This window comes from Stegodyphus dumicola, chromosome X1 (assembly GCF_044657685.1).
Source record: "Stegodyphus dumicola isolate Sdum_Otavi_A_Nest chromosome X1, ASM4465768v1".
Taxonomy (NCBI): Eukaryota; Metazoa; Arthropoda; class Arachnida; order Araneae; family Eresidae; genus Stegodyphus; species Stegodyphus dumicola.
In genome coordinates, this window is record NC_140780.1 from 33,705,547 (window position 1) to 33,849,725 (window position 144,179).

At 32.9% G+C, this 144,179-nt stretch overlaps 1 protein-coding gene across 1 annotated transcript; it reads right to left on the reverse strand.

Moving 5' to 3' along the window:
• Positions 1 to 11,039: 11,039 nt before the first annotated feature.
• Positions 11,040 to 120,743, reverse strand: LOC118184520 (monoglyceride lipase-like). Its single transcript, XM_035354208.2, has 7 exons — positions 120,508 to 120,743; positions 64,579 to 64,685; positions 56,995 to 57,131; positions 38,986 to 39,096; positions 22,069 to 22,242; positions 18,264 to 18,395; positions 11,040 to 15,548 (listed from the first exon to the last, which is right to left on the reverse strand). The coding sequence occupies exons 1-7, from the start codon at positions 120,618 to 120,620 to the stop codon at positions 15,450 to 15,452; spliced, it is 873 nt and encodes a 290-aa protein (XP_035210099.1). The 5' UTR covers positions 120,621 to 120,743; the 3' UTR covers positions 11,040 to 15,449.
• Positions 120,744 to 144,179: the final 23,436 nt, after the last annotated feature.

The window sequence follows — 144,179 nt, forward strand, 5'->3', positions numbered from 1 at the left end:
CTTCTGGATTGATATTTGTTCGGCGTGTTATTGTATCTTAATTATAACTTAAGATTTTCCTTGATTTTAATGCAAACTTTATCTAGAGTTTTCTTCCATAGTTAAAGCCAAACATTACTGTAAGTCATAATGCTTAGTCCATCATTAAATAAGTTCTGCTAGCAATATGCAAGGCTATCTTCAAGCAATAAGTGCAAAAACGTTATCAGGATTTAGTAAGAATATAATTAAGTAAGAAAGATATTTAATTTTAAAGCTTATCATTTGCGCTAATATACAGTAGTCTGTTGATTAGGAAAAGAACAGCCAGCCAATTCCTTGAAGTTCAAGCGGCATTTCACGCCACCAAACGAAAGTTTTGAGCTTCATTCTCAAAAAAAGTAATTCAAATAAACAAAACAAATAATAAACATGGTGCTTGTAAGAGTAATTATGTGGCGTTTATTTTCACAACCGTTGGTTGTAGACATGTATTACCTACAACAGTATTTTGAATGACACCAACAAGGTGATGGTTTGGTTTATATGATGATGGCAAAGCCTCGAAGGCTATCTGCGTAAGGGGAGGGTTGCCTTCGTGGAAGACTTTCTAAGGGAACTTGCTCGTATACACGTTACACATTTGGAAAACCACTAAAACGCCCATGCAGCCACCTCGTTTGCGGGATTCGAACTTCGGACCGAACTATCAGTGTTCAGCGACTTAACCGCTTGCGGGTACCAAAACTGTGAAGATAGGAAATACATGGACCATGCCGAAGAGCCGCTATTTAAATTCTAGTTTACTTTTGGAGAAACAGTATACAATCTTCTGCCTGTGGTGCTCATCTCTCCCCCGGGGGTTGACTCAGGAGAATTCCTGGGAAGTACTGGTTAGGATCTGTACCTAGGCATACATAATTTGACTTCACAGGGTTAGAACCCGAGTATCGTATCCAGGTTGGTTCAGGCTTGGCAGGGACCGTACTGGTACTGTCATGTCTGTTCCTTCGGCTGTGGTGGAGCTATATAGTTGGATAGTTTTGGGCCTCCTCGGTGGGGGTTCTGCCCTCGGAGTCCCAGTGACGGGGACTGGCATGGTCAGGTAGGGCACCCCTTTTCTGAATTCTGTTGCCGAGGGAGTGGTGCCCCGAGGCACAGGTGTCTGAGCGTTCTTTTTCTTCTGCACAAGCGTCGATTTTCTTCGTCCTGCTGAGGCTATGCATAAAGCCGGGCAGGGAATGTGGGGCCTGCGCCGCCACTGAGGGGTCCTACGTGACCCGGATATCTAACCTCGCTAAGGAATCTCCAGGTCGAGGGTCCTATTTATGGTGCACTTGTGGTGCTCGACTTCCAGTAGTTTTGCCATTGTTTCATTAAATCACACTTTAAAGTGTTTTTCAGATATGAGTATGGAAGGGGCACATTAATAATACTCACCTAGGGCTCGTTAGCTGAGCTTTTTGAAATCACATCTGCTGCGTCGTTTCCTTTAATCCCCGTATGGGCTGGAACCCATTAATGATTGGGTCTCAGACTTACAGGAATCGAAATTAATAGTTTTTGAATGACTTTGACTGTGTAATGTCTACTGCGGCCGCCCTGGATGGCCTGCAAGCTTGACATTGAGTCTGTGCTTATAACTTTGTACCTTCAATTGCTAACAGTAAAGTCCAGAGCTGCTTTTAAGTTCTGGCTGTAGCATTGAGTTATTGGAATGAAGCTTCTTAGTCCAAGAATGGATTATGAGGTCACCGTCCACTGCACACCAGGCACTGACGGTTCCGGGCTCTTCTTTGGAGCCATCAGTATAGACGGCTGTGGAGTGTAATGCAAGAAGGATTACAGCTTGTTTCTATATTGAAGTCTGCAAGGTGGCAAGGAGAGTGGGCAAGATGATTCTCATAGTCCGAGGATATATATATCTCATTCCAAATAGTAGCGTCTTGTTTCAGTCTGATCGCTCTCACTACAGCACTCTCGCTCTGTACTACGAATTGCAGAGGTAAAATACCTGCCCATACATTTAATGCAGTTGTTGGAGAGATACGGAATCCTTTGCACATGGTCAGAAGAAATGGTCTTTGTTCCGAGTTCAATGCTTGTAGCATGTTAGTCGTGACATTGAAGCCCCATATGGAGACGCCATGAAGCGCTATGCTCTCAGAAACTGAACTGATGAATATTCACTTTTTTTTTTAAATTTCAGTACGTATGGAGGTAATAAAAAAAGTATCCAAATAAATGCTTTTACTAAATGACTAATATATATCAATAAGAATAGAATAACATGGAATAAAAATAGCATAAACCATCAACACTCACTTACGTTTGAAAATATATCATCTTGGAAGCTTTCACACAAAACCAAAAAATACAATTAATGCGTAACAAGGAACTCTAATGGCAATTGTACTTAAAATGGCATTATGATTATTAATGTTTATATGTAATTCCCTTGCACCTCACAAACGTACATGCATAGGAAGATGAATCAATTTTCTACTAAAACACTTTATTTTACATTATTTTCGTATTTCATTACTGAAGATGGAGTGAGAATTTTTTGTCTTGCTACTGTTACATGGCTACATGCTAAAACTGTATCTGCATCTTTACTTTCAGTATAAGAACAGTTTTTAAACATTTAAGCAAGATTAAATAATTTCTATATAGTAAATAGATAGGTAGATATGTGTGTGTAATAACTGTGTAAATCAAAATTCTGATTATAATTTGCAATAGTTGTTAATCCTCATTTCAATTTGGATATTTCTCCTATCGATCTCTTGCATAACCCTGTGTGAGGATGATAATTAAAAACTGAGAGTTGAAACTGCATGCTAAAACTTTCCTTTTCAACTAAACTTCCATTCTGAAATAAGTAGCGATTGCTTTCTGCGTCTTTTACTAACTAAACCAGAAAACGCCTGTTTCCTTCAAAAATGTAAAAGATTTTAGAACAAGTATGGTTACTGCACCAAATTATTTTGTGTTGGCTCACAGAAGTATTTGTCAACAAGACACAAAATGCAGTATTAATATTCAGGCACGACTGCAAACTTCTTCTTCTACATGGCTAAAACATATATCTACAGTGTATCTAAATTATTACATCAAGTCGAATAGGATTCCACCTGTCTCAACAAACTTTAACTAAAAGTTCATTTGTGGAGAATAAGTCTGCCTTAATGTATAGTTTATATACAGAATTAAACCAAGTGCATTTATTTTCATTTGAAATTCTAAATCCTTCAATGCGATGCGTGTATAATTTTTTCGTTCAGCTCTTCAATTACGTGACAAAGTAAACAGCTATACCAACAAGAAAAAAAAAAGCAAGTCCTAATCATCGTTCTGCTACAGCGTTTTCTAGAGCATCATTTGATCTACCACGGTTTCAAAAATAATCATCCATAGCAGGGTTTCCAAAACCCTTTTTTTTTTTTTTTTTTTTTTTTTTTTTTTGTGTGTGTGTGTGTGTGTGTGTGTGACCCGGTTATTTTAATATTTTTCATTCGTGACCCAGTAAAATTGTTAATGTCTTTTTTTGCAAATGAAACAAATTTTAATGTTCAAATATTTTCCTTTATTGTGACAGTAACAAAAATGTAAAACAAAAGAAAAAGTTTTAATCTGAAGTGTGATACTTTTTCTCATTAACTAGAACTTTCAGGTTTGTAGGAAGAGATGACAACTTTATTCTTAAATCTTATTCGATATCTAATCTGTTTCTGTATTAATTTTTTAGAAAAACAACTGTCGAGAAGGCTGTTTCACATTTGTAAACTGTAACAAAACTCATTGGAAATTTAATTGCCTTTTGCGCAAAAATGGACACTCTTGATGACAGGATAGGCAAAAGTCTATCAATTGTATTTTGTCGAATTCGCCTTTAAGCGCTATATCGCAAGACAGTCCAATTATGTATTCAATACCTGAGTGCAGTAATTCAGTTTGTCATTCTATATTAATTGTGAAAGGCCATCTCATCCATGATTTGTTGCTATGAACTGGAGGAAAATATTCTTTCAGATTTGCTTTTTGAAAATAACTGAAATTTCATCAGGCGTGTAACTAATGCTGGATACTTTTAGCACTTCAGTTAGCTTCACATAAGCATTATAATCTCCTGCTTCTACACGAAGGATCTGGATCTGGAGATTTTTCATTGAAGCTTTCATCTTTTCTTGCACTTCAGTACAATTACGTTGTTGCCTTGAAATAAGAAAGTTAATTTATTTAAAAAATGTAACAAAGGTAAGATAACTTCCTCAACCAATTAACATCACTAAAACTATCTTTAAATCTTGCATCTGTAGCAGTAGGGGGATATTGGTTTAAAAGATGCTCCTGTTTACTGCCCATATATTTACATAATACACTGAATAACCAAGATTTCAAGGGAAAATGTAAGATTTCAGCTGCTCGGTCCCATGCATTTTTCCCCTGTCAGTGTCATTTCGGCTGATGCAAGAATCAATCAAGTTAAAAATTTCTTCTGCTACTGTTCTTGCACTCAATGGTTTGTAAAACTGAAATTCTTTATTACATGTACTTTCAAAATCAAATCTCATAAAACACATTAAATTATAAAGTTCAATATAACTGTACTTTCATCGACATCAGGAGTAAAAATTCTGAACGATTTTAAACGAACTGCAACGGTTTCTTCAATGTTATCTCCTATTTCTTCGATCCTATGCTTCATTGTGTCATTGGAGAGAGACAATATATTTTTGTTTCCTTAGTTTTTTTATCGCATACACTACATGCCAACATTTTTCATTGTAGAAACGAAAAACGTTTCCTCAACTACATGAGGATACCCAGTTACCTCATGTGTTACTTCTTACGAAATATTCCAGTTAATTGGGATATTTCGTAAGAAGACGTGACTAGATTTTCAGGCAAAGCCCCAAGCGAATTCTGATGTATTTTGCACTCATGTGGTCAGTTAGGCTTAGACTTTCTACCTGGTCTCAAAAACTACGTGCGAAAGTTCAAGGATGTTCCCATAGCCAAGCCGTCTCCACTAGGAATGAGGCGAATTAAGGCGTCTAGTGAAATTTTACAAGCTCAGCATGTGTGCATCTCCTTGTGCTGCGAGCATAAATAGAGCGAGCGCATAGATCAATAGAGATTTCTCGCTTCTTGAGAAAACTGAGGTTCTGGTGAAAACTAGTTCCTGGGAGCTGAGTGTGCGACTAGAATAGCAGTGTGATAAGGATATCTCTTTGATGATTTATTGTAAATATATTTTTGAATGTATTTTAGCCCAAAAATAAAGGTTTAACTTCCCAGTACTAATTCGATAATTGTCTATGATGTTACAGCTTTATATAAGTGGTGAAAACGATGTGGATTATGGGTCTTCCTTACTATCTAAAGATTGCGTAAAGATTTTTAGGTATGGGCAGCGCTTCACAAAGCCGCTTGATGAAAATCCTGTGATGTGACGATAATAATGCTTCGAAATAGCATCGAGAATTAGGATTATTTGGACTTTAAAAGAACAAAGACTGTTTGCGTTCCTCTGTTAGAATGGCGCCGAAATGATTGAAGTAGTTTCGATTTTAGATATCCTTAATAAATCCAACCACTCTCGGTCTATTCAAACCAAACTGCATACATTTAATAATAAAACATTCACACGTAAATATTTAGTAATAATTCAGCAATACAGATAAGCTTTAAAATAAGAATTACAACAATTACAGGTCAGCTACGTTTTTAGCGACCGAATTCTTCCGATGATGAAAATCAAAGACGTGTTGCCAACGCAGGGCAACGAAAAGGTGGAAATTAATTCGATAGGCGTGGAAGTAGACAAAGACGTTTTGCAAATAAGGTGAAGTTTCACCGGAGCTGTAAAAATAGTGATTATTGCCAAAGATGCAATGCTCAAAATTTATGTTCAAGTTACTATTTAGTTCAAATTAAGATTTATAGTTTCCATCTAATATTTCCTACATTTTCTAATGCTTTAAAGCTTTTTTCTCTTAAAAGGTAGCTCTGTCGTTAAGGGTTTTCTCTTCGAAAGGACGGATCTGATGTGTAAACTAAAAAGTATGTAAATCAAAATTATATATTTAATCTGCAATAGGCCCTTAGGTCAATTTGGGTATTCTCCATTTCTGTTCTAAAAGCAGTAATTAGTTATAATAAACCTCTCTAAAACTACGTCATTTTAAGATTAATAGCCGTCATATTGTAAGGATCTTAAGTTATACTAACGTTTATTTTGTTTTAAAGCTATACTATCCCCTCTTATTTTCCACTTCCGGATAGAATTAAACGCGTTAACTTGTTTATGCAAATTGTACTTGCTAACGCCCAAGTACTTAAGTTATGTTGTGTTATGTTATGTAGAAGTGAGGGGGCCACCTAATATTTACCCTAAGTAAGCAGGTATTAGCCCCACACACTAACTAGAAAACTAACAACATTATAGCATCATTTCCTCGAGTCGTGATGAAAATTGTGACTGCAGTGAGCACTACAAGTACTGCCACCGGCGGCGGCATCAACGGTACTCCTAACCTTTCAGCGTTAAATTAGCTCAAGTAAGGGATTAAATTACATGAAATACATTGCGATATACATAGTTGTGCAGGTGCATATTTCAAGATGTTATCTATTGTAGTGGGTACAGGCAACACATTTCAGGACATTATATTTTGCATTAGAAACAGGCATGTTGTTCCCACGTCACAAATCATTTTTGTAAACATGATCTGTTTACTATCAGAATTAATTAAGAACTATAAAATTGTTTAAAAAGCTTACATATAAGTACCGTTGTAAAGTTGTGCTGAAACTGAGCTCAATTTTGACGATTCATTATTTGTTTTAACGTACGTTTTTATGTTAATTGATTTTCAGAAATTATATTATTGTCTAATAGTACATTGTTATTTGCATGTAAAAATTGATCATGACATTATAAATTGTGGTGGCTAGAAGCAACTTATTTCTAGTGTATAGATCATGCCTACAATCATGACTTTTTTACATAATTTTTTTATACAAACAGCTGTCAAAATTTGAGAAGAATATAAAGTAATAAAAAAGGCTGAATATATCTGAAAACGAAAGAAAAAAAATAGCTTCATCTGCATACTTATGCGTACTGCATACTTTTAGATATATCTGCATACATATGCTGATGCATTGCCAACTTATATTTGTCAGTTCATTGTATGCAAGTACATGTGTTTTTACAATAATTAATTTACATGAATTACATTCTATGATACATTACATTGTTGATACTTTGCCAACTCAATGCTGGCTATTTATTATATGTGTTCACTTATCAGGTAATTGGTGATCTTATGTTACATTCATCTATTACCATTTACCTGAAGTAAACAGATAGTAGCCCCTTACCCTAGTTGTGAGTGACCTATTTTGTGCTTCATATGGTTTGCGATGCTTATTTCTTCCTATAAAGGTACGCCCGCGTACATTATATATGCATTTAATTGCTTTATTTGGCTATGGTTGGAGTATTTCTTTGAAGGTTAAATTACACTACATAACTCTTGACTTCTAGCTACCAAAAAGTCAATAACCTTCGTAATTTTATTCCTCAAATGTTTATTCTTGACTGCATATCTTAGAAATGAGAATAAATCCTCTTCTGAATTTGGCTTCTTTAGATGAAGGGAATCTGTCAACGGGCAGGAAAATAAATAATGCTCGGGGTGACCCTTTTCACCACATGCACAGGAGTCTGATGAAGAGAGAGATTTCTTGCATAGAGGTACGCGGTTTATCACGGGAAAGGGACCATGCCCCGTGATAAACCACGTGATGTGTCTGGAGAGATGGATTGGAGGAGAGTCAACTTTGGGGAAGAGGTTGTAAACTCTTCTGCCTGTATTTGCACCGTCCCACCATTGTTGCCATAAGTCTTTAGTTGTGATCTGAAGTTTTAGTTTGAGGTGAGAAGCTGGCCAGAGGATGCTTATTTTCTTGGCACTGATTCCTTGGCTAATATGTCAGCCTCTTCGTTTCCCTTATGATCAACATGGGCCTTGATCCAGATTATAAAGAAGTGTTGGCCTTGGGCATTGGAGGACTTTCTAAGAATTTCCTGAGCTAATGGTGATCTATTATTTGGGTTCGCGAGTGCATGCATTGCCGAGAGACAATCTGTATAGGTGTGAATCCTTGGGAAATGATGATGTGTGCTTACATTGATTGCCTGCAAAATCGCGAACATTTCCGACTGAAAAACGCTATTCTCTTTGTCAAGTTGGAACTTGAAGTCTTTTGTTTCATGGTCACTGAGATATATTTTTATAGCGCATCCTTTTCCATTGTTTATGCCAGAACCATCAGTGTAGATCTTGGTATCTATTCTGCCTTATGTATAGTGTCATATTATTTCGGCTAGCTGGGTGTCTTTCATATGGATGAGTCGGTGAGGTGTAGGAGCTGGCAGCTACTATCTCATTTTTAATTTTGAAGTCTTTTCTTAGCTGAAGAACTGAAGCCTTTGCATGTTCCTGCTCTGCAACTAAGAATAGGGGGATGCTGTTGGTGAGCTGAAACAGTGCAGCATGTGAGGTTGTTTTGTAAGCACGAAAATAATTTAAAAGAAAGGGCCTTTGGATGGATTGAAGTTGCATTTGTTTTCTCACCGTCATTGGTGACGCCCATATCGCTGCACCATACAGTGCTATCTTTTCTATAACAGTGTTACACAACAGCTTTTGTATCTGAAGGTTTAAGCCCCATCCGACACCTTGCATTCTTTTCAGGTTGTTAGCTATACTGGAGGTTTTCTTCTTAATTTGCTGTAGGTGCTCAATGAAGTTAAGTTTATTATCTATTGTAATTCCAAGATATCTTAAGGATTTGACTATTTTGATTTTGTTGTTGTCAATGTGGAATTTCGGTAATCTGGTTATTTTTTGAGAAGGCTTATGAAATATCATGGCTTGAGATTTTTCCTGTGATATTGTTAGTTTTTGGTGCTTGCAAAGTTCGTTGAATTTTTCCAGAGTGGTATTAACATTGGCTTCCAGTATTTGTCTAGAACTTCCACTGATTACAAAGACTGCATCATCAGCAAATGCAATGCACTTTGTGTGGTCTGGCCATTGATGTTGTACTATTTTGTTAAAAGCTAAATTCCAGAAATCAGCGCTAAGACAAGAGCCTTATGGAAAGCCTCTTTTTTGGTTTCTCTCGATGGTTCCGCTGTAGTTTTCGGCAGTTTGGGTACTACATACGTAATATTTTAAAAGGCCAGTCTTAGATAGTTCTGTAAACTATTCAAAATCAGCTCTTATTTAAAATTTTAGTTTGCTGTTTTATATTTTTACGTTCAGACCACAAGTGGTTGGTCTCTGTATCCCGAAGTGCGGGAGCACCTGTAATATTGTAGAAAATAAAGGCTAAAGTTAACTCTTCCTGCTTGTGTTGTCCATTCCAAACCTATTTGAACATAGCTTGAGTAAGCTCCCTGTTCCCATTCAGGACACGTCATGTTCCCAAAACAGATTAAAAGGAATACAAGTTAAGATAATATGACTTTTATATAACCCTGGTGGCATAGATGGTTTTGCGAATTGCAACTCAAGTAGCTAATAATAATTTTAAAGCACTATTAATGAACCAATCAAACTTTATCGAAATCGAAACTCAATCTGAACTAAGATTTCGTCTCGAACACATCGTACTTAACATCCCGCTTCCCTTGCTAACGCATGCTGTCTTCACAAATGGAAAAAAGTTATAGAACAGGTGTTTCTAGATTGCCTTTGAGATCCTTTGTTGATTACTCCTTGCTCTAGCTGGTACAGATTAAGGAGGAAATCTCAAAATCCACGTGTCTTGATCACTTACAAAGCCTTACAAGGATGAGGAATTAAGCAAAAGTAGACAAATTAACGAAAGAAAGTATGTAATTGGTGAAGGAATGTACCTTTATGCATTTGGGCAGAAGAGCCTTTTGTTTATTTGAGAATTATTCTTAAAACGAGCACGGAAAAATCTTTAAAAGCAAACTTCTTTTTCTTTTTCTCACAGAACCCCCTACAAACCTCGAAGTTCTTCGTAAGTGCAAATCATGATCAGGGGAGAATTTCCTGTAGTAAATTAATTAAATGATAAATCTTTTGGCTGATACTCTTATAGTCACCTAAATTTTATATATTTCATACCACAGGTCTCTAACATATGTTAAGAGCCCAGAAACTTCACAAAAATTAAGACCTACTGAAATTCCTGTGCCCTCTGTTTTCGTAAAGAAAAGTTGGTTTGAGTGTTGAATTAAGATAAAGTAACATTGAAGAAGCATTCAGATACGTAACTGAAAATAGTGTTTCTTATCCTGACCTCTTTTCGCGAACAGGCAAGGAATTTGAGAACGATAAGATGGGTGTAGTGGGTTTCATTATTTACTGAAAGTAAAGATCAATGTGTTTGAAACTGAAATACTTTTCGCTAAATCATGCAACAAAACCTGAAATTATTTTAAGTCCAATGTTTAAAAAGAAAGCGCGGAGTCAAAAAATTTATTTGCTGAAAAGATTTTATTAGTTAAGGATGTATATATATTTATAAGGCATTTCAATAAGACAATTTCGGGACTCAAAATTATTATGTGAAAAGCGATGGGACTTTACTGAAAATTTGGTTTGCCAATGTAAAAGTTTTCCTCTTCTCCAGCACTTAGTTTTGGACAAGAAATTTTAAAATAATGCGAGAAATTAATGTCTTAAAATTGCAGTAAGTAATTTTCCTTAAATAATAATCTTAATCAGTTGTAAAAATTTCTTTTTATTGACGTTACGTTATTAAAGCTTTAAAAGGTTTCCTTAGCTTGCGTAACACTATTAGTAAAAATTCAGAGTTGCTTACTAAATTTATAGCTGAACATATATGAAATCGCCCCAGTTTCCCTATTTGTGATTCAAAACTAATGCCTCCAGGGATGCCTAAAGAAATTTGACTTCCATTTCCGTGTGTGTTAGTTATAAATTAATTTTAATTTGTAACTTTTTGAATCATAACAATATTATAAAATGCAAGCAATTAAGACATGAACAAAGAAACTAAACATTTATTGAAGTGATACAAACTTTATAAGTACTGAAAGAACAAGATATTTAGCTCTATATTTAGGCAATATAATATATATATGTATATGAACACATAAAATAATTCAGTAAAATTCCTTTCATGTGCAATAAAAAACAACACATAGTAATCTAAATAACAGTAAATCATATTTAGCAACTTTCTTTTACACACACGTGATATAAAAGTCTGTATGGAAGACGAACTTCAAATGAACGTTTTCAACGCTCACTTGGTTAGTATTAAAATACGTTTATTCTTACAAGTCTACAAACAACTAATAAAGAAAACGTTTGCACAGCAATAAACTTGGTGATAAAATAAAATAGTTATTTTTCTGACAAACGAAGAGCTTTTATTAGACTTTAGAATGTAATTGCTTACTATTAAAGTCTGTTTTACATTTATCATAACATAAATTAAAATTATCCTAAATAGTTAAATCTTAATTGTCATTGATTAAATATGTGATTTTCAAGAATTTTACAGAGAAATTAGTTCTTGAAAGCAAAATATCTGCATTCAGTTTACATAAAATTATTTACAGCTGCAAATAGTAAAGCATTTTAACATATTGTTGCATACGTAAATGAAATTTCAATACTTTTAAAACAAATACGGTTAAATGGTCTATTAAATTCTTTATATAGTTATGTATTGAAATATTATCATGGAATACAAATTTGAAGGAGAAATGCATTTTTTTTTTCCAGGGAACGAAATAAAAAAAACTACGCTCACTTCGTGGATAAAAACATTTCTCGACATCTCTTATCGAGTATATTTTTTCTAAATTAAGATCATTATATTAAGATATACGTAAACAATAATATTGTTTTGGGGCACTGATGCAATACTTCAAACTTAAAAATTAATACATTCTTCCCTCTCAGTTTAAAAGTTATGGCAAGGCAAAAAATATGTTGAAAAATATTTCATTTGGCAAGCATTATGAAAAACAACTGAACCTCAGAATATTTAATGCCTTGAACTTTGAACCTTGTCTAAAACGTCATTAATATGACAAGTAAGTACTATGTTAAATCTGCAGTCTGGTAAAGCTCTATAGATTTATTAAAATTTTAAAACTACTTTTCTTTGTTTTTATTAAAATCGCTAGTTTACACAATTGCAACGATGAAGGTATTTGCTATTAGAAAAACCTGTAATAAATACCGCATAGTTCAGCTTAAACTCCGTGGTCTTAAATTACCTTGAGTTTCTTCAACTATCTGCTTGATTTCGAACCTCAAGCGTACGTATGAAGACAATAGTTCGCAGATTGAACCAGCCTTCGAATTCCTTGAGGGTGAGTTTGTACGTTCAAGTTCATTGACTTCTACTAAGGGGTCACTGCAGCTTTATGACAGATACTTAACACTGCTGGCAAACACGAATTTTTCAAAAAGAAAAAAACATTTAGCAATATCTCATGGTGTGTCAGTCTATAAACTGAAAATTAAATGTTTTTGCTCTGTTAAATATACTATACTGAATTACATTAACGAACAATAAGCTAATTTATGTGCAAAATTATAGAAACTCTTTGTTTTGAACTTAACTTTTGGAATTATCACATTTTTCATTACGCAGGTCAGACACATGATTATTATCCTGTTATCTCGTGGCATCAACCCCTTGAAGAAGAGTTGAGATATGTGACTCTATTTTCCTTTTAATTATTCTCTCCTCTAATAGTTTTGAATATCCAGTTTTGTCTGACCCAAAAAAATTATACAAAATAAATATTTTGCATGCATATATGTGTCTGAATTGCTCTGCCTCCATAAAATATTATGAATAGCAATATTTTGATATTATGAACATTAATGACTACAAATTTAGAGAAGAAAACGAATTCTTGCTCAAAATGAACTTTGCTAAAAACTCGCTTAGCAGCTTTCGTTTAGGTTGAACACACAAAACACAAAAGCGTGCTTGTGCTAGATAATTTTGAAACCGTGAATAGATAAAAGCTCACCAGACAAAAGAGCACGTTACAAAAGCTCGCAAAAATTAATCCCACTGTGATAATTGCCCACGCGAAAATACCCAGGCAGATGAAAGCGCACATAGATAAAAGCCCACAGAGATCAAAGCTCACATTGATAAAAGCCCACATGAATAAAAGGACACACTTTTTTTGTCAATATAGAATGTATTTATGTTAATTATTACAATAAACTGAATATTAGAATCTGATTTTTGATGCCTCAAAATTATGTGTGTTAATATATTTTATCACTACTTTATTTGCTTGCTATGGAAAGCAAGCTTTACTGCTTTCTGATCAAATAGTTAGCTAAAATTTTTCGATGATAAAACTGAAAACTTATTTTATTTATTTATTTATTTTGTGTGTGTATGTGTGTGTGAAATTGAAAAATATCGTTGTGAAGTTCTTCAAACCAGTCAAAGAAAGAAAACAATAAAATAAGTAAATTAGACTTGTCATGGTGTTAAAAGTTTCAGGTTAATTTAAGCTAGCAGTCTTATGACTAACAAATTTTTTAATAAGATATAAGAGAGTTACGTTTACTGATATAAGAGAGTTACGTTTTAAAACGTAACTATCTTATATCAATTTTTTAATATAAAAAATTGATGTAAGAGAGTTACATTAATGTTTTCAATATTTAATGAATTTTGTATTTATTATAAAATCTCAGTGAACGTAGGATTCAGTATAACGTAGGATTGTTAGCCTTCTTGCGCTAATTATTTGAGACAGTGGAATTTCAGTAAGTCAAAACTATTTTCTTGTATATGCCTAAAAGTTGGATTACATATATGTATATAAACATTTATATAAATAAAACTCTAAGCGACTTATGTCACTTAATTTAAATATAAGTAAAAAATTTTATCCTTGAATTTAAAAATATTTCGAACCGCAAAATTTGCACTGGGAGACCATACCTTAGTTTAAAATAAAATAGGTATTTAGTCACGGAGGTAATTATATGGCTGGAGGAAATAACTCTAACAATAAAACATAAGTGTGAGATTAAATCTCAAGCTCATAAAGAAATAACTAAAATGCAATATAAATTTAAGCTCATAAAAATATCTAAAATTATTTATAAAAGAAAACATACTATGGCTGTTAAATGTGTGATAAAGTCAAAAAATAAAAATCTATGTTCAGAATCAGTTAGGTTCACTAAATTTTAGAATCTTTAAAGTTTTATAAAAGAGAAGCTGAAAAGAGTATTTGAAAAATTCCAGATATTTTTATTATAGTGTTATAACTAAGCCATAAAGGAACGTTTAACGTATTATTTCAAGATGCTAGTTAAACACTCCAAATGATTGTAGAGGTTTTCTTTTGATGTAAAAGAGAAAAATGATATTGCTGGAAAACGTCTGCAGAACGACGAATAAAAATTATTAGACACATATCATCTTTTTTACTAAAATGTTATTCTCTGTCTACCCGTTGTCATCATTTGCACATTCCCAATTATCCAACAGAAGCGGGAGGGAAATTACCAAACATAACTGTGTTGTTAAAGATTGCTAAGTTATTGAGCTAATGAAAATAAAAATCATTAGATTTTAAATATTTTATGCTTCATATGAAATATTTCTCTTATGAAAATGGATGGAAATTTCCAAAATTTGAAGCACTTTATTTAATGTTCTTGCTGTTAATACTTTCATGTAGTTACAATATGTGATATCTGTTTCATCATAATAAGTATGATAAACAATTTTTTAGTTAAGAACGTAAAAGGTGAAAAAAGAAAAGGCATTAGTGTTATGTTAACATATTATTTTGAAAACTAATGTAGAAAAAGAATTAAAACCCTTGTGAAAGAAAGTATTCTTTCATTAATAACTTTATCAGCCTTCTTACAAACAAATAACTCTGGTTTTAAAAAAATATAGAAGCTTAGCTGCAAGATTGGTAATCATATCAAATAACCATGCTATACTTTTACGTTACTTTTGCGTTACGTCCTAGATCGGAATATTACATGCATAATTTTTATCTCTCAAGACTATTTTATAAGATTTGGGATTACAGGTAACTTAATCACTGAAAATACAGCAATATTGTAAAACTCTTTGTTTCTTAACATTTATTGTATAAAAAGTATATTAGAATTATTTACAATAAAATGCACTATTTTAATAAAGGCAAGCTCTTCAGAATCAGAATTTAGAAAGGAAAGAGTATTAATAGCAGCTTGTGTTACACAACCTCAAGAAATGTTTACATTCGAACTTATAATATAGCTAGAGCATAATTATGCCGTCGTGATAATACATTAGCTACATTAACATTCTATTTCGAATTCGAATTACGCTCTCTTCACACTTCTTGCTGATAAAATTGAAAAATAAGAGAGGTACTGCTTTCTATAAATTTATGCTCGAGATGTTAACCATTCTATTATATCTTCAACGACTTGCTCAGCAACCCCATTAGGTTCGTAAAGAAGACTGTGATAGGCTTTTGGGTACATCTGAAATGAAATAAAATGTATTTTATTTCAGAAAAAAATTCTTCATGATTCAACATTCATTAAAACATGCATATATATATATGTAATAATATTAGAAGAAAATTATAAAAATTTATTCTTAAAATTCATACTGTACCTAAGAGTTAAAAAAAATTCTTCCTTCTGAATGAAATTTACAAGTCTTTTTAAGCTCAACAATCTCATTGCCTCTGGGGGAAATTTACAACAGTCTTACTAAACTTTAATTTATTTCCAGGAAATAAATAAATTATTAAATTTGAAACTTGGATAACGTACCTCAATTTCACGCTATTTCACAATTTCTCTAAATTTCAAGATGATATTTACAAGCAGATTAATGGTATTCTAATGGGTACTAACTACTCTATGCCTACTTGCAAGCTTTTACTCTTTTCAAACAATTAAATTTATCGGAAATTGCTTCTAACCTGCTTAAATTTACGGTCAAGTCTACAGATGATATTAGAACAATAAGTACAGTGAAGTATAAAAACAAATTTATCCAAAATACCTTAAATTAAATGAATCTAACATTGAAGAAACAGAAGCAGTATATTTAGACATCAAAATTTTCAACCTCTATCAATCCTTTATCTTATTTTTTAATAAAAGGAGACTGATTTCAACGCCATTAAACTAATTCATTAGCGCACAAATATTTCAGAAACATTGCAGTCAACATATTCCTTAATCAAACAGTAAGAAACAAAAATTTGTATCAATGCTGAAGAATTTCACAAAATACTTAAACTTTTTATTAAATATACTTATAAATAATTAAAAATAATAAAATTTCTCACAAGTCCACTAAGAAACAACTCGCAAAACTACACTGATAGTTTAACTAACACTTAATTTAAACTGTTGGTTTGCGTAATAGATTACATTTAAACCCTAATCGAAGGTATAAACTGGACTTTTAATCATATTTGAGTTAAACATATTATTTCAAAAGCTTACACAATTAAGCGATAATATTGAAAAAAATTAATAAATTCCTCTGCTTTTACTAACTAATAGGTTGGTTTAATATTATATCCGGAATAAGACATAAAAGTTTTCCTGTACAAAACTTGACTTAGCTATTTGATTTCAAAATTTGCAATCTTTGACGTCAAAGTTTCCATTGACGGATCGGTTAATAAATAAATCGGAATATTTTAATAGTTTTAATATTTTAATGAAGTTTTATTAAATTAAAATCAAAATCTGGCTATAGTACAAAGGATTCATTAAACTACAGATACTTTTCATTTTCTATTAATACAAATAATATTACAAGTTGGCTGAGTGCCAATATTGAGCCTGTCAGTGTTTCCTAGAACACACATTCTACGATTTTGTAAATAAGATCTCCATTTTGAATAAACAATGACTGATCAATACTTTTTCCCAATAATTTGCATAAATGCTCGTCGCTTGGTATCTTAACATCAAAAGCCTTTTCCAAGCTGATATTTCATGTTTAGTTATGTATAACTTGCAAATAGTTTGCTCTTCAATTTACATATAGTCCCTTAATGAAACCCCGAATTTTATTTCATATATCATGGTCAATTTTTTTCATACCAGACCCAAACTTTTCGTGTTTTATTTTTTATAACGAGTACAAAATGCGCTTAAATGTAATTTACTATACAAACCGCGGTAACATAAAAATTAAATCTAGTATTTTATACAAAATTAATTATTTTTGATTTAAAAATAAGAAAACATGAATTTTGCAGCATTTAAAATTTTTTGTAATTGGAAGTGTATGCCTATGACCAACGGTTGCGAAAATAAAGGCGTATGCACGTGCATGCATGCATGCATGTATGTATGAATGTGTAATTCTGTAATATAAATTCCAAATTTCGGGTAGTTACAGACCAACCTAAAAACACCATACGATAAATTAGTAATTAGTTTAACAATCATAAACAAAACATTACCAAATGATAAAACTACACAATAATAAAAAACTGAATAATCTAACGAAAATACATTTAGTATAAATTATAAACAAAGTAACCTTAATAAGATAAAAGAATGTTTTCAATTATGCTTGGGAGTTTTGTAATCCCAATCTTTATAGCCATAGTCGTCTCCCGTTAAATAAAACTATGTAAATATACATCTTGTTTCGTAGATACAAGAATTAATGTTAAGTAATTAAGATATATTAAATTTGCATTAAGATAATATATACACTATATGAATACATACATATTAACACTAAGTAACAAATTCAAAATAAAATTGCGATAAACGTTAAATTATCAGCAATTTTTTTGGAAAAAGCATAACTTCAGTGCCTTTACAATAAAAGAGTTAAAATCAGAAATGAGACTTTACGGCTATCACGATTGCCATATGAGAGCAATTTTCTGAATAAGTATTTACTTTGGGTCTTGAAGATATGCTTATAACACCGTAAAATTTTTTAATAAAAAAATGTTTAAAAGTCACTGCTATCTAAATGTAAGATGTGTCACGAGTTATAACTTCACAATGCATTATTAAATATATATATTTAAAATGAAAAAAGTGCTTTTCTTAGTTTTCACAGCAACAGTACTGTGTAAGCAGTCTATGGTATCAGCAGCTTTCCCATTCTGCGTAATTTTTCATTATTAAAGAATTAGATTAAGATAACAAAAATATTGGGAAAAAAAGGTTAATAAAATTTATTCGAAAATCCTTCTGACTCACTTTAATGGACTTATCAGTGGACGCAGCTTTTTCATACATCAGAATGGCACCTTCTGGTGCACAAAGTTTGTCATCCTCTCCTTGATATATCACAAATGGAAAGGTGATAGAAGGAATTTTACTCTGAATTTCCTACAAAATACACATGCGGGTTACTTCATGAAATACATCTCAAGCATCAGAACTGAATTACAAAAGAAATGCGCCATAAAAATCATTTAACAGGAATGTTCTCATGAAGTATATCAAATTGGAATGCTTTTAATATTTTACAGATAAACCAATAGGCTTTTTAATAATGTAGTATTTTAACATATCATAATGATTTACAGTGAATTGATTAAAAATGGGACAGTGTATAGTTATTCGTTGATTCTGATAAGACTGAATAACATCATGAACTAAAGATAAAAGTTTAAGTAGAGATGCTGAGTGAGTAATTTATTCAAAATATAAGCAGTCTTCGAGTGCATTTTGCATTTGTGCAGACATTAGGTTGTTTTGAAGCGGGAGACGTGAAAACTGAGCAATGCCCTCCCCAGGACTCGAACCTCGGACCTCTCGAATACGCGTCGAGTGTGCTGACCATTACACCCCGAAGGCGTGCTAAGAAGGCGGGAGAAATACCTTATATATTTAGACCAAAGAAGAATATCCACACATTATACGTTATGCTGTTTATTCTATGTAAATAAATGATACAACTTTTCTTCCAGACTGTTTAAGTCTGGCTTAGCACCAGACTGTGTCTTACTCAGAGCTGACTACGAGAAAGTCAAAATATGTTTTGGAGTCACCGGCAACAAGGATGGCCAAATAAATTAAGAAGTTTCATTTTTATATTTTGCATGAAAATGGAGGAATTAATGGAGGAGACAGAAAAACTTTAAGAACTTTGAGTATTAAGCTGTTTAGTGAGATCGAAGATTTAACTGAAGATATTTAATTAGATATTAATTACAAACTCAAAGAATTGAGAAGTCTGAATGATTAGTAATTTTAAAAAATCTTAATAATTAATAATTATTAAATTTAATAAATTTACTAATTTTTAATCTGTTAAAAATAGTAAATCTTAAGCCTGAAAAAATAACGAACAGTAATGATATTTAGTGAGAAGTAAATTCAGGCAAAGAGTACTTAGATAAATTTTATTGTGTAAATAAAAATTACTTTATTTATGAAAAGTACCAAATTCGACTAGAATTAATAAATCAGCCATTAATTTGAGAAACGATAAAACGCTTTTGCCGAAATCTAAAGTTGTATAATTACCTAAATTAACAACTTCGAAAGTTATATGAAGAACTTAGCGCTAGATTCAAATTTTGGTATCAGTATAAAATGCTAGAAATGAAAATCAAGATTTAACTGCTATCGAGATGTTCAATTATTCTAAATAACTTTTAGGTAGAGTTACATTAAATGTAAGTAAAAGGTTTTCTTTAACGGATGAGAAGATAAGTTGGGAATAGAAATACTTATAGAAAGATTCTGTTGAAATAACATAATAATTTACAGTTACCTAAGTAGGCTAGTATAGTCTGAGCAAGCTCAAAGTTTATCAGACATTAAGATACTTAGAAATTTATTTGATGATTAGGAGTACATGTAAGGTATTCAAATAGTTTAAAGACAGCGGAAGGTAACCTAGTTCCATACCAGAGGACATTTGCTTGGAAATAATCATCAAAGTTGAAAATAGATTTTAAAATTTACGAACTTGTTGAGTTCCTAAAACGGGAAGAAGAATCCTGAGAAGTTTATTATCACAAAGAATACAAACTACTACTTTCGCGAATTCTTCTAAAAGAGATATTGTTGCGTTTTTCTCTTCTGACACCAGTTGTTTCCTTCCTTCACGTTCGTACGGGGTTTGTAGATTTGGAGTGAATAACGACGACACTTGATGAAGTATCGAAACACGCTTTATTGGCCAGTATTGTCAGGATAGCTCCAAAGTCACGTTACACTCATCGAAGAACTACTATAAATACGCTGAGAGAATCAGAGATACAGCCTTCGAGTTATCAGGCTATAACGGTGAAGACAGCTTCACTGCAAAGCACCTGAGTACAGCTCCCAACTTTGCTTGGTCGTTCTCGGAACTCCACGTACTCTCGAGACTCTCCAAGCGATGCACTCAACGATACACAAGAGTACAGCTCCCGACTTTTCGGTTTAATCGTTCCCGGAACTCAACACGCACTCTCGACGATGCACTAACCGCGATACACTACGAGTCTCTTTCGGTGCACTCGACGACCCACTCAGCATTCGCTGCCCGGCTGTCAACGCGATCGACTCCGCAGGGATTGACTCGCTAGACGAGACACCAACTCGATACTAACTATCTCGCACTCGACGAGGCACACATTCAGTCTCTGACTGCGGACCAGCAGGGTTTCGGCTTGTGTTCGAGAACATTCTGGGCTAAACCGGTAAGAATTCGTTCCAGAAGGTTCTCTATCAGTCCATGGCATATCGCCAATTTTGTCGCCAAATTTCGTTTATTAAAATTATATTTCGTAACAATATTAATAAAGCTTATAATAATTCTAATAAGAGGCCTTATGCAAAAATTTTCTAACGGCAGCGTTTTCTGTAAGTTTAAGCGTAACGGTATGTATAAAACGTTTGATTGTAGTGTTATCGCTGCTGATAACAAGGGACACAAAATGAAACATGAAGGGAACGTCGCGGCCGAGGTTTTGTGGGAAAGAGAACACAATGCAGTACTTCCGAGCGTGACTCAGTCTGACTCAGAGGTGACTACTGGGCTGACTATTCCCAGTCAAAGGGCGAACTCATTCTCATCAACTGAATAATCAGTGTTCAAGATCCGTTTCAGTTAGAACTACGTAGTACAATTCTATTTGACAGAGAAATTTTCAAAACCGTTTATCACCAATAAACCTAAGAATTAAAGCTCGCCATTAAACAAATGGAACATTTATTAGTGTACAGCTTTAAAAAGGGAGATTCTATAAATAAACTACTGAGCTTGGCGAACACTAAAAGTGTGCTGTGCAAAAGTTCCAGAAAGAAAGGTTCTTTTGAAGTACCAATTATAGACAGCATCTCGAAGGTTTCAGTTTTTCCATCAGTTAATGTTCTTAAGTGATTAAGAACATAGAATGCCGTTTAATGAGCTGCACTTTTATAGGAAAATAATGAACATAGTTTCATTATTTTTTTACTTTACATACAGGATGCATAAAGTAGCCAAAAATCTTTATGAACTCGGAACGATTTTAGGATGTACGATTTCTAGGGACATGAATTTCAATAATGAATAATGTAAAAAATAACTCTATAGTAAATTTATGCTTTGAGATAAGTGATATTTCAAGCGAAAATAAAACATTCAGTGATACATATTCTTCTGAAGATAATATGAACTCCCAGTTGAGAACTTTTGGAACTGGAAGCCTTGTGTATTCAAGACACTGCTTTTAGCGAGCAAAGTCGGCAAATTGAGCCATTTTAAAACAGTATGAACAAGAAACAAAATTAAATCTAAGGTAGATTCGAAGTTTTAACTAACTTTTAAGGAAAATTTCAATATTTTTTCACATATTTTTTTTTTTCAGTTTTAAAAGACTTGTATTAAATGAGGTGTTTTAATAATGACGTATTACAGTTTAAAAAGTGCTGATTAGTTTAATTCTGATAAAATCGAATTATTTTAAGAAGAAAAAGAGATATTATAAAATCACTTTTATTACACGCAAATTATGTTTATTACATGAAAGATTTACTTTCACAGCTTCAATAAACAGAGAAGAAGCCGAATCACACTAACCTTGCATGCATCAACTAAAGAGGCACCAAATCCAGCTTTGCAGAAACCGTGAAACCTCAGTGGATCTTCCTCCATGGTTTTCACTTCTTTAGGACAGCTGCATACTAGGGAGAGATCCAAAGATGCCACTGGGAATTGAGGCGCGATCCATCGCAGAAATTTTGCTATTGCTGTCTGATAATGAAATATCATCAACTGCATTATTTCCTTGAAGTTCACATTGAGGTACAAAATATTAAAAAAACACATGCTCATGAATTTAACAATGAAATAATCTTAAAATTTTATGTAATTGCTGTTATCTCAAAATTTTCTAAAATCAAAAATTCTGATGTATCAGTTATATAACATCTGTCATTAAATTGCTCGAAATGATCAAGACAATTTCTTGCTTACTAATTCAGAAGTCAAACAACAAAAATCAGCGTTATATTTACAAAATTTTCACAGGACTAGTTTCGATGGTTTTACCGAACCACCATCTTCAGCTGCAAAACCGCAAATGAACAAGATAGGAAATAATGATTAGATAAGATAAGAAAGCCTGGACAAGAATAAGCAAGTGGCGCCATCTGTTGGTGAAACCAGAACTAAAACATAATTTCTTTAAAGGCCGAAGGCAAATTTGGATTGGAATTATCATCGTTAACTAGAGCAGAAAGATTTTTATGAATGTGAAATGCCTCTAGAAAATCCAGTTCTCCAATGGAAGATGTTTTTTGAATAATTTTGGCAGCAGAAAAACTGAAAGTGTGGTTTTCGGACCAAGAATGTTGAGCAACAGAAGACTTCTGTGTTTCCTTTTTTCTAACATATGCCTCATGTTCCTTGACGCGAAATTTTAAGGCTCTCTTAGTTTGGCCAATGTAAATTAAACCACACTGGCAAGGAATCCTATAAATACCCCAGGAATTCATATCCGGAATGGGGTCCTTGAGTATGGAACTCGGAATTTTATTGATGGGAGAATAAACAACCCGAAAGTTAAATTCCTGCAAAATATGTGCAACTTTATAGCTAATTGATGGAAAAAAGGGAATGACAACAGAATTTTTATAAGCTCCTAAAACAAGAGTGTGCCTTTTAGTGTGTTGAGATGAGAATTTTTTAACTGCTTGATTAATAATGTTGGGTCGAAAGCCCCTGTCAATTGAGAATTTTTTAACTGCTTGATTAATAATGTTGGGTGGAAAGCCCCTGTCATTGTTTTAGGAACTTATAAAAATTCTGTTGTCATTCCCTTTTTTCCATAATTAGCTATAAAGTTGCACATATTTTGCAGGAATTTAACTTTCGGGTTGTTTATTCTCCCATCAATAAAATTCCGAGTTCCATACTCAAGGACCCCATTCCGGATATGAATTCCTGGGGTATTTATAGGATTCCTTGCCAGTGTGGTTTAATTTACATTGGCCAAACTAAGAGAGCCTTAAAATTTCGCGTCAAGGAACATGAGGCATATGTTAGACAATGAGTTAGAAAAAAGGAAACACAGAAGTCTTCTGTTGCTCAACATTCTTGGTCCGAAAACCACACTTTCAGTTTTTCTGCTGCCAAAATTATTCAAAAAACATCTTCCATTGGAGAACTGGATTTTCTAGAGGCATTTCACATTCATAAAAATCTTTCTGCTCTAGTTAACGATGATAATTCCAATCCAAATTTGCCTTCGGCCTTTAAAGAAATTATGTTTTAGTTCTGGTTTCACCAACAGATGGCGCCACTTGCTTATTCTTGTCCAGGCTTTCTTATCTTATCTAATCATTATTTCCTATCTTGTTCATTTGCGGTTTTGCAGCTGAAGATGGTGGTTCGGTAAAACCATCGAAACTAGTCCTGTGAAAATTTTGTAAATATAACGCTGATTTTTGTTGTTTGACTTCTGAATTAGTATTTATTCGGTGTGTTATTGTGTCTTAATTTCTTGCTTGCTTTCAAAAATTATACGTACGCAAACTAACATTTAACATGCATTTAAAAATAATTTTGAATCTAGAACTGAACTATTTTCTTTCGAAAGACAATTTATAAATCAGTCTTCCAGAAAAATGTAGATATTGATGTATGGTAGATTTGATAGGAAACAGTCGTGGCAGATTTAATATTCATTTTCAATTGAATTAAACTTGTACCCATTAATGGCGTCTATTTCAGAACATTTGCATTTTTGAGATTTTTGCGGTAAGACGAGAAGCAATAAACAGCAGACTAGTTAGGCCAATCAAGCAGAAGTGAAATGTGTGCTTAGAATGAAATCTTAATTCAGAGTGACTTCCTTTTAAAGTTGGACAAGATAGTACCAATATAGAGAAGGACCCTTGCCTAGTTGAAAATTGGTCTACGGAATTAATTTGTTAGTTCAAACGTTCTAAATCGTTTTTAGCTGAAATTCTAAGTTCTTCAACAGCAGTATCAGTCAAGAAGAGAAAAAAAAAAAAAAAAAAAGAATATCATTGCTTTTCTACTGTGTTCTAGTGCTTAAATTTAAAAAACCTACTGCTAGTTCAAAATTGGGATCATTTAAGTTGCAAGTAGAAAGATGTCATGTAGGTAATATATTTAAAAGAGATTTAAGTACTTAAGCAGATGTTTTCCCTCTACTTCCGCTTTCAGTATAAATGAAATAAGGTCATCTATCTTCGAGTTTATCACACTTCGGCTATTTCCTTCGGGTAAATTAAATCACGTTCCTTTTCAGCGGCGCAAGAATTAAAAGTATGCTAGGTACTTTAAATTTTACGTTTAAATTTAGTAAAAAATTTCCGAAATTTGATAGCTGTGTTTTGAAAAAAATAAAAATATTACTCAAAGAATGGCAGAGTAATAATTCAATATTTAATTTGAATGGTTTTGAATTTACAAATTTTGCGAGTTTATTTAACGCTGTTTTGCTAATAATGCGTTTTTCATTATCATTAATTTATTAATGATTTATTTCAGTTTTGAAATTTAAATATGTAATGCTGTTTTTCTTACTGTACTAGATTAAAATGCAGTAGTGTTTTATGGAAATGATAGCAAATGAAAATTTCATGGTATTAGAAATTTAATTAACTATTTTGAATTAATTAAGTAAAGAATTTAAAAATTTTATTCAGGAAAAATATTAAATTGGAATACGATTAATCATTATATTTTTTAATTATTATAGAATTATTTGAATTAATGTTAAGAATATTGGAATCATTCGTGTACAAGATTATTATTTAAAAATTTTGAATTTGAAGAATTTTGAATTATTTTAAAAATGAAGTAAATGTAAAAAATGAATGAAATAAATTTTGAAACTGGTACAAAAAATAACATAAAATTGGATTTTGAATTATAATATTGAAAATATTAAATCGTAGAATATTGAATATTATTATAATGAATGTAAGAAATATTAATAACTTAAGAAAGCGTAATGTAATTAAAAGTTAAAAATATTGAAAAGAAGTAATTTGAAATTATAGTGAATGAATGTTTTAATTTAATGAACAACTATGTATAAGTATAGAGTATGTTGAGGGAGTACTGGTTCAGAAACAGAGGCTTATTTTTACCTCTCTGTAATAGTAACTTTGACCTTCCTCATGCCAGGAAAAGTGTAAATTTTTCATATAGAATTATTATTTTCTTTATAGAAGGAGTGTTTCAGTGCAGTTTACAAAGGCCAATCACCTTGTGTAAAGAAAAGAAGCCTTAACAAGTAATTTTCAAGCATCCCCTTAATTACGGAGGAATTTACATCAATCAGTTAATGTGATTATGCCCAATTAGGTGGATATGTTTGCATTTGAAGAAATAAGGAGTGTTCCACTTTTGTGTAAAATAAGGAAAATAGTAATTTAATAAAACAGTGAAACCATAATTTTAATAAGAATATTATTATATTTATGATGTTAAAATCCAAGTTATAACTATGAAAATTAGTTATGTTCTAAAATGTTCGAATTTGTTATGATTATTCAAAATAAGTAATGGGAATATAAAATTTTTATATTTGTGGTATTCTGCGAAACTTTTTTGAAAAAAAAAAAAAAAAAAAAAAAAAAAAAAAAACCTTCCTTGAAGAATCATTATCATCAAATGGACGTTTCAAAGACGCATCAAAGACGTTTTGAAATTAGATTTCATATTGAAAACTAAGACTCTAAAAGTTGCATGTATTCTCAAAACTGCAGCACTCAATGCTTATATTCTACATTACTTAAAAATTTAGTACAAAATTTCATAATCATATTTTCTGTATTATATTCCTCTTATTTTACTACTTCAATGATTTTTCTCTGATTAAGTCGTTTTAATAACCAAGCCTTGTTCTTCGAAGAGGGAGTATATTTAAAGGAAACTTCTAGTTTTAACTGGCAACATCTAATCTCATTCTCAATTTTAATTTGGGTATTTCCCCTTCCTGTCCTAAAGTTAATAACTATTTATATCTAAACTGCATCATTTCAAAATTAATCTGCATCATACGATTTTATGTAATGATGCAACGCAGGTACGTTATAGCCAATCACTTTTTTGAGAACCAAAATCTTTTGACTCTTCTATTCCATGAGTTCCTCTGAATGCATCACATTTCGCTTTCCGTTTCGCTCTTACAACTTGCAGATGCATACTATCTTCAAAAATATATTTCACAAGTTTATCGATACCTATGTAACACGTCCTTTGAGAACAAGGAGCGACTGCACTCATTTTATTTGTCTTGGTTTTGAAAAATATGTGTCAACCTACGCTTCTACCACAACACCAACTATTTCCAAATTATTATAATATATATGTTACGGTGAAACACCGAAATCTGGAGAATGTCGACTTTCACCGGTGAATGTCAACAATCACCTAGTCGCTTGGTGTATGTCCGAAATATTTTCCAAATACTCTTATTTCTGACTTACACCGGTCAATGTCGACATTCACCATGTACTAATGATGAATGTTGAACATATAACAATATTATATTTTCTTCTTCGTAATTTAGTCGCGAAAAAACGCACATGAGACTTAAAATAAGAACTTAAGAACATAACAACTTAAAACACACAGTACATTAAAAATGAAAAAGGAAAATAATAGAAGTTAAAAACTTACTTAATTATACAGTACGTTCTAAATGAGAAAATAAAATAATAGTGATAAAAAACTTACTAAATTATATGATTCAAATCTTATTTATTGCAACAACTTAAACTATTATGACCTCTCCTTTCGACCTACCCCAGAGCTTATGTGTGATTGTCAACATATACCGGTGAGGGTCCGAATGTACGAGAATGTAATGCAATATTCGATCTTCCACCGACGTATTTGGTGAATGTTGACATTCTCCGGTGAAAGTTGCCCTTCTCAAATCTCGGTCTTTCACGGTAACATATACATATATGCGGCATGTTTCAGTTTGAAACTGCGTTTATTTAATCGTTCGCAGCTTATAAAAAAACTCAAAAAGGTGTTTTTTTTTTTTTTTTTTTTTTTTTTTTTTTTTTTTTTTTTTTCAAATTGATGACACTTGGCAAAATAAGTGAACTGTGCCGAATTTTCAAAGCAACTAGAAATTACAAAATGAGGTTGATGTCCAGCTATTTCTGTATTTCTCCTTTTTCAATGTCTAATATAAAGAAGCTCATGACGTTGGTCGGCGTTCTCATTTGAATTAATCCGTAGTTTAGGAATTTAGGAAAAAGAAAGCGTTTAGATTGTGATATTTTAATGCGATTGGAGAAATTTGATTTTTTTCAAATATATTATTTGGAGTGCTTTTGCTCTCTGATTTCTGAGTCACAGAATGCATTTTATAACAAAATGTCTGAAATTTTCTGTATTTTTCGGCTGATAGGGCGCCATTTGAAATTAAGCGCCATTGTGCAAATCAGGCAACTTGTTTGTTTCACCTAATCAGTAGCTGTTCAGTGACGTTTTTGCGAATAAACGGAAGGAATGTACACTAATCGGATAACTTTCCTCGCAATCCAAAAATTTTTTGTAAACTAATATTTAAAATACTTCTTAGAGACAAAAGAAAAAGTAATTTGTCTCCACAAAAACTTTAAAATACGTGATTTAATGTTAATGTGATATCGCAAAAAATATTTTTAAATCTCGCGTTATTCAATTAAAGTCGTTGCGCCAGTTTAGTTATTTAACTAACATTCCAATTTACATCTTTACTATCTTTTCTTACTTTAGTCACGCAAGTCTTTTTTTCCAGAAAGTGACATAGACTTTTATGATGCTAGCGTGGATGCATAAAAAGAATTTAGTCGAAGCGGCCAAAAAAAAAAAAAAAACCGAGTGAGTGAATGAGAAATAAACAAAAGCTGCACTCGATGGATAGAATTAGCTGTTGGCAAACGTCCGGTGGTAAAGCAGGCCTGTGTGTATAGCTGTCCAAATAGTAATCTGCGATTGAACATTTTAGATGTGTTATTATTCGCTAGAAAAGAAAATTGCGTGTGAATACTTCGAACTTAAAATTTTATTCTACATCTAATGTCCAGTCAATTAAACTGTTATCTTGTTATTATATTTTAATTTAAGAGCTCAAGTAAGGAAATGTTAAAGCTAATATGTTTTCATTCAGTGTTTCTGTCTAACTGAACTTTGCACTTCCCTCCTTTCATGAAAATTCGCAATACGTAAGTTTATTAGCGTCTGTTAGAACTCATGCATAGCTGTAAAGTGATTTGGTGACACCAAGTACTTCAAGTTTAATACAGGTGTCATAATGTAAAGAGTAAAATAATGTGGAAAATCTCAAAATATAACTAAGCTGTTAAAAAGAGGATATAAAGATTATTTAAAATGCTATGCAGTTCCCAGGTTGTCCAACTTCTGAATTACTTCCCTAAATTCACAGAAATGTTGGGCATAGTTTAAGAGCTAATTTTCTTTTACTTGAAACTTTAGCTTAAAGCTGAGTAGCTCAGAATTCCTCTGTATTGTTGAGAAACGCCAAGGAGCGGTAAGATAGCTTCCCCGCGAAATGGTTTTAGGGTTTCCAGAAATTGGAAAGGTTGCCAGATTTGGCTTGAAATCGACCATTTGGCGATATGCCATAGACGGAGCGAAAACATTATAGAACGCATTCTTAGCGGTTTTCCCGTGAATATTCTCGAAGGTAGGTTAAAGCTATATATATGCCTGTCCTGGGAGTAGAGTATCTTGGGTTCAGCGATTAGCTTGAGAGCTGTCGACCGAGTCGGAAGCTGTACTTTAGTTCTTTCCCGTGAAGCTATCTCTACCGTTATAGCCTGAAGGTTATGTTGCTGATTGTTTCAACGGAACTAAACGTGTCTTCGTAACTGTCCTGTGTAATACTGGTAAATAAATTGGGTTTTGATTCTTCATCAAGTGTTGTCATCAATTACTTCAAATCCAGGAACCGTAGAACGCAAAAATATTATGCATAAAAATATTATACATAATACTGCCATATCAGGCAGTATTATGCATAATATAGAGGAATTCTTTAAAGAAAAAGCTGTAGAGAAATAGATATGATATAGATAAATAATAGATATAAAAAAGATATAGAAGAATCTTAAAAAAAATGGTGTTATACAGAGATAGAGATGAAAAAAGAAAAGGGAGAAGAGAGGGAGAAATACCGTAAATTGGTAACTTTCCTTTAAATGGCTACAAGTTCAGCGGAAACTAACTAAACAGAAATTACTCACTAAAAATAAGTCAGCCCGAAATTCAGTTACTAGATTACAATTTCACAATTACTCAATATATGCAATCTACCAATTTACTACTTCGAGCGCAAGATACATACTGTGTATATGATTGGCATGACACAATTTCAAAAGAATTTCAATGTGAGGGAATGCGGGTATGTCTGGAATTTATTTTATTTTTCCATGTACTATAAATAAATAATTATTGAGCACTATACACGATGGCATCATTCGCAACTTTGTAAACGTTTAGGCTAAAAATCGTGTAATCGTGTAACAAGAGTGTGCCTTTTAGTGTGTTGAGATGAGAATTTTTTAACTGCTTGATTAATAATGTTGGGTCGAAAGCCCCTGTCAATTGAGAATTTTTTAACTGCTTGATTAATAATGTTGGGTGGAAAGCCCCTGTCATTGTTTTAGGAACTTATAAACATTCTGTTGTCATTCCCTTTTTTCCATAATTAGCTATAAAGTTGCACATATTTTGCAGGAATTTAACTTTCGGGTTGTTTATTCTCCCATCAATAAAATTCCGAGTTCCATACTCAAGGACCCCATTCCGGATATGAATTCCTGGGGTATTTATAGGATTCCTTGCCAGTGTGGTTTAATTTACATTGGCCAAACTAAGAGAGCCTTAAAATTTCGCGTCAAGGAACATGAGGCATATGTTAGACAATGAGTTAGAAAAAAGGAAACACAGAAGTCTTCTGTTGCTCAACATTCTTGGTCCGAAAACCACACTTTCAGTTTTTCTGCTGCCAAAATTATTCAAAAAACATCTTCCATTGGAGAACTGGATTTTCTAGAGGCATTTCACATTCATAAAAATCTTTCTGCTCTAGTTAACGATGATAATTCCAATCCAAATTTGCCTTCGGCCTTTAAAGAAATTATGTTTTAGTTCTGGTTTCACCAACAGATGGCGCCACTTGCTTATTCTTGTCCAGGCTTCCTTATCTTATCTAATCATTATTTCCTATCTTGTTCATTTGCGGTTTTGCAGCTGAAGATGGTGGTTCGGTAAAACCATCGAAACTAGTCCTGTGAAAATTTTGTAAATATAACGCTGATTTTTGTTGTTTGACTTCTGAATTAGTATTTATTTGGTGTGTTATTGTGTCTTAATTTCTTGCTTGCTTTCAAAAATTATACGTACGCAAACTAACATTTAACATGCATTTAAAAATAATTTTGAATCTAGAACTGAACTATTTTCTTTCGAAAGACAATTTATAAATCAGTCTTTCAGAAAAATGTAGATATTGATGTATGGTAGATTTGATAGGAAACAGTCGTGGCAGATTTAATATTCATTTTCAATTGAATTAAACTTGTACCCATTAATGGCGTCTATTTCAGAACATTTGCATTTTTGAGATTTTTGCGGTAAGACGAGAAGCAATAAACAGCAGACTAGTTAGGCCAATCAAGCAGAAGTGAAATGTGTGCTTAGAATGAAATCTTAATTCAGAGTGACTTCCTTTTAAAGTTGGACAAGATAGTACCAATATAGAGAAGGACCCTTGCCTAGTTGAAAATTGGTCTACGGAATTAATTTGTTAGTTCAAACGTTCTAAATCGTTTTTAGCTGAAATTCTAAGTTCTTCAACAGCAGTATCAGTCAAGAAGAGAAAAAAAAAAAAAAAAAAAAAAGAATATCATTGCTTTTCTACTGTGTTCTAGTGCTTAAATTTAAAAAACCTACTGCTAGTTCAAAATTGGGATCATTTAAGTTGCAAGTAGAAAGATGTCATGTAGGTAATATATTTAAAAGAGATTTAAGTACTTAAGCAGATGTTTTCCCTCTACTTCCGCTTTCAGTATAAATGAAATAAGGTCATCTATCTTCGAGTTTATCACACTTCGGCTATTTCCTTCGGGTAAATTAAATCACGTTCCTTTTCAGCGGCGCAAGAATTAAAAGTATGCTAGGTACTTTAAATTTTACGTTTAAATTTAGTAAAAAATTTCCGAAATTTGATAGCTGTGTTTTGAAAAAAATAAAAATATTACTCAAAGAATGGCAGAGTAATAATTCAATATTTAATTTGAATGGTTTTGAATTTACAAATTTTGCGAGTTTATTTAACGCTGTTTTGCTAATAATGCGTTTTTCATTATCATTAATTTATTAATGATTTATTTCAGTTTTGAAATTTAAATATGTAATGCTGTTTTTCTTACTGTACTAGATTAAAATGCAGTAGTGTTTTATGGAAATGATAGCAAATGAAAATTTCATGGTATTAGAAATTTAATTAACTATTTTGAATTAATTAAGTAAAGAATTTAAAAATTTTATTCAGGAAAAATATTAAATTGGAATACGATTAATCATTATATTTTTTAATTATTATAGAATTATTTGAATTAATGTTAAGAATATTGGAATCATTCGTGAACAAGATTATTATTTAAAAATTTTGAATTTGAAGAATTTTGAATTATTTTAAAAATGAAGTAAATGTAAAAAATGAATGAAATAAATTTTGAAACTGGTACAAAAAATAACATAAAATTGGATTTTGAATTATAATATTGAAAATATTAAATCGTAGAATATTGAATATTATTATAATGAATGTAAGAAATATTAATAACTTAAGAAAGCGTAATGTAATTAAAAGTTAAAAATATTGAAAAGAAGTAATTTGAAATTATAGTGAATGAATGTTTTAATTTAATGAACAACTATGTATAAGTATAGAGTATGTTGAGGGAGTACTGGTTCAGAAACAGAGGCTTATTTTTACCTCTCTGTAATAGTAACTTTGACCTTCCTCATGCCAGGAAAAGTGTAAATTTTTCATATAGAATTATTATTTTCTTTATAGAAGGAGTGTTTCAGTGCAGTTTACAAAGGCCAATCACCTTGTGTAAAGAAAAGAAGCCTTAACAAGTAATTTTCAAGCATCCCCTTAATTACGGAGGAATTTACATCAATCAGTTAATGTGATTATGCCCAATTAGGTGGATATGTTTGCATTTGAAGAAATAAGGAGTGTTCCACTTTTGTGTAAAATAAGGAAAATAGTAATTTAATAAAACAGTGAAACCATAATTTTAATAAGAATATTATTATATTTATGATGTTAAAATCCAAGTTATAACTATGAAAATTAGTTATGTTCTAAAATGTTCGAATTTGTTATGATTATTCAAAATAAGTAATGGGAATATAAAATTTTTATATTTGTGGTATTCTGCGAAACTTTTTTGAGAAAAAAAAAAAAAAAAAAAAAAAAAAAAACCTTCCTTGAAAAATCTTTATCATCAAATGGACGTTTCAAAGACGCATCAAAGACGTTTTGAAATTAGATTTCATATTGAAAACTAAGACTCTAAAAGTTGCATGTATTCTCAAAACTGCAGCACTCAATGCTTATATTCTACATTACTTAAAAATTTAGTACAAAATTTCATAATCATATTTTCTGTATTATATTCCTCTTATTTTACTACTTCAATGATTTTTCTCTGATTAAGTCTTTTTAATAACCAAGCCTTGTTCTTCGAAGAGGGAGTATATTTAAAGGAAACTTCTAGTTTTAACTGGCAACATCTAATCTCATTCTCAATTTTAATTTGGGTATTTCCCCTTCCTGTCCTAAAGTTAATAACTATTTATATCTAAACTGCATCATTTCAAAATTAATCTGCATCATACGATTTTATGTAATGATGCAACGCAGGTACGTTATAGCCAATCACTTTTTTGAGAACCAAAATCTTTTGACTCTTCTATTCCATGAGTTCCTCTGAATGCATCACATTTCGCTTTCCGTTTCGCTCTTACAACTTGCAGATGCATACTATCTTCAAAAATATATTTCACAAGTTTATCGATACCTATGTAACACGTCCTTTGAGAACAAGGAGCGATTGCACTCATTTTATTTGTCTTGGTTTTGAAAAATATGTGTCAACCTACGCTTCTACCACAACACCAACTATTTCCAAATTATTATAATATATATGTTACGGTGAAACACCGAAATCTGGAGAATGTCGACTTTCACCGGTGAATGTCAACAATCACCTAGTCGCTTGGTGTATGTCCGAAATATTTTCCAAATACTCTTATTTCTGACTTACACCGGTCAATGTCGACATTCACCATGTACTAATGATGAATGTTGAACATATAACAATATTATATTTTCTTCTTCGTAATTCAGTCGCGAAAAAACGCACATGAGACTTAAAATAAGAACTTAAGAACATAACAACTTAAAACACACAGTACATTAAAAATGAAAAAGGAAAATAATAGAAGTTAAAAACTTACTTAATTATACAGTACGTTCTAAATGAGAAAATAAAATAATAGTGATAAAAAACTTACTAAATTATATGATTCAAATCTTATTTATTGCAACAACTTAAACTATTATGACCTCTCCTTTCGACCTACCCCAGAGCTTATGTGTGATTGTCAACATATACCGGTGAGGGTCCGAATGTACGAGAATGTAATGCAATATTCGATCTTCCACCGACGTATTTGGTGAATGTTGACATTCTCCGGTGAAAGTTGCCCTTCTCAAATTTCGGTCTTTCACGGTAACATATACATATATGCGGCATGTTTCAGTTTGAAACTGCGTTTATTTAATCGTTCGCAGCTTATAAAAAAACTCAAAAAGGTGTTTTTTTTTTTTTTTTTTTTTTTTTTTTTCAAATTGATGACACTTGGCAAAATAAGTGAACTGTGCCGAATTTTCAAAGCAACTAGAAATTACAAAATGAGGTTGATGTCCAGCTATTTCTGTATTTCTCCTTTTTCAATGTCTAATATAAAGAAGCTCATGACGTTGGTCGGCGTTCTCATTTGAATTAATCCGTAGTTTAGGAATTTAGGAAAAAGAAAGCGTTTAGATTGTGATATTTTAATGCGATTGGAGAAATTTGATTTTTTTCAAATATATTATTTGGAGTGCTTTTGCTCTCTGATTTCTGAGTCACAGAATGCATTTTATAACAAAATGTCTGAAATTTTCTGTATTTTTCGGCTGATAGGGCGCCATTTGAAATTAAGCGCCATTGTGCAAATCAGGCAACTTGTTTGTTTCACCTAATCAGTAGCTGTTCAGTGACGTTTTTGCGAATAAACGGAAGGAATGTACACTAATCGGATAACTTTCCTCGCAATCCAAAAATTTTTTGTAAACTAATATTTAAAATACTTCTTAGAGACAAAAGAAAAAGTAATTTGTCTCCACAAAAACTTTAAAATACGTGATTTAATGTTAATGTGATATCGCAAAAAATATTTTTAAATCTCGCGTTATTCAATTAAAGTCGTTGCGCCAGTTTAGTTATTTAACTAACATTCCAATTTACATCTTTACTATCTTTTCTTACTTTAGTCACGCAAGTCTTTTTTTCCAGAAAGTGACATAGACTTTTATGATGCTAGCGTGGATGCATAAAAAGAATTTAGTCGAAGCGGCCAAAAAAAAAAAAAAAACCGAGTGAGTGAATGAGAAATAAACAAAAGCTGCACTCGATGGATAGAATTAGCTGTTGGCAAACGTCCGGTGGTAAAGCAGGCCTGTGTGTATAGCTGTCCAAATAGTAATCTGCGATTGAACATTTTAGATGTGTTATTATTCGCTAGAAAAGAAAATTGCGTGTGAATACTTCGAACTTAAAATTTTATTCTACATCTAATGTCCAGTCAATTAAACTGTTATCTTGTTATTATATTTTAATTTAAGAGCTCAAGTAAGGAAATGTTAAAGCTAATATGTTTTCATTCAGTGTTTCTGTCTAACTGAACTTTGCACTTCCCTCCTTTCATGAAAATTCGCAATACGTAAGTTTATTAGCGTCTGTTAGAACTCATGCATAGCTGTAAAGTGATTTGGTGACACCAAGTACTTCAAGTTTAATACAGGTGTCATAATGTAAAGAGTAAAATAATGTGGAAAATCTCAAAATATAACTAAGCTGTTAAAAAGAGGATATAAAGATTATTTAAAATGCTATGCAGTTCCCAGGTTGTCCAACTTCTGAATTACTTCCCTAAATTCACAGAAATGTTGGACATAGTTTAAGAGCTAATTTTCTTTTACTTGAAACTTTAGCTTAAAGCTGAGTAGCTCAGAATTCCTCTGTATTGTTGAGAAACGCCAAGGAGCGGTAAGATAGCTTCCCCGCGAAATGGTTTTAGGGTTTCCAGAAATTGGAAAGGTTGCCAGATTTGGCTTGAAATCGACCATTTGGCGATATGCCATAGACGGAGCGAAAACATTATAGAACGCATTCTTAGCGGTTTTCCCGTGAATATTCTCGAAGGTAGGTTAAAGCTATATATATGCCTGTCCTGGGAGTAGAGTATCTTGGGTTCAGCGATTAGCTTGAGAGCTGTCGACCGAGTCGGAAGCTGTACTTTAGTTCTTTCCCGTGAAGCTATCTCTACCGTTATAGCCTGAAGGTTATGTTGCTGATTGTTTCAACGGAACTAAACGTGTCTTCGTAACTGTCCTGTGTAATACTGGTAAATAAATTGGGTTTTGATTCTTCATCAAGTGTTGTCATCAATTACTTCAAATCCAGGAACCGTAGAACGCAAAAATATTATGCATAAAAATATTATACATAATACTGCCATATCAGGCAGTATTATGCATAATATAGAGGAATTCTTTAAAGAAAAAGCTGTAGAGAAATAGATATGATATAGATAAATAATAGATATAAAAAAGATATAGAAGAATCTTAAAAAAAATGGTGTTATACAGAGATAGAGATGAAAAAAGAAAAGGGAGAAGAGAGGGAGAAATACCGTAAATTGGTAACTTTCCTTTAAATGGCTACAAGTTCAGCGGAAACTAACTAAACAGAAATTACTCACTAAAAATAAGTCAGCCCGAAATTCAGTTACTAGATTACAATTTCACAATTACTCAATATATGCAATCTACCAATTTACTACTTCGAGCGCAAGATACATACTGTGTATATGATTGGCATGACACAATTTCAAAAGAATTTCAATGTGAGGGAATGCGGGTATGTCTGGAATTTATTTTATTTTTCCATGTACTATAAATAAATAATTATTGAGCACTATACACGATGGCATCATTCGCAACTTTGTAAACGTTTAGGCTAAAAATCGTGTTATCGAAATATGTACATACATGAAGTGTTATAAGAGAGTTTAAGCACATTTTTTCATTAACTCGATAAAATGAAACCCCGTGTTGACGTGCTATACTAGGGTTTCCACAGTTTTCTTATAGAGAAAAAGCGGAAGTGTTACATAAGGGATACCTGATCTACTACTGTTGTATTCGCTCTATTTCAGTAAGAGTCAGGACTTTTAAGTTAGTAAGGGTAATTAATATCAATAATATTCTTTTTATACATGTAGGTTGCAGCCACAAATCTGACGTTTTCTAACACCTGTAGTGAAAAGGTTAAGAGAAAAATAAGTGAAAGAAAATGCAAATAAATACAGTAATAAATGCAACACTCAAAATATGTGGTAATCTGATATAAGGCTTTCGCCTAAGAAGAAACTAATAAAAATTTAATTTTTCAAGAGGAAAATAGTTATATGTGTGTATTTAGTTGCGCGGTATGTTGCCAACCTGTGACACTTGTTTTAAAATGAGTTCACAGAAAACCGTGTGTTTGCCCTGTGACACTTGTTTTAAAATGAGTTCAGAGAAAACAGTTTAAAAATGGTTTTTAAGATAAGAAATTGTAAAACATGATAAATAACAACTCACAAAGGAAAATAAAAGGATAATATAAAATATAAAATAATAAGGAAATAAATGGATAGTATGATTTTACAACATTTAAATTTTGAGTGAGGGATTGATAATAGTAAAAAATAAGTTCAGAATCATTTATTTAAAACAGTCTGGTGTGGATGACTTCCTTATACGTCCTATTAAATTATACACATTATTGTTGCACATCATTTAAACTTATTTCCTCAAATTATTCTAATCTGAATAACCGATCTTTCAAGACAAGTTGAAAGTCATATCAAAAATTTCAAATTTTGAAATTATTAAATATCGCCCTCAATTTTTTTCGTTTCGGAACCAATTTTATTTTTTCATAACAAGATAAAACTTTCCCAAATGTAAGTATAGCAACCGGGAGACCACATTAAATGTTAGAATTCATTATTTGTCGAAAGTTAATCTTTTTTTTTTTTTTTTTTTTTTTTTATTTAACATTGCCAAAACATGCATATTTTCCTCACTTAAAACACTTCTGTAATGACTGAGTACATGACTAATACCCACAATTGCGAAATTAAAGGCCGGGTAAGAGGGTGGATATATACATATATATATGTGTAAGATACAACAAAATACGATGGCTGCTCTAAGAAACGATTGGCGACCTCAAAATTAAATATTTTAAATTTTGTGTTCTCCCCCTAAGTTTATCTGTTCTCCCAAATTCAAGATCTCTTCCCGTTACATAACAACCTAAAATTAGCCAATAGCAATTAGTTATACTTATGCACCTACCTAATATAAATATCTACTAACTGTGTGGTTTCTCTCTCTCTTTCGCCTCTTCGCCTGCCAGCTGCCAGAGTGTCTCTGAGCCTGTGCTAGCTATTCGCCATTATTTAAAATGTAATTGCTTATCTAAAATTATGGGACGCGTTTAGCACACCTAATCTTCTACCGGTTATGAAAATATGTACTAAGAAATTCGTCATCCAAAAATAAATGATATTTAACTATCAAGCTGGTCTTACTTCTTCCAAAATTCCATCGGGTCATTCCACTACGTCGCAATTTCCATTCATCTACGCAGAAGTATTTCCGGCCATGACTAGCACGTGATTGTTTTTATCTCTCACCAAAAGTAAAACATTACATATATATGTTTGGTACTGCCGATTGCAATAAAAAAGAGAGGTGCATAACTAGATGTTATAGCAGTCTCCTACACAAAATTTCAATGTTCTACGTCTGATCGTTTTTGAGTTATGTGAAATACATTCATACGTTAGTACGTACGAAGTAATCCCTTTCAATCCATTTCACATACATTTTACAATACATTTTGAGAAAACCAATGTCCTTTATTCTGACCGTACGTACGGATGTCACTCAAAAAAATCGTCCAAATGGATTCGGGGAATGTTGAAATATTATACCGGAAATATTTTGCAATTACATTACTACCTTCACTGCGTACAAAGACATAAAAAGCGCTAACAAGGGAACATTTGAAAAACAGAATTTCTTTTTTTTACCTTAAAAGGTGTAGTTAATTCTGGATTTGTTGCTACGGCAGGACTTATCAAGAGAACGCCTTTAAAATATTCTGGCCTTCGCAAAGCTGAAAGAATGGATATTGCTCCACCCTGAAATTAGAAAAAAACACTTATTTCAGTTTAATGAAAACTTAAAATTCAGGACTACAGGAAACATTTTAAACATTCCACAAAGACAGATACTGCGACATATTGGATTAAATTATGCTGAGAGAAAACACTTTTACATTGTTAAACGCAACGTGTAATGAAACTGATCACCATCATCTATCAGAATTATTTTCAGCTGCACTTTCTAAAGCAAAATGTATGTTTGAAAAATAAGTATTTTTTGTCTTAGTTCATATATATGTTACCGAGAAAGACAGAAATTGGAGAACGTCGACTTTCACCGGAAAATATCAACATAACCAAATACGTCGGTCAGGGACCGAATATTTCACTACATTCTTGTATATTCGGACCCTCACCGGTGTATGTCGACAATCACAGATATGCTCTGGTGAAAGTCGAAAAGAGAGGTCATAAAGTGCCATAATAGTTTAAGTTGTTGCAATAAATTGAATTTTTAAAAAGATTTGAATCACATAATTTAGTAAGTTTTTTATTACTATTATTTTATTTTCTCATTCAGAACGTACTGTATAACTACGTTTTCAACTTCTATTATTTTCCTTTCTCATTTTGAATGTATTGTGTGTTTTAGGTTCTCGTGTTCTTAAGTTCTTATTTCAAGTCTCAAGTGCGTTTATTCGCGACTGAATTACGGAGAAGAAAATATAATATTGTTATATGTTCAACATTCACCATTAGTACATGGTGAATGTCGACATTGACCGGTGTAAGTCAGAAATAAGAGTATTTGGAAAATATTTCGGACATACACCAAGAGACTATGGGAATGTTGACATTCACCGGTGAAAGTCGACATTCTCCAGATTTCGGTGTTTCACCGTAACATATGCATTATTACTTTCCAGACGCATTTTTGTCATATTAGAATGCTACATGCAAGCCTCCTATGCTTTTAAACTTCAAATTGAATGAGGAATCATTTTTAAAAAATCTCACTTAACAGCAATTGAAAGAATATAATGTGAATATCTGAATTTTAAATTAAGATGATGTTTCTCATCAGCCTTGAACTTAACTTCCAGCTGTTCAATTTGTTAACAACGCGTCTGGAAGTAAAATGTAAAGAAACTGATACTGAGGAGAGGAAAATCTCTTGAAAAATTAATTACTGATCAGAAGCTGGTGTTCCGAACGCTCCTTTGCGGCCATGTAGTTTTTTTTTAAATATCGCTTATGTTCAACGTACCAGTTTCTAAATCAATTATTTTTAAAGGTTTGATAAACAGTAAAAGTGAATAAAGATGTAAAACTAAATAAAGGAAGGGAACAGGCAATTAATTGAACAAGTCAGATGAAATAAAGCAAAATAACTTATAACATGTGGATAAAAGATTTCTAATAATTGTGTTTTAATTTATTCTTAGAATGAATTCTTATAATTTCAATTATTCACCCACATATTCATTGCACATGCATGAACACATTTTTAGTACTTTTAAATACGTATTAAGATATATACGATTACGTGTATAAGGTTCATATTAACCTTATTAGTTTTTTCATATTTTGAGCATCGTTCTGATTAAAGTATGTTTTCGCTCTCTTTCCTTGAGATTTAATTATTTAGTTCCATATTTAAACACATGGTTCAAAGATATTATATTTGCTGCTGACACAGAGCCTAAATTTTAAGAGTAAAAATAATTTTTACCGTTTATCAACCCAGTTATTAGTTTAGTTAGCTACGTACTAAATTCTTACACATTTTATATTCCCTTGCCATCTAGTTACAGCAATGGTTCTCAAAGAACGTGCCACGGCGAAGGATTAAAAGGATGCCAAAGGATTCTTTACGCTAATAGCAAAATTTATAATACTGCTAAAAATAATACATATAATTTCATTCAATAGGAATTTTGTAAAAGAAACCAAAAATATTCGACTTTGGGCATGCTTATACTAACAGGATTTCTTGCTCTTTAAAAGATTTGATTACTGCTAAAACATTTTAGTTATTCATTTTTTGCATAAAAATGCAGTTTACAGTGGGTCGACTTGAAGAAATATTTTTCATTTCCTGCTCAGCTGAAAGAATTATCTTGCGTTTCTTGTTTTTCATATTCATTAGGAACGAAACGAACAGTTTCATAAGTAGGTGATTGAAAAATAATTTAGGATTGACTTCTTCCACTGCTTTTTCCAGGTATGCCGCCTAGGAAGTAGCGAAGGTTGACAGATAGTCCGAAACCAAGGTTGTGAGTTCGATTCCTGGATAAAACTTAGCTGTATATATATTGTCCTCCCCCTCCTTATGAATGTAATATCGGTATCCCCTTTTATGCCCCCCTGCAACATGTTCTCGGAGATGAGAAGGTTAAAGGACCAATGGGCTCTTCACAATTACCACTGAAAGCTTAACAGCATGTGTCTTGCCGTTAGATTTAGAAAAAGGAAAAAGAAAATTCTAGGTTTTCTTTCTTCTTAAACATTCAGAATATAAGAAATGGTAATTCACCATATTTCGACTGAAGTGTGCTTGCTGATTGAAACTGTTCTGCGAGATTGTCTTCCTCTTGATAATAATTCGTTACAACAGCATAATACTGCATAGAAAGTATTTATGCTTCCTTTGGAAATCACATGTGGCTCTCAAATACGACTATGTAATTAGTCCGATGTTCAATTTGAAAATAGTTTCATTAGAAACTTAAATGTATGTACTTCAACTGTACACTACTCGTTAGAGTCAATGTAACCAAACGGATATTTTCTACTTGAAAGGTCAAGCTATTGCATTTGAGGCTCGTGTAATAGAAAGAAAATTTCGGTCTCGGTGAAAAATGAAGGATCAAGAAGGTTGATTCGATCACGTTGTACGCAGTCTTTAAAGTGTGGTATAAATTCAATACACTTTGAATGAGCGTGAAGTTTAATATATTTTGAATGAGCTTGAAAGCTCTAAATGCTATGCAGAAATTTATTGACAAGAGGAACAAAAAAATTTTGGGTCAATGAATGTAATCATGCAACACTATAAAGTGTATAATAACAAATGTTTGAAATAATTGAAACATTTGTTTGCATTAAAGGTATTTTTGGTTCACTCTGCTTTCCCTTAAGTTTATTTTTGCCCACTTCGAACTTGCGAAACAAGCATGTTTGAAGTACGATTATAATCGCATTACAAGCTCTAGCACTACATATTTGGTATTACATTACATACCTGCATGTCGATTTTCCTGCCGTTTGTAGAGCTTTTCCTATAGCGACTGCTGGGTGGAAATCGGGGCTAGATTTTACAATTCATTTGCATATTGCCATAGATAAGCCTGAATACCAAAGTGATTTCGAAAAGTAAAGTGTCAGTGGCACAGACCTTCTCATTGTGTTACTTCAAATGAGGCGGCGTTCTCGATTAACCCTTCTCGTTAGTTTTTAATTGTTTACTCTACAACATGTTTTGTGTCTTCCAGTTTCATTATTTCCGAAAAGCTATTTACAATTCTGAAATATGAAAACAGATGTAAAGTAATAAAACAAGGAAAAAAATTGTCATATCATTACTTAGCAATATGCTTTTAAATTACAAAACTGAAGTGGAAAAAGCTGCATTAGGAATGATGTATGAAATTTGCTTAAAGATATTTTAGGGCATATTTTTTAAATTTAATATTACCGTCCATGATCGCATTAAAAATTATCCGGCATGTACATAATGTAGTGAGTGTATACGTACAGTAAAATAGCTTCTATATATTAGGCATGAAATAAATCTGAGGGAAATGTGCAGATTGAAAGAATGATTATGTTTCATGCTTTCAGAAATAAAGATTCATCTCCGAGTTTTATATTTAACAAGTCGAAAAATACTGAATTTCAATTTGAATTCATAAATAAATATCTTTCTCTGCAAATAATTATTTGTGTCACAGAGAATAAAATGGTGAAAAAGGAAATAAAGTTCCTACTCAGCATTATTTCGACATTTTCCGTTCTATTTCACTTCTATTACTTCACAGCTCACTGAATTAAAAGAAATATAGGAATATATAGATGACTTTGAGGTACTGGTAAAGGAAATGAAGGCCACAGCAACAAATCAAAAGCATTCAAGGGCTATTTTCGTGATTTTGTTTTTCAAGGTGAAGGATTTTACTTTTTCATTGATAAAAGAGTAATATTTTTCATGCATTCCTCTTCTTTGCAAGCATTACTTAAAATTCAATGACATAAAAAATGACACTTAAATAGCTAACATACTAGTTATTTAAATATACTAAGTATTACAAATAATCACCCTTCCAGAAACTGGGAAGAACAAAGAGAGAAAACGTGTCCAAAAGCGTCTAAAAATATAAATATAGGGGAAGCTAAGTAATTTAAAGATGTCTAAGTCATATCTGAGTGTCTAAATAAGAACGAACGTTTACCTAGCAGAATGAAAGAAAAATAAAGTGTCTTGAAACACAGTGAAAAAGAAGGGTGGTGTTATATTTCGCCCACACTTCATGTCGCCCGAAACTTGTCACACAAAGAACTTGAGATTTATGTTTCACCACCTCCGCTTTCATTTCCGAAAGCTGGTAATTATAGAAAATTTATTCCTTTTGCATCCGAAATAACAATAAGAAAAATGAAGACCTGTAGTTTTCTCACATCTGGCCATTCATTGTTTAAAATTTCGACATAGGTGTGATTTAAATGCTCAAGGCTTACATGAAAAGAACGATTCCGAGGTATTCAATAACTCCATAGCCTTTTCTGGGACCAATTTTGATTATTCGGATTAAATATTCTACTTGAATTGTTAAAATAGAAGGTCAGCTAAAATAAAATTCAAACCAATCCCCACTTAATATCTTTGACTGAATCAGCATCCAAACCTATTCTCTGATGTATTGTATCTCCGTTTCTCGAAAATCAAAAGCTACATAATGTAACGGAGCTCTAGCTCTTGATTAGCACCTAGAGTATTTCGTGTTATTTATTTTAATTTGGACTTTAAAGAATCTCAGAATATGCTTAACAGATTAGATTCTAGACAGTAAAACTAATGTAATGTTCTTTTTTTTTTTTTTTTTTTTTTTTTTTTTCCATATTCTGTTAAGAAACGAATGATTTTTTAGCTGCATTTTATCTGTGTCAATGATGCTTATTTCTTCATAGCCAATCTTACATACATGGCCATTCTTCATAGCCAACGTATGTTAGCGTATATGCTAGACCAGTGATTCCCAACCGGTAGTTCGCGAACCCCTGGGGGTTCGCAGTGTTTGCAGAGGGAGGTTGGCGAAAATAATATTGTAATGGCGGATTTTTTAAAACGCCACTAAAATCAAAAGAAAACACACACAAAAAAAAAAAAAAAAAAAAAAAAAAAAAATTTAAAGAACACACCCACTGTAAAACAGATTGTTCGCTGCCTGTTTGTTAAGAAATCTATAATAAATTTCAATATTTTCATTTCTTTTTTCCTTATTTGTTTTTCAAAATTACTTCATCAATATCAAATTACATCAACAATTTTATACATTATAATTTATTCCTCTTATTTAAGTAATCAAATACTATTCTCTTTTTATTACAAACAGTTATTTATATTTAAAACATTTTATCAATGTGATTAGTATCATGTTCTGCTTTATATTTAAAATCATTGCAGCAGTTTTCCCTTCTATGTAATATATTTTTTTAAAATACAATTGGAAATAAATATCAAATTAAGGTAGTTTACTACAGCTTAGCACTTGTAAAGTTTGAGTGATAGTGATACTGTGACAGTCAAGTTCTCGTGTAAATGATTTAATAATTATTAATTTTATTATTATTATTATTATAGCTTACTTTTATTATGTATCGATGGTTAAAAACGGGTCGTTTAGAAACGAGACATGATAATCGAGATGATAGTACTGAAAGCTGTAGTGAGGGACTGTTTCACCAGACGAAAAACAAAGGAAATGATGATAGAAAAGGGGAAAAGCGAAAATACGACAGCGACTATCTACAATTGGGTTTTCATTTTACTGGGGATGAGTCGGAACCTATACCGTTTTGTGTTATATGTAACGAAGTTCTTGCCAACAGCAGTTTAAAACCATCACTTCTTCGTAGACATATTGAAACAAAACATCCGACACACAAAGATAAACCTCTTGAATATTTCAAAAGAAAATTAGCAGATATCAAAAAGTATAGCCTTTCTTCTTTCTTGACTTCAAACGAAGATAGTAAAATGGCCCTTGAAGCATCATTTCGAGTAAGTTATAGAATTGCAAGATCTGAACAAGCGCATACAAAAGCAGAAAACTTAATTGGACCATGTGCGAAAGATATCGCCAAATGTATGCTTGGGGAAAAGGCAGCAAAGACAATTGAGCTAGTTCCCTTATCAAACAACACGGTGTCGTGTAGAATTACTAACTTGGCTAATTATGTGGAGAACGAACTTCTAGAAAGAATAAAATTGAATTATTTTGCAATTCAACTTGACTAATCAACGGATGTAACAAATGCCGCTGTCTTGCTTGCCTACGTTAGATATCTTTTTACGAATATTGTTCAAGAAGATGTACTATTTGTAAACCTTTGAAAACCTACACAACTGGAGAAGCGATTTTCGATATGATCAGTGGGTATTTTGAAAAGAACGGAATAATCTGGTCTTATCGTGTGGGTGTGTGTACAGATGGTGCAAAATCAATGACAGGAAAATTTTCTTGTTTTGTGGCACGGGTGAAGAAGATCAACGAGAAAATTCAATGGACTCATTGTTGTATTCATAGACAAGCTTTAAGTATGTAAGCGTATTCCTGCAGAGTTATCTACTACTTTAAGAGATGCTGTGAAAATTGTGAACTTTATAGAATCGCGTGCTACAAATTGCCGTCTATTCCGTACGCTTTGTGAGGATTTTGGAAGTTTCCACGTTTCTTTACAACTTCACACAGAAGTTAGATGGTGGTAAATTTCCCGTGGTAAAGCTTTGACGCGTTTGCTTGAATTGAAGTCTGAAGTTCAAGCATTTTTTATTGATCATCCATTTCATTTGTCTTCTTGTATATCCGATGTTCTTTGGCTGCAAAAGCTTGCGTATTTAGCTGATATTTTTTGTAAACTGAATGAATTAAATATGTCTTTACAAGGCGAGGGTGTCACCATTTTCAGTGTACATGATAGAATTGAGGCTATGTTGAAAAAGATCAGTTTTTGGATTCAATGCCTGCAGATGAATGAGTATGGATGTTTCGATTCTGTCAGCACTTTTTTTATCAAAATATTCAATTAAACTTGACGAAAACATTAAAAGGAGTATATGTGAACATCTGAACTATCTTCGATTAACTTTCGATGACTATTTTCTCAACAGATGCAACATATCCATCTCAAACAACTGGATACGTAGTCCATTTCAAGGAAATGTAAGTTCAGAAACCTCTCTAAATATACTGGAAAAAGAAAACCTCATAGAGTTATCTTGCGACAGTTCTCTAGAAGCAATTTTTAAAGATCAATCTTTAATTGACTTCTGGCTCTATACAAAATGACTATCCTGTCCTGTCAAAAAAAAAAAAGCCATTGAAGTTCTATTACAATTTTGCCCAACATATCTATGCGAGAAAGGATTTTCAGCATATACTTATAAATACAGAAACAGGTTAAATGCAGAACCTGATCTAAGACTGAAATTGTCAGATATTGCGCCTAATTTTGAATTGCTTTGTACTATCAAACAGCCACAAATATCCTATTAAGAGTTTTTCCAAAGGTAAAACATAAGAACCAGTTTGCTAAATTTATCTTGTTTTCAACTTTTATAGCCATCATTTTAGTCTTATTAATGTTTTATTTAAATGTTTCACGATTAATATAATCAATTATTCTGCAATATGAAAAATATATATTCTATCAAATTTTATAGCTTTTTTTTTTTTTTTTACCTGTCATTAACGACTACATAGGGGGTTCATCAAATTTTTTCGGACCTTTCTTTTGGTTCGCGAGGAAAAAAAGGTTGGCAAACACTGTGCTAGATACTTTTCTAGCGGGTAGTTAGAAAAATCGTAAATTTTGCGATCATTCTTGAAATTTGAAAAATTATGAATTTGAAGTTGGTACCTAATTACTTACTTCAAAAATACACGTGAAATTATGCAGAAATAATGCTTTTTGAACCTTTTCTGTGTTACACATAAAGAAAATACATTTCCTTTACCCCCATTCTAATTCGCTGCCAGGTGTCATAACTAAAATTGAATTACACAACCATTACGAAACCAGAGGTTTTAATAACTGAAATAGCTCGACTCGAGTACCATCTTAAAAGCCTAGCTTTTTCAGTTTCTGAATTCGACTTTTTTTACTTTATATTTAAATCTACTTAATGTATTCATGAGTAAAATTATTTATTTCGCTTTTGCCTGAATAAAAACATACACCATTACATTCAGCTTTTATTTAATTAATATCTTGACAGTTTCAGCTTCAACCCGTTTCACATATGTGTACATTCTTCGTCTTTTCATGGGACACAGTTCTACACCTAGTTACGGTTAAATCATGTGTTAAAAATGTCCCAGTATTCCTCTTCGAAACAAATTATATCGCGAAAAGAAACTTCAGACTTTAGGACAGCAAAAGCTGAATAGTTTCTACGTTAGCTGTTTAGTTTCTACGTTTGCTTTAATGTAAAAGTTTTAAGAAAATTGATTTTGCTCTCTTTTAAGGCACAGATGTTCATGTTGCTACGAAATTCTTTTTTGGCCACTATCAGCCAGTTACTAATGTGTCTGTTACTGACATTGCGTTTTATGCAAAAGCAAGAATTTGTTTTCGTGCGTAATGTGAATCGACCTGTAGAGAATCAGAAATAAATATTTTCTTTTAACTAAAGTAAGAAAACTAATTTATCGTAAAAATTCTTCTGGCTCGAAAATATACAGTAGAAACAAAATTTTAAATCATGCAATAATCAGTTATTGGCTATAGATGCCAGTTTAAGGCGATAGATGGAGACACTTCACATTGAGTAGTGAGGATTGATTTTTCTACTGAAAATATTCAAATGGAGACTGAAAGATTATGAATTTGATCCAAGCTGCGTAAACTCAGTATCCCGATAAAACTTAAATTTATATTTATTATACTAAGGCATCTGTACAAATAATATAATTACAAAGCAAAGTGCTATGGTAATAAATGTTTTTAATGTTATCTATGACATGCCGTGGTTTTTTACCGAAAGGAACTAGGTATAAACAATGGCGTAAATAAGGGTATGCAAGGAAAATGCCATCGCATAGGGACCCAAAGGCTTAGGAGGCCTTTGAAAGTCCTGATGAACTACATTTATACGTTTAAACTTAAAAGGAGACGGTGGTAAATTTGGTGCCGAGCAACATTTAACTGTGAAACCAACTCAAAATTAACACGATGCTTTAAATGCGAGTTTCTTAGACCGAGTTTTATTTGGTTTCGAAATTTTGATATCTTCACACGAATGACACAAAGGAAATTTGTTTCGAGGACAACTTGATTATACCTCTCATGCATAATCTCATCTGTAACTCGCTGTGCTCTTCTTTGAGCCCTGAATGTGATTGCCATTGAGGACTGAATAATATGTAGGATTTACCTGAAATAGTAACCTAGAATACTATATCGTCTCCTAATATTCTACAGAAAGTCTCAAAAAAGATGTGTATTTATCCAGATTGGAATTATAATGTAGTCTGTTCAGACTTTCGTATGTTTAAGAAAATATTATAGTAAGCCAGAGTGATTTCAGACTCAAATTGGAAGTATTTGTTTATTCGAGTCTCATAATCATAGTTTCTTCCACTTCAGTCGATGATAATACCTCTTCTAACACAAAATTGATTATCAAATATCAAATTTACCAATATCAAATTCAAAAGCAAATATCAAAACCAATATCAAATTTAATAATCATCCATATGGCTAGTTTAGCCCTATATAAATTCAGCAGAATATATCTAAAGGATTTTTGAAAGATTATATTCTTATCACACTGTCACTAATAACTTTATCTTATCACCAATAACTTTGATAACTGAACAATATTATCATAAAATACACTGAACCTGAAATATTACTGCAATACAAAACATAAATTTGGTTTAAAAACAAAACCAATCCAAGTAATATAAAAACTCTACATCAGGTTTGCGGGCAACGCGATAGAAATACATTACAAGAATAATGCCAACATAAAGATATGAAAAATTTCAAATTCAAAAACCAAATGCATTCAAAAATAATTCAAAGAAAATTATTATAAAATACTGCCTTAAATGCAAATTTTACAACAACTGAAGTAAAACCAAATTCACAAAACAGGTCAACTATTCAATTCAGAAAAGTGCAAAAAGGTAAACAAAATAATTATTCTAGATTAGGTTTGCTGGCATCGCTAAGACAAATGCAAACAAAATAATCATGATATATACATGATTAAGAACGATTTCAGTACCATATAACAAATACTATGTGCGTCACAAATAAAACCGACTATTTGTAGAATATAAGAAAGTAATAGGCTACAAGTAACCGTTACAATTTATAAGAGCATAGATGCATTCAATGTCAGATACGTCTGTTCTACGTAAAACCATTTCTAATTTTAAATAAGTAAAATAAGTAGTGGAAACAACAAAACTGAACAATAATAAGCATCAAACACAATAAGTTAAACAATTACCATTATGCAGTAAAAATCTAATGCAGTAAAAAAAATCTAACAGTCGCTGAAAGTCAATTATTCACTTCCAATAGAGATGATCTGAGAGAATTATTTACAGAAAAATTTAACTCCTGACAGAAAAGCATAATTTCCTTAAATTTCTTACTCTCACTAGAGTTTTTTAATATCAGATCAGCCCATTTTGGCCTGTGTTGATCTAAAGATTTATTCAAGCGAAGTTTTTTAGTAAATGAACAGTGAAAGATAAAGTGTTCAGGATCTCCCAACTCCCCGCAAGAACAAAGCTCAGTCGTACGTAGCCCAAATCGAAAGAGATATGTATTAAAAGGTCCATGACCAGTGAAAAATTGAGTATAAAAATTATTCGATGTGCTTCTTTGACTGAGTGAAACTTTTGGGAAGAAAGAGAAGACTCGTCTTCCTGTGGAGTCTAGTCCATCTTTTCTGCCATTTCACAAGCAGTGCATTTAAAGTCTTGCTCTTCAAGTGTGAAAAAGGCAATTTCGTTGGATTTTCAATTCTATTGATATCATTAACAGCCCATTTGGCTAAAGTATCTGCTTCTTTATTGCCCAGTATGCCACCATGAGCTGGCAACCAGGTAAGAAGTGGTCTTTCAGATGAATTAAATCTTAGTAATTTCTCTTGAATAACTTGTACAATCGGATTTCTATTCGTAATGTCTAAGATAGCCTGCAGACTAGATAATGAATCGCAGAAGATCTTAGTCTTTCCCGATAGATTTCTTTTAACATAAGTGAGAGCAGCGTTTATCTCTAAAAGTTCTGCCTGAAAAACAGTATTTCTGTCATCAAGCCTTCGAGTCCATGTATATACCTTTTGAGTATTGTTAAATACACAAAATGCACAACCTGTTCCCCGTTCGGTTTTAGAACCATCTGTAAATAGAGCAATGTCGTTGGTTACTGGAGCCGTATAGTATAAATTGACTGCAGATTTGAGTTTTAAAGAGGCAGGATGGCCAAGATTAGATGGAACCCGTAGTTCATAATCATTTACTAGGTGATGTTGGTTCCATAAATCCCCATTCAATCGTAATCGTGGGATCCGTCCTAAGAAAGTCTCTTTGAGCCGGCAGATCTAATGGAGGTATACCCGCCAAAATCTGCAGTGAGGCTGTCGAGGTTATTCTATAACCTTTGGAAATAAGCAATAGCTGATGCCTCTGTATTGAATTCTGTGAGCTACTCATAGTTTTGTTCATATCAGAACCCCAAATGGAGACTCCGTACAAAAGAACTCTTTCAGTGATTGTTTTATAAAACAGTCGCAAGATTTTGGAGGAAGTATCCCAATTAAGGCCTATAGTCTTTGTCATGCCATTCGTAAGAACGGCGCATCTCTGTTTAAGATGTTTCACATGTGGAAACCAAGACAGCGTATTGCTGATAACAAAGCCTAATTATTTCAAGGTGTTTGCACATTTTATGGGCCTTCCATGGATTTTTACTGACGGATTTCGAAGCATTTTTCTTTTCCTACCGATAAACAACATAGTAGTTTTTTCTTCGGAAATTCTTAATTTATTCATGTCTGCCCACTCTACAAACTTATCAATCGCTTGTTGAGTTCTTACTTCAATATTCTTTACGCCTGAGATAATTAACAGAAAATCATCGGCATAAGCTTGCAGAGTTACTTGTTCAGAATTTTCAAATATACCAAAGGCCGTATTAGCGACTAAGTTCCACAGGTCCTAAACAGAAATCCTGTGGACAGCCTCTTTGCAATTCTTTTTTTCTCTCAACGAATACTGTTTCGAGTTCATTGAAGTAGAGCGATTAAAGGTTAACGAATTTTCTAAGGCCTGTTTCGATCATTCTCTCCTAAAATCCTCCTCGCCATGCTTCCCTTTCATTTATATACTTCCAATAACTGTTGTAAGAAGAAAATAAATTGTTAGCAGAGATATCAGAAATACAGTTCAGTGTTTGCGCTCTTGAATGATTTTGCTTTATCGCTATAATTGTAGAACGCAGTCCTCATCAAGGTATAAGTCGCTTGAAGGCTAACAAGGACGCTTCCGTATTCATGGAAGGTACCAGTACCAGTAGGTAATATTTATTGTTGCTCTCTTTAGAGAAAAATGGTTCCGGCATAGTCCAAGCCAGTTACCGCGAACGGTGGTGACTGAAGAATTCAATCCGGAAGGAATTGGAACTACGTCTTGAACTCCGGCGCGAACACTATATCTTTCGCAAATCACGTATCTGCTCAACAAGTATTTACTTCGTTGTTTCCCTTTGACAACCTAAAATTATTCACGCAGATACGTCAGAGTGGAATCCATTTCGAAATTCAAAACCTTTTCCTGTGAGCTGAAAATTAACAGATTGACGTATCGGCACTTTCACGGCAGTGTCCATGATTCCTTGGCAGATTCCAAACACTCTTCAAGTTGTATTCTGTTTTTAACCGTAGTAGTCCGTATTCGTCGAGCTAAGGATTCAGTGAGTAAATTTTGGACCCTTTGTCTATTGACTTTCCTTCAGATGAATCGAGGATTTCTTTTTTGAAATACTAAACTTGAGTGTTTTCAAGCCAATATAATTCTGTAATCATTATTTCAGGAGCGGTTATGATCCACGAAGTCTTTCGGATCTAGGGTTAGAATTACTAATGAATTTATATAGCCAAAGCGTTATTCGGTATAACTTACTTAATTTGATAATTTAAATGGATAATTTAAATCCAGCAATGAATTAAAATTTTGCGCTATGTTCTTGTTAAAGTTGGCAGCTTCTAGGATGTTGAGAGTGTTCCTCTTTTCTCCGGATATCTCGTCCTTATTTGCCTCGATGTTTGGTATCTTAGGCCACAAATTTTCAGACTCGAGAAGGAAACTTGGTCCGTTTTCCCATAACGGACTTGAGATGATCATTTCACTCGTTCCCCCTCGAGATAGCAAGTCTGCGGGGTTACCTTTTCCAGTGCAATGGTACCACTGGTTAGCGTTGCAAACTGCTTGGATTTCTGCTCCGCGGTTCCCAACAAATGGCTTTCAGACATTTTGGTGATTTCCTTATTCAATGTAACATTATTTGGGAATCACTCCAAAAAATAATATTGTTGCTTAAAATAGGTAGGATGTGTTTTAAATATTTAGCTTAGCGAGCAGCTAGCTACAACCGCTCCCATTAGCTAGGGAGGGTTAAGGATCTGAGGGAAGTTATATTACTTTTTGCCACTATGAAACTGGCTTTAATTTCCTTATTTTCATCAGCATGTCAAAATATGCTTTTGCTCCAAAAGCTCTGGGTGTGGCATCACAAAAAAAAAAAATGTGAACACTCAGCTGCGTATAATTAATGTCGTGGAAGAATTTTCTAGGGAAATCAGGGATTTTTAAAAATTTCAAGCACACCAGTCCGTCCACCTTTCTTTCATATCGGTGGGAAGTACAACATCCCCCTCTAAACCTAGAAGACAAATGTTTTGCAACATGATTTTAGCCCGAAAAACAAATGGCTGCAAATAGCAGATAGGGTCAAATATCCTGGAGACAGTTTTCAGCATGTCGTTTTGTCGCCTTCACCATTTCCAATTTATTCCTGAACTAGTTTTATGTTTAGCTTGATTGCATCATTACTAGGATCTTAAACATACCCAAAAATTGTGTTTCTTTGTTGATATTATCTTTCGCTTTAATGCTTGAGCTTATCCATAAAGCAGTTAATTCTTCTGAATTCGATTTTAAATCTCTCAAATTCATATCTGCATCTCAGAAAATATTTACAGCATCTACGATCAATCGGTATGCATATTCTACAATTTTGCCTCCATAAAATAAGTCGTCAACGTAAATAGAAAAATTAAGCATTTAAAAACTCTCGGTATGGTCCTCTTTATACCTTTTAATGTGACATTTTATTGCAGCAGCTTATAGGAAAGGACTAATCGCTGCCCCGAACAGGACTCGACACATCCGCAGAATAATACATGGCTGGTCATCAATCCCAATCTAAAGGAATCTTAAGTAATTTTTATCTTCTTCTGCAATGCCAGTCATTAAAAATGCCTTTTCCAAATTTCCAGAAAACGTTATTTCACGTTCACGAAACCTCAGGATCACGTCAAGAACTTTCGGATTCAGATTTGGGCCGATTTCTAGACATTCATTTAAAGATTCAAATTTTTTTGCCTTCGAAGAAGCATCAAAAACAACACGGACGCTAATCTCAGAATCGCGAATTACGACACGATGCAGCATATAATACTGAGAAAGTCTGATTTCATTACAGCATTCTTCGGCTAGTTTTCCCTTAACTACTTGTAGAGACGTTAGGTATTTTTTTTTTTTTTTTTTTTTTTTGGGGAAGCAGAAGAGATGAAAAATTAGCAAATGCCTTCGCCGGGAATCGAACCACAGACCTCTGGAATACCGGCCCAGCTGCAGAACCACTACACCCCGAAGGCACGCTAGGAAGGCGGGGAGAAATACCTTACATACTCCTCCTTTTAAAGGGCGACTGGGGTTTTTAGCGGACCCAATCACCAAATCCTGGGTGTGGAAAATCATCATCCATATCCTTAATAGTTCGGGCGCCACTGTAGAGACATTAGGTACTTTTTTGGAAGCAGAAGAGATGAAAAATTAGCAAAAACCTTCCCCGGGAATCGAACCACAGACCTCCGGAATACCGGCCCAGCGTGCAGAACCACTACACCACGAAGGCGGAAGAAATACTTTATATACTCTTAAATAATTTCCTTATAATTATGCAATATTTTATATATAGTTTTCTGTAATTTTTGTTTTAAAAATCCAAACTGATTTTTTGTGATATCAAAATTATTTCCAGTTCTTCAGTAGTAGATTTCCACAATAAATTACATTCGTATCGCCCGTTTATAAATCGCATATCTCTTTCAAAACCAGTAGGTCACTATAAGTTTAATTCATTCATTTTGGCCTTCACTTTTTATTCCCATAGAATCGAGCTGCCAAAACACGCTCAAATCATCTGACACCGTGGATTAAACCAACATTGATTTAATTAGCATTAAATAAATGTTAACCGTGGATTAAACCAACATTAATTTATGCGTTTTCGACTTGTCAGCACCACACACCAGAATCGGTCGAATCTGGTTATTCTCATGTCTTGTGGAAACTGTTGTTTACACTCAGAAGATCCGCTGAATGCAAGCACTTCATTTTTTCAAGCGTATTATGTCTGGAACTCTTTATGGGATAAAGTGATATCGTGTTAATCATTAAGCATTCCGATTTTATTTTACTCTTTTGATTTCCATTTCTTAATTCAATAATGACCACAGGATAATTCTCAGTTATAGGTTTCTTAGTTCCAAACGGAAAAACTGACAAGTTTTCATTTCGGATAGATTCTAATTTTAAAGATCTCGTTTAGGTATCTTTCATAAAACGATTTTTCGCTTTCATTTTCGTTGCAAGCCAAAGTACATGTTTGTAATAAAATTTTTTCGAAAAAGGAATTTTACCCTGAAAAAAAACTAAAATGTTAGTACTAACATTTGAAACTGAAAATTCCTTCTTTGAACTCGAGCAATTGATTCATTTTCAGATAAATTATTGATTTTTCCTCATTATTTTATCAAGCAGATAGATTCATGATGATTTTTGCCGCTACATTTGTAGAGTCATTAGATTAATTGGAAGCAGAAAGATGAAAAATTAACAACCACCTTTGCCGGGAATCGAACCACGGACCTCTGAAATACCGTCACAGTGTGCAGAACCACTACACCACGAAGGTACGCTAAGGAAGCGGGAGAAATAACTTATACATTTATTACATACTTTTTTATATCTGCAAAAACAACTCGCGAAATTTCTTAAAACATTTAAAACAAGAATTATGTGCTTTAATAATATTCATTTTCTCAGTTATCTCATTACAACATTTAGAAGAACAGTATTGTTTTTCACGGAAGATGCATACTTGCTGTTCTGTAGTGTTAAATGTGTTGTACTGTAATGCTAAATGTCAGCCGTGGCTGTATTTATGTTGCGTCTTTTATTTACAGTTTTCTAATTATAATAATTAGTAAATGTTTTATTTTCACCACAAGCCAATAAAGTACTTTCGCGACATTCGACCCCTTCTTTAATCCCCCCTTCTTTAATAAATGAATTTTAGAACGTCAACGTCGCCTTCATTCCTTTGCTTGTTAAATTCTTGAAATTAGATCTTGAGGCATGAGTTTTTGAAAAATTGGCATTAAGGAATGTCCGAAAGAGCTTGATGGAATATTTATTGCCTCTAAATTTCGAATAGAGATCTTAAAGTCATCATAAATTCTGCGTAATGCTGAAACATTGGAAGAATTTTTTACTTCTTCTAAGTTTAGTACTTCATTCATGAAGGGATTTATAATGATATCTCTTTTTCCGAACCTATCTTTCAGAATTATTATGGAGTTGTTATAATTATCGTTACATAATTCGAATCCTGAAACAAAATTGGCTGCGTGATCAGTAAAAAATGTTTTAAGATTGTAAGGATCCTAAGTTTTACTAACGTTTATTTTATTTTAAAACTGTACTATTACTTCTTATTTTCTACTTCCGGTCAGAATTAAATGCTTTAACTTGTTTATGCAATTTGTCTTGCTAACGCCCAAGTATATAAGTTGTGCCAAGAGTTAGGGAGAGAGAAGGAGATTTAGGAAGCAAGCCGCTTGCCACTGCAGTTCTACGAGTCTTCACTCAGTTGCTGGTTGCCTTTAAGGCCAGAGATTTAGCCCTCTTGATATTTGAAAACGTATTGTAGTTTCAGCAGCTCGGCGTACTACATACGTACCCTTTTAAATAAAGGCCAGTCTTAGTGCTAGGCATTTGTATACTAATTCAAGTTAGCTTTTAGTTAGAGTTTTAGTTAGTAGTTTTATATTCTTACGTTCAGACCACAAGTGGTTGGTCTCTGTACCCCGAAATTCGGGAGTACCTGTAAAGTATTGAAAATAAAGTGTTTCGTATACGCTTCCTGCTTGTGTTGTCTACTCCCCACATTGTTGAACATAGCTTGAATAAGCTCCCTGTTCCTATTCAGGACACATCATGTTTCCAAAGCAAATCAAGAGAAACACAAGTCCTGACAAGATATGCGAATTTGTCAACTTCCGAAATTATATTTACCATTGAATATCATACTATTGAATATTACCATGAAAAAAATTATATTTACCATTGAATGGCCACAAAGGAAGCATGACAGGTCTTGGAATTTTTTCTTTGTCATGTCAATATGCTTGAAGACGTCGTCCACAAACTGATCAAATGAATCGATGTGGGCTCTCTGTCCTTCGCTTTGACCATGTCCCACTGCGTAAAAAATAGCAGTGTTAGATTTAAAATCATCAATCATTCAAAATTTAAAATTTGAATTTTTGATAATAAATTCAAATTCGCAGCCAAGTTGGTTTAAACTATATTAAAATTATCACTCTATTTTTTCCCCTCGAACCGGGCTGTATATCGTAAAGAAAAAGAATTATGAACTTTTTTGATTAACCTGGTATTCGGTTCACCAATATTGCAACAGAGTAAAAGGATATTCATAATACGTTCAAGTACATATATAGCAATGCATATACATTATTAAATACCATTACCAGTTTTGTGTGTCTAAAATCTGTTTGCTACTTTTATTGATGTCTAATTTATGTTGAAAAGTATGTAGCCAAACCTGAAGGAGTAATCACTACAAATGATTATTCCAAATGTTTTATTCTATACTGTTATTATATAAACCGTTATGGCATTAATATTTAGGTCTTAAAAGATACAAAGCTCCTCGAAATGCTGTTACGAGAAACAACGAGGTATAATACGTCATTACCTCAAGTTATTCTTAAAGTTCATAAGTATATTTCTTTTCATAATATAACTTTCTATTTTGGAGGCAGGATTAAAAAGTTTAGATGAATATGAATCTTATGAAACACAGTCGTCATTTTCGTTTTCTCCTACTTTCTTATATAGCATAAAGCAAAATCAGTGATTTAAAAATTAGATTACTACTTATATTACTCTTGATTTATTATGATCTCATATTCCATGTTTCTTAAAATGATTGGAAACGGTTCTTAAATTTAATAATCTAAGTAACATTTAAAATTGTTTGAAATATTCAACACTGAGCTATGACACAAGTTTGCAAACATACGAGAAGTTCGTCCTACCAAGCTCTTAATTCATTCATAACTTTCAGTTTAATATGACATAAAGTTGAAACATAATTTATTTTACCTTCTGTTTAATTTATTATACCGAATGATGATTTTAAAAGCTGAACAAAGTTCCAAAGCAGGAAATTATATTTGACGAGGCAAGCCTAAAATTATGAGCCAATATTTATGAACAAGCCTATACTTATAAACAAACCTATGTTTATGAACAAGCCTGCACTTATGAACTTAATGCCTATACTTATGGACGTAATTAAACATACATAATTCTAACTATGTGATCTATGTGATCTATGTGATCAAATTCTATGTGATCAAATTTATTTTACTTTGGATTTCAGTTCCTTGAAATAATAACTTTAAAAGTGGGATAAACTTTTAACCATTATGTCTTCTGTCGATATTTTTATGTCATTCATCATAAAATTGTTTTCATTTTGTCATGACAACATAAGAAATCAGAATTTTTTTAGAAATATGCAAAACAGTTAGCAAATTAAAATTACAGTAATTGAAAAACTACAGTAAACATGCAACGTAATGAAATTTAACAGTTAAATATTCAATTGCATATTCGAAGATATTAACGTTCTAGTCCTGAATATTTTTTAACATTCAGTATTTGGTTTTGTGAACAATTTATTTCCCACCCATTTTTAGAATACGTAATCCAAAACTGGATATGAGTTGCAAACTGTCAGCGTTTATGGGGAATCATATGTACAGCGTGAAACATCTGAACTTAACTAAAAACAAATGGAAACTAAATGAAGACCGCACACAAATTCTCTACCAATTTCGACATGGATCTGGAAAGTAAGCTTGTAGAGTAACTCGGTTATTTTGAAGCAGGAGATATGAAAAATTAGCAATGCCCTCTCCAGGCCCTCTCGAATACACGTCGAGTTGGACAACGTCGATTATGCTTCCAATTACAATAGAAAGCCATCCGGAAAGGCGGGAGAAAATACATTATTTAATCCTCTTTTATAAGGTGACTGGGGATTACAGAACCTAATTGCCAAATTCTGGTGGTGATGATGAATTATCGACTACCACATTTTAGTTCGGCGCCATTCGTAGAATCATTAGGTTATTTTGAAGCAGGAGACATGAAAAAAGCTCAATTCGAACTCTGAACCTCTCGAGTATGCTCCCAATTACATCACAACCAAGGACCAAGGCGTTTTGGTTACGAAGTACCTTTGCAAATTAATTGCAATTACTTCCACATCATAATCACGAAAAATGAATTGAATAAGAGCATTAGCCAAAGATACAAGAAAGGGAACCGTTACGGTGGTGATGATGGTTTATAGACCACCACATTTTAGTTCGGCGCCATTTGTAGAATCATTAGGTTATTTTGAAGCAGGAGACATGAAAAAAGCGCAATTCGAACTCTGGACCTCTCGAGTATGCTCCCAATTACATCACAACCAAGGACCAAGGCGTTTTGGTTACGAAGTACTTTTGCAAATTAATTGCAATTACTTCCACATCATAATTACGAAAAATGAATTGAATAAGAGCATTAGCCAAAGATACAAGAAAGGGAACCGTTACGGTGGTGATGATGGTTTATAGACCACCACATTTTAGTTCGGCGCCATTTGTAGAATCATTAGGTTATTTTGAAGCAGGAGACACGAAAAAAGCGCAATTCGAACTCTGGACCTCTCGAGTATGCTCCCAATTACATCACAACCAAGGACCAAGGCGTTTTGGTTACGAAGTACCTTTGCAAATTAATTGCAATTACTTCCACATCATAATTAAGAAAAACGAATTGAATAAGAGCATTAGCCAAAGATATAAGAAAGGTAACCGTTATGGGTTTAACACAGGAGCTGAATAAGAGGTGAATTACATCATGAAGGCATATAGAAAGGTGAGAGAAAACAACTGTAGAAGATTCTGGTAGAGCATTATTACAGGGAAACTACAAAAAATCATTAGATTTCAAATTGCTTTAATTTTAAATGTTAAAAATATAGAATGGCAAGCAATACATGAATGTAAAAGAAAAATGTGTAAATATTTTTACAAATATTCGATATGACTTCTTTTAGTTATTTATCTATCTATTGCCATTATCGAAATTCTTGCTAGATGTGCGCTAATGATAACTGTTTCTTCAGAATTTTTTTTTTATTTTATTTATTTATTTATTTTTTTTTTTTATCTTTGATTAACCTTGGAGGGGGGCGCTTAAGTTGAGTGAATACCTGACCTTTCTCACACCTGAAAGGAAGAAGTCGTGGAGGGATAATATCTGGAGATATGGCTAAGATGCCAGCTGTTTTAAACCAACCAAATAACTACAAAACTGCATCTGCCTGACATCATACAAATTATCATACGAAAAATGCCTTTTGCTGTTTAGGCACCATTTTTACCTTTTTTTTTTTTTTTTCCCAGAAATGCCGTTTTAAACGAGAAACCGCTGCTCTTTATTGCTTATAATGCCGGCTCTGATCATGGGCAACGTTATAGTCGCCAACAGCGCCTATTTTTGAATTTTATGGTTTAAGTGCAAAGAGTCGTGGAGGGATAATATCTGGAGATATGGCTAAGATGCCAGCTGTTTTAAGCCAACCAAATAACTACAAAACTGCATCTGCTTGACATCATACAAATTATAATACGAAAAATGCCTTTTGCTGTTTAGGCACCATTTTTACCTTTTTTTTTTTTTTCCAGAAATGCCGTTTTAAACGAGAAACCGCTGCTCTTTATTGCTTATAATGCCGGCTCTGATCATGGGCAACGTTATAGTCGCCAACAGCGCCTATTTTTGAATTTTATGGTTTAAGTGCAAAGAGTCGTGGAGGGATAATATCTGGAGATATGGCTAAGATGCCGGCTGTTTTAAGCCAACCAAATAACTACAAAACTGCATCTGCTTGACATCATACAAATTATAATACGAAAAATGCCTTTTGCTGTTTAGGCACCATTTTTACCTTTTTTTTTTTTTTTTTTTTCAGAAATGCCGTTTTAAACGAGAAACCGCTGCTCTTTATTGCTTATAATGCCGGCTCTGATCATTGGCAACGTTATAGTCGCCAACAGCGCCTATTTTTGAATTTTATGGTTTAAGTGCAAAGAACAGGATATTTAATAATTAAAGATAACACACAAAATGTTTAAAAAAAGCCTCTTTGGAGGTAATTTAAAATCTGAAACCTTTCAGATTTTCTTTTTTGTCCTTTTGGCTAAAGTGCAGAATCGCTCACTTATTTATTTGGCGCTTTTTACAAGAGCAAGAAGAATTGGATTTTTGTCAATTTTCTTTGACTTTTTAAGTGAAAATAGGTCGATGTGTACATGGAAAAAGTCAAGGGAGTACACAATGCCATTTTTGTGCAATTCTGGGATTTTTATTAAATGAAAATAGGTCCACGTGTACATGGATACCGAGTATGCGCAATTCTTAAAAACGTGCCAAGTAGTGGGCGATTTTGCACTTTCACCGTCTTTTTTTTTAAATTTATCTCTGATTTTAATAAATCTAATAAGTAATTTTAATATAATTTTATTGTTAAAAATAAAATTTTCGAAATCAAATATCTACTAAAATTGTTGTTCAATGCCATAAAAGAAGTACCAGAGCCTTCTTATTTAGGGCTCCGGCTAGAATTATAATTTGTCCTAAAATCTAGGAAGTACCGCAATTTGGGCTCCGGCGCAATTTAAACTCTGCTGAAAATATGAATGACATTTCAGAAAATAATTTTTTTAATAATTTTAAAAATTTAAATTTTTTAATTTAATGCATGCATGAAAAAAAAGTTTTTTCAAATAACTTTATGATTATTGAAATAAATACTCATAAGCCATTTTCCCTCAACAGCTCAATCAAAGAATAATTAAGGAGGATAATTAAGGAATATAGTCTAATTAAGGAGGCAGAATTAACTTAAAAGGTATGCTTAAATTGGAGCGCTTTATCACATCTGCTTAGTTGATGGCGCCATCTATATTCTAGAAAGAGAATGAGACTTTTTAGAAACTAAACTGTTTAAAAAAAGAAGGAACTATTTTCTCCATGGGTTCCGTATTTGGATGCAGCAGAAAAATTAAAAAAATCAAAGGAAATGCTTATTGTAGTTAAATAAAATCCTCATGTTAGTTAAAGTAACGTTAAAATTAAGGTGGTAAAAATCTGAGGTACGTTAAAGAATGGTTATTTAATCTAAATTTGTTATGGCTTTTCTCATTATTTGCAACAGTAGGCAACCTTCATGTTAATCGTATCACTAACAAGTACAGTTGTTTAAAAATAATAATAATAAATAGCGAAGTCTAGTATCCTTCGATTTCATCTTTCCAAAAAGGAAATTTGATTACTAAAGCTAACGTTTGTTATGAAATACAAATGTATGATCTCTATGAATTGGTGGTTTAGGGTATCTTAGTCTTGGATGTGATAAATGTAAGTAATCGAGAGTGAATTATTTTAAAACCTTAAAGAGAAACAAAAATAAAAATATTTAAGGTATATTCAGAGATATAAGGAACAAAAGGGTCGGAGGTGAATAAGATATTTATATCTAAAATTGAAACAAACGTAGCGACAAAGTGGTATTCTAAAAATTTTCTTATTGGACAATAAAATTATGCTCAAATTTCTAATGAGACTTTTAATATGAATAAAAGACATTTCAGAATTACACATTCTTTTAAGAATGTTATAAAACTTTTAGGATATGTTTAATAATATAGTAAAATACTTCTATTGCACAAACGATGCAAGACTTCAACAGTTTTTGACATTTTATTGTTTGGCGGGAGGCAGTGCTGCTATTTTTATTACAATTTTAAAAAGAGTTCCTGCTTACATTTTTGTCATTAGTACATTCGATGACTTTTGAATAGTCTAAAATTGTCTATACAAACACGAAGTCGGCTGCCTTTTAGGACGCTTTTCTTTCACCTTTCTTAAACAAAGAAAATTTTATTAACATTTTGTATTCACAGAGTTCTTTGCAAAGAGAATGCATTTTTAGAAGCAAGCATTTCGCAGTTTATATTAAAAACTGACGGTAATAATTTTATTTTCATTCGAATACTTAAATAATTTCACTTTCTTATTTTGATTCTAAAACTGAACCATTACGTGCCACCAAAACTTAAAAGATGCATGCGAAGTGACTATTATGTAAAAATGGTACTTATAGCCATTTCAAAAAATGTAATTACTAACGCATTGGAGGGACCCATTACTAAAATACAATAGGGATCTCTAACTGAGGAATGCCACTATACAACTAAACTATATCACGTTTAGTAATAAGCATGATCTTGCAATTAAAGCCCCAAGAAAAAATTTTAAATGTGCATTTAACAGACTATGAGCATTTAACAGACTATCTTTCTAAGCCTGGAAAAAAAAAAAGGAATAGATAGCAAACAATGTAAACTTTCGCAATGTTAAAAACTCTCATCATAAAACTTTTAATAAATCATACCCGTATACTTTGAAATATCTTCCCATCAATTGACCTTTAGGGTATGATGCAAGGATTTTTTAATATTACTAAGTGCTTTGAAATTGGAACTCTTTAAAGCCATATCTTAATGTAGGAACGAAAAACAACTTTCCTATATTTATAGCTTAAAATTCTACCATTTCGACAGTGCCGATATATTATATATTTCTGAGAAAAATGTCAAACACATTATTACTGTACTGGATTATTACTATTCATGTTTTTGGCTTCTGATTTATTTCTAATTCTTCCGATCTCTGCACATTGATTAAATAGCCATTGTATCATAAGAACGTTATTCAACTTACAAAATGAAGTAAATGCATCCATATATCTGTTCAATAGAATTTAATATTTGTATTCATCTCCGGCATTGAATATTTCTTTGTGTTCTTTACAAAGATACTTCAGAATTCCGGTTATTTCATTCTTATCTAGCAAGTTCTGACTAAAATCTCTCAGTTACACTTTTCGGGCTTCCGATTCAAATTTGAATAATAAACTATTCCTCAAAGACAATTTCTCTGGCTTCCATTCAGATCAAAACATTAAATTCTTCCTTACAAATATTGCAAAAAGAAGTATCAGTTTTTCTGAGTAAAGAACTGGAAAAATGTTGAACAATCGATTCTTATATGCTTGAAAACATATGTTGTAATTCCATTCTGTTTACAAAATACTGTGTTTGAAAGGAGTTCAAGACTGTTACTTAAGGAAATCTAAATTCTATTGCTGTGCTTCGGGTTTGCATGCACTTAAAAAATATACGCTAATATTTCAACAGTCTAGAAAATTTCTCTTTGTTAATAATTTTAATCTTTTTACTTTCAAGGATTTATACATGACCTGTTTTAGTAATCGTCATTGAACTAACTTGACATGACTTAAATTGACACGAGAGCTATTTTCATAGAAGAAATTAGTTCACCAACTTAAAACATCGGCACTTCAGGATAAGAAATAGATTTTGCAATAGAGCTAAAAAAAATTTAAATATATAGCATAATGAATTTCAATTTATATTTAAACAACATGAAGAAGCTTCATTCAAAAACAAATATGTTTCAAGAATCGCTTCATTCTTACCATGGTCGTGAGTAAAGACGAAAAAGTTATTCAAGGCAAGAGTACGAGCTAGTGTTTCATACAACAGACAGTGTTCCGCGTAACCATGGGCGATGAAGACCATTGCTCTGCAAAGAATAAGTAATAATTATTACATAAACTTCAATGTCAATATTAAAAGTGCTAAATAATTTTAGAAGTTTGTTTTGTAATAATATAAGAGACTTGATCGACAGGGGTAAACGTTGCAACACCTAATGACAAAGTACAAATCTAATATAGATACATATATTTAAGCATGTACTTGATACGAAGGTGTATAACTAGCAGTATACACTTTTACGAGCTAATAGCAAACTTCAAAAATTTTCGTCGCAGGAATTGCCTAAAGATTCATTTCTCACGGATTCAATAAATATCGGTTGACAGGCAGCTTATTATCTCAAAATAAAATGTAAAGCGTTTCATTCAGAATAATGTAAAAAATTTTAACGTGTAAAACTCAGTTTGTGAACAGCGGTTTGGGACTGAAATCATAACAGTTCCTTCCTTATTTTAATGAATGAGTACCTCTCTGAAAACGGTCGATGTTTCATAAAATATTTTTACACATTGTTTTAATAATTATTCAAATTTATTGAAATTTCATTTACTCTCCTATAAGATTTTGTCTGCTGTCTTTCCGACTGCCTTTTACACATTGTTTTAATAATTATTCAAATTTATTGAAATTTCATTTACTCTCCTATAAGATTTTGTCTGTTGTCTTTCCGCCTGCCTTTTACACATTGTTTTAATAATTATTCAAATTTATTGAAATTTTATTTACTCTCCTATAAGATTTTGTCTGCTGTCATTCCGCCTGCCTTCTGGATAGCACGTACTGCTGGCAATCGGAAGGTGCGGTGTTCGAATCCCGCCGAGAGCGCTGCACGTTTCTCAGGTTTCCTGCATCAATATGACCCAAAAACTAACTTTCTAATGCGCCAAAATATTCCACAACACACTAAATAGGTTTTAAGATCTGGATAAGTTTAACATCCATCCATAACTATACTCAGTGTATTATAATGCAGTTATGTCAAGAAAGGACTAAATCAATTAATAAGTTGTAATTTTAAAAAATAATTTAAAGGAAATAAAGCTGAAAAGAAAACCTAAAATTTTCATTTGTTACTTTACATTTGGTAAAAGGACCTAACGGTAGTGTAGAGATAACATTATTCACGCATACATACCCACCTACACAAAGGTCACAGAATCCAGTCTTGGCATAACAGAGATACAAGCGCAGTGTTTAATGGTCCATGAACATAGACATATTCGATATCAATTTAATTTTATGAGATTTAAAGCCTGAACTATAAATATGGATCTAAATTTTAACGGTAAAAAAGAAATAATTTATCATAAATTTTCATTGAAAAAGTATTTTATCTGTCAAAAGAAACTGCTTAATTTTTTTTAAATAAATTATTATTTAAACGTATGCAGAAGAGCATTTGATGAAGTGGTTAAAATATTAATATTGAATTTATTCTAGCTTGAAAAGCGAATAAATTGTGTTAGGAATAAAAAAAAAAATGTGAGCAAATGCAAATTAGATAGCAAAAAGGTAAAAACATTTCTGAAGAGATGATTATTTTAATAGCCCACAGGTCATTCTAACCAAATTGTTTAACCGTGCAACACCACAAAATATGAATGCAGAGCCAATACTTTTTAATTGAAATTTTACTTCAAAAAGAAACACGGAAGTTTAATTTATTTCTTAATATGTCATCTGACTTTCGTATTTGCTTGTGTATCGAAAGGAACATCAAATCCAGGGATCTTCCCGGGCGGCAAATTCAGGGATCACTCAGGGCGGTAGATCCTCTGGGTATGCCACTGATAAGCATCGTAATTTATAAGTTATCGGACACACTTCTATTTATCCGTAATTTCTTGTTCCAATAGGAGACGAAATCTTTGAAAAAATGAAAATGTATCAAGTCGTACTGCAATCGAACAAGACAAAAAGTTAGGGTTCTGTTTGAAAAAAAGTTTCTTCATCTGATATATGATCTCCCAACGGAGCATTAGGGAAGCGAGCGAGTACTATATCCGTTCTTCAAGTGTCAGTTTCGGAAAAGAAACTTGAAATATGTTTCACCACATTTCTTCTGCTTCCCCTCCCACAAACGCAATCGATGTCGAAAAAATCGAAAATACTTCATTGTTTTCTTTTTTGCTCCTGATATTATCGAACAAAGTCAGTGTTATATATTGCAATGAAAAAGTAAAAGGATTATCGGTTTTTGAAGGTGTTCTTCCTGCACATACATATATGATATACAGACGTATGTCTTTATGTATAAACGCGTAGTACTTCAAGCTACTTGTCCCAAACACTTACTAAAACGCAGCTATAAACATTTACTCAAAGAGATAAAAATTACATTTGTCATTTCACTTGTAAAGTACACTTAGAAACACGTAAAAAGTTAATTTTAAAAAAAAAGTAGAACATAGTTGCTACGAGTTTCATGCTAGTTCATCAGTTTAATATGATTTTTATCTTCGAGAAAATGCTTCTGCGTGGTTCTTTTACTAACATTTCTTTCTTCTGTAGCACAAGGAATCTTATAGATATTTCTGATTAAGTGATACTTCAAAATTCTTTCTAAAATTACTTTATTATTAATGCACATGACGATGCTAATGATGGAAAGTAGCTTTTAATAGTTATATCATAAAACAGGAAACATATTTTATTTCTTATAAGCAAGGAATTTACAAAATAAATGTAAGGATTATCAATTATTGATCTGCTTCTTGTGATTTTTATATCTCTGATAAACTGCTTTTATAATCATGATTAATTCTTTTTTTTTTTTTTTTTTTTTTGCCTTTTATTTTTGCAATCAACGGAAGTATTCATACAAATTTTTGATTTCGTACAAATTATGAAGTGTAGCTTGTAACATTTATAAAATTGTAACATTAAATAAAGAATGTACCTTTCATCCACACAGAAGATAATTCTGAGAAAACTCATTAATAGTGAGATAAAGATAATTCTGAGAGAAATTACTAATAGTGAGATAAAGGTAATTCTTTCTTCAGCCAGACCTAGAAATGGCCAGTCAAAACCTGAATCGTAAACTTTTATATATGTCGGACTTCGGCCACATTTGGTGGCCAGTGCTGGCAAAAGCCGACCATTTCGCAAATTGACCAGCTTCGGGTTTGGGTCATAATTTACATATCATAAAAATTAAAAATAAATAAAATCAAACCTCAAAGTTGTCGCCACAGACAGCAGGGCACAAAAAAGAGTCGGCTATAATTATTTTTGAACAGATTACTTTCGTTACCTAAGTTTTAGTAAAAAATAAAGAATCAGATGTACCGAAAATGTACAGAATATAAGCAAAATGTACAAATAACCATAAATATCAGATAGGATTGCTAGCGATATCTTTCTTAATTATATCTATGTTTATTTTTTATCACTTTTCATTTACTAAAATGATTGGCTTTTAAATAGTGTAAATCCCGCACACTTCATTATTAGATACAAGTAAGTCTAGCGTAGTCCGAGGCTTGCTATAGTGAAGACAATTTTTGGCACACATTTTATTTTTATTTTACATACATTGAGCGTATTTAATTATTTTATTTTCAAGTGAGTTTAGAAACCCCGTATCCCCGTACCAAAAAATAATTAGTATATATACATTATATACGTGTATATGTATGAGTGAATATATATGTATTTATGTGTATGAGTGAATGTATATATAATAAAATTATTAAAAGAAAGGAAAATTTGGAGCTTAAATGATTGTATATGATTTAATCCCTATGAAGGCGCTAACAATTCTTTCTCATTTAAAGCCGAAACCCAAAAGGAGAGCAAGTAAAAATTAAACTTTAAATACGTAAACAATACAGAAGATAATACAAAATATAATAATAATCAAAATTTGTCTTTTTTTAATCACCTTCAAGCAGAACTTATCAGGGGAAAAGTGTTTTCAAGCCTTAAACCAAATTGATTAACGAGTTCCGAATGCATGTTTCGTTCCTCTGAATCATTTGAGACTCTAAACCTCTATTCTCGAATCAAATTTTCAATTTAAAACAACATTTTCGTGGCAAATTTTTCAGAACTTTTTCCTACATGCATTCGCAAACCCCAGGACTACAAAAATGAAATACATAAAAGGAGCACAAAATAAAATCACAAATTAAAAATCGCAGAAAAATTCTTAGGCAAAAACCTGAAAAATAAAATGCTAATAAAGCCTAAAAAGGATAAACGAACTAATTACAATCAGAGACATCAAGGGCATTACATGCAACATTATTAAAATGAAATTATAGGGATTAAATTATATACAAATCATAGGGATTAAATAATATACAATCATTTAAGCTCCAACTTTTCCTTTCTTTTAAAAATTTTATTATTTTCGATCTTGCTACATTTGCGCAGATTCGTCTCTTAGCTATTTCATAAACTTTATTTCAAGAATTACTTTTGAACTCTCTTTTGAATGTGTATATATATATATATGCACAAAACTTTACGAGAATGCATATAACTTTTAGAATAGGTAAGACATTCTTGTAAAATACGTTATTTCCAAAATTGTTAAGAATACTATTAATATAGTTTATATTTAAATCGCATAGGAGTGGAAGGAATAACGATACACCTTGGAGGTCTTCCTTTGTAATTCTGAAAAGAACCTATTTCTTGGAAAATTTCTTATCGAACTGCGCGTCCATAAATCTGAATAAGAGTTTAACACTACTTAATATTGTATTAACATCCCAGAAATAGCTCATTTAAACTGTTCACCCTTCCCTTTTTTGACATATTTGGCATATTATTAAGCCTAAAGTGCCAAGTGGCCACCTGTAAAGCCCGTTTCTTAATTCACCAGTGTAGTATAGTAAAGTTTTATGCAACACCATGAAATAAAACTTTATTACACAGGTTTCACGACTTATAAGGTATGATGTTTAAAAAGTAAAAAATAAGCTCGTCATGTGTTGAATTTGACAGATCAATAGCTTACTTCTAATATACCGTTTTATGAGGAATACAGCACAGCTATTTAATACTCAGTGTATCTTCATCAGCATATCCATATTTGATTCGCGAACTTCACGTTCTCCGGAACGACTATTATTTCGATTACCGTCAGACCATTAATAATGTACGCTATGCCATCCAAATGCATGCTACATCAAACACGAAAAAAGGTCTTGTAATAAAAACGATTTAAATTGTAGCGAACTTAAAATGCTGTTAAGGGATAAAAGTACAATGGATTCAAGAGAGCAAAGACTGAGCAAAAATAATGGAAGACATTTATTAGTTAAATCAGTGATGGAATTTATATGGTTCACAATGGCTCCTAAAAACCGCTTCCTGAAATATTTTTAGCTTAGGAAACCGATTGTTAAAATGTAAAACCTGTTTTGTAATTTATCCCCCATTAAATTATTAGCAGTTACATATATTATCGCTAATTTAGGTAGAGAACCTGTTAAGCTATTCGAATGCCACTTCTGAATTAAACTATAGACTATTTGCTAAATGACAGTGTATATTTATTAGAAATTCTGTAAAATCTGTGTGGTAATGATAGCAGGAATGTTTTTAAGTAGTAGTTGAGAATACGGTGCTTGAAGTTTAAAAGGTTAAGTTAGGTTAACCGATTAAGGCAAAGCAGCTCAAGGACCATCTGCCTATATGGAAGGATGTCTTCTTGGAAGATTTTTAAGGGAATCTTGAATTTGTCAGCCAACTGCTTGAGCTTCAGTATACTGAAATTTCCAGCTAACGTTGAAAGTAAATTATTTAGTGGTTAATTCAACATACTGGAATAAGCTGAAATATACGTAAATCATTTTAAAATTTTGATATTTAGTTGTCAATACGTTTGAATTACATAATATAACCAATTAGAAATTTCTTGCAGATACAGGCTTTAGATTTCAGACAGAAAATATAAATCTGAATTTCTTCCTTGTGTTTTGTTATTTAAAAGATAAATATTTGTTATTTAAAAGATAATATGTTAAGATTCAGTAAGTAAAATTTTTCATTTATTTTTATATTTTTGTTTTATTAAAAGTGGCTTTAAATTTTGTTTAAAAATGCTCTGATCGTCAATAGCTTTTAAATCGAGCATTAGCCTTCAGCTCCCATGCAGTTTAATTTCACGACTTCTGTAATATGTGGCATGGATATCAAAGTTAACAATGTTTTATTGCGTTGTGACATTTTTCGAAACTCAATTTTTTTTAGGTACTCCATTTTTATGTACACATGCTTACTACTTGTATTTAAATAATTTCTTAAAATTAGGTCCAGTTAGATTTCCGAACTGTTTTATTAGGGCACTGAAATACATAGAAATTTTATGTACGAAATTACGGGGCGAAGATAATACTATGAAATTTTTATCATTTAATACTATGTAGTCCTCTTGTTATAGTTTGATTTTCCCTTTACCATGTAAGTGATGGCTCCGAGGAATAGTTAGTAATGAAATGGCGTTGATAGAAAAGGCTAAGTGTGGTATCGTGGAATTTTAATCGCCTGTTACCGATAATTCACAAATTCGTATGGATGCAGTCTTTCGGTTATTAAGAGATCAGGAATTTGTATGGAAAGTTTCAAAGACACTGGTAGCATTAGTGACCTGCTAGGAAGTGGCAGGCCTACGGTGAGTAAGGGAAATGAATCGGGCAGATATATAGTAAGGCCTTTGCTCCTTTTTCACATCAGTTAGTAATACTAATACTTTAAAACAAAAACATGGTATGTCAAGTACTACAAAGCAAATGTTGAAGAATATGTAATGAGAACTGGAATTTTGGTTTGACATCTCTCGCATCAGTTAGTAATACTAATACTTTGAAACAAAAACATAGTATGTCAAGCACTACGAAGCAAATGTTGAAGAATATGTAATGAGAACTGGAATCCTGGTTTGACATCTCTCGCATCAGTTAATAATACTAATACTTTGAAACAAAAACATAGTATGTCAAGTACTACAAAGCAAATGTTGAAGAATATGTAATGAGAACTGGAATCCTGGTTTGACATCTCTCGCATCAGTTAGTAATACTAATACTTTGAAACAAAAACATAGTATGTCAAGCACTACGAAGCAAATGTTGAAGAATATGTAATGAGAACTGGAATCCTGGTTTGACATCTCTCGCATCAGTTAATAATACTAATACTTTGAAACAAAAACATAGTATGTCAAGCACTACAAAGCAAATGTTGAAGAATATGTAATGAGAACTGGAATCCTGGTTTGACATCTCTCGCATCAGTTAGTAATACTAATACTTTGAAACAAAAACACGGTATGTCAAGTACTACAAAGCAAATGTTCAAGAATATGTAATGAGACCTGGAATCCTGGTTTGACATCTCTAACTTAAAAAGAGGAGCATACGTTGAAATTTACTTACAAAATGTGCTCATAAAATGAAGTTTAATTATTGCCGTTACCATTTCCAAAAACTTAACTTAGATTAATATATATTTAATTATAATAGTTTTCGTGCAATAAATCTGTATAATCAGAGAAAGACGTTTCTCATACTGTGTAACATTATGCAAAGGCGTCTTATAAGAAGCAGCACTGCTTATGAACAATATTTTTGGAAACTACTGAAGAGAAGTTATACTCCATAACATTACTGCTTCTTAAAATACAACTTCTTAGAAATGTTCTTACTAACATAATTAATAATATTATATCATAATTAATAATCGTTTCAACAAAATTAATAATCATGTTCTTAATAGCATAACATAATTAATATCTTTCGAACAAACATTATTTTCAACCTAGAGCATATGTGTTTTACTAATTATGTACGGACAAGAAATTCCCCAACTAATACAAATTCTTAAATTTCTAACTAATCAAAATTTTTAAAATGCTCCTTCATGAGTAACCATAGTTCTAAAGTTTTATGGTTCTAATTTACGCTTTTTATGTATGATTTGCCTTTACATCAGATGGACCTACTGTGCCTTAAATGTTAACATTCTTAAAATACACGAAATAGCCTGAAATTATAAAACTGCCCCATAGATCAAAAATATACAGTTTAGGATATTTGCATAGTTATATTTTTCAGGCTCCGGAAATGCATACTCACCGTTTTCTATAAAAAAGGTGTTTCAAATTTGTTATTCATAAACTGAAACTTAAATGCTTTAGGAAAGTATTTACTTAAAATCTTTCAATTATTTGCCAATAGAAGCACTTTTACACAGCAATTCTTGGCCTAGAATTAATTCCCGAAAACTGCGTTGATATTTTTTTCATTATCTTTTCAATAACATGGGTTATTTTTATATTAAAATTATAATAAATATAATATAAAGTTTTAATAAAAATTAAAAATTTGTTTTGACTCTTCTTTATGTCTACTTGTTGAGAATTTAAATATGGGTACATGTTGTTTTATAGGTACCCGCCGATGCATCGCCAAATATATTAATAGCAACTATGATTTTTGCAAGCGTTTGCAAGCCTAGAAACTATTCTGAGTTCTACAAAGATGAGATTTTTATTTTGCTTATTTATTTTGGTGTGGCAAAGAAGAGTAGAATGCCTTCCCCCTTTTTATTATTATTATTATTATAATTTTAATGTCAACAAGATTGGCATTCACGGAGATTAATAGAATGGAGGAGAATTTATACTCCATAACGTTACTGCTTCTCAAAATACAACTGTTTAGAAATGTTCTTACTAACATAATTAATAATATTTTATCATAATTAATAATATTTTAATTGGCAGCTGGTATAGTTCGTCATCCCTTGTCTGCTTACTTTTCCAAATTAATATATAGGCAGAGGCAAGTCGGCAGAGGTTAAACCAGAACTTAGAAGAGATGTTAGACCTTCTGTTTAACCCTGGATTGAACTGTTTGATGCCATTTTGAATGCGATTGAAAAACAATATTAGCCGGAAATTTAAAAAAAATACAGGTTTCATCATCAAAAGGCACCAATGGATTGTTCGTGGTTTATCGGCGTATACCGAATAACCAATAAGTACCGAAAAATGTTGTAAAAATCAGTTTGTAAATAAATTAATGCAAATTTCATCATAACTGAATTAATGTTCACCTTCTCAAATGCATTCATTCAATTAGTAAATGTAGAAGATTTCTAGTAACCAAGTCTTGATAAGTGTTAACTGAATTAATGTTCACCTTCTCAAATTCATTCATTCAATTAGTAAATGTAGAAGATTTCTAGCAACCAAGTTTTGATAAGTGTTAACTGAATTAATGTTCACCTTCTCAAATGTAGTCATTCAATTAGTAAATGTAGAAGATTTCTAGCAACCAAGTGTGCCAGATTTTCATCTGCTTTGTATCAATTTAAAATTCAACTTGTTCGATACCTTTTAGTGTGACTAATCTATTGGACAATAATTATACATGAAACGCTACATCAACGTACTTCAAAGTAATACCCTTGAAAAACCTAACGCGTCTGCAAAGTACGGCAATCTGTCAACAAGAACATATTTTCCTCACTTGAAAATTAATCGACATATTATGTGCGAAAAGAGTTTTGAGATAAGATAATTCTTTATATTTTAAACGACAGATGTCGTTGCTGCAAAGCAACGAGAAGAAAACAAAGCGGTGGAGTATATCGTAAAAAAGTCATGGTAGAAAGAAAGCAAAGCATAAACATTGCATGTCTAAACATCGTTTTAGATAATAAAGCAATAAACGGTCGATCACATCAACTGACTTTCGATTACCTGGGTCTGCCGAAAAACATACCTGCAAAAACATAGCGAAGAAAACAAAGCGGTGGAGTACATCGTAAAAAAAAACGTCATGGTACTCGTAGAAAAGAAAAGCAGGGCGTAAACATCGCATGTTTAAACATCGTAATAGAAAATAAAGCAACCGCAAAACTTAGTGATTTCAGGAACACATCGCACAGCTGATTGAGTTAAAATAGAGATATTTATAAAAGGTCGCATTACAATAACATTGCAGACGTCATTTTCAGTTTTTCAAATATTTCAAATTTATGTTTGGGACTGCAATATGCAATGATATCTGAGCGCGAGAAGAAATGAAGAATAGTTTTACTCTTATAACTATAAGACCATTTTCAGACTTTTTTAACTAAAAATTCTTAATTGAAAAATCAAGACAAAAACTTACGCATTCAATATCCGAGAATGAGAATAAATTGAAATTATACACAGGAGGAATTAAGAGAAATTTTAACTTATACAGTTAGCTACTGAAATCCATTGTAAAATTGCTAATCCATTGTAAAAAAGGTAATAGTGGTTTTCCACGAACGTATGCATAAAAAAATTTTGGCGAAGTAAGATGAATTGTGTAGAGGCACTTACTAAACCTCTTTAATTTTTAAACTATAAAATCATCTCCTTTGTCTAGTATTCTTTCAGTAAGATTTGGATTCGATTTTGTTTAAATTTATTAAAGGTGAAGTTTTGTTAACGTCTTCATATGGTTGCTTTATTTTTAATTCATTGCTATGATAAAATATCTCAAGACAATTAGTATTTTAGTGCAAGAACGTTAAGGAAAACTTGTCCAAAATTTAACTTCCACGTTAAATTTTGGATTTTTAACTTCCATGTTAAATTTTGGAATTTAAATTAAACATTTTTTTATTTAACTACTTTAACTCAGCATTATTTAATTTTTATGACATATTTTATTCGAAATATATTGAACTATTTCTTCAACTTTCATAATATTTTTTCTTATTTTAATTAAATTCCAATTCATAATAAGGTATTTATGTATTATCCTGTCCACTGTTGGCGGAAATAATGGCAACGTTCGCCAGTTGCTTATAGTGACTGAATAATTCTAAAGGAACTAGTCACCTATAATTCGCGCTAAATGGCGCTACCTGGCCGGTCGACGGGATAATACGTAAGTACCTATAATAACTATTTAAAACCACGAAAAACCTTTTTTCTGCCTGGTGATTGGAAGGTGTCGTTGCATGTTCTTTCCTATTTTCTAATAATGTTTGAATTACTTTTTCATGGAAAGCTATAAACACATTTTTGTAAAAGGAATTAACTACATACGTTAAAAATTTTATTAATTTCTGTAATACAAAATTGTAATTTCCCTCCATTTTCAAATGCTTAAGTTTACTTTTTAATTTTTCAATTAAAAGTTATCGATTAGTCCAAAAAATCTGAAATAATGAGAGTAAAAATATTTTTTTTTCTCGCGCTCATAAATTGTTATCTGCTGCAAGAGCGAAAACACATGTGAAACTTTAAAAATTTGGAAACTTGCGTATGCTATGTTTTGTAAACACTTAACTTCCTGCCATGATTTTCTTTTCCCTTGCGTTGTTCTCTCGTGTTTTTGCCATGAAGCTTTTCACTGACAACCTTTGAGGAACAAGCTTTTCTATACCAAGTACCAGTTATGAATAAGCTTGACGTAACAACACACTCATAACCTTCGCTTGATATAACCCCAACTGATAATCGATAAACCACCTTTAGTTTTCATGAATAAGGGTATAAATTAACGTTTAGTGCTGCATTTTTTTTATGCATTTTGAAAAAAAAAATAAATGATTAAAATCTGGGATCTGCCTTCTACAGCAAGCAGTGGCTTATTTTCAAAGTTACGGAATGTTACCATAAAAAATATGTATTAATGGCTACAGTATGGACAGCTAAATATACGGCTGTCGAAACAGCAACAGATTGGAACAATATCTATAGGAAGTTTGTAGTTGTAGCGTTTTCTAAACAGAGCTTCCAGTAAAATCAGATGGCCTAACAAAATAGTAGAAATCTACGAAAGATCTTAAGAAGCACAAAAACGAAGCGGGTCGAACCCTGATTGTTTATTAAATGAAAAGGCGTCAGTACCTTCAAGAAAAAGGTGAAATAATTCGGAAGGAACGATTGGCGAGGCAGGATCTTCGAAAATTCTCATGGTTCGGTAGTAGCCAAATTTCACGGTTGACAGAATAATACGTAAGTACTCCTTTTTGTATACAGCATTACATTCAGCCTATGACACTCATCCTACATGAACGCTTAAATGTTTCACTGATTTAACTTAAATTAGCATCGAAAATTAAGAGTGAGAAACTTAAACAGGAAAAAACGTTTTGAAAAATATTTTGAAATTCAAAAGCATTTGCCTTAGCTTTGGGAAGAATTTAGTAAATAGGAAGTCTTATTGAGCAAACTAAATACTCGGGGGGGGGGGGGTAAAAAAGAAATATTTTGTACGCTGAAGTCGTCTTATTAAAGAGCAAACTTTAGAAGAAACTTGAAACGACCAGGGAAAAACAACAATCTGCTCTTACACAACTAAAAGCTTTCGCTAAAAATAAAATAAAAATAAGACAAATATAGCAAACATTTCTTCTTCAGCAACACAAGCATATTGAAACTTCTGATGGCTTGCAGGTATGTTGCCATGGTAATGGGTGAATGTCTGAGCGATCGTCGAGAGCGCGAAGAGAAACTTTCTTTGTACTGCTTCCAAGTCATAAAGAGAAAGAATGAAATGCTAGGTAATTCCAACGAAGGATTAAAGCAGGCTGCGCGTGATGTTCGATTAGAAAAGGGTGGAAAGCGAAAACGAATGTAATATAATAACCAAGATAAAGTACTTTTGTTTGCTTTCACTTGGTTAAGCTCAACGGAAATCCGAGATACTTTTTAATGGAACATATGCGTGTGAGTAATCAATTACCTAACTTATCTCTAAAATGAGTCTGAACAAGTTTTGCCTTGATAATTTTCTTACAAAGTGTCAAATTCACATGAATACCATTAAACTATATTGACCATATCCTGGCCATAAATCTCACACTTTTGCCTTTAAAGGTGAGCATAAATTACAAAGCCAATAACTTAGAATGGAATCAACTAACTGAGTGAGATTTTTTACATCCGAGTAAGTCTGCAGAAACTGCAGAGAGGGGGGACAGAAAAACACTAGGAGAAGAATTAAATCATTACTACATTAACTATTATTCAAAGCAATACTACAATAAATGAATATGGTGCTAAATTATCAAACGAAACACGAATAATTTTTTTTTATTTTAACTAAAAATTTTAATCATATTGTACTTTTTAATTAAAGTTTTCACAATTCATAATTTCATTCAATGAGCCATAAATTTTTCGGAATTCATATGGTAGGGTAAAGCTACTTCAGTCTTATTTCCTTTATGGAGTGGTTTCAGCGGTGGTAACTAGGATATAGTCTAATTCAAGAAAGCAAAAATAAGCCTGTTTGGGGCTTCTATAATTAAGATACAATAACACGCCGAATAAATACTAATTCTAGTATATATTTTAGTGTCTTAATTAGGATATAGTCATCAAGAGAATTGTCCAAAACTTTAGTGAAGCAAAGAACGATAATATTTCCATTGACTTGCGCCGTTTATTATTAAATATAAAGTATAAATAGCCTACAGAATGAAAATGCCTCCTTTGTTTCAATGAAATCTTCGAAGTCCATTTTGCTACATTATTGTGTCTTTGATCTAAATTTAAAAGAAATAATCTAAAAGAGATTCTCATAATCTGAGAGAGAATATCACACTTTTTAGTCCAAAGAGGCTTTGTCCCTGAAGAACTATTGTTTTCGTTTTGCGATTTTTACGTTGAATCACTATAAATGTCCGTTTCACTTTTCAAACTATTGCCACCAAATGGTAGAGTCCTGCATTATATTTGAAGAAATTAAATAATGAAAAATCTGCATAAATGTATGTATATTTCTCGCATTGTGATAAAACAACAATACATAGAGCCATCGAATTTTGAATGACGTAATCCTCCTACGAATATGGGCATGTGGAAGACAAAACTTGAAATTTGGAATTTGTTTTATTGTCTATTTCATATTTTGAAAAAATTTAACGAATTTTTGATTAACAAACTCAAGGATTTCAAAGTGAGCAATGACAACACTCTACGGGGGAGGGGAGGAACCTTTTTTATCTAAAGCGCGCGGAACTGTGAATCGGAAATTCTAAAGATATGCTCATTTTAAAATTATTTTGAGACATTGCTATTGAATTGAATTTTATGGTTTAAGTGCAAAGACCATGATATTTAATAAATAAAGGTAACACACAAAACGCTAAAAAAACGCCCCTTTGGACGTAAGTTAAAATCTGAAAACTTTCAGATTTTTTTATTGTTTTTTCAGATGTTTAATTGTTTTATAAAAGTAAAAACATGTGGAGTATTGCAAACAGGACCCGATTAAAGAAGTCTGCGGGTTTAAGCAGAGCTTTCTTTAAACCTCTCCCTATTCCCACTTTCCTTGTTTTCATGAGAAGAAAACAGAATTATGAAGAGTTGTAAGATCATTTTAGGGCCTATAAAACTTGAAGCCTTATAGGCCGGAGCAGTATTCAGACCCCGCTTGCAAAAACTCAGTTTTACACTAATTTCAATCATTTCATCAACGTACATATTCAAGGCATATACAGGAATATCAATCTTTTTGTATTCTTTAATAGCTTAAAAGTATTTTTGAACTGTTTTTATTTATTTATTTACTTGTGACAGAGCTGTTGAGCTGCTTTGACATACTCATAGCAGGAAGTAAATGAGATATCAAGAAGGCAAAATTCGGCACAAAAGTAAGACGCGAAAAATTTATTATCACACAAGAATAACTATCAGACTGTTAAACTATAAATAATTTTTTGTTAAAAATATTTTAGTTTAGTTTATTTTTATTATTATTATTATTATTTTGCATGGTTATGAGACAGTTTGCTATATTTTTACATGAATCTAATTTTCATTATGCTTATAAATCTCTCGATGTGTTCCACTATAATCGCGAAAATAATCTCACAAAATATATTTCGAAAATTGCCCCAAAACTAACCGTTTTAGAACGTAATTCTCTTTCAACTGAACGATTAGTCACTAAACCGCCCAGCCGTAACGTATCCTCAGCAGGATGGAAATAATGAATCCGTTGCGATTTTAATAACCTTGGTTACAATACTGAAGGTCACATGTAACGATTAAGATCCTTCAACACTTGAGGAGAGCTTTTGCAAGCAGGTTTTCTTCTATTCTAAGACATTTTCAAGCAGAAACCGCAAGAATCAAATTTTCAGTATATGTGCTAAAAACTCGTTGTACAATTGAGTGTAATCAGTTGAATACAATGATGCAAAAATAAAGCATTTGAAGATGGTATATGGAGTAAACGAGTAAACTGCACCACTATTTTCCTTTTCTTTTCCCTCCCCCTTTTTTTTTTTTTTTTTTTTTTTTTTTTTTTTTTTTGTGTGTGTGTGTGTGTGTGTGTGTGTGTGTGTGTGTGAGAGAGAGAGAGAGAGAGAGGGAAATAATGCTGCATTTGTTATCAGGGACCACAAACAGATTAGCAGGAAAAAATGAAAAGTCTCCAACCGGAACATATCACATGAAATGACCGAATTTCATGTAGGACTAAGCAATTCACCGTATTCTTTTTACTGTGAAATTTACTATTTCAAAGTGCAGAATTTTTTTCCTAGTCCTCAAAGCATTTTAAATGCATGTTAAAAAATAGTAGTTCAAAATAATTTTTCTCTAATAAGAAATAAAATGGTTCTTTTCAGTTATCTCACATTAATTTAGGCATTTTGTCTAAGATTTCTTGGGGTGAAAATGGATAGTGATCGTTTTTTAGAAAGAACAGTGAAAGACAGTAAACAAACTTACAGTAAACAAAATGAAAGCACTACACTGAAGCAATTTAAATAAATAGAAATCTGAAGAAGAAAGACCTTTTTGTGTTTGCTTTGCTAAACTTGTCTTATGTAGCCTTCCTTTTCCAAGAGACTGAAATTAGTACTATTGCTGGTACATTCAGTATATCATCTGAACGCACATAACTGTTTCTCACTGTTTGATTGGTCGAAACGTAACAACACGAATGCGGATATATTATAGCTGATGCAAGCCCGACTGAGCTGTCACTCGCTCAATCAAAAATTGCCTAAAATGCCATGACTGATGACGAAGTGAATGCTGCAAAGAATAGGAGATGGAAGAAATGTGAAGCCCTTTGTCTCGATGCAATGATGACTTTAAGAGATACGCGTAATTCCAGAAGTAATATTTCAAATATGCAAACGTAAAACTAATAAAGTAATAGGATAATAGAAGAGTAAACTATTACACTAGTGACAGGCGAAATAGGAAGTGAAATCAAACTGTGTACAATACGAGTATGCTCATGACTGTGTACAATACAGTTTGACCATTGACGTTTACATTACATCTCTATTTTTTCTTCTTTATATAATCTATGAGTATTTTATATGAACCTCAAATCATATTACAGTATTTGATTTATACTTCTGTATCTAAAACGGTTGAGTAAACTGCGTATAAAGCACTTATGTTTGAAATGCAAAAATTGACCTAGTCAGCTTCAAATAAACATCCATTACAATACATATACTCCAGTGTTTTCCTCCCATTGCTGAAAACATTTAGAGAATGCCGCTTTTGGAATCTGTCACTAACTGGTTGTCACGTCGTTTTGGATAGCTTGAAAAATCTGAAAATATTGATTCCGTAGAACCATCTCCATAAGAGGACAGCAAGGTTACAGAATGAGAAATCTGATAAACAAGATTGCGATTTAACATATAAGGTATTTCTCCCGCTTTCCTAGCGTGCCTTCGTGGTGTAGTGGTTGTGCATGCTGGGCCGGTATTCCAGCGGTCTGTGGTTCGATTACCGGCGAAGGCGTTGTTAATTTTTCATCTTGCCTGCTTCCAAAAATCCTAATGTCTCTACAGTGGCACCCGAACTAAAAGGGTGTTGGATGAGGATTCTCCACACCCAGGATTTGGCGATTGGGTCCCCTAAACACCCCAGTCGCCCTTTAAAATGGGGAGTATATAAGGTGTTTCTCCCACCTTCCTAGCGTACCTTCGTCGTGTAGTGGTTCTACACACTGGGCCGGTATTCCAGAGGTCCGTGGTTCGATTCCCGGCGAAGGCGTTGCTCATTTTTCATCTCTGCATCTTCTCAAAAAAATTCCTAATGTAATTCCTAAAACTAATAATTCTCTACAAACATAACAAAGTGTTGCGACTTAACATGGTTGAAGCGTTGTGGCCTCATGTGGGTCTGTTTTTGATCCATGAAACTCAAGCTTCTTTGCTTAAAATGCGACAATGTAGCTGATAATTCAAAGATGCTTTACGCCGTTTGCACTATAACACGAATCACGCTGTTGACTATCACGAAGACTATCTTGCTTCATGCTTGCCTCTTACAAAGAGTGCTCTAATATCTTGTGCCACTAAATTTAAATATCGCAAGTTACACATACGTGTTAGGAAGTTTCAGTGAGCAGAGGAATATAAATACTATACATGGATAGATAATTCGTATAATAAATATATCACTTTTATGAACAGCAAAAGCATAAAAGTGATATATTTATTATACGAATTAAACATTTAAATACGAATAGCTTAACTATTATACTTAATAATTATTTTATTATACTAACAGCTTATTAGACAATCATGATTAAATGATTAGACAATCATGCACTTTCTCATAAACATGTTCATTTCATTTACAAGAGCAAAGAAGCTTTTATGTATACGAGGTCCTAACACATATGGTGCATCTTTTCGGTCACCATCGCGATTACCCTGGGATTAATGGATATCCGTCAGCAAATATTCGAACGGTTACATCTAAAAAAATCTATTTACAGCTAAAATAATGAAATCTTGATATTTCTGGCTTTTTCTGGTCATGGGAAAAGTGCTTTTCTTGCTAGAAATGCTTAGAAGATGCTCATAAAGTAACAGCTAATTACTTTAAACTGCACTTTGAAGTACTTCAGTCTTAAACTAAATATGCGTGTAACATGGATCTGTCAATTAATAGTCATTCACTGCACATACGTTTTGAACTTTCTGATAATTTCAACAATTTTCATACTGACAGTCTTCTTAAATTTTCTCTGCGTACTACTGTTTATTAATTCAATTATATCGATTACATATGCAAATACTAATTTTTAACTAAAATTTGGGTTAGAAATATAATATTTAAATATTCATCGTTTGAAAGTTACTTTATTTTATAAATAAGGATATAAAATATAATGAAGAGTATTTGTCTCGCAAGTGATATTTAAAATAGTTTTCTAGTTAGGGATATTCTAATCCAAATTTCTGATGCTTGATTGCACAAACATACTCCGTATATATAAGTATACATATCATAATACTTCCTTGCAGATCCTCATGATGCACTTCATTAAGGGAAATTAAATTATTTTGTGGTATATGCAGTTTATCAAAAGATTCAAACTGATATCATAAAAACAGCGGCCATGACAAATTTGTAGCTTAAAGAAAGTATATTGAAAATTAAATTGATCCAGATCCACAAAATAAAGGGATTTTGTTACTTGAAAGAAGAGAATGACTGGAAACGAATTCTAAACGACAAATAGCTTCCGATTCTTGAAGACTTTTCTAATAGTGATCGATAAATTCCCAATTCTCCAGGATGAAATCCAATTTATCACTACTGCTAAATCGATGAGATCCATTGTAACTTGCCTCAGGGCAACAAAATTTACACCTGGAAACATTTTTCCCCTTTCTCTTAATTTAATATCATAAACCAAACTATTTCAGGATGCTTTTAACCTTTTATCGGCCGTTACTGCAAACCTTTTACGTAAAGGTTTGTGTAAAATAAAAAAAGAAAGTGTAGGGAAAAAAGCAAACTTTCAGGCTTAAACAAGATTTATTGTTCTTTCTCCAAAAATATATTTGTAAATACGTATTCTACGCAAAGCGTAGAAGTATTGAATTAGAAACAGCGAAGCACATTAAGCAAATTAAATTTTCAGTTATATTGGGAAACTTTAAGCGCAGAATTCATCACCAAAATTTTTCTAACGATGAGATAGCAAATTCGTCAGCCGTTATTGTTGCGGTCAACGGGTTCGCGTCTGTTTCTTAAAATAACTCCTCCAAATGAGCGAAAATAAAATTGACAGTTTACTATAAAAATTAACGACACACAGCATATAAAGTAGCTGTCAATAATTCAAGGAGAAGCATATATTAAGCAGTTTCTCTTTTTAACTCAATAGGAATATATTAGTTCTTAAAATTACTCAGATTAAAATCTAAATAGCAATTAAACCAACTTTAAATCTCATTGTTGATTAACAACTCACTAGTCTTAGCTCACAGAGCCATATTTATATAATAGTATAACACAGTTATGTTTTAGCACATGCTTTTGGAAGCTTCGTATGCAAACAGTCGTAGGACTTCGAAAATGTGTTTTCTTGAAGCTTCCGAAAAATTCTCAAGTTGGCAATAGATATCGAGATTTCCCTAACTTGGAGACAAAACTGACGCCGAGACCCGTCAAGAGCTTATTTTTCCATATCTCGCATTCTACTTTTTTAAAAGTTACTACTAATTTTAAAATTTAAACTTTGTTGAGCTCAGAATTTCCAGCACTACAATTCTGTATAATAAATATTTACATACAAAACATGCGGCTACGAATTCAGTTACACATAAATAAACCTTAAAATTACCCCCTAAAATTAATAAATAAATGAAACATATACTAAATTAAAATATAATAAAATATATATAAATATTTACAGGAATTTACAACATCGTCCACTCCATAAAGTACCTTCCGGTCAGTGCAAGCTCCCACAACTAACCCTTATTAACCTAATAAAGGGGTGCATATCTATCATAGCGTACTATTTAGGCTTAGAAGGAGGAGTTCTTTGCATACATTCTACTACTTCGTTCAGTTTCTTGATCACACGGAAGCACCTTTCCCAGGATGTCTCCTGCAGCTTCGATGAGATCACTCGTTGTCCGCTGGGGTTCAACAACCAGATTTCATATACTTCCTAAAATTCCTTGTCCGTGGACTCGGCATCATGTCTAATCCTCATCCTCTCAGTCGCTGGTCCTTGCTCTAGCGAAATGAAAAACGTGAAACTTCTGAACGCACCTGCAGATCTTCAGAAACTGCTCCGGTAGAGAAAGCGTAGCCTGCTATCGTCCGGAGAACAAGTAACTTGACAGGCGAAGATCATTGCCAAAAATCATTTGTGATGAACTAAATCCGGTGTTCTCATGAACAGAAATAATGGTACTAGCAGAAATAATGGTACTTTTGGTCCCAATCCTATTCGCTCCGTGAGACGAATAGCAACAGTCATGACCCGATATTGTTCTATTTAATCTTTCCACCATGCCATCTGACAGTGGATGTAAAGTATGGGGTTTATGTATTTTCCATACCTGGAGTTTCTGCACAGTCCTAAAAATACAGCGGACGTGAAGTTTGTTCCTCGGACAGAGTGAATAAGAAAAGGCACTGCAATTTGGGATATCCATTTCTTTTCTCAGACCTTTTCTACGTTTGAAGTAACTTCATCGGGCATGGCATAAGCTTGCGACTATTTACTAAAGCAGTTCATGAAAACTAGTATGTGATTTTTTTTTCCTTTCAGATGTTCGAGTTAGAGGACGGAGAATATCCAGCGTATTCTTTTCCAATGATGTTCCTACATTGTTAGCGTTATAGTCTTCCCCGCGTTCCTGTTTGCGAGCCTTTTCGAGGACCACACGCATCACAGAAGTTGTAATAAGTTGCTACATCTGCTTTGCCTTTGTCCCAGAAGAAACGTTCGCGAAATTTATGCAGTGCCTCGTTACATTAAAATGACTCCATATAGGCCTACTATGAAACTCTGACAGAAAAATAGTGACTCCAGATTAAATGAGTTGTCATCTGAAACTTTCTCCATCATTCGTTCTTAATTTGCGGTAGAGAACTCCATCTCGCAGGTGAAGTGAAAGAAAAAGACTAATAATGCCCAACGACTAGGCGAAGGTTGAATAATGTCTTTGCCCACCATCTCCTTTCTAAGACCGCTTATCAACCTAGGCTCGATCCCAGGCAACTGGGCTGGCCGCATAGTTGGTTTTTGTAGCTTTTCTCGTGTGTAACTTGAATACGAGCCAATTTCTCCAGGAAAATCTTGCACAAAAGCATCCTTTCTCTTAAGCAGATAGCTCTTGTCTGGTTTACCACTTTCAAATAACCTAACCTGCATCTTCTACATAATTTGTGAAAGAAAGACGCCGATGATGTTGTATTAGAAAAGGCAAAGATGAAAACATTGTACGCGGCGCGGACGCCTTCAGCTGATCAAGGTCAAAGGGATTCTTCTTTCCTCTGCTTTCCTCCCGCAACAGGAAAGTATGAACGAATTTTTCTCTATTTATCTGCTGTCTTTCTATCCCATGCAGCTTTAAAAAGGGAGTTTTCGTTGTTCAGCACTGATCGCAATTTATCATAACATTTTAGTTAAGGAAAAGGTGAATTTTCTACTACGAAATTAACATTTAGTTTAAGATGTTGTACATGTGTATTATAAGTACATGAATGTTTAACAATGTTTTTATCCGCAACGTAGTATACAGTGAAGTTTTTGATTAGTTTCATGATTTAATTTGAAAACCTTAGTGCTCATTGTTGCCCAATGTTTGAGTTATGTTGTAAAATAAAACAATGGAATAATTCATCCGCCTTCCTTTAATTATTATTTAATATTATTTATTTATTATTTAATCTTCGTTTAATCTTGTCGTCAAGTCTCAAAATGCATATACAACTTTAATTCGTGTTGAGTTACACATTCGTGTTGGGTTACTCTTCACGCCTGTGCAAGAAATCGCAGAGCTAAACTTTGAGATCTAGGCACTTTGTATGATAGCCAAAAAGACCAGATCTTATATTATGTTTTGACAATCTTTGTGACTGGTTGACACGAAGGGAGCTTTTAATTTCCGAACAAAAATGCTTAATTTTTTTCATTGCAAATAGATAAAGTTCGTCTGAAAATAGTAAATGGAGTTATACTTTGCAATATATTTTCCCCGTAAATTCTAATGACATAATAATAATAAATAGTTTAATTAATAGTAATATTAAATCTGTTTAAATATTGAAAATAATCATTACTTACAATAAAAGTTTGAAAACACGGAAAACATTAGGAATTCATGATATTTTAATTCTCGATTAAAAATTCATTTTAGTAATCGCTGGAAAATTTGATATTTGCAAAAAAAAAAAAAAGGGTCCTAAAATTCACGAAAATACGCGCCGTGTTTAAATTATTATCCTAGTTCTAAGACATAAAGCAAAGCATAGTTACTGTTACTTAAAATGTTATGTATTCTCCCTTTTTCTACAAACAGTTTACGGCGATGTAGTATTGTACGAATTATATTGTTTAATAGACATTGCGGATGCTATTTAAAGACCTATCCGATATTAAGTAATTCCAATGTAGTAGTAATATAAGTAAATTTTCGTGCTTTTTTTACCGATGACTTACTTAACCATAATTATATATGAATTTTCGAAAGACGACTTGACAAACTACCCACTTCTACATTAAGCTCACGACCAAATTTTTCTAAGCGAATTTTCGATAAAATCGAGAAGCTCTAGGTGGAGATATGTTGCAGCCGGGCTATTGATTTCTCATCTCACTTAGATAATTATTTAAACAAAGTAATTAACGTTTAATGGTTACCATTACCCTCTCTAATCTGACCCATTTCTGTAACTTGCTTGAAGCAGATACACGTTTTGCTCGCATTCAGCTAAAACAGTTTACATTTTGTAAGCAAAATAATGTATTATAGGAAAATCGATCTTAATTTATATGCTTATGTGTCAGCAAAAAGATCCCTGATAATAGTTTAAAATATTCATGCTAAACATTAATAACTAATAATTCAGAAATATTCACTATATTTTTTCCTTCAGGAGATATTAATTAATCACAAGATGAGGCAATGATTGTTATTGACTTTAATGAAAAAAGAGGGAAATTCAGCTTTTGCCATATATCTAGTTTTAAAGACATTTGGCTATAATACAGGTACGCTGTTTTCAAGAATCATGTTGTCTGAGAGCTACAGGAAAAAGTTTCTGATTTCTGGATAGCGAATCATTTATCTTAATATTGGTGTGAATAGCAATAATCTGTTGATGACTGATAAAGCCATTCAATTGATTACCATCTGACCTTTCGTATTTTCTTTTCGCTTCCTTTAATTTCCAAATTACAATGAAACATGAACAGAGTCTATAGAACACAAATTTAGTCATGCAATACCTAAAATATAGTTTGCATGAATGGAACTGTAATGCAAAGATGCAAAAGGTGAATAGTATTTGGAAGTGTTTCTGATTTTCGTAGCTATCAGTGTTTGATTATGTTTCTATTTTTTTAACGTTCACTGCCATAGCTGTGTTATTTTTCTTTACTTACTAAGTTTATAAGGTATTTCTCCCGCCATCTTAGCACGCCTTCGTGGTGTAATGGCCAGCACACTACGCGCGTATTCGAGATATCGAGGTGCGAGTCCTGGGGAAAGCATTGCTCATTTTTCATGTCTCCTGCTTTGAAATAACCTAATGTTTCTACAGTGGCGACCGAACTAAAAAGTTGGTGGATGATGATTCTTTACCACCAGGATTTGATAATTGGGTATCCTAATCCCCATTCGCCCTTTAAAAGGGGAGTATATAAGGTATTTCTCCCACCTTCTTAGCATGCCTTCGCTGTGCAATGGCTAGCACATTCGGCGCGTATTCGAGAGGCCCGAGGTTCGACTCCTGGAGAGGGCATTGCTCATTTTTCACGCCTCCCGCTTCAAAACAACCTAATGTCTCTACGCGTTGAAGACAGCAGCGTTATTTTACTAAAAGGACTAAGTGTGATTTTAAAAAAACTACATTTTGTATGTTTTAGATGAGACATCTATAATTAATCTTCTAATTTTTTTTCAATAACTACATTGAGCAATTGTGCTAGCAAATTCTTTTTGAGATGAACAGTGGCTTCTTACGATTTGCTAATGATATATCATGATCCAGAATGTGAGATATCTGGGAAGATTTCTTTCTAGCTGTGACACTGCGTAAAATGCGGCTGCGATGAAATGGGGTTTAACACTTTCTCATTTGGGGCGAAACTATGGTCGTTTCAAGCTACTTTAAAAGTCTCCAAGTTTAATATCCTTTGCTTCTATGTAGCAGTTTTGTTAGCTTTAAATTAAGTATGAGCAAGAATGTGCTTGTATAAAATTTAGAGTCAATTCCTTGCTATATGCTGAGTAAGAAAATTTTCCAAAGGGGGAAAAACTCATTTATTTTAGTTAATTTTACGCTAAAGAAAAGAACGTTTATAATAATATTAAATTAAAAGAACATTCTGAAGTTATAGTCACAAGCAATGCGAAGAAACTTCTTAGTGCAGTTTATGCGCATATATTCACAAATTTGTGACCATATAATTCTTAATTTACATCTATTCTGTTTCCCCGTTGAAACTTTCACCATTCCAAGGAAGTAGAAATATGGAATTAAAGAGACCTTTTTTAAATTCGTTTGATGCGATAAGCTTAGTAACATTGCACATGCAAATTTCTGAATGAAGAAGATAGGCACACAAGCTGGCTAACTAATTTCAGAGGATGCTAATTCCAAATCATAACACGCTGCATTTAGAGCACTTTGAAATTCATATTCGTATAATTCTTATTACTTCCAGTATCAGTATAATATCCAAATTACAGTATAAAAAAGGAACGAATAAAATTTACGCATCCGTAATTTATATATTGTGTCCAAGCATACCACAGTACAGAATGGTTTGCAAAATCACAATCGTGTGTTCATAGTATTGGACTCTATGCGTCTAGAGAGCAAAATTCAAACTGAGTTCATAAAATGAAATGTTAATAAATTAAAAGTTTTCTTACATTCTCTCTTCGCCCTATCCGTGCTCCCTTTTTTTTCTCAGCCCTGTGTACAGCCCCCCCCCCACAGCACGAATATCTTGTATTTACCTTAACCCTCAACCAATTTATTTATTGATAACATTCAGGAGATGCGGCCTCATGCCTGCTGTGGCCAGCCTGCGACAGCAGCACGGGGGAAATAATGACTCTGAAAAGCGGTCGTATAGTAGAAAACAAAAAACATTCTCAAAGCGAAATGACTGCTGCTTCTGAAATAGGAGATCTTAAATACTTAGTAGATAATTCAAAATGAAGTCATTAGATAGAGACACAGAGAAAAGTTTCGAAAAATCTATTGGCAGATTCCCAGTTAGAATAAAGAATACGAAACAATGTTAAACTAAAATAATATGCATACTAGGAATAAATACAGTAAATTAAATACAATATCATTTGTTTATTTAATTTCTTGCGCAGAAGCACAACAGGCCTATTTTACTAAGGGGAGGGTCTAGTACAGGATCTTGTAAGGGATCTTGTGATTACAACACAGTACACCAGAGCTATCTTTCTAAGGGGAGGAACGTTTTTGACAGAAATTGACTCGTGTTCATGATAAGACCCAATCACATGTATGTTTCCGCTACGCGGGACTGAATATCGAAAGGGACAATTCTCAGAACCTGCAGATTTTCACGAAACCTACGTAGCTAGGTTACCATTTTCACTTACTACAAAGACTTGAACGCCAAACAGTAACCGATTATCGCTCAAAATGGGATCACGTGATCCTTCAGAAGCAGAACTTTTGTCTGATTGTTTGATCTCTTCCCGAGACAGAGTTGCAGTCGAAACGTTTTCGGCGGGGTTTCAAAATATTCCGCGTAGCCGGTACATCGTTTCCTTAACTAGGCGGGACTTTACTTCCAGCGGAGCTATTTTTTTTAGGAATCCTCCCGTTTAAACCAGTGCAGCCATAATCTCGTTTCTCAGAAAAGTCCCGTCTAACAGGAACCGTCGCTAGATGTGATAACCTCTTTACACGTGAAAGCTTCGATGCAAACAGCCTGTTCGTTCGAAAGTTGAGATGTAGTCTATGTACCAATGTTCAGTGATTTTACCTGTCAACCTCTGGAAAGGTTGATTTTCTAAGAGGTTTGATTTATCTGATTATGGTAAAGTCTGCGGGACAATCTGCTTAACGGGAGGGATGCCTTCGGGAAAGACTTTCCCTGCTCGTTTGCCTAGAACTGAACGCGCTCGTTAGCCTTGGACTGAACTACCAGCGTTAGGCCACTGATGGGTGCAATTTTCTAAGGAAAATTGATTTGTATTTGCACTATTCATGGGGAAAAGTACGAAAAGCCGGCTCTTACGTCAAGATTTGAATCCGAAGCAAATAACTAGTTTTCATCTTTCTTATCCCCATGACCCCACCAGCGGCTGAGCGGTAAAGTCACTGAACACTGGTATTTCGGTCCGGACTTCGAATCCAAGCGAACATGCTGGCTGCATAGCCGTTTTCGTGGTTCTCCCATATAGCCCTTTAGGTAAATAGCCTTCAAGTGCTTTGCTGTAATCAAATAAAAAAAAACTTATAGACACGGTCCGTTGATGGGCAAAATTGTAATATTAATTTAAAAGATATTATTATGGCATATATTTTATGCGCTATTTATTACGTTTCTTTGCTTTTCCATGCTTTTCCATTTCACATAAGCATTGTTATATTCAACATAAATTAGTATCAAATATCTGTAGATTTAATATCATTCTAGCTATGTCAATGAGAAGTTGCACTGAAGTGCTGACTAAATGACAGATAAAAGAAGGACAAAAAGGACAGAAAAAAATACATTGAAAGATTTTATAACAAAATGCACGATGAGAAAAGAGCCTGAGCATCAGCGATTAAACCTCTAAAAAATATAATCTATCTCTATTGCACTATTCCAGTGTACTGTGCAGACAATGTTTGAGTCTTAATCATAATAAAAGAGAATCAGGAAAGCTCCCAACATTATTTGACATTGAAAAGTGAGGAAAGTACTATTCCGTAAAAATTCAATTATATAGCTACGCTAATGAGAATAATGGCTTAGATAACATGTTTTCAATTATTTCTATACCTGTACATTAGCTTCTGATCTATTCCTATGATTGCTGGTTGGTTGGTTTAGCTGAATATGGCAAAGCACAGGGCTCTCTAACAGATAGGTGAGATGCCTTCATGAAGAACTTTCTGTAGGAAACAGGATTTCATTCCCAAAGTTCCTATAATCCATTGGTTTATGAAAGAAGCTTTTCACGTTGTGTATAAATGTAGTAGGTGAATCCGCATTCCTTGTTATTCTAACGCGACTTTATTGAGTACTGTGCAGTCTGCAGATTCTAACACAAGAAACAGCATAATAAATTTCTTCTATGATTTTTCTGGATTTAATTTATTCCAATTTAAATTGAATAAAATATTTAAAATAGTTTGAACAGACAACATATTTTCAAATCGTACGATTACAAATACGCCAGCTTTTAATGTGGCTTGAAGAGAAATAACTGAAAACGACAATAACGACATTGTAATAAAATTCATGCGAAGCCAAAGTGAGAGATGTTTTCAACTTTAAACGAACATCTGTACTTAAAAACGAAAATTTCAGTTTTCTTTATAGCTGCTATACATATCTTACCAAAAGAAATGTTGATAGTATCGCATGTGGACCTTTTTAATTTCTACGAGTTTTATTACTTCAGTATTAATTAAGTATTTATTTTCCTTTTTATTCATTTTACTTTCGTTTCTCTTATTCAGTTTATAAGGTATTTCTCCCACTTCCCTAGCGTACCTTCGTGGTGTAGTGGTTCTGCACACTGAGCCGGTGTAACGAAACGTTCTAGATCAAAGTCGAATCACTCATAATCCAAAAGACGAGATGCATGGCCTGGAGGGTTTTCCATAAATTTTAATTAAACTTAATATTTACATATATACAATGTAGGCTAAAATGCCTGAATCGAATATTTAATGCTCAAAAGGTAAGAACTGAATAGTTCCAGCTAAAATCTCAATCGAATTCTATTGCGCAGTGCATCGAAATTCTACCTTCAAGAAGAAGAATTTTTTTTTTTTCAAGTCACGTGTTCAGAAGGGGAAAGGTCAAGTAAGCCAATAGATGGACTCCTAACGCCATCTCTTGGCGATATCAAAGAATATTCCTTAACACACTCCCCACCTGAACTCTGACAAGAGTTCATCTAACTCAGTTATACATACAATCAAGTACATAAATCACTATTCTATAAAAATATTAAAATATACTAATTAGTCAAACACTTCAATTCCAATACAGGTATCAAATAATAAATGTTATAACTAATAAATGAACTAAATTTTAAAATATTTTCCACTTAACTGAGCAAACTTAACTAAGGATATTCAATTTAATCATTAATAGACAAAAAAGGAAAAAAGCATAACTAAATCGTTAAAGTTCAAAATATCTAAAGTTCAAGAGGATATAGATGTTGAACAGTACGTTTTAAAGTCCCATTACCAGTTTTTAATTCGAATGATCGGACTTTACCATCACGTCCAGGAATAATTTTTATGATTCTACCAAGTTTCCATAAGAGTTTGTTTTTATTATCTCCTTCGACTAAAACAACATCTCCTACTTTTAGTTCTGGTTGAAGTTGCGGATTCTTCATGAAATGGGCAGTTCTAAGATCTAATAAATATTGTTGCTTCCATTTCCACCACAACTGTTTTAACAGCAATTCTTGATAACGCTTTCTTTTTAACAGCGTTTCTCTTGTCGTTTCGCTACCGGTGATTCTAGCAAAGGTCAAAGGATACTTCAAATCAGTTTGTCCAATGTTTAAGAAGTGCATTGGAGTCAACGGTTGCGGCTCGTCATTGTCGTTGTAAACGTAACTTAGAGGTCGTGAATTAAGAACTGACTCCACTTCAACAAGTAGTGTAGACATTTCTTCGAAAGTCAACAATGCTTTTCCTACGATTTTTCTTAAACATTCTTTAACAGATCTAACAAGTCTCTCATAAAACCCTCCCCACCATGGGGCTCGTTCGATTATAAATTTCCAATGGATTCTTTCTTTGGCAATGAAATTCTTGAATTTGTCATCTTTTAAAACTTTTGAAAAATTCTCAAGTTCTTTCTTTGTCCTCTTAAAGGTCTTGGCGTTGTCAGAGTAGATGATTACGCAGTTTCCTCTTCTGCTCAAAAATCTGCGAAATGCAAGTAAAAAGGATTCTGTTGACATATCTGATACAAGTTCTAAGTGTACAGCTCGGGTTACTGCACAAACGAACAAAACAATATAGGATTTTCGAGTGTCTTTAGAATTCTTTACGTAAACTGGTCCGGCGAAATCAATTCCACAGACTGCAAATGGAGGCGATTCTTGGATTCTATCCTTTGGTAAGGGTGCTGTCATCTGGTCTGCTGGTTTAGCTAAATATTTTTGGCAAATTATACAACCTTTTAATGCTTTTTTGACTAACTGTCGTCCTTTAGGAATCCAGAAGCGTGATCTGACTTTAGCTAAAGTTGCAGCAATTCCTCCATGCATTATCTTCTCATGTTCTTTGCATACAATCAGAATCGTTAGTCGAGAATTTTTAGGTGAGATTATTGGATGTTTATTGTCTAGTGAGAAGTCAGAAAATTCCAGTCTTCCTCTCAACCTCATGATTTCCTTTTCATCAATATAAGGAAGAAAATTATACAAAGGAGAATTTTTTCCAACTGAATTACCTTCTTTGAGGGATTTATATTCTTCGGCAAAAAACTTCTTTTGCTCTGATCTTATCCAGAAATTTTCTGCTTCTTGTAACTCTTCAGCTGTGAGAGTTCCTTGAATGTCGCTAGTTTTTCTTAATTTTTTAATGAAACGTGTTGTCCAAGCAGTGACTCTCAACACCCTCTCTAATTTGCTATATTTTGATATGTCGAAAAGATCATCTGCACTTTTTTCGATTGTACATTCAAGTTGATGTATATCACCGGATCTCTTTCGGTATTCCAGCTTGTTTTCATCTATTGTTTCTTTAATATCTAATCTTGGCCAAAGTTCGTGAGGGAGTTGAAGCCATTGGGGACCTTGCGTCCAAATGGTCTCATTTATTAACTTGGAAATCTTCGTTCCCCGAGATACGAGATCTGCAGGGTTGTCGACACCTGGGCAATAATGCCAATCTTGAGGTGAACTCAATTTTTGTATTTCTTCGACACGATTCCTGACAAAGGGTTTGAAGGCTTCAGGTTGTTTCTGGATCCAAAAATAAGTAATTGTTGAGTCTGTCCAAAAATAGCACGGAATTCTCAATTTCAGTGCTTTCAGAATATTGCTGACTAACTTAACTGATAACAATGCCCCCATTAATTCTAACCTCGGTAAAGTAAGGGATTTTAGTGGGGCTACCCTATTTTTAGAAGAGACAAAGGCCGTTTTGATTTCTTTATTTTCTGTCGTGAAACGTAAATATGCGACTGTACCATAGGCTTTGACACTTGCATCTGAAAAACAATGTAGATCGAGATTTTCGACATTAATGTTCGAGTGCATGAAAAAGTAACGAGAGATGGAGAATTCAGCCATTTGAGGTAGCTCTTCACACCACTTTCTCCATTCAGAGGACAAATCTTCAGGTAAGGGTTCATCCCAATCTATTTGTGACAACCAAATCTTCTGTATTAAGCACTTTATTCTAACAGTGAAAGGTCCTAAAATTCCAATCGGATCGAATATCCGACCCAACACTTGTAGAAGAAATCGTTTTGTTTCTATTGGTTTAGATGTGAAAGACAATAAGTTCCGAACATCAAAATACAGTAAGTCCTTTGAATTATCCCATGCCATACCTAAGACTTTAAATGGGAAATTTTCTCTATTAAAATCTTCAGGATTTTCATCTGGAACGATACCCTTTTTTACCCACAATTCATGTAATTGTTTCGAGTTACTATGCCATTTGTGAAGCTGCATGCTTGCTTCCTTAAATATTTGGACCGATTCTAGACTCGTAGTTAATGCTTCATTGATCGTTGGTTGGCTTCCAATCACATCATCTACATATACGTTCTCATTCAAAAAGTTAACCGTTGTAGGATAAAGTTTATTATATTTTTTCAGATGATGTTTAATGGTAGCGGCTAATAGAAATGGACTACTATTTATTCCGAATAAAACTCTAGTGAACCTATATATGTCAGGAGAAATGGTTTCATCATTAGGGAAATCGGAAAACAGAAACCTGGTTGCGTCTCGATCTTTTTCATGTATGAGAATCTGTAAAAAGGCTTGTTTTATATCTGCGGTGAAGGCTATTAGATTATACCGAAATCTTAACAATATTTCGAATATTTCAGGGTATAAATTTGGCCCAACATGTAGACAGTCATTTAAAGAAATGGATCCTGGGGCATGCGATGATGCATCATAAACAATACGTAATTTACTTGTAGCTCGATCCTCGCGTATAACTTCCCTATGTGGCAAGTAAAACACGACATCCTCTTCATTTGAAATTTCTGAAACTGGTTCGATAATATTTTGTTTTAACTGATCTCTTAATACATTCCTGTATTCGGAAAATAGATTAGGATCTTTTTTAAATCGTTTTCTAAGTCGATGAAATCTTTGTTCTGCGATTTCCCTATTATTATTTAGATTTGATGTGTCATGTTTCCAAGGCAATCTAACTTTATAGCGAGAATTTTCATATGTTATATTTGATTCGAAATATTCGACAACTTCATTTTCAGTTGAATCGAAGTTTTCCCTCTTATCAATAAGTCCTGAGTTTTCCAAGTCCCAAAATTTTGTTATTTGTTTGGAAATCAAATCTTCCCCTACAACTACATTGAAAGCTAAAGAGACATCATCATCACCTTTTCGTCCATGTAGGCACCACCCGAAAATAGTTTCCACTGCAACAAGATTTTTGCTTAAGTATTTAACGTGTCCCATTACTATGTTGTAATAATAATCTGCACCAATTAGAATGGCAATGGGTTTTTTACAATCGGGAAAATCTGCGAGCAGCAAATTTTTTAATTGTCTGTTTTGCTTAATTTCTTCTGATTTAGGAGGTGGAATATCTGTACCTGATATATGATCAGTTACTAATAATTCAACTTCTATTCTAGAATCGGGAGAACTTCTATGTTCTAAAGTTAATTTAACTACGTCATAATTCTTTTGGATGGGAGAAGTATTCCCAAAAGTGTAGACAGTCAATTTTTCTTTTCTTATGACTTCGAGGTTTAATCTGTCCGCTAACTCGCGAGCACAAAAACTTTTCATACTTCCACTATCCAAGAGAAGTCTGGCAAACACCTTTTCCTTAGCTGTTTTAACTTTTATCGTGCAAGTCTGTAAAAGAATTGTATTATTTGCATTATGTGAAACGGCCGAAACAATTTCTTCTTTCTGTTCCTTAGTTTGTGTATCATTTTTCGAAATTGATATACTATCCTTTTTATCACTTGGTGTATTTTTAACTATCGAACTGGATTTAAAACATATGGCTTCTGAATGTTTACCTTTGCAAATTTTACAAAATTTAGTTTGGCGTTGCCGGCACTGTGAGATTTTGTGTTTAGGGGCCAAACAAAGCAGACAACGCGCTTGTTTTTTCAAAATATCTCTCTTCTCATTAACTGTAAGGCATAAACAGGACTCTGAGTCATGGTTTTGAAAACAAAAAATGCAGTTTCGATTTGATGACGCGGCTGCCATAAATTCATGTGTAGTGACAGTTTGTTTATGTTTCGGCGTCGGTGGATATCTGTTAATACCTTTCATTTCCGGTTTTGACTTGCGTGGAAAGGATAACGAATTAATCTTTTCTCGCGATTCTATTTCTAATCGGAGAAAGTCTAGAAATTTGTTTAAATCATAGGTTGAAGGATTTTCAGTATTTGTACGATGAAATTCTAAAGTTATATCGTTCGGGACAATTTTCATCAAAATTGGAATAAACATGTTGGAATATGTTTCTGGTTTCACACCGAATGCTAAAAGGCTTCTGACTTGAACGTTAATTGTATCATAAAGTTTTCGCAATTTTGTCACTTCACTTGAACTTTGAACGGGATTTAAATTTAAGAGATTAGAAATGTGTGTATTGATAATAAGGTCACTTTGACCGAATCTATTTTTAAGAATGTCTATAGCAGAGTCATAATTAGCCTCTGAGATTGAGAGACCTTCTATGGCTGATGCTGCGTTTCCACATAAATAAGTTCTCAAATAATTAAATTTTTCTATCTTTGAAAGTGTAACATTGTCATGAATAGTGACCTTGAATGAATTCCAAAAATTCATCCAATCGTTATAATCTCCGGAAAATTTGTGAATTAACAGTTTGGGTAATTTTACATTGCCTTCAATCTGTCTTTTGGTTTCAACTTCTGTAGATGAATTATTTAAATTCATGTTGATATTTCGAGTATTGTATTTCCTTAAATAGCGGTTGATTTTAGACTTCGCTATTATTATTTTATCGTTATATTCCATAGAAGTGTTAATATCTGAATCTAATTTTGATTCATCTTCAATCAAATTTTGTATTTTTTCATTTAAATCATGTAGTTCCGTTTCTTTACTATTTAACAATTCCAAACAAGTTTCTAACTCTTCTTGATTTTCTTCTTTTAAATACTCATCTACATTTTTAATAATTTGAGAACAGAAGCACGTATATGTGCTCGATTCTTAATTAGTGTCTTCTGTTCCATTTTAATAAATTATCAAAGGAGACTTACCGTGAGAAGTCTTCGCTTACAAAGCTAATCCAAAAGGCGAAAAACACAAATTTTCAAATTAATCAGATTCTTTTCTGGAGCCGATGCACCATTATGTAACGAAACGTTCTAGATCAAAGTCGAATCACTCATAATCCAAAAGACGAGATGCATGGCCTGGAGGGTTTTCCATAAATTTTAATTAAACTTAATATTTACATATATACAATGTAGGCTAAAATGCCTGAATCGAATATTTAATGCTCAAAAGGTAAGAACTGAATAGTTCCAGCTAAAATCTCAATCGAATTCTATTGCGCAGTGCATCGAAATTCTACCTTCAAGAAGAAGAATTTTTTTTTTTTCAAGTCACGTGTTCAGAAGGGGAAAGGTCAAGTAAGCCAATAGATGGACTCCTAACGCCATCTCTTGGCGATATCAAAGAATATTCCTTAACACCGGTATTTCAGAGGTCCGTGGTTCGATTCCCGGCGAAGGCGGTTGCATGTTTTTCATCTTTTCTGCTTCCAATTAACCTAATGACTCTACAAGTTCATCATTATATTAATGAAACGTTAATTACAAGGTGTATCAATAGAGTGGTGACAAATTTCAGGAGAGATAAAGTACGCCTAGACAATGGAAAATGACATAGGAATGCATAATGCATGGTCGAAAACGCTTTCCTGGCGCGGTAGTAACGATACAAAAGTCAAGAAAGAAAGGACACGAAAGGGGTGAGAAAACATATTTATTATTCGGAGTACAACCAAAGCAAAGAAAAAACAACATGAAAAGACAACGATCATCATCAAAGAAGGTGTTTGAAATTACGACCCGGACCGTGATGCAGGAACCGCGCGTGATGCAAGATCTATTATCTTCCACTGGATCCTTCCATTGGATCTATTATCTTCCATTGGATGGAAGATCTATTATCTTTCATTCGTAATGCAAATCTTCCATGCGCCAGAGAAGTGAGAGTCCATCACGGTCCGGGGTCGTAATTTCGAACACTTTCTTTAATGACGATCGTTGTTTGTTTTTGTTCTTATTTGTAGGTTTCCGCTGTAATAAAAATAATAAAACATGTTTTGTCTCACGGTTTGTGTCCTTCCTTTTTTGCGTTTTGTCTCGTCACTACTGCCCAGGAAAGCATTTCCGACCATGAGTTCCTATGGGATTTCCCATCGTCTAGGCGTACTTTATCTTCCCTGAAAGTTTGTCACCACTATACTGATACACCCTGTATAAAAGATGTTATTAAGACGTACTAGAATAATTCGTAGAATGGAGTATCTGCTAACATACTGCACTCTGCATGGCTGCATGATTATAGCAGTTGAAAATTTCCTCAAATTTAAAACACTCTGTGGGAAAACTGATTTCAAATTAACTTATTGCATTTATCTACAAGTGAATCTGTTTTTCTTTCAGGTAGATTTCTACAGAAATCTGCTTTTCTTTCAAGCTTTAGCTAAACAACTGCTATATTACAAACAGTTAAACGAATGACTCTTTATGTTGATCACTTCTGCTGATAGCAGTTATATGCGGGACAGCCGTCCCACCCAAGTTATTAGTTTTAATTGATTCTAAATATGTGAGTTAAACTGAACATCCGATTTACATTACAGTGACACCGCTAACCTGTCAAATGATTTAAAAGCCCGGCTGAAAGCTAATTAGAGATATTAGCCATACGTCACAAGGCATGTCAGAGTAAATCTGTCGTGATTAGCCTTCACGTATAATTGCATTAACTAATAAAATTCCTTTAGGTCCAAACATTTATAGTGGAGTAAGATGTCTGAATTCGCATCGCTTCGATTTAATGTGCAAGTAATCGATGAATATTTTCAGGATAGAGGTGGAGGAGTCAGACAATGTGAAGATTTTTCAGTTTTGAAGCTAACACGCATAAAACATTTGCATAAATATTTCTTTAAAAATTAAAAACTTTGGTATGCATTTATTCTTAAAATGAAATGAGGCACGTGACGTCTAAACCGAGTTAAAACCAGTTTTTTCATGTATAACTTTATCAACATAGTATAAATAGCGCACTGGAATTCAGCTGTTTTTCTCAAATCCCACGTTACTGTTAGTGGTTCCACACTAGTCTAAAAATTCTTTATGTGATAGCTTTCGCCTGTTTTTATTTCTAAGCCACGAAAAAATGTCTCTGCAAGGAATTTCTAGTGTGGAAGGAATGTTAGTGTTGTATTAATCATGTAACAATTATAATATATTCCCAATAGTTAAATTTCCAACTTTTCCACTATTTCTTCTTGGCTTACGTCACGAAAATTCATTTGGTACATAAACTTATGTAAACTTCAGTTTTGTAAATCATTGCTGGAATCGAAACTAAATATTACATATGTGTTTGGGGTGAAAAACGTTTCTTGTTGGGGTGGGTGAGTTTCATGGTTTCCAATTTGAAAGCGGTTATCTTGAATCTAGCTTGGAATTTTTTTATCTTTTTCGTTATTGTACAACACGCACAAAGCTATATTATGTAAAATGATATATGTGCAAGCATTGCTTATTGAACATTGTTAATTTAAAGGCTTTATAATTATCTCTTATAGCAACATTATTTTCAAAATAAGTATTGGCAATAAAACGCTTTCGAAGTGTGGCAATCTATTTCCTTCTTGGTTTACTGAAATAACTAACCTAAAGGATATATTTCTTATCTTTAGAAAGGTTTTCCCTCAACCAAAATGATCTGATGACGAAAATATGCTCTGTCCCCGGAAATATCTCTGTAATAACTGTTTAGTTCGTGTTGTCTTACAATGGAAAAGACCCGAAATTTCTAAACGGGAAACAGAGCATGCGATATCTGAACTTAAGCTACAGTTTTCTGAATATTATGACACTGCAGCTAATGTTTGGTATCTTTCTTCGTTAAGAAGATAATGACCTGTGAATATGACTTCAACGGACTCTTAATAGCATGATATTTCCTTATTTCAGGTTACCGACTGCCCAGGATTAAATAGAGATCATCCTTAGAAGTCGTGGAAGAAGCTCTATACCATGATTTTACTGTCACAATTGACCTTGGTGGGTGAGGGCTGTGACCAATATAAATTACAACACTATCAATGATTTTATTCGTTACTTTCATCTTTCAAAATGAAATCAGCCGCATCGAATCCTGTTTGAAAACATGGAGTTTATACGAATTTAGTGGGGAACCCATATCATAAACCGAAGTCATGTGTTGGAAACGGTTTAACTTTTGCATAAATTTAAATCTTAAAGAAACATTACTATTATTTGGAAGACATATACTATCGAACTTTGGGTCACATCGATTTCTAAGGATCTCTATTACGCATTGCTTTCAAGATTCTTCATTAAAGTAGCCACAACCGTAATGGCTGCTCCTTGTTTGTTTCAGTTCTTTAACGTCAGTTGCAGTTTTAATTTTCAATGATCGTGCTTCGCCTTTAACCTTTTTCGCAACTTTTAATAAGCATAATGTTATTTCTTAAACTCATCAGCATAAAAGAGGAACTTCTTACAGCATCATAAACACGGTATCAATTCATTTCTGAATTGTCTAGCCATACTGCACAGATTCAAGAAATAGGTGGCCATCAACAGTTCTCTTACGTCAGATTCACAAGTCATTACGACCTTATTGATCAGAGCTATCAGAACCCTAACTACATAATGTTTTTTTGGCAAAACTTTAGCAACGTAGATTTATGCATTGAATATTCCTTTTCACCCTTAAATATTTGTAGCAATATTCTGGTTGATCGCTTTCAAAATGTTGCGCAGAGATGCTTCATACGCTTTGTGTTCTGCACTTCTGCAGCCAAACATATATCATATAGTATACCCTCGTCAGTGGCCGAATGGGGTAAAACCTCTGAAAGTTGGCTGTTCGATCCGAGTTCGAACCCAGGCGAACAGGTTGGCTATATGTTTGGTTTTCGTGAATTTTCCCTATATGTAACATGAATATTAGCAATTTCCCTTGGAAAATGTTCCATGAAGGCATTCTTCCCCTAGGGTAGATAGCCTTTATGCCATATTCAAATAAGCTAAACAAACCAACATTTAGTTTCGATTCCTGCAAAGGGTTACAACTCGAAAAATGCTTTCAAATTTTTTAATCGCTCTCTATAGATATTAAGGATGAGAAATATGTGTGTGCAGATTAAAAAGGATGTCTTTATGCTAAGTAACAGGCAACCATTTCTATAAATTGAAAGCAATAGTTTCGACTTAATATTCAGCATCACATTTTTTCACTAAAATTACGGTCGGATTACCCGCAATTAAATGATCTCGCGAGACTCTGGCCCTGTTCATAAGATTGCATATCATTGTATTGACAATTTTCATAATTATTAACTGCTACTTTCCTTTTTTTATGTACTGCTTGTGGAAAATTTTCTGTTAATCATCTCCACAATATAAAACTTCATACCGTATTACAAATTATCTTCTTTTTAAAATATTTAAATCTGTACCGTGCACCCACCTACGCAACTGAACTTTGAATACCTTTTATTAAAGCTAAAATAAACTGCGGCCATTCCATTCATAAATCTGTGCAAGTTAAAACTTGACAGCATTTTACAAACTTGCATACAACATGAAATAGTTATCGTTTAATTAAAGAATAGTCTTTTGAAATCAAGGCATATATTTACCTAAAACAAAGGAAATATTTATCCCATTAGTATGTTTTTCTGAAATAATAAGCACAAACTGAACATCCCTAAAGCAGAAAAACATTTATTCTTTCGTTAAATTATATTCCTGTTTACATTAAACATGCAAATAAAATGGAAATTCTTAATAGCCGTTACACTTTTATTTATTACAAACTATTTAACCAGAAATAAATTAAGATGAAAATATAGCAGTTTAAAAAAATATATTCAATTAACACCGCTTTGAAGCTGAGAGAATTTAGCTTATAGAAGAAAGGCACGATTGCTGCCTTTTTTGATTTCATTAACTTCCCTATCAGTGATGTGACGCCAAAGCCATTAATATATTTGTAAAGAAATAAAATTAATATGAAATTCTGACAAAGCTGACCAATGCATAAATTAAAAAAAAAAATAGTAAAGTAGTTCTCAAACACGTTCCATTAGATTTTATGGAAGTCTAATTGTGTCTGGAGTTTTATTGACCCATTAATCTTTGATGATTCGAGTAACGAACGATTACTCTTCATAACTGGTTCCTTCCATTGGTGCAGGAGAGAGACAGCATAAAAATGTAAAATCCTTTTTTCAGATAGAAATTTGCAATAAAAGTTATGAGAAAATGAGTTTTCCAAAATAATGGGCACTCATACAATAAATAAAACTTTTTTTTTTTCCTTTTCTGATATAAAAGTTTTCTTTCGTTTAAAATCAGTTTTTTTTCTCAAAATGATCCAGATTCATGATATATGTTAAACAAAAAGAGCTAAATTTTATAGTCAATAGTCATGAATTTAAAAATAACCAAAATAGCACCATTTTAGAAATAATTGAGAATTATTATCAAACTTAACAGTCCTGTAATATTCAAAACAGTTAAAAGTATTTAAGAGGAATAAAGAAGCTGACAAGGCGGATCAGTATTATTGTTTATTCATACAAAAATATATGAACTGAGAACTTGCAGATTAAATAGAAGACTATATTGCTGCATTAATATGGAAAGGTTAGGCTAGATTATTTTATTTAATATGTCTAAGTATACAAAGACTATCTGCCTAAAGGGAGGAATGTCTTCGTGGAGGACTTTCCTTGAAGCTGGCTCCTATTCATGTTACACGTGGGGAAAACCACGATAATCGACCCCGCAGCCAGCCCGTTCACCTGGCTTTACCCAGAACGAACTCCCAGTATTCAGCAGTCTTTAACCTCTCGGCTATTCAATTAATGTGAGATGAAGGAAAATCCTTCTTCAGTACTTTTTAGGAATGTTTTTTAATTGTGTTTCTCTTCTTTATGCTGAAAACGTGTCTCTATGAATTACTTGTAAAATAATAAATGTTGAGTAATAAGGGAATAACAAGCTTTAGGTTACTGACATGAAATTCTGTAATCACAAATACCTAAAAAAATTTAAAGCTTCCACTTAGCTTCTTAATATACGTAAATTCTCCGAGAAACTTGCTAAAATAACATTGCCTTGTATAATATTTTGCCTCTGTCAAAGATATCAAGTGGAAAGAAGAACAAGTTTCGAAGTTTTCTATTATCATATTAATTTACTGAATATTCACTTGTATATCATTTGTGTTTAACTTTTTCCGATATTTATTGCTTAATATTGACATTTCACATTTCAAACGCTTAAAGCAGTATAATTACTAAAATATTTTCAAATCATATTGTTTCCAAAAGCTAATTTAAAAAGATCAGATATTTTCATCCGAACATTAACGTTTCCAGCTTGGTTAATATGCAAACCATAAAGAGCAAAGCGATGAAATAAATCATGCAAATTTTCGCGTCAACGGCTGAAACGTTTACATAAATCGGAAAGAAATAGTGGTGTTATTAGAAGCTCTTAGTTTTGATGGCCCAGGTTCACCAATTGACGTTGAGCCTTGAATTATTTCTCTTATATTTTTTTTTTTTTCAAATTACTAACTAAAATACTACTAATTACTAAAGACCTCGGACGCAAAAGTTACAACAGTTTTTAATAGATTGTAGCAGGTATGAAAAAGAAAAGAATAATGGATATGAAACTTTGAACATCTATATACCGTTAGTATACGTCAATAGCATTCCGTGTCCAACTCTGATGTTTCTTCACAATAAATGCAAATGAAACACGAAAATGCTGTAATTGTGCTGTTACGATGATATGGGTAATATAAGATTTATGAATGAAACATATATTCAGTTATATTTCTGAAACAACTTATCCATTTCACTTATGAAACTTATGTTAGAAAAAAAAGGAGAAATAAATCCATCACCTTTTAGTCTAAAATTAAATCAATTAAAGGTATCCGACTACGTTCCAATAGTAAATTTTGATGAAATTTTCAAACGAATTTTTTATCACTTTATTTTACAGATTATACATACATTAAGCTTCTCAAAACTACTTTTATTTAGTCTCTCCAGTCGTTAAAAGAAGAATTATGGCTGTTCTTTGTTCTACCCCGTGAACCGGAAATTTCTGTTTAAGAACCCGGAAGCTGATATCTAAAGGTAAACAGACTCCTCTAAATAACTTTAAAATAGGAATTTTTTACTGAAATACTTTTGGTGATGTTCAAAAGATGATTCTGAATCTTCCACCTCGTTTCAAATGCTCAGGAACAAGATTAGTTTTGCAATTTAACTTTCATACATGGCAACATTTTCTTTCCATTCTGTTTATGCTGGTATTACATTAAACATATTTTTTTAAAACCTTGATTTTTTTCAACTTTTCTGTTACCATAAAAATCTTTAACTTAAAATATTGTTACAGTAGATTTTTGAAACTTTCCAGAAATATTCTATGAAGTATCGTGAATTAAAGGAACTGAAAGTTTATGTACATAAAAAGTTTTTCAGACAATTTTCTAAATGAAAAGAGAGAAAGGTCTCGAAACATACCTAGTACATGTACTCAAACAGGCATTTTCAATAGACATTTTACTTTATCACTTAGATTTTAGTCCGCTTAATTCTTTATATCTTTATAAATATAAAAGTAAAATATTGAATAATTGTTTTTGAGGGAACACATCAAGTAATACAGAAACTTATTATTTTTAACCCAAAAGTGTAAGAAAAAAACCAAATATTATACTTTGATAATATGTTTATCACCTGTTTATATCATTTTACGTAGCAATCTGTTAAACAGCACTAATAATAAATTTACTTGTACTATTTTACAAAATGTGGGTACCTTTTAATTCCATTAATTTTAGACTTAAAGGTAATGGCATTCTTTCTCCCTCTTTTCTAAAGTAAGTTTCATGAGCTAAATGGGTAAGTTGGCTTCAAAAATATTGTAAGATTCTCTACTGTGTACTTAAGTTACAGTTTAATGTGAAGAATCTTAAGAACTAGTAAGCAAATAATCGTTTGAGTTCGTGAGACAGCAATTAAAACTTGGAAAGGGTTAAAAGACCCCTTATTATTCAAATAAGATTTAACAGAACTCCTTCTTGGAGTTTTACAGTAAAACCGACACTTCGGCTTAAACTTAAGAGACTAAGAATAATACTAAACTAATCTTAACTAAAGAGATATAGCCGAAGCTATCAAGATTCTAACAGAGTGGTCCCTTAACGTTAATAGACTACGAAGCTATCAAGGGCCTATAGTACGGCCGAGCGTAATAATAGCTTACGAGAGTGTAGTCTAAAAAGGCGGACGCGTGCTAGCTAGAATCTCTGGTCTCTCTATCTAAGACAGTAGAACTTCGCGGTTAAATACCACTCTTCCTCAATTTGCATTCAAACGTGATTCTAAAACTACGTTCTGGCCGGAAGTAGTAAGTTGAAATTGAGAAGCGATAGGACAGGAAGTTTAACTCATAATTTAACTGTTAGCTAAATAAATATAATTCTTACAATATAACCGAATATATATCGCATTTATAAAATCTTAAATTGCTCATAATAGCACAATTAGAGCATTTTCATGTTTCAGTTACATCTATTATGAAGAAACATCAGAGTTAGATATGTAATGTTATTTACGTATGCTAACGGTACATATATATATATATATGTTCAAACATTCATTTTAATTCATAGCTATTATTCTCTTCTTTTTCATACCTGCTACAATCTATTAAAAACTGCCGTATTTCGGAACTTTTAGGTCCGAAAAAAAAAAGGGGGGAATAATTCAAGGCTGCTTAGCGAAACGTCAATTGGTGAACCTGGGGCATCAGAACTAAAACTAAATTTCTAATAGCACCCCTATTTCCTTCCGATTTATATAGACGTTTCTGCCGTTAACGCGAAAAATGCTGTCCTACATCATTACTAGTTATAACATTATTTTATGGATCTAGAGTTTAAGTATATGAAGTAAGTACCAAATAGGAATCAGTACAAATAATTCAGTAGCAAGACACTGTACCACACAGTACTAATCTAGGGTCTAAATTTTAATTCACTGTACTAATTACTTATTCCAGCATAACAGTGCGCACCTAATATTTCAGTATGTACATGTCTTCTGTAATTTAATGATAATGCTTCAAACGATCATAGTGTACTCAACATATGAGAACACACGTTATATATATATGCTACCGTATTCATGCTTTTGCATACACCTTGTAACATGGCAATGTATTATCCAGTGTCTAACATTAATTAGCTTTAACGCCACTGTATGAAGTACCGAATTTTGTATGTATGTTTATATATTAGTATATTAGCACAATGAACACGTATGGTTATCTAGATAAAAGTGGACGTGGTGCTATACCGATTAACCGTATTGGTAGAGGGGTGGTGCCCACGTCCTCCGTCGCATGTCGCATGCATGTCCTACATCATTATTTTAATTAAATACTGGATGCAGGGGGTATTGTGGGATTGCACGATGTACCATACTAGGCAAACTCTAGACCTTTTGGAAAGCTTCAGTCTATGTAAATTCCTATAAAACTTGCAATTCCCCCCTTTTTTTTAAAGAGTTAGTATGGGAAGGCATTACCAGTTGACCTATGGTACATGGCTGGTGTCCTCCATACTTTTACCTTTACCTTTACCTTCATGACTTTGTAAGATTCTCACTGCTTTATTTCTCAGTTACTGAAGAAAGAGACGAATCTTAAGAACTAGTTAGCGAATAATCGCTTAAGTTCGGGTAACAAAAAACAACAAGATGGAAGGGTAACTAACCCTTTATTATTCCAATAAGATTTAACAGAACTCCGCCTTGGAGTGTACAATCAAAACCAACACTTGGGCTTGAACTTAAGAGACTAAAAATTAAACTAAAACTAAGATTAACTAAAGAAATATAGCCGAAGCTATCAAGATTCTAATCGAGTTGGCCCCTTGACTCTATTTGACTACGAAGCTTATCAAGGGCCTGAGTACTGCCGAGCGTAACAACAGCTTGAAAGAGAGAGTAGCCAAAAGGCAGACGCGCGCAAATCAGAAACTCTGATTCTCTTTCACTCTGCAAGTAACTCGCGGTTTAAATACCACTCCTCCTCATTAAATATTCAGAATGATTCCAAAACTACGTTCTGGCCGGAAGTAGTAAGTTGAATTTCAGAATTTGACAGGAAAGGAACTTTAACTTAAAATTTAACTGTTAATAAAATTAACATAATCTTTACAACTTATTTCATCTCATCGCATTGTTCTTCATGCTCTGCAGATTAACCAAGCTGGAAATGTTAATGCTCAGAAAAAAAGATCCGGTCTTTTTAAATTAGCTTTTGGGAATAGTATGAATTGAAAATATACTCTTGAAAATATTTTAACAATTATATTTCTTTAAGCATTTGAAATGCGAATCTAATGTCAATATCAATCAATAAATATCGGAAACATTAAATAGAAGGCGCTAAAAATGTAGATAGGTAATGTTTTGTAATTTCACGGATTTCAGGCTTAAAAGTACACAAATCTTTATTTCGGTATTTCTTGCTTTGTTATGCCGCTATGGCTAGGAAGAAAAATGAAGAGCAGTTGTGTTGCTTAATGTAAAGATAATATAGTCGTGGAAACTATGGTTTCCAAAACTGGGAAACGTAATAAATACAGTATACGTGGAAAGTCAACGGTATCGTTCGCAAAGTTTCCCCACTACTCTCAAGTGACTCAGGACTCAATCTTATACGTAATTTAAGTCTGTCATCCGCCCGATTTTTACTTACGCGTCACCAGTCTGGGCAAGTGCGAAAGATATGAACTCAAGAAATTGCAAGTCCTGCAAAACAAGTTGTTACGGACTATCACTGTTGCCTCTTACTTCATACGAAATGAAAATTTGCACTATGATTTCAAAAACTTCACAATAAAAGAACTAAACAAGCTTTATGTCAAATTCTACACGTCAGCTAACACTACTACCACCAACTTCGCTTCATTGCTAAATTATGAAATTTTATTGGACGATTTTTTTTTTCTTTCGGCAGTACGCTACATATCTTTAACGGGAAGAAGGATTTGTCAACTGACATGTGGTTTCACCCCTCACCTGTCGCACTAGGTATTTCGGTGTTACGCATCATGCTGCAAATTCTCAAAAACTGTATATTTTCCAATCTCTGGTGTTGCCTGGCTTGGACACCGCCACCTGGAAGCTGATGCTACACTCACACACATCTTATCCACCCAAGGAGGTTAGAATAAATGGAGTAAGCCTTCCCCGTATGTCCAGTGCGATGAAACTGAAGCTATGAAACGTCACGGTGTGATATCAGGATTTATTATGGCCATTGCCATAGGCAAACTACTTGTTGGTTTTGTTTGCATTCTAATTGGTGTTGTTTAATTGTTTTCTATTCATCACTGAAAGTTTATAAGTTTTCCGTTCTAATTTTAATACTTAACATAAATGATTTTCTATTCATTATGTAGAAAAATCACAGGAACTGTAAATAACTCCTTTGAAACTTAATAAAATCTAGATACATGAAAATGGATAAACGCTATCTATAAGAGAAATGTATACATGGCGCAACCTAGAAGACCAATGAAACTTTTAATGGTATTGTAGGAAAATTACACGTAAAGACATTTATTGAGCTTGTGTACATTGATGCTTGCTCTCAAAATCAGTCTAATTTTTATTTAACAGTACGTTTTGTAGTCTTATCCGAGCACTACACTGCGCCCATGATAAGTCGTGACGTCACGTTGTTGATGCTTCCTTGGCTTCAAGTTTGTGACATCATGATTAGTCCATCTATTCTAATTTCCTTGTCCCACCCCCTACCTGGATTTTCTCCTAGTGTTACAAATGGCACCAGATGCGGGACGGCCGTAGCTGCTACAGAGGAAAACCGCCTCTTCTCATTTTTTTACCATCCAAGATCTCCTACGAAGGACACATTTCATCTACCATTCCCTTTCAGATTCCGCAAGGAACTCTGTAATTGCTCTGGAAAGTACTATATAGGTAGTACAGCTCCAGAATAACACTGCACTATCGCAGTATGATTATTACAATCGCTACCTAATGGCCCGCCCAATCATGGCAGTGCCGAGATATTATACAGTCTACAATAATTATCAGATATCCTCTCACACCAAAGGACACCATACAAAATCATCTTCAGGAAAGAAAGATTTGCCACCATTGCTTATGCAGATCTTAAAGCAAGTTTCTGAGAGGAGGAATCGCAACACGTGTGGCCTTGTAATAGAGATTTGGTTGTTTCTACCGCCATCTGCTTTGCCTAGGGAAAAGTGCTAATTTTAGTAAAGTTATGTTATCCAACCCATTTCATACCGTAGCTTCGACTAGGATCACAAATATAACTCTTGACAGTGTCTGTAATTTTATTAATATGCAATATTTGAAAATTTTGAGGCATATTTCTAGGAGGTGGTTAAGTTTATCACGTAGTCTTGAGAGATTTAAAGAACTGGGCTGCCTTTATTTCAGAAGGTAAAGTTACCTGCAACAGTAGAAAGATAACGTGGAATACATTTGAAGAAAAGAACAGAGATTCAAACATACTGCAGGAAACACATTATACATTTGCAAACGGCATAATGAAAATCTTAGATGATATTACTAAAATTTAAGAAAGTAAGACATTTTGGGACACTTAAACACACAAGCTTAAGAGAGGTATTGTAATGTTTATATCGATACAATACTCATGTATTGCATTGTTTATATTATATAATTTATGCTAATGTATTGTTTACATCTACCTATTTAGCATACGTTGCTGCATTTGTGACAAACAATTGTCTTTTAATTCATGTGTATGCTGCTAATGTTTCGTTTTCATACGATAATACCTTATATCTGTACTGATGAGAAGTCTTGTGTTATCTAATAGCAAATAGCTGTACAATTACGTAATGCAGATATCCACGTAATAATTTATACACATCAAAACCTAAACAGAATTCCATAATCATAAATATGTAATAACAATACTTTGAATTATCTTTCTTGGCCCTTTTCAAATCTTGTAACAATGCGATACCCGCTTATTTGTCAACACATTCTGAATGATCACGCTTTAGGCGAATTCTGGCTCAACGGCGTTAAGTATGTCAGTAGTAACTGAAAAAAAAAGAAGGAAAAAAAGAAAGAACAAAGGTCAGCAAAAGAGGAATTTCAAAACGGAATAAAGGTTTGAAGGAACAAGTACAAAAATGAATTAGAAAATATTAAGCTGCAGTTTGTTTTGAATAAAAAATAATGAAAAGGTTGCATATATCTCCAGAGTTTAATCTTAAGACTTCCTTTTCCGAAACTATAAAAGCTGTTGCATGACATACTAGTGGAACAATTTTGTCCGACCATATTAATACATAGCATTTATTAACATAATATCTGCTATTCTTAAAATGCATTCTGCTTATCTGTAATGCAAATTTAAGCATGATCTTTAGAACAGTAAAGAGTAACAGCAGGGATAACTATGTCCAAAGTGTTATTCGTCATGCTGTTTTTATCTTATCCATCATCTTCATCGACGTCATCAAAGTTGTTCATCTTTAACACTGTTCGGGAGTTTAATGTTTTTAATTACGCATGAGTATGAGTAATTAACTGTAAAATATGCATTCAGCATTTCTCCCCAACGAATCGTTTCTACCAAAAATTTCATTTACTCCTATTCAAACATTTTCATTATTTAACAGTGTATTAAATTCACATCCAGTGAACCAAAAACCTTAGGTGATGTAGGTTAATCATTTTGGAGAACCTATTAAAATCTAACCGTTTCCAAAAATAAACTGATTCTTGGCGCTTGCGATTCACAAATGATTAAAGTTTCAGAAATAGCAATCACTACAGATTTTGACTCTTTCTAGAAATATTTCAACAAATATCAGTTTTTACGTTTCAGATCTGACACTTCTTATCTTTTATTTACATAAGCTCAAATTCCACTGCGCTTATCTTCATTTCTGTCATTCGGCCATCCGGTTTATAAAATGAATGTTAAAGCGTGAGAAAATTCGAAAACTATAAATAGAAATGAGGCTTTAATACGGATACATAAAATTTCTGAAAACTTTCGCCCGAATCCGTTTATTCAAATATAAGGCAAGTCCATTTGACGAAATTCTTCCAAATCTCACTAGGAAAGGTTCTCAAGCGAAAATTTCAAATTTAGTCGAAGTAAAATACAGCATGTAAGATACGGATATAAAATTATGTATTAGGACAAAATTAATTACTGAATTGCATAATACAAGCTGTCAAAAATATCAAATTAATATTTCCAACACCAAATGAAATCTTACTTAATAAATATCTCAGGAAAATCCCTTTTTCGGGTTATGAAAGGCAATAGAAATTAAATTTAAGCGAAATAGATATTAATTTATAATTAATATTTTATCTCAATATTTTATGTGTGAATGAAAGAGACTAGCAAGCATCTGAAATTCTTTATCTAAAGCCTTTTTTAGTGCTAGGATGTTTTAGGTATTAAAATGTTTTCGTTTACATGTGCAAGTTTACGAACATAACTTTGGAAAAGAGTACAACTTTCGAGTCATCGAATGAAAGAAGTATTTTCAGATTGTTAGTAATTGAAATAAAATTGGCAAATTTATTGGTCATGAATTAGAAAATGAATTTCAGATTATTCTATCATATATCAAATAAGCAGTGGAGGAATACTAGAGTAAAATTTTTAAAAAAATCGTACTTTTCAGTTGGTATGGAACAATCTCATGTTTTTTAAAAGCCTAGCCAAGTAGTACATATAGCAAAAGCAAAGAGAAAAATTTTGTTATATCAAATGCAAGGTACTTGTAATTTAGGTATTAAAATGTTTTAGTTTACATGTGCAAGTTTACGAACATAACTTTGGAAAAGAGTACAACTTTCCAGTTATCGAATGAAAGAAGTATTTTCAGATTGTTAGTAATTGAAATACAATTGGCAAATTTATAGGTCATGAATTAGAAAATGAGGCAAATTTATAGGTCATGAATTAGAAAATGAATTTCAGATTATTCTATCATATATCAAATAAGCAGTGGAGGAATACTAGAGTAAAATTTAAAAAAAAAAAAAAAAATCGTACTTTTCAGTTGGCATGAAACAATCTCAGGTTTTTGAAAAGCCTAGCCATATACATATAGTACATATAGTAAAAGCAAAGAGAAAAATTTTGTTATATCAAATGCAAGGTACTTGTAATTAAAAAATTTGCATTGAAAGATATTTTCTTTTTCCTTTCTGCATGCCTTCGTGGTGTAACGGTAGCACACTTGGCGCGTTTTCTAAAGGTCCAGGTTCGGGTCCCGGCGAGGGCATTCCTTATTTTTCGTGTTTCCTACTTCAAAAATCCTAATGACTTTACAGTGGCTCTCGAACTAAAAAGCTGACGAATGATGAGTCTTTATCACCAGGTTTTGGTGATTGGGTCCTCTAATCCCCAGTCGCCCTTTAAAAGGAAGAATATATATATAAGGTATTTTCTCCCTCCTTTTCTGCATGCCTTCGTGGTGTAATGATAACACACTCAACGCGTATTCGAGAGGTCCAGGGTACAAGTCCCGGCGAAGACATAGCACATTTTTCACGTCTTCGGCTTCCAGAAAAATCTAATGCCTCTACAGGGTTCATAATATGAGATTAATGAGCACATGACTTCAATATGGTGGGCATGTACCCAAGTGGCACACGACGTTGCAAACTGGTCCAAAAGGTTGCAAAGGGGTCGTGGTAACTTTTACGACGTTTTCACAACGTTGCGAAGACGAAAAATATTTGCCGTTGCATCTTGGCAATTTGCCGACGTTGCTGAAATGTCATGATATGACCGCTTTTAGACGTGGTCGTTTTAGCATTTTTGTTAGTTCATCAGCATTATTTTTAGAATGAAAAGAGACTAAATCTGCCATTTTAAGAATCTGAAATCCGCATAAGATTTACCTTGCAATGTTTCATTACTTTATTTCATCTAAATATATTAATCTAAAATAGATTCATCTAATGAAATGTAAATTTAATATAAATACTTTTGATATATTAAATTTAATTAGTACTAAAAAACGTGCTAAATAATTGTTTAAAATTTTGTTAAAATAATTAATACTTAAAATATTTTTTATAAATATTATAGCAAAATATTTAAAAATGAAACTAATCTATAAAGTAAGTTATTAAGTTATCCATTTTATATACTTTAAAAAATCATATTTCCGAAATCAATGCAAATCACATGTTAGCAATTATTTCACTACTGAAATATGACCTTATTTCTTATTTTTGAAGTAAGGACGAATTCACGGCTGTTCAATATATATGGCGGAAGGGGAAGCAGACCTGTACATTATTTACCGGATGCTTAAAAAATATAAACGAACATCTCGGGATTTGCGCTCTTTGGCTAGCTGCCAAATTCGAACAAGTGCGCAATTAATTCAGATTCTAGCAGTTCTTTCAAGTAATTTGGTAAAGTTGTCATCTGTAAGGCGTTTGAAAAGACTTATTTCATGTTTGAAATTGAATAAAGCAATGACTGATATAAATAATATTGCTTATATTAAAAGTAAATGTAATGCATTGTCAATCAAAGAACGCATTGTGAATCTTCTCATTGTTCTGTATCCACTTACTTCAGCTGCCTTCAGCGAGTGAAATTATCATGAGAATGCTGAATTCGTGATTATTTTGTGTGTGAATATCTGCTCTACAAGAAATGCTACAACAATGCTAGATCGTGAAATAGTGTCTATGAGGTCTATAGTGGTCTGTGGAATATAGTGTTCGTGAAATAGTGTTTCTGTGGTTCGTGAAATAGTGTCTCTGTGAAAATAGTGTCTGTCTCCAATCACTGTGGTTTCAGCGGTGTAATATTTGAACAAACTTACTAGCTTTGTGCTTCGGTTATAACGTCCTGTTGGCTTTTAGAATTAATTCATATAAAACCAAAAATAACAAACAATGGTAAGCCACTTTCTGGTTTTGCTGAAAATGCAATCAATACAGAAGCAACAACAATTCAAGCTGTTATGGTATGTTCATTATTTTCAAAATACAAAGAAATTATTGGACTGTTACCAGTACTTAATATTACTGCTGAAGATGAATTAGATATATGTATAATATAAGCAATTTATTAATTATTAAAATTAATAATAATGTACATTCTATAGTATATTGCCTTTTGTACAGTATGCAGAAAAGGTTAATGATTTTAAACAGTGTATGAAATGTATGATCGAAAAACTAGTGTTAAGGAAACATTAGCATTTCTATGAAATATTGTAATCTATAATTATGTGATATTTAATTGTGTAAAAACACTAAATATTTTTTATTGATTGCAAATTGCAGTTTTATTACTTTTCGTTTGGTATCTATTCTTCCAAACACTGTGTAATTGGCGTTTTTTTAAATATTGCCGTTATGTATGTTTATTAGATTATCTCAATAAATGAATGCTAGAAATCAGGTTTTAATTTTTTATTAAATTTAAGTATATTCTATTGCCGTTATGTATGCTTATTAGATTATCTCAATAAATGAAAATATTTGAAATTAGGTTTTATTTTTTATTCAATTTAAGTATATTCTATTTTCTTCGCTTACTTTTTATGTGGTTGTGATAACAAAGAAATTCATAATAAATAGAAACAAAAAGTTTCATCGTGTGCTATTTAACAAAGAGCTTACTTTAACGTACTTAGCTTACTATCGTATACTATATTATTTCAATTATTTCTGTATAGTAACAAAAAGGAAAGTAATTGATTATAAAAAGTGCATGAAGTAATCATAGTAATCTACCACTATTCTAAAACGTAAAGAAACTAAAAATAAGTAAATACATTAAGATATGATCGAAAGAAATGGTGTTAAGAAATATCATCATTACTAGTAAATACTACAATCCGTAATTATTGCACTTTTAATTACTTACTATTTAAAAAACACAAATATTTTTTTATTAATTGGAAATTTTAGTTCTGTTATCTTCCTTCTGCTATTTATACTTTCAAACACTACTAGTTCATGTTTTTTCTTAAATAGTGCTGTCATGTATGTTGTTTGTTAGGTTATTATTTCATTTTAGATATGAATATGGGAAGTTATTAGATTTAGGTATATTTTTGATCACATTTATTAACTACTTTATACTGTCTTTCAATTGCATATCTTGGAGATATAGAAGTTAATGGTTATATTTTTTACTGTAAAACGCGAATAAATTTATACTTGAGTTCAGGTAAAATACTCATTATGTTACCTTAAGAACCGCTTCCTAATTTATCACGACAGGGGCAATTTTCAATGTCTTATCTTTACTTTTATTTATGTCTAATTGAGTTTTATTTACTTAAAACCTACTATTAATGTTATATATTTATAATAAACACTTTCATAATTACTCCTCTCACTTCTCTCACTTAAATGGAAAAAATGATGAAATCTTAAATAATCGTAATTTAGAATTTAAGTTATTTAAAAATTATAGTTTAAAGCACTGAAAATAATTAAAGCTATTATTAATTATGCACATATTTAGTCTAAAGAGAAATTTAAAAACTTTAAAGTACTGAAAATGATTAAGGCTGTTATTAATTACGCATATTTAGTCTAAAGAGAAAAAATTGTATTATCTTCTGGTTTTCAGGAAATGATAAAATATTTAAACTTTAGATAAATACAAGGAATACAAAATTTTAAAAAAGAAGAAAAAATATATTAATTATTAAGCTTATTTTTCTGCATAAATCAATATGTAACACAAGGACATAATAACGACATTTTCACAACTGTTTCAAAAAGGTGGAATTTTACGAACATTTAGGCGTCTTGATACGATGCTTTCACAACTAAAACATCACATGCGAAAGACGCAATAACGAAGTCTATGCGACAAAAACCTCATCTGCAAAGACATAACAAAGACGCCTTTGCAACGGTTGCAAAATAGTGAAGTTTAGCGGGCATCTGGACGTCTTAAAGAGAACATATTGCAACGTTTTTGCAATGACATCCGCGACGAGTTTGCAACGTCATTACGACGTTGCTGTGCTATTTGGGTAATAAAGCTGCGGCTTAAAATGCTATTCCAAGTTTTGGGTTATTCTAATAAGGCAAAGCTGGCAAGAATTCTAATAAGGCAAGGCAATCTTCCTTAAGAGGAGTGGTACCTTCATGGAGGACTTTCTAATGAACACTGACTCTTATTTACGCTACACATGGAGAAAACCAACCATGCAGCCAGCTCGTTCACTTGAGATACCAAGAAATAGGGCGACAGGGGTTTAAAAAAATTCAAATTATGAATAGATAAATAATAAGTACTACGCAAATACATATATTTTAAAAAGAGCATACTGTGAATGCTTCCAAAGTGTTCTAGAATGGTGCTTATATTTTCAAGGAAATTTCGTAATTTCATAGTTTTGAGTACTAACTAAAATTCTGAGATTAGCGTATTTATTACTAACACAAGTGCAGCACTGATACTGAATATTGTGAAGATTTTAACTGAAATTCAACTGAAATGCGCATGCTATGATTAAGAACATCTAACATTTTTAGGCGTTAAAAATTGTTTTCCAACAACTATAAAACATTATGTACAAAATTTCAAGACTGAAAAGTTACCAAATCATATTAATGTAGCATTTCTGTAGCCTGGAAACATATTTTAATAGAATTATATGCCTCTCCAGGTATAATTTAGCAGTTAATTTTTACACTACAAATATGAATCGGATGTATATTAAATATATATGATATTTTTAAACAAAGTCTCAGTTCCGCTTGAAAATACTTCCTATTCAGGTTATAAGGGTGCACATTAAAGCCACGAGATGCAAAATGCTGAGAAATTAGAAGCTAAACGAAAATACATTACATGAGATCCCAGAACATAACCATTTTACGTTTACTTAGTCAACTCATTTATTCTCGTACGTAGAACGGAATGCTTGCCAACTAGTGCGCGGACTGACGAAAAAAAATCGTTGAACACTAGCTATTTCCTTCCGGGATCGATTCCAGGTACAGTAGATTGGTTGCGCTGAGGATTTCGTAGTTTGCGTGGTGAAAAGGAAATACGTCCATGACAGTTTTTTTCTAATTTAAAGTACTGAAATTCTAGTCTAAAGTACTGATATTCCCAAGTTCCAAGTACTGATATTCCAAGTATAAATGACTTCTAGTCTAAAGTACTGATATTCCCAAGTTCATTAGTCAGTTTTTTGGTGATTCATCAATACCTTTCTCATGCGTAACTTTAACATCATATGCTTCTAATGATGATGGATGAAAGATTCGATTTTCTTGCTTTTCATGCATACGTTACTGTGCAGGAAAGCCTCCACTTTATTTAATAATAAAATTTATCACCAAAAAGTGCAAATTCATCAAGAAACGAATTTCAGACAAATATTTAACCTCAGAATAAAACTTTTTTTCCATAAGTCGTATTTAAACAAATCTTTCATCTGTTTCTTCGAGCAAAAATAAAATATAAATTCCAGTCAAAAGCATTTAAAAAATTGTGTTCTCGAAATCTTTGCATTAAGATAACTGCGACAGAGCTTATAAAAATCATCGCATTCTCCAATGCAGGCTCGCGGAGGTAGTTAGTACAACCAGCTAGCCGTCTGAAGATCTGTGGTTCGAATCCCGGCAAGAGCCCAGCTGATTTTTCTGGCTACCCTCTCCTCTCCTAGTAGCCCCTGTAAGGGAAACTGCTTTATGATTAGATGTGTGAATTACAAACTTCAGTTTGTGGCGTCTGTTAGGCATTTTCAAAGCGGGAAACATGAAAAATCAGCTATGCCTTCACCGGGATTCGAACTCTGAAGCTTCCGACTACTAGCCGAACGTGCTACCACTTACAGCACGCAGATGTGCAGTGAGGAAAAGGAATTTTCTTATAAATTTTGTAACCATTTCAAATGCATACAATTTGTATATATTTTCATGCTTTGGTTATTGAAGAGGGTGCATTTATCATCCCTAAGACAACCATCTTCCGTTTCAGGTGATTTTAGTTTTCTTCGAAAATAGTTGTTTAAGAAAGGGGATGATGATCAATAGCGTTCATTTGCATTTTAAGAAATTCTTCTTAGTTTCAGAGGTGGTCGCTATGAGAGGTTTCGCTGTATGTTATAACTATTTAAATGAAAGGTATGGTTATTAATAATAATAACAATAATATATGTGAATCCGTTAATTTCTTATGAATTTTTCAAAATACGTATTTACAGATGGGTGCACAAAATTATTACTAAAGTGAAAAACTGATAACTACACTCCTCCGTCTACTACAATACTTTCAAAATTATTGATTATCTGCAGATAAACTTCACGTGATCGTTAGAAATTATGAGCCCACTGAATGAAAAACTAAGAGAAAAACGCAGATCCACTCACTATGCAGAAATAAAATGAATTTCATTTTTCTATTTAAATAGTAATATGCACGTGCAGGAGAAATAAAATTAGTTGAATATATGAAAGCATTTAGCAGTATCCCAAAATAATACATTTTGATAGGTGATAAATTATAAAATACGATGCAAAAAATTAATGATTAAGTCAGCTAGTTCAGATTAGATTGTAATTAGTGAATAAATGACAGCAATTTTAGAAATCAAAACATATTTCACAAACAAGAACTGTCGAATACCCGACGATTTACGTAACTCTCAATTTGCATATCTCTATAATCAGTTATCAATGGTGTTTCGTACAAGTATATTAAAGAAATCAGGAAGTAATACTATTAATTGGATATCTTTACCAAATAATTCCATCACAAGAAAAAGAAGTCCCGTGGTGGTAAGTATTTCAGTTTAATACAAAGGTTCGAAAAATGTTTTAATTTTTACTTAAGGTAGTTTGTTTGATATAAAGTATTTTATGATTTTATAGCATGGTTATGAAATAATATGTTACGTTGTAATATATAATTTTGCATAGCAATTTAAATTCATCATTTAGAGGATGTTCTCGGAGAATGATTTGACAGCTGTCTTAGATATGAAAGATCCCTAGGTCATATCAAGCATAAAAATATGAATACACGCATGCAAAAACTTTGAAAACGTAAAGAGAAAAACCTAACGATACAACGTAATTAGATTAAACTCACCTTGGTTTGTCCACAGCTTCCCAGTACTTGCAAAATAAACGTTTTCCCTTACTGTTTACTATCGTGGACGTGAATGAACGAATCTCCGGCGAATTGTTTGCATGCGGTCCCATGATGAAACCCGAGCACCTTAACGAACAATGGAATGATACGCAAGCCAAGCCACGAGGTACTCTGAGCCGAAGGTCTCTTTAACCGCGTCTTTATATCACATCAGAATTCGCGCATCCCAACATCCACGTTCGCAGACTGTTTACTACGGAATCGGCCAATGAAGGGCGACGAAAGGCAGGTCCTAGACGGAAGTGACATCACTAATGACGCCGCTGTCTTTCGATCTCTGCCAAATTTGAAATACAAAAGAGAGGGGAAAGAAGATTAAAATGCATTATGCTTCCTTAAGCAAGGTTTTAATGATACAGGTATTTGTTGTAAGACATTAGAAGAAGATATTGATTTAGGTTCTTTCGGCTACGATCGATATTACGTTTCATGCGCTGGAAAGCTTATAAGTTGTTTATTTTTGTATTCATTACTTTTACGTATTTAAGTTTATACGTATGCTTAATATTCACTTTTTTTGCGAAGCAATAAGTAGGTTCAGATGTGCGTTGAAATTCCGAATATCTTAACAAATGTAGTTTTAATCAAGGCTTAATTTCTAAAAGTAGAAGTGCCGGACCCCTATGAAGGACCATCACGAAAGAGGAACAAGAGTAAATCAATAAACAAAATGATTATTAAAATCATTAATAATTTAAAAATTAAATAGTTAAGGAGTATCAAATTAAATAATGATTATTTAATTGCTATTAATAATTAATAAATATTAATTACAAGTTGAATAATAATTAATAAATATTAATTATTATTCAACTTGTAATTATTGTTTAATTAATTCACAATTTATTAAAATAATTAAAGATTAAAGTAATTAAATAATTAAAATTAAATAAAATGTAAAGAGATAAATCAAAATTTAATAAGTGATTTTTTATATAATTTTATTGCTAAAAATGAAATTTTCTAGATCAAATTTCTACTAAAATTATTGTTCCGTTACATAAAAAAGTGCTGGAGCCTTCTTATTCAGGGCTCCGGTGCGCTCCGACTAGAATTAAAATATATCCCAAAAACTAAAAAGTACCGGAGCCGGGCCCCGGTGGGCTCCGGCGCAATTTAAGCTCTGGTTTTAATATTATTTTTCGAACTTTTCCAACCAGAGCCGAGCCTTTTTCTTTATCTGAGGTAAGAGATTAAATTTGTGCCCTTATATATGAATACTAGTTAACTGTACCTGTACATTACAATATAGTAACAGTATAGTTACAATATAGTAACTCTCACTGTAAATTTTAATCGTAGCTCTTAAATACAGAGAAATATAACATACAATGAAAAATTATAAATCGAAGTTGAAAAACGGTTTGGATAATTAAGCTAAAAAAAAAATAGCTTTAAAACTGTAGTAATAATTCTCGCATTGTAATAAAAAAAAACAGTACCTAGAGCCATCAAATTTTCAATAACGTAATCCTATTGCGAATATGGGCACTGGAAGACCAAATTTGAAATTTGGAACTTGTTTTATTATCGATTTCATATTTTGTAAAACTTAAACGAATTTTTGATTAACAAACTCAAGGATTTCAAAGTGAGCAATGGCAACGTTGTACAGAAAAAACACTTTTTATCTCCAGCGCGGGAGACTGTGTATCGAAAATTCTAAAGATATGCTCAATTTAAAACTATTTTGCGATATTGCTCTTGAACTGAATTTTTTGTTTTAAGAACATGATATTTAATAAATAAAGGTAACACACAAAATGTTAAAAAAAAAAAAATGCTCCTTTGGACGTAATTTAAAATCTGAAACATTTCAGATTTCCTTTTTTTTTTTTTTTTTCTTAAGTTACTCCTCGGTTACTTTATACATGTTCTCTAGAAAGAATGCCTGACTTTGACATTTTTTTCTTACTCAAAGGCAGGTATTACGTAATTTTCCATTACATTAAATTTGCTGAAGTTTTTTTTAACTCCATCATGTATAACGGGTAAATTTTAAAATATTCTTAATGACTCTTCTAAATTCGGGTTCGTTCTATTAAAGTGATCTATACTCTCGTTAGTTATCCTTTAAGTGATCTAAGCTTGTAGCTGATTCGGTACTCGGAGTAACTGCAATTCTGTAGTTTTTCTCCCAAAGTTTCTGAAAAGTTTGATATCAGTTGAATAGCAAACTACTGAGTTATAACCACTTTTTACAATCTTCTGAATGCAATGGCATTAATTTTTCATCGATTAGAAGCTGGGAATAGGAAATGCATTAAAAATTACTTTAAGTTTTTATGATAACAAAATTAACAGAGAAAAACTACTGCAGAATGAAATTCATAAAATATAAAACGGTAAACGTGAATCGAAACACCTTAAAAAAATTACGTATGTATATATGGAAAGAATTCAATAAAATAAATATTTAACTAAAATATTCAGTCAAATTGATATTTTAATGCTATGAAGTTAAAAAAAAAGAAGTAACATCACCTCTTGATTTATAACATTCCGTTTCCCTTGCTGCTTGTAGCCTTTAGAGTTATGCATGGCATTCGCTACTAATGCTTTGTTATACCTTCATCCCGGCATTTACACGTTAGTCCAGTTCCAAGTTCGTCTCGTGTAAATAAGATTTTCTTCGGAAACAGAACATGTACTATGAATCCCTTATTTTTCTAATTCAAAATGCTTTCTTTATTTATTGTCCTCTCATCTTCTAATATGAGCCATGGTTTCGCTTTTATGATATACGTTTGTAATATTTTGCTGCCTTAAGTATCTCAAATTTAACTTTTCTTGATTTACACCGTGCAAGTTAAAGTGTGCATATTTTTAATACTGAAACCATACGAGTTTCTTAAAAATATCCTCTTCTATTTCTATCGTTGGTTTAAATTCTGTAATCGCAGTGAATTTACAGCTTCACAATTTTCAAGTCCTTCCTGTTGAAAGAAAAGTTACTCTTTTTCTTCGATATCTTTTCGATTGGTCCCTTTTTCTTCGAAGTCTCTTATGATAAGTTACTCTTTTTCCTCGATATGGTAAGCAACCTAAGACCTGATCACTAGCGGCCAGGTAGTTAAGATAGCTGAACAATGGTTGTTCGACACAGATTCGAATATCGTAAATGCCATAAGGTAAATGCGAATAGAACACTTCCCTTTTTTTCGGGGGGGGTAGATAGCCTTCATGTGTTTTACCATATTCAAATAAATAAGTAAGCATCGTAGCAATATTCATGTTTTAAGAAATAAAAGGAAGTAAACAGTAAGTTTTTAGGGTTCTGATCTTTCCTGTTACTCCTGTGCTCGCCCATGGTATAGTAAAAATGATCGGTTAACGCTAACAGTTTCTCTCATGTTCCGTTTTCTCGACGGCCCTAATCGATATGGTGATTAGCGCAATCAGTTGGCATATCGTTGTTCCCAGGCTAAAATGCTAAAGATAGCATTTTAGCCTGATGCAACAGATATTTTGAGTGGATGAATCCATAGGATAATTGGTGACAATATCAGAATATAATACATCATTAGCTGCACAGCAAAACCTCTCGAAAAGCTGCGATTCCCTAAAATAAATAATCATTCAAAAGATATTTTAATTGCGGTTGCCTTAGCTGACAAAAAAAAAAAAAAAAAAAAAAGAGAGAGAGAGAGAGGGAGAGAAAGAGAGAGAGAGAATACGCCAGTCAGAGTTCCCAGCATAAATGATAGACTACGAACTTTTATGAAAGAAGACAAAATTACTTCATGTTCCTGTGACAAGTATTGTGAGAATTCCCATCCATGTAATTAAGTACCCCTCTTTCTTGAGGGTGTCCTATCGGGGATCTCCGTCGGTACGCCTTGAGCAGCGTTCTCGGTAACAAAATGCTAAATGACCGTTAGGTTCGTTGGTTCGTTCATTCCAGACGAATGCTTAACTAGCAAGTGTCCAGCCGTTAGATAAAAAGAAAGGTTTGGTTATCTGCATACAAGCAGGATGTATGGATTGCCCATTTTTACGTTTAAAATAAATACGAGTCAATTTTCTAAGAAAGTCCTTCATAAAGTGTTCATCCTAAAGACGGATAATCCTCGTGTATGGTTTGCTATAGCAAATTAACCAGTTAATCAGCGATTAACGTTCGCACATCATATTTGATTTAAAGTGATTTTTCGCTCTCGATTTCTATCGAAGAATTCTTATTTTCTGTTACAGGAATGTTCTATTTGATCTTGAACAGAACTTTGTGCGTGATTTGTAATCAGTTAAAGGGGGCCTAGTGGGTCAATCCTGAAACAGGGTTTATTTAATAGTGTCTACCAGATATGGTTTTCTAAAGCATAGTTGTATTATTAATACGATTTTATGTTTTTTTATTCATATACCGCCCGTTACTTTACCTCCACACCAACCCCCCGTTACCGTGTACTCCAGGGATTTAAATGTATTAAATTTTGCTAATTTGATAAATAACTTGAAACGCACTTTTTTATTAAAAAAGATCGATCACATTAACAAACTTTACGTCCATCTGTTTCTCTACTTTCTTTATTTACATTCTATTCTCAACAGCAAATGAAGTGATTTTCTTAACCCGCAATAATTAGGATAAGTTTTGCAAAAATAACTAACCTTAGAATTCAAAGGGAAGTTATATATACAGGGCGCTTCAAAAGTATCTCGCAGAAATGCAAATGCAGTTACAGGGGACCGAAATCAGCAGATTCGTAAAAGAATAAGCGTGCCGAAATGGCGCGTGTAAGTGGTACAGAGCCTGTTAATCAGCAGGTTAGAGTTCTGCTTCAGTAATTTGTCATTCCTCAGTTCTACATTTTTGTAAGAACTGCAGCTCTTTTTTTTTCGGATTTGATGCTTGGAATCTGTGTATTTTCAAGCAAAAGGTTATAATCTAATCTGATTTTCAAGTACTAGTGCCTTCAGTGTCCTTGATAATCTACCTCAAATGGTGAATTCATTTGTGAATGAAAGTAAAGTTCAGCAAAGTTATTTTATTATAGTTCCACATTTCGTTTTATGTATTTTTTGTTTAAATTTCTACAGTGAAATGTGACTATTCCTTTATCGATATTTTGCCAAAGAAATTAGATAGATCATCTAGATTTGCACGGATATACGAGTCTGTCAGAGAAGAAATATTGACTAAATGGTTGAGATTCTCTCGAGGTATCTAAAATGCTAATATTATTTCGCAATAGTTCAAGCTTAAGAGATGAAACGTGAGATTGTAAATGAAATTACTGAAATTTTAATTCAATGTTTCTATGCCCTAGGAGTTCTTAATTTAATGTTTTACAGGAATATGGAGCTGAGGCTACGTATAAGCACAAAATTTAATCTCTGAATGTAGTTTCAAATAATAAAGAATTCAAATTAATTTTTAGATGAACTGTTAATATTGTGTAAATGTTAATATATATGTATAAATGATTATGTTTCAAAGACAATGTATAATGCCAAATAAATGTCACTACTAATAATCTCATCTTAAATTCTTTAAAAATAAAGTTCTGGACCTCAGTAACACTTTTTGTTCATCTGGGGCCGTTAGTACACTTCCACTCTTCTTCCTAAATCCACACATTATTAAATCTCGCCCAAACTGAGCTATCGTGTGTGTGAGATTATGGCAAAGCCTCGAGGGCTATCTGCCTAAGAGGAGGGATGCCTTCGTGGAGGACTTTCTAAGGGAAACTGGCTCGTATACATGTTACACACGGGGAAAACCACGAAAACGCCCATGCAGCCAGCCCGTTCGCGGGATTCGAACCTCGGACCGAACTACCAGTGTTCAGCGATTTTACCGCTCGACCGCTAGTGGGCTCTGAGCTATCGCTTCAATGTAAAAAGTATATACTTCTTTTAAATGCACTTAGTTTTGATCAAACATTTCCAAAGCTTTGATAAAGTTTAAAAAGCAGACTTAACCAGAAAATGCATAAAAAATTATTCAATACATTTACGGTCAAAGGAAATTTTAAAATTTAAGCATTCTCGGATATGCAATTTTTTATAGTCCAAAATAAGGAGACTTAGCAATTTATTTTTTATAGGAAGCTCCTATTCTAAAAATCGAATAAGTTTTGTAGTAAACAAGAAAGGAATATTCGTTTGGTTCATTAAAAACCATAAAAAGCTGCTCAAAAAGTGCAAAAATTTTATTTTTTATTATTATTTAGACAAGTGGTACGCATACACCTAGGGATATACGTACAGTCACGGATACGCGAAAATAATTATCTGTAATGGCGGAAATCAATAAGGTGTTACAATAAATGTTGGTAAAATGTATTAAAATGTTTAAATTTAATCATTGAATGAAAGGGAAAGTAACTGCGAGGATTTCTAATCTAACCTTTACTGACCAAAATATGTAGAAAAAAATGAATAGGGTTCACTTGTTCAGTTCACACCAGTCCTTTTGCTCTGTTCCTTATGCTTCATGTGTAGCCTACTGCTGTTTCTGTGTGGCTTATTAAGCATATTTTCAATACTGAGTGCATCATTAAGTGAGTGATGTAGTTCTTTTCCTTGACATTTGTTATTTCAAACACTATAGATATGGAAGTGAGTGTGTAGTTTTGCTTTAAATTAACTTTTGCTCTTTCAGAGTTGTTAAATGTAAGATGTTGTTTATATAAAAAATATAAAAGGGATTAAAAAGTAAATCTTCTCATAGAATTGAAACTTCCATGGCTCTGATTTGAAGCGGGCTCCAATGTCCGAGTGGACCACTGAATACGGGGAGTTCAATCTGGGTTCGATCTCAGGTAAACGGCTGGTTGCATGGTTGGTTTCTACGATTTTCCTCACGTGTAGCTTGAATACAAGCCAGTTTTCCTTTAAAAGTTCCCCTTGAAGGCATCCCTCTTCTTAAGCAGATACCTCTAGTGTGCTTTGCCATATTCAGATGATCTGACCTGGAGTCTGCGCGAAGCATTTATATGAGTTGAAATGTTTTTCTAGTAAGGCCAGCCAGAGGTAAGAAAATTCCGAATAGTATTCCCTGCTAAAAATGCCCCGTAGAAACCCATAAAATTTTTTTTACGGGGAATTGGCCTACGGGTACCCATACAGCTCTGTGAATACCCGTAGGCCAAATCCCCATAAAAATCCACAGACAGAAACTCGTACAACTGTACGGGTACCCGTAGGCCAAATCCCCGTAAAAACCCATAGAAAGAAACCCGTAGGTTGTACGGGTACCCGTAGGCCAAATACCCGTAAAAACCCATAAAAAGAAATCCGTACGGTTGTACGGGTACCCATACGTCAAATACCCGTAAAAACAGAATCAGAATACTTTTTTTTTTTTTTTATCTGGGAAGAAATTCCTTCCCAAATTTCTTTTCGACTATATAATAGGGTGGTTTTATCAAATGTAAAAATCCATAGTTACTGTTGCTTCACATAGAAACCAAACATTCTCATTTACAAACAAAAAGGAATATACTTTTTCAGTGACTGTATGAAAGATTTAATGCGAAATTTTATTGATTATCAGCTGACACAGACACTGAAAACACGGATGAAGTCTTCTACAGTGTAAGTTGTCTTAGAACTAAAAATGGTAGCAGACAGTAAAATTTCTGAAAATTGCTTACACTTTATATGTTCGATGTTTAGGAAAGAATATGTTATAAAAGTCAGCGCTCTTTCTTTCCCTAACAATAAAGTTTCTCTTAGAATCAAGGACTTGCCTGATAATATGGAATCGACAGTTATTGAAGGAATAAAAACTAGTTCATTTGCTTCCTGTAAAAGCTTCCTGTAAACACCGACGCATCGATAATTTTCAATGTTGATTTTTATTGCAAGGCATAGAAAAGGTAAATATTTCGAGGAAAACCTGTTATCGCGCTATCCTTTCACAGATACCGAAAGATATACAGGAAAAGACATTTTTAATGTCACTAATGATTATTTTTGTGAAAAGGATATTGATTGGGCCAAGTGTTATGGCATTTGTTCAAATGGGGAAAAGCCCATAGAAGAATGTTACATAGCTTTTCTGCGGAGTATCAAAGAAAGCGCATATCATATAGCTTAAGCCTAACTTCCAAGCCCTTGTCACTGAGAGAGGTACTCGGCGAATTTATAAAAGTTACTAATTTCATCAAATGAAATGCAGTCCACATATTACACCACTTTTGCATACAAAAATAAAGTGGCTGTCGAGAGGAAAATTAGTAAATAGATTGTCTTAATTAAGACGTAAGTTTCATGTTTTTTTAAACCATACTTTTCAATCAAGCTAGAAATTTCACAATGATGAATAGCTTCAAGGACTTGCATACTGATCTGATATTTTCAGAAATAAACTCAGTCTAGGATTGTAGAATAGTTAGATACCTCTTTTCAAAGTCTCTAATAAAATTACTTCTAAAATCAGTTTGTTAGAGTTTGTTGAATCACATAATGAAAAAAGCGTACCGAAATATCTGAGGTATTTCATAACTTCTTAATGGAAGATGAGCATCAACTTAACAAACTAAGTCAGAGCATAATAGCCCACTTGAAAGTATTACAAGGGTTGTTCAAACATTGCTTTCGCAAAAGAAGTAACGAGAAGAACTGGATATCAAATTCTTTCAATGAAGATTTCTTTAAAGCAACCTTAAAATTTTTATTCTCTGTGAAAGAGTAACTTATTGAACTTTCAATTGATCCTTTCTTGAAGATCATCTTTAATAAAAAGAACTTATATCTTTTCGGATTTCATCAAGAGAAGAACACAAAGAAATAAATGAAAATTCATTAAAATGTTGTTTCCATTTACAAATACTGACACTCCGCATGAAGCATCCTCATATTACATTTATAATAAAAACAATTATCGTAACTGTATGCTGATCTTTAGGACTTTATCTCTGTAGATCTGATTCTCTCTTCAAAACCTCACTTAGTGAAGAAAATCACATTCTTAATGAGGCTTGAATAACATTTCAGTACTGTGTTATCAAAGCTACTGTTTAATGTTTTTCATAACTTTTAGATATTCAGAGTAATATTATATTATTTATTTTGTGTTTAAGTGTAAGGCTTATTAGTTCTTCCCCCTTACAGCGAATCTTACACTTTAGTTAGCTAGGAAAGGAAGTTATATACTAATTCATTTTAAATAGGACTAGTACTAAAACAGGCTTAAATAACTCGTTAAAATAGGCTTAGTACATTATTGTGGTACAGCAATATTTCAAGAATGTTCAGAATTGTTACTAAAGGACTGACCTATTTAAATTCATCATTTCACTTTTTTTTGGACTCATTTCTTTTCTACAAAAAGGTATATTCAAAATAATTACAGCGCATTAATAATGTTATGTTTTTGTTCAAAAGTATGTGTTATCACAGTTTTTAGTTGAAATAAATGATGTAATAAATAATCTTTGTTTTATCATACTTTTCTGACCTTATTCACACCAGTTTATATTATATAGTGTTAAAAGAATACAGTGATAATTTACATTCAGGAAATACTTGAAAGAAGGGGAGCAGACCTTAGATTCTGGAAGGGTTAGAATTACTCTAAAATTACAAAGCCTAATTAAAGGATATGCAAGAGAAAAAAAACTGTAAACTCTGATCTAGAACGATTGTTTTAAAACCTTTTCTGGAAGTAAGCTGCAATTTGTATCCAAAATAACTCTATCGTTTCCATTTGGCTATTTTTTTCTCCTAGTTTTCTGACAGTAACAAAACTTAATACTCCTTTTATTGCCAAACCTTGAAAAATGAAAAACCAGCATTTTTATATCGAAATGCATTGTATTTTTTGGTAATTATAACCAATTTCGCTTATAACTTATCGCTTATAAGCAGGATAGATGATGCGTGTACCACAACTCATTATATAATCACGCAACAATGACACGCAGCCATTGTTGCTGATATATCACTGTTGCCATTGTTGCTGATATCAGCCCTGTTGCCAGCGCATTATGTCTCAAAATTATGCGATTTCATGAAAAAAACATAAAATAAAAAAATATCTCATTCGAATTTTGAAAAAAATCGCTTCGAGGTGCACTGGCTCTTGTCTAGATACACCTATGTACCAAATTTCGTAGCCCTGGATCTATTAGCTTACGCGCAGCTACGAACGAAAAAAACACACACAGAGACAGACTTTTCCTTTTATTATATGTAGAGATATCATAAATCTAAGTATCGAAGCTTAAAAATATACAAAAGTTTTAAGTTTAATGCAAATACCAGAATTCTGTAAATCTTCATACGATTTAAAAATCTTGTTAAAGCTTTGATAGAAGTTGAGAAATATCACAGTTTTGTAAACAATTTCAAAAATTTCTTCGTACCCGAATTCAGGTCAGTTACAAAATGTTTCATAAATAAAGAAATATTTAAGAAAATCACATAAAATCAATCAACTGGTGTAGCAAGGAGGTTCACACCTAATGGCTTATCACAAAGACAGATTTTGTTTTGGGGGAAGGGAATAAGAATTAAGCACATTTTAGTTCAAATTTTCACTAATAGATGAAGCTCTTAGTGGCTGATTACTCTAAGAATAGAATGAGAAAATTAGCATAATGCAGCATTTATTGACTAACTTATGCACGTTATATGCATGTATATTACAATACTGCTAATAACATAGTAGGCTATCATCAGCTTTCTACTGTACATGTTCTTTTAAAGGGTTGGCCTACCAGCGGCAGAGCGGTAAAGACTCTGAACACTGGTAGTTCGGTCCGAGGTTCGAATCCCGCGAACGGGCTGGTTGCATGGGCGTTTTCGTGGTTTTCCCCGTGTGTAACGTGCCAGTTCCCCTTAGAAAGTCCTCCACGAATGCATCCCTCCCTTTAGGCAGATAGCCCTTGTGTGCTTTGCCATAATTAAATAATCCGAATCCTTTTAAAGGGTTGAAACTGGCATATTTTCGATATATTTGTATATTGGTAGCAAAAATTGTAGAGACATTGGGATTTTTCGAAGCAGGATAGATGAAAAATGAGCAACGCCTTCGCTGGGAATCGAACCACGGACCTCTGGAATACGCGCCCACCGTGCTGACCACTACACTACGTAGGCATGCTAAGAAGGCGGGAGAAATACCTTATAATATCACCTATTTTGAAGATCTGAAGTAAAATTTGAAGTAAAACTTTACCTATGCGAAAAGGTTTTTGAATAAAATACATATTAATTTCTTTCTGTACTGAGAATTACTTCTTCTACTTAATTAAATGAATTTAAAATATCATTAATTAGATCATTTGACAGCGAAGTTACTTCAAAATAGTCGCAATCATGAATATCGATCAAAGCATTAAAACCTGTTCAAGTGTTCTACTTTCAAGAAGTGACAGAAAGTTAAGATTATCGGAAAACTGTGCTTTCGTTATATACCAGAATGGTTATCAAATCAAACAGCAGATTTTCATCGAATATGGAATTTAGAAACTGGATATATAATTCGATAAACGGTTTAATGTGGTGGAAATTGTGTTAAAAATTGGATTGAAGCCAAGATTTAACTCTCCTAAAATCCTACCTCGCCCAATTTTTTCCCCTCCTGCAACCAATAAATGATCTATGCCAAGACTGCGAAAGATATATAACACCTGAATCGGAATTCTCTCAATTTATACTTTTCCTCCCCTCAACAAGGAAGATTTATCTTATTTCGACAAATCAGGTGATTTGACGAGAAGCCTAAGAGTTCAGATTTTGCTGGTCCAAATGTCCGTACTCGTATTAGATGAGACTTTCATGAATTATTTGGATTTGATTCTCGTTTTGATGTCTAGTCTGAGCTCCATTATTTATATCAAGGATGAGCGAAAATAGGATTTTATTATTGACAGACATATTAGGAGTAAAATTTATATCGATAACTACGAAAAAGAGTTCTCCGTATCTGCAAATTTTTATAATTACGTTCTAAATTACCCAGCATAACTCTGAATGCTCAATAAGATTTGAGAAATTCATATAGCAAAGAAAACAGTATACGAAATTCTGATTGCACGAATTAGTTCACCTTTTGGGGCAAAACGAATGTGTATTTAAAATATTATTTCTCAAATAAAATTAAAGCCTAATTAATTAGTTGTAATTATTGTTAATCAGTTCATAAAAAATGTTTTTGAAAGTAAAGCAGTAGAATTATCTTTTTTTTTTTTTTTTTTTTTTTTTTTTTAGGAAAATATTTGGTTACAAATATACACTGCTCTCCAAAAGCTAAGGAGCAGCATGTTTTTCAAGGCTCACCATTATAAAAATGTCAGTAATATTTAAATTCACAGTTCATATGCATGACAGTAACGAAGTTTAAAAAAATATATGCAAGAACAATAGCTACCGGTTTTATTTTATAGAAATGAATACTTATATAGAAGTTGGAGGAAAAAATGCAAAAATTGTAATTTTTGTTCAGGAGTGATCTTCTGTTGTTATTACATTTTCGTGGACAATATCCAGGTAAGTCTATGAATGTCCAGGAGAAGTCGTTTGCCGGATTCGTTGAGGTGGCGGACGATCGGATGGATAGAAATGAGATGTCACAAGCTGATGCTGCTAGACGTCTCAATGTCTCTCGTAGTGTGTCTTTCCGTCTCAATGTCTCTCGTCCACCGACTATAGAATCAGATTGAATCCGAGGATTCTGTGTCTAGAAGACATGTTTAAGGCAGACCTAGAGATATAATACCTGAAGATCATTATTTATCTCTTTCGGCCCAAAGGAGGAGTAACATTACTGTGCCTCAGCTCATGGCAAATCACTTAGTGGCAACAGGAACAAGAATCTCAGCTACTGCAGTTCGCAAATGCCTGCACAATACAGGTCTGTATGCAAGACGACCAGTTGTTTGTGTTCCGTTGACCCGAGGACACAGAGGTGCCCGTTTATGTTGGGCAAGTAAATACGTCTCCTGGATCAGTCAACAATAAACGTCTGTTTTCTTCCCAGACAAGTCAACGTTCGCATTGGGGAGTGATTCAGGTCGTCAGCTGATCTGGAGGGTACAACGCACCAGATACAACCAATTCTAAATTGTGAAAAGACGCTGTTACAGAGGTGGTGAATGGTTTGGGCTGGGCTTGGTAGTCACACTAAACTGCATCTGTTCCATGGAGGATCTTTGACTGGTGTGAGATACCGAGACGAAATACTTGATCAATATGTCCGCACCTATGCCGCTGCTATTGGTCCTGGATTTCTTCTTATGGACGACAATGCGCGACCGCACCGAGCTCGAGTTGCTTAAGAATATCTAGAGGGTCACAGTATGGAGCGAATAGAACGGCCAGATTAATTTCCATACCGGAATCCGATAGAGCATCTTTGGGACTACCTCGTGAGACAGGTTGCTGTTTTAAGTCCTCCTCCGAAGTCGTTAGATGAGCTTGAACGAGGATTACTCCGTGTCTGGTCGTTGCTTTCCATTTCACTGACCAACAACTTAATTGACAGCATGGAACATTGCTGCTGCCAATGTATTGCAGCTGGCGGTGGACGCATTCCTTATTAGTACTCATTTTTATAATATTACTACATCATTTTTCCTCAGAAAACTGGGATATACTGTTTCTCCAAGACTGGATGTCTCTACCAAGAGTGCAATTTTTTGTTGTAATTCATGTTTACGTTGAACTTTAGAAATATTCTATGTCGCAGTCATTAAAGAACTGTTTAGTAAATATGTCCTGAAAATTTTTTGTGTCTATGTTGCTTCGTTCTCAAATTATACAGAAAAAACATGTTGTTCCTTTATTTTTGGAGGGCAGTATTTCTTTAAACTATAATATAATTTTGTCAAGTAGATATTTTTATTTAAAAATTTAATTTTTTAATGTTAAAAGGTATAATTCTCCATAAACGTGATTCCAAAGCCTACCATATTTTTTCTTAAGAACAAAAGGTTTTTATTGAAAATTCTCATCAAACTAGTCATGCACTACTTCAAGATCAACAGATAGGAAATCTAAGTGGAATGCAAATTGGGAAGCTTTAAAGACATGTTTTTCTTTCGTGGCTTCTTTGAATTTCAAACAGTCGTCCAATATTTCTACATGAGTTCCTGCTTTATGAATTTTCAGATTTCTTCAGATATTCTTGAAAAACTGCCCGATATCTTTAACTGCGTGAATTTTAGCTGAATTAAATTCTTCAGCAGCTTTCTGATCAGTGAGTTTTCTGATCATTTTTGATTAGTCTCCCGTGGTCGTAAAAGATTGCAGTGGTTATACATCATGTACACTAGATTACTAATGACTGGAAAAGGATCGTATGGTCGTCGGAATCCCCCTTTTTTATGAAAGGTATATAAACGCATAAGCTTTTGCCCAGTGTATACTGAAATATCCTTTTCGCCTGGATTGTTCTATGCGACGTACTTAAGTGAGTGAAGGGAATGTGATAGTATGTGAAACATGGACATGATAGAAGCATTTGCACTGAAATGTGTGATAAATTCTTCAATTTATGACTCGACGCCAGTTCTTAAAATGAGTAAGATCAATAATTTATCTTACAATTTTTAACTGCGCAGTTTTCGTGCATTGATTAATACTTAATTCCATTTAATAAATTAAAGTTTTCTTAAAATATCTATGTACCGAAAGGAGACATATTATGAAGATATAATCTCGGAAGTAAAATTTAAAACGATTTGTTTTTCTAAGCTATAGCAACTTTCGATGAAGTTTAATCGTTGCCACAACATCATATTGTTACGAATTTTGTACACAGATAGATGATTTTAGTGCAACCATTTGTGCAATTGTTTTATTTTGCTGCGTAATGTAACATAAAAAATCTTAAGAAAAGAGCTATGTTGGAAAAATAAGAATACAGGAGCAGGTCCATTTAACGTTGAACAAATGTACAGCTTAGGGCGCAGCCCGGTCCACCTTGCAAAACAAAGTTTGCCCTGTGCCCCTATAAGTAAACGGTAATGGGTATCTCGGTAATCTGGCGAGATATTGCCAAGCTGACAGCGGTTTTGGAGATTTATTTATTATTATGACAACGGTTTTGGCGAGAAATTTTGCGAGAAATTGCTAAAAGTCGACAGCCTTGGCTAGCATTTGAGTCCGGTCCCTGTATCCCTGTAATAGGTATTATAATTGAATAAACGTAATTGATCGCTGTATCAGCTGCAACCGTTATTCGACCCTCATATTACTTTCCAGTTACTTCAAGAAGCAGAAAGTACTAGAAATATCTCGCGGCTCATTGAAAACTGTATAAGGCCGGAGAGAGAGCATCTGCTCTTAGTTAGTTGTTGTTATTATTGCGATTTGCTCGATACTTTCTCTTTAGATGAGCTTTGTATTGCATTGTGTTTAACGTTCTCAGTAGTTTGAACTGCTCATTGTACTGCGTGACACTGTGAACATTTGTACAAATATTTTTGTGGAAAATTCCAAAGCTCTGAAATATTTCATTGGATAAAAATTAATTTTATTAATCAATAATCGGACCTGTGAGCATTAAATCTATTACAAACCCGTATGCACGCAACAACATCTTTAAGACAAACTATAGCATCTTTTCAGTATCATGGCCGCTTTTATGTCTATTGTAATTTCTGGTAGACATGGCGTTTTTCTACAACATAGTGTTCCAGGTCATATTACAAAGAAATAATTGTTTAAAAAAACGTGATGGTAAACTATCCTTATTGCCATTGCCCTCAAATTCCAAGGTTGCAAATCTAGTCGAAGATTTACGACTTCAGCTGTAAAAATGGTTATGAGTAGTATCACCTTAACCACACAATTTTATGGGAAATCACACATCTGATCATGGTAGAAAATATCAAAACGCCTCAGAGCGAATTAAATAATCCTCTCACGTACTCTTCTCTTGATGCGGTTAAATACAAGGAAGTTTCACCCCAAAAGCACATTCGGAGATCACATGCTCAATTGTGCCCGAGTCAATAATATTTATCTAATAATTTCAAAGAATTATTGTTATTTTCAACCATTTCTGACTCCCATTATCCTAATATTGATTATAATGTATCAAAATAGCATCAACGCGCTCAACGAATTCTTTAAATTACGAGAGGACAAAGTACATCATATTAAGCCGGTAGTTTAAATTTTTTGCCAGTTGGAACACAACTAAAAAATCTTTACTTCGCCTTTATCTTACTTATACAGATAACATAACAAAATATTATTTCTCAGGCTAATGATAAACTAAAAAATTACAGACTAGTTAACCTTTGTAAGAAAGCTTTATTAATTAATTTATGTTAATTAATAATATAAAGCTGAAGCATTATATAATTTTTAGGTCTAATTGGCATCACTGAATGATTTTTGGCTCTACAGATAGCTGGCCAAACACCCATCAAAATCTTCAAAACGAGAACATAAGAAACATAAAGAATAAGGACATAAGAAATCAGCAATGACTTCGCGAGAATTCGAACTCCAGGCCGCATACCCCCAATTATATCACGAAGGCACGCGGTGAGGAAGGGAAAATTTCCTCATAATCTTCCCCACTTAAAGGGTGATTGGTAAAGACGGGAAAACTGTCGCTAAACACAAGTGTTGATGTATTATGTTCCAGCACACTTTGTTGGTCGAGCGCTTCCATTGGGTTGTTTAGATTTTCTTTTGCGGAAGGCGGGGGGGGGGCAAGCTGGGTAACAAGAAAAATCAGCACTACCTAGATTCGAACTCCACACCTCCCGAATACTTTCAAGACGTTCCTCCAATTAATCTACAAAGGCACGCGGAGAAAGAGAAGAAAATTGCTTATATGTGGTTTAGTGCAGTGCTGACACTTATTTTAATTTTTTTTACAAGTTTTAAAGTTCATTTCGATAATATTACCATGGATTAGTTTATAAGGTATTTCTCCCGCTTTCTTAGCGTGCCTTCGTGGTGTAGTGTTCTGCACACTGGGCCGGTATTCCAGCGGTCCGTGCTTCGATTCCCGGCGAAGGCGATTACTTATTTTTTATCTCCCCGGCTTTTCCAGTTAACCTAATGTCTCTACAAATTGTAACACAGTTTTCTGCTATAGTCTGTCTGCTTTAGAGCGTTATTTCATTTTATTTCCAAATTTCGTGATTAATTCTGGAATATCTGTTTTTACGTCAGTGGTGGTTTATACAACTTCGTTTTTCGAAATTATTGTGTATTTTTCTTTATGTACAATTATAATTCTAAAAAGGATGGCCAAGATGTACTTAGTATTTTATTTGGATTTCCAAAATCTCAGTTAGTTGTTAGACTAAATAAGTAACGTATGTAGTATGAAATCTATCTCAAATGGAAATCTTCATTATCATATCTGAGGGAAAAATGTAGTGTAGGTTAAATATTTTAATAGTAAAAGTGAAAAATTTTTAGAGTGGTCAAGTATGTTAAGTTAAGCTTTTTGTACGGAATATCTATTTATTCTATCTATATATAAAAGCATCTTAGGTTCTTACGCCACCAATTTGGAGTTGACGATTACCCCCTCCTCGTAGGTAATAATTTTTACAGACCGCACCCAACGTTTGGTATTCCCGCACACAAAGTTTAACAGGATAGGCCATTTTGAACACATGTTAAAATACTTAGTTCTGCTATTGGACACTTTGAACCTTATCGCATACTTTTTCCAAGAACTACAAAATTTTGCTTCTCCAGAGCAGCTCTGAATTCTACTTTCCTTTGTAAGGAACACAGTTTGGTCGTCTTAAGAATTCAGTAAGTTTGCAGGGTTTTTTTTTTTTTTTTTTTTTCAATTTTTAGTTTTAAAAAGATTTTTAATTTTCAACTGCGTTTAAGGCTCGGATTTAATTTTATTATTTATAGAAATCTGTATTTAAAGTTTTTCGTTTTCTAGACATTAAAAGTTTAGTTTAGTATAATCGGGGACCACCCAGTTTTTAAGTTTTGTTTAAATGACAATTTGGTTTAAAGTATATTTGTTTCTCTTTTTATTTGTAATTGCTTTTGAATTTCGGATTAGCATATAATGGTTTTAGGCCAATTTGATTTTTTTTTAAATGTTCAATTTGCATAATGTAAAGTCTTATGGTTTTTTTCAGTAGTCAGTTTGACACAATGTTACGTTTTATTAATTTTTTCAAGTTTTTCGAAAACATGTAGGAAAAATTCTGGTACATTTAAGACTGGAGTTTTCTCGGTTTTATGTAAATTTTAATGCCTTGAATGAAAATTTAATTGAATCTCTTTTCGGTTTTTGATCTCAAATGAACCAGGAGAACGCAACATGTTGTCGAAAAATATTAATCGACTTTTATGAAGCTTTAATTCGTTTTCCGCTGATGAGTTCTGAATTGGAGTTTCAGTAGAAGGAGACTAATTTTTATTTTTATAATTTTGTATATTTTCCCTTTCGCATTTATATTTTTCGAATTTTTACGACTATGAAGTCTTATTTTAATTTTGATTTGTTTACATATAGTGTTAAACCTCTTATACAAGGTTGCACTTATTAATATTGTTGAGGAATTGCCTTGCTCTGATTCCAGTTTAATATTAACTTTAGATGTTTTAAGTTTATTTGGAAGTATCTAATACAGAAGCTCACCAAGAGAAGATTCTGGTTTAAGTTAGAAAGGTTTCAGTTCTCCAAATTTTTTAAGTACAAGTTATGAATCAGCTATTTCTTCAGCGTTAGTGACATAGATTAATCTAAAAAATGACGCCGTACAGAACATTTATTACTATTTTTAGAACACAGAGAGGAAAAACCCAAATTAAAAATGAGGAATTAAGAGGCTGTCACTAAATTAAATTCTAAAGCTAATTTGCATACTTTTAGCTTACATATATATCAATTTTAACGGCTAAAATTCATAAAACTTTATGTAGACAATGGGGGAAATCGCGGTCGAAATATGATTAAAAGATTTTCGAATAACGTAATCTCTTATTAAGCTATCATCCTACAAACCTGTGTCTCTTATTTCGCTCTTGGTATTTCCGTATTAGTTAGTGGGCTCTGTGCTCTGCCTGCTGGCTTCTTCCGTAAGCCTGCGAGTTTGAGTTTCTTGCGTCGCCTTTTCATATAACAGAACCGCTAGAGAAAATGTCAGTGAAGGATATTTTGTAAAATTGCTAATCTAATGAAAAGCAATATACAGCACAGTTAAATTTTTCTCATTGAAATATCAAATTTTGCTTGAACGGGTGCTTGAAAGGAAAAGCTGGAGTAGCAACCATTTTTCGCCTCTATTGATCAAGAGTAAACTGGAAAGAACAAGGAGCCAAATGCGTAATTTAACACAGCGTGACCCAAAAGAACAAAAACGTTGTTCTTTATTAGGTGGTTAAAAAATCGTTAGAGTAAACGGTATTTTTAATTAATTTGTAAATATGTATTGAACTATTTTGCTGGATTTAATGTTTTGAAATGACTCGTATTCTAACTCTGCTACAATATATTATATTCCTAACTTCACTGTGACTGTTTCAAAAGAACTGTGACTGTTTCAAAAGAACTGTGACTTCAATTTTCACTGTGACTGTTTCAAAAGAACACTAGACAAGGTTATTGTCTAGTGTTCTTTTGATTAGTGTTAGCGTTACAGTACAGCATCATGTACAGAATTGTCTACTTTTCTGATACGAGCAGTGTATATGTTGTGTTTTATTTGTAGTATCAGCTTTACTATGTCAGTGTGTACTTTTCTGATACGAGCAGAGTATATGGTGTGTTTTATTTGTAGTATCAGTTTTACTATGTTAGTGTGTTGTTCAGTATTATAGTAATATATTGCATAATATGTTTTTTTTTTTTTTTTAAGTAATGTGCGGAATTATAGTAAGTGTATAATAGTAAGTCAGTGTGATGTATAACTGCAGGCTTGAAATTCCAATGTTAGTCTTAAATTTTACTGTTTTTGTTTTACCTTTACCAGTTTTGTATCAATGCAGCTTTGTACTTCTAAGTATTTTTTTTTTTAATCTATGCTATCAGGAATGTCATATGTATTCAAGGTAGTCCTTTATATTCCCTATCTAGATGTGACTCTGTAATATTTTTTTCTAATTTAGACTTAATAAATGTCTGCAGGGAGGACATCATACTGTAAGGGCTTGTTCCCGGTCAGTAGTCCTCCTTAGCAGTGTAAAAGTAAGGAAAAAAAAAGTATTTTTAATCAACAATAAACTCCTAATTCAAATTAAAGTTTTCACGATTAACAGTTTATATGAACAAATATTTTGCTTAGTAAATTTTGCAAAGTTTTAGTTTTGTTAGGTTACAGCAATAAAATCCGCCTAAGAGGAGGGATGCCTTCGTGGAAAACTTTCTAAGGGAAACTGGCTCGTACACGCGTTACAGATGGGGGAAAACACGAAAATGCCCATCTGGCTAGAACGATCACCGATGTTCGAGCCCCAGACCGAACTACCAGTGTTTAACGACTGGGCTACTCGGCCACTGGTGGGCACGAAGTTTTAGTAACAACATAATTTTACATGGCCTTTGTATTCTGGAGTTATACAGCAGCCAAGGAGAGTCACGGGTTTATTGCTTTAAAATAAGTTGAGAAATGTGACGTATTGGTTAACTTATAAAGCAACTAATATATCAATTAATAATACGCATTAATAATACGCATTAATAATGCTATAAAACGCATTAATAATAGCTCATGTATAACGCATTAATAACTCATGTATAACGTTATATCTATTATAATAATTAATAGCTCATGTATAACGCTTAAAAACGCATTAATAATAGCTCATGTTCTGCATAACTAAATAAAATTTTCAATGTTTTGGAAAAAAGTAAATGATGCGTAGATGATGAATTTTGAGCCCAGAAAAGTGCGAAGTGGGGGAGAAGGAAGCGAAGTGAAGTTTAAACATCAAAGAAGATGGTAAACGGAATTTCTTTGCGAATGAGACAATTAAAGAATTTGTAAAAATATTTCAAAAGCTGCTGCCGATAATTTTTACAGTGCGTTCACGCTGATCTTTCCTAAAGAACATTGTGAGAAAAACAAAAATAAGTTTTGTTATTACCATAATCTATAAAAAAATCAAACAATAATAATAAACTATGAAATTAACTTCTGCACCAGTCGAAAGTATTAAAAATACTGCAAAGAAATAGTAGCTGCTGTGTGTTTTATAATCAGGACCTCATCTGCGTTACGTTATGTAATCCATCGGTCATTTTAAATATAAAATATGCAGATGAGAATATAGTATGAGTTTGAAATCTAGTTTAGAGTGTAATTTTTCATTTAACTTACAGAAGAAAGAATATTCTAAATATGTACGTTATGTTATAAAAATATAAAATTATTTAATAGCTACAGTACTTAATAAGCATCACAGTTTCCAAGATATTTTTGATAAAAAAATGTACCAAAAACGGTACATCAACGATACCCGAGCTCTATTATAGATAGAAAGAAAGATAATTCATGCTGCAAATGAAAGGGCTCGTCAAGTGCAACATTTCAGTTACTCACAATTGTTTGTAGCTATAATGCATCCAGAGATATCTTCGATCAAAGTTTACATGTGCTTAATATTACAAACAGTAACTCCTGCTCAAATTAACAATATAAATACACTATTCACTGTAAATTAATACATTCACTATGCACTGTAAATTAATACACAGCAAATGGGCTAGTTAAATCAAATTTTCGTGATTTATGTCCTATATAATGTAAAAAGTGGTCGTTAGAAAGTCCTCCGATAAGGCTTCCAAACCCATAAGCTCTATTTCATAGCAGAGTAATTGAAATCCATTCGTCTGTCGGCGAACATCGTAAACACACACTTTTGCTTAATGAAGTTACGCTTATTTAGTTCTATTTAAAGGGGCGAAATTAATTCTCATTAATACATTCCACTTTAATTACATTTTTTTATTTATTTACTGAAAATATGTAGAGTACTTATTAAAGGTAGCATTATTTATGTCGTTACTATAAAACTATTGTTATATGCAGAGAAATTTTAATCCATTTGATTCCAGGTGGAAAATAGTAACTTTTCTTTTGTAGGCAACCGTCATTTCGTACTATTTAGCAGCTTGTTATCCAAAACTACTTTTCCATAAAATATGCTGGTTTCTATCGTAATTTTTAATTATGATTACGATTATAGCTAGACAATTGCAATTGTCGTAAGCGATTACTTTTCTAATTATGCAATTTTAGTTGCAATGTAATTGTAATTACAATAAGGCAAATATTTTAATTGTAATTACAATACACAAATGTAATTGTGTTATTTAATTTTAATAACGCTACAATTGCCATTATATTGTGATTACTAAGCAACTGCATAATCTAAATACAATTATAATTAATTGCTATTATAACTGTAACTGCAATTACATTTTGCTCAAATTTGATTATACGTATTATTGCGTTAACAATTATTTATAGCATGAAATTGTTAGAAAAGAAGAATAAACTTCTAGAGACATTAGAATTTTTTTGGATGTCGAAGAGATGAAAAATTAGCTATCGCCTTCGTCGGGAATCGAACCAAAGACCTCTGGAAAACCCGCCCAGCGTGCAGAACCCATACACCAGGAAGGCACGATAGAAAAGTGGGAGAAATACCTTATATACTTCCCTTTTTAAAGAGCGTCTGGGGTTTTTAGGGGACCCAATCGCCAAATCTGGGTGCGGAGAATCATCATCCAACAACCCTTTTAGTTCGGGCGCCACTGTAGAGACATTGGGATTTTTTTTAGAGGTCGGAGAGATGAAAAATTAGCAATCGCCTTCGCCGGGAATCGAACCACGGACCTCTGGGCGGCCCAGCGTGCAGAACCACTACACCACGAAGGCACGATAGGAAAGTGGGAAAATATCTTATAAACTTCGCAATTTTCGCAGTTTTGCCGTTGAATTGCTTTATAAGATAATTGCCTTATATTCAAGTCAGTTTTAAATTCATTCATTCGATCTGATTGCTTTAAACTGTGCAGCAGACAATCTATTTACCGTAGAAGCAAGAATAACTTCGAAGTTTTACTTCCGTATTTATGGTTTGGTTTGGTTTTATTAGATTACGGCAAAGCACTCGAGGGCTATCTGCCTTAAGGGAGGGATGCCTTCGTGGAGGACTTTCTGAGGGAAACTGGCTCGTATACACGTTACACGTGGGAAAAACCACGAAAACACCCATGCAGCCGGCCCGTTCGTGGGATTCGAACCTCCGACCGAACTACCAGTGTTCAGCGACTTTACCGCTCGGCCGCTGGTGGGCCCATTAAAACTTAAAGAAAAACCTCGTTGGGTAGTGTCACAAAAGGTGTAACTTTTTCCTGTTGTTAGTAATTATATGGATTTGAAAAAATCTTTAGTTAATTGTAACAATGATGCAAATGTATATAAAAGTAAATAAATATATTATAAATAATACAAATTAGTTTTACGTCGATGCTACTCACAACGTCCCACATAGCAAACTAGGTCCCGAGTTACGAACCACAAGCGAATTTGTCACAGGTTAAATACTGTATTAAGTTTTATTCTCTGTTTATATGGTGGGTAAATGCAAAAAAAAAAAAAAAAAAAAAAAAAAAAAAAAAAAAAAAAAAAAAAGGTCTTACTCTAAACAAAAACAACGAGTGTAGGCGTAAAGTAAACAAACATATTTCTTAGTATTTTGTT

Bases quoted from the DNA above. Each gene is read 5' to 3' on its own strand.
- LOC118184520 (XM_035354208.2), bottom strand. From the start codon at position 120,620: ATGGGACCGCATGCAAACAATTCGCCGGAGATTCGTTCATTCACGTCC. The intron at 18,396-22,068 runs GTTAGTGTGATT...TGTATTTTGTAG, and splicing joins CTTTAGTTGATGCATGCAAG to GAAATTCAGAGTAAAATTCC. The intron at 15,549-18,263 runs GTGAGTCAGAAG...ATTTCATTTCAG, and splicing joins CCACTGATAAGTCCATTAAA to ATGTACCCAAAAGCCTATCA.